This window comes from Hippopotamus amphibius, chromosome 4 (genome assembly GCF_030028045.1).
Source record: "Hippopotamus amphibius kiboko isolate mHipAmp2 chromosome 4, mHipAmp2.hap2, whole genome shotgun sequence".
In the NCBI taxonomy this organism is placed as follows: Eukaryota; Metazoa; Chordata; class Mammalia; order Artiodactyla; family Hippopotamidae; genus Hippopotamus; species Hippopotamus amphibius.
This window is the reverse complement of record NC_080189.1, coordinates 178648291-178790265: the sequence shown is the minus strand read 5'-3', so window position 1 is coordinate 178790265 and position 141975 is coordinate 178648291. Positions and strand designations below refer to the sequence as shown.

The window sequence follows — 141975 nt, the reverse complement described above, 5'->3', positions numbered from 1 at the left end:
CTCTTTGGAAACTTCCATGCTCTGTAAATATGTGCACCATAAAAGTAAAGCTCACCCTGAATTCAGGGCCCAGAACTTTGGAGCGTTAGCCTGTCTGGGGCCGCCGGCTTACTAAACCTGAGTTCTCCAACCCTCTGAGTGTGGTGCTTGGTTTCTCGATGAACCGATTTCTGCAACAGAAGGAGAAGGGAGGCAAAGGGTGTTTTGAGCGACGGGTTGGACGGTGGATTCAGACAGCAAGCCTGATGGTCGTGTCATGTAACGCATGCGTGAACATCACATTTTCCCACACTGGGTCATGCCTATTCTTCCAGCTTCATCTCATGGCCACCCTGGGAGGAAGGACGTGGGCACTCCTGGTTGGGGAAGCGGTGCCAACAGGTAACACGGGAGATGGGGCCGCCAGCGACCCTGAGGACGGACGCAGCACAGCCTGTGCTGAATATGGCAGTTAAACCCCCAAGGTTTTTGGAGACCCACAAACAACTCAAACTGCTTTCCTTGATGGCCCATCTGTGGACCAAGAGCAGAATACCCTGCCTGGCCCCTTGGCAATGCCAGCCACTCAGCATCTCACCTCAGGAAGGCAGAACAAAGCTGGCCGTCTCCAGATGCCTGGCACTGCTCCTTTGCCCCTCGCCTCTGTCTCGTATTTAAATCCCATCTTTGCCTTTGCTACGTGGAAATCAATCCAGTGTTGCTTTGCCTTGTAGAGAAGCAAAGTATGGTGCGTATGATGACCTGTGTCTGATTTATTCTTTGACGGGAGGCACTATGATTATCTCCATTTTACAGATGAGGAAACTGAGGCTCAGAGAGCTGAAGAGGCTTCTCTGACGTAAGTGGGACTGGGGATTCTGATCCTGGTCTTGCTTCCCTGTCCTTTTCCCTGGACAGCTCCCAGCCTGAGAAAATCAAACCACCCACTTCTGGCCTGTTGAAGGAGGCATTTCCAGGAGGAAGAAATGCACTTGAAACACCGTTTCTGATATGATCGGGCTGTCGGGTGCCAAAATACACCCCCTTGAGCCCCTTTAGTGCCGGGGAAGGATGCAAGACCCCTTCAATGGGAGGAAATGTGGAATGTGGGGGAAGCAGGGCTCTACCTGGGGACATATATAAATCTGCCTAATTTAATTTTCTCATAGAGGATTCTTCAGGGAAGATCAGAATAATTCTCAGCGTGGCTAACTAAGCCCAAGCCACGTTACAGGAAGGGAGCCAGGCGGAGCCCACCCTCAAGCGGAGGGGCTCAGTCCTGGAGAAATGGCGCCATCTGCTGGACGTCCATGGTGTGACGCTCTTTGTGACAACAGAACAAAAGCATTTCGAAAATAGCATCGTAAAGACACATAAAATGCTAACTTGATATTTAGTATTTGGAGTTAAATTTGAGATTATGCAAGGGTTTTACCCACTTAGCATTTAAAAAGAAGCTCAAAATAACCGTTTGTTAATCATTCAATAAATAGGTATTGAGCACCTAATAAGACAGATTGTATTTGGCAAAGGGTAGCTGTACCATCACACACACGTACGTTCATAGAGACCTATGTACATACAGACATATACACACATGCACGTGTACGTACAGATACAAACATTTTCGGTATTGACAAGTGTCCTGAATGAGACAAAGGATGAAAGATACTGACTGAGGTTCTGGTGGGGAAGTAGGGTTTGTTCTCCAGTCAGGGTGGTAGAAATGGCCCCTCTGAATCAAGACCTGGATGGTGAGAAGAGGGCAACCACACAGGAAGGAAGAATTTTTTTAAGCAGAAAGAACAGCAAGGGCAGAGGCTGGAACACACCTGACAAGCATGAGGGACAGAAGGAAACTGCTGTGTCTGGGACACAGTGACCGTTTCGCCCAGCTGAGTTCCGTAAGCCAAAGTTCTGAATTGGTGAGACTGATTTTTCCCAGATTTAGCCCTTGGGGAAAAAAAAGGCATCCCTTCTTTTAGTTGACACTTTTCCAAATTCTCACACCGAAGGACCCTCTTTCCACTACTTGAGTTTAAATCACGACGTTCTATCTGGGGAAGCCACGGTAGCCTGAAATGACCTCCTGTGAGCTATTGACAGTTTGGTCTATGCACTGAAACCGGATGCAATCTCCAGTCCCAGCTGGAATTAGTCCTAGGTGAACGTCATTACAAACAAGTCTTTTAGCATCACTTTAAAAGGCAAAACAATAGGTGATTATGTCATAGAGACCATGGTTAGACACCTGTGAGGGGGGTGGCGGGGTGGGGAGGGAATCAAGGGTTCTAATATGCTTAAGACAAAATTCCCACAGACGTGGTCACACATAGATTCAAACTGCTCCATCTCAGACAACGTAAATAAAAATCAAGAAAATGGGCTTCCAGAAGTTGTTTCTCATTCTATGGCCTTTGCACGAGCAGCATTTCCTGGGTCTAGAGCTTGTTAGAAATGTGGAATCCAGGGACTGCCCTGGCAGTTCAGTGGTTAAGACTCCAATGCAGGGGTTGCAGTTCAATCCCTGGTCCGGGAACTAAGATCCCACATGCCACACGGTGCAGCCAAGAATAAATAAATAAATGAAATGTGGGGCTTCCCTGGTGGCGCAGTGGTTAAGAATCCGCCTGCCAATGCAGGGGACACGGGTTCGATCCCTGGTCCAGGAAGATTCCACATGCTGCAGAGCAATTAAGCCCGTGGGCCAGAACTACTGAGCCTGCGCTCTAGAGCCTGCAAGCCACAACTACTGAGCCCACGTGCCTAGAGCCCATGCTCTGCAACAAGAGAAGCCACTGCAATGAGAAGCCCGCACTCCATCACGAAGAGTAGCCCCTGCTCACCACAACTTGAGAAAGCCTGTGCGCAGCAATGCAGACCCAATGCATCCAACAAATAATTTAAAAAAAAATGAAATGTGGAATCTGAATCTGTGTTTTAACAAGATCTCTTGGTGGCTCATATTCACAATAAAGTTTGAGAGACTCTGCTCTGGAAAACTTGTTACAGATCTCAAAGAGTTCTCTAGAGATGACAAAGGCATTGATGTTGAAAATGCAGATAGAACATTTTAATAGTTGTTTATTAAACTGTGGGGGGAGCAGTACTCCTAAGTGCATATGTTTTATAATACATTATATGTCACTAAATTAATAGAACTGTGGTTAGGATCCCTGGGCCTTGAGCTGCTCACCTGGGCTTGTATCCCAATTCTTTCACTTCTTTTAGCTGTGTGACTCTGGCCAAGTCACTCAACTTCTCTGTGCCTCAATGCTCTCACTGATACAATTTAAAATTAATGTTAAAATATATTTAAGATAGTTGTACTCTGTATTTAATATATTTGAGTGTCCCATATACATCCATACAAGTTTTTTATGTATTTTTATTTTTTATTTATTTTTTATTGAAGTATAGTTGATTTACAATGTTGTGTTAGTTTCAGGTATATGGCAAAGTGATTCAGTTATACATATTCTTTTTTTCAGATTCTTTTCCATTATAGGCTATTACATAGTAGTACAGAGTAGAGTTCTCTGTGCTCTACAAGTAGGTCTTTACTGGTTATCTATTTTATATATAGTTGTGTGTATATGTTAACCCTTCATTTATCCCTCCCCCACCCTTCCCCTTTGGTAAACATAAGATTGTTTTCTATGTCTGTGTGCATCCATACAAGTTTTTATATTGAAACTATCAAAACTTTTAAAAAGTCCTCTCATTGGGAAACATGGGAAAAAGTGGCTCAGCTTATATTTAGAAACACAAAGTGATGCCTTCTGAGTTGGAATTAAACAGCTGGGATGGTTCATTTCCGTTCTTAGTTCTCAGCTGGATTCAGACGTAGTCCCTGCTTTACACTAGTATCTCTACTGGTCAGCTCTGCTAACCTCCGTAAACACTTGAGAAAAGTCTTGGAGTATAAACAGTTGATTAAATGAACACGTGAAAATCCAGGTTACTTTGGAAGGCACGGAAGAGGAGCAGCTCTACAGTGTCATTCTACAAACCAACGCCCACTCTCATCCCCTCTGCAGTGCCCTTTACTTGTGTGTGTAACATATGATGTTGTCTTGTGGCACAAAGGGGGCACACAGGAGGAGGCTGGAGCCCAGGCAGGAAGCCCCAACTCAAGAGATTGGTTCCAAGTAGGTGGAAAAGGGGGCTTACAACTGTGTCTCTCTTGGCTGAGACCTTGAAAGAGCAGAGACTCAGGGGTGGGCTTTTGAGGGTGGGGTTGACCAGGGATCTAAGCTAGAAAGACAGGCTCTGCAGTGAACAAGTCCATATGCATGGGCTGTAGCTGTGAGCCAGTTGCTCTGTCCCTGTGGTCATTCTCAAGTTTTTAGTCTTTGCATAACATTCAGTCTGGAGTCAGCTGTGCTTGAGGCCATCCCGGGAAGGACCACGGTCCAGGGGCCATGAGGTCAGCCTGGTAATGATGGGTTTGTAATAAATGAACAAAAGATGGACACTCTTAGCGAAAAATGTAGGGACTCCAGGTCCAGCCACCTGATGATGCTGCCCCTGGCTGCCTGCAGCTCAGCAGAGCCTCTAGCCACAAGGGAATACTGCCTGTGTATGCACGTGTGTGTGTGTGTGTGTGTGTGTGTGTGTGTACACACAGGTGCAGTGCAACCCATCAAGGCCTGCCACATAGTTGGGGTCAAAGTACACATCTTGCTGGTACCCTCCCTGCTGAGCATGACCCAAGATCCCCCAGGGCCTCCTGTCACTCAGATAGGCCACCTCCATCACCTGCACACCAGCATCGCCAGGGTCTGGCTTTGATGGAACGCGAGTGCAGCAGAGATGACCTGCAATGGGGGGGTCTCTGGCGCTGGCTGGCGGCCGCCATGATCATTGTCACTCAAGACTCAGCACAGGCACCGCCTCCTCAATGACCCCAGCCCCAGGAGACCCCCTGCTCTGTGCCTCCCTGGCACTGCGGCAGACTCTGCTCTCCTCCCAGAGTGTTCTGGTGCTCTGCCAGGGCCCTCACCAGACTCACCAGGAGCCATGTCTTAAGACGCGTACCCCTGTCACCTTTGCATCCATTCAGTAAGTGTCTAGTGTATGCTGGGTGTGCGTCTAAGCACTGGGAACACATCAGGGAACAAAGCAGAGGCATCGGTCCCCACAGAGCTCCCCATGCTGTGACGCAGTGAGCGCTTAGTAAACGCTGATGAAATGCCACGACGTGAAAGAAATTTACCAAACTAAAAATGAGCGTGTTAGGACGGTACTGGGGGTGTAAACTGCTTCTTTGGACTTAATTTGACCATCTATAAATATTTATATCTGTGATCAACAGCACCGTTTCTTAGACTCTACCTGTACTTGGTTTCCTGGGGCCACCATGACATAGCAGCACAACCTTGATGGCTTAGAACAACAGAAATGTATTCTCTTGAATCTGGAGGCTGGAAGTCTGAAATCAGGATGTTGGTAGGGCCAGGCTCCCTCTGAGGGCCCTCAGGGAGCATCCGTTCTTTGCCTCTGCAGCTTCAGGTATTTGCCGGATTCCTTGGCTTGTGGCTGCATCACCACAATCGCTGCCTCCATCTTCATGTCACCTTCTCCTCTGGGTCGGTGTCTCCTCTTCTGTCTCATGTGAGGACACTTGTCATTGGATTTAGGACTCCCCCATATAATCCACGATCACCTCTGTCTCATTTCTGCCAAGTCCCTTTTTCCAAATAAGGTCACCTTCACAAGTTCAGGGATGAGGATGTGACAGATGTGACATACCTTTTGGGGGAACACCATTCAACCTACTTACATTACCCTATGGCAAAACCTCTCCCATTTTTTAAAAAAACTCTCCCATTAAAATACGTTAAAATAAAATAAACCTTTTGCACAAAAATCTTATCACGGTATTAAACTTCTAATTGAAAACAGCCCAGCAGTTACACAATAGGACGATAATTACGCAAACTTTAGTACAACGCAGGATCAATTATCATCACAGCCATTAAAAACATTTCCAAAGTTTCATAACATGGGAAATGCTTATATTGTAATATGATAAGTGGAAAAAGCAGAACATAAAATTTTCTTTGCAGTCTGATTTGAAATATGCAAAATTATTTGACGAATAATAAGTAGAAGGAAATGCGCCTTATGAAAAATATTTCTCATCCATGAGTGGGATGACTGGCCTCTTTTTTCTTTCTTTCTAGTCCTCTAAAGGAACACAAATTATTTTTATAATTTGAACAAGTTTTGAGAAAATTTTGTTTAAAAAAAGAAACATGAATTTAGGATTACCTACATTTGTCTTCCTCTCGAAACTAAAAAAAAGGAAAGGAATTTTAAAAAGATACAAAATAGATATAAATAATAAATAATATGAAGGCAAAGAACAAGGAGAAAGAGAGAGGAGACAAGAGGAGAGGAGAGGAGAGAAGTCGGCCAACGCTGAGGGGCTGGAAAGTGCGTGGAGAGGCTGTGCTGCAGGCACCACACACGAGGAGCAGCCCAGGGTTGAAGGCAGAGTGTGGGGTGGAGAGTAAGGGTGAGAAGCAGGAGACCTGCAGGATCCCCCCACCCCCCCACCCCGAGGACTGGGGGACAGTGGGTCCAGTGTGGGAGGTGGGAGGTCTGGGGCTGTAAACCAGAGAGGCCAGTGGAAATCTGTACCCTAATGAAAGCTCCCAGCCTTCTACTCCAGCTCCTACAAGACAGACAGGCTCACACCTCCTAGGTGGGTTGGTAGATTCTTCTCTGGAGAAATTAAAATGGCCTCAGAGGAGAGACATTCAAATACTGACATCTGAGATTTGAGAGTTCACCAACAGAAGGTCAACTCAGCACCCAGTTGCTGAAGAGGGAAACCCACCAGCAGCCAGCATACCCAACCTCACCACCTCCCACACACACACTCATGACACACACACACACATTCACACACACAAACACACACATGCACACACACACATACTGTCTTCAATCCCCTATTCAACCCCAGTCCCCTAATGGGTCCTTTAATTCTCAAATGTGAGCCAGTAGCTAATAGTCTCCAGCTGGAAAGTCTTCAGCACAAAAGAGAGGCCGGAACAGACAAAGAGGTAACCTGTATACTCAGGAAGAAAGCAGAAATGTTTTAAAGGAGCAGTTTGAAAAGTAAGCTATAAGTAATATCCTCAAAGTGAAGGTATTTCATTCATGAAGGATAAAGGTAGAGCAAGTGTCTATAAAAAGGATTAATTCATACTCATTAGGATGGCTAAAAACAAAACAAAACAAACAAAAAACCAGAAAATATAAGTGTTGGCAAGGATATGGAGAAACTGGAACATTTGTGCACTGTTTGTGGGAATGTCAAATAGTGCAGTCACTCTGGAAAAGAGTGTGGCAATTCCTCAAAAAATTAAACATAGAATTACCATAAAATCCAGCAATTCCACTTCTGGGTACATACCCACAAAGAACTGAAAGCAGGGTCTCAAAGAGTTATTTAGTACCCCCATGTCCATAGCAGCATTATTCACAATAGCCCATCAAGGGATAAATGAATAAACAAATATAGTACAGACATACGATGGAATATTATCCAGCCTTAAAAAAGAATGACACATGCTACAACATGGATGAACCTTAAGGACATTGTGCTATCTGTAATAAACCATTCACAAAAGGATAAATATTGTATAAGTCCACTTGTACAAGCTACCTAGAGTGGTCAAATTCATAGAGAAAGAAAGTAAAATTGTGGCTGCCAGGGCTGGGGGAGGGGGAATGGTGAGTTGTTTGATGGATAAAGAGTTTCATTTTTAGGGGCTTCCCTGCTGGCGCAATGGTTAAGAATCCACCTTGCCAATTCAGGGGACACAGGTTCGAGCCCTGAGCGGGGAAGATCCCAACTGCCACGCAGCAACTAAGTCCGTGCGCCACAACTACTGAGTCTGCGCTCTAGAGCCCTTGAGCCACAAATACTGAGCCACACACTGCAACTACTGAAGCCCACACGTGCCTAGAGCCCATGCTCCACAACGAAGAGTAGCCCCACTTGCCACAACTAGAGAAAGCCCCTGTGCAGCAATGAAGACCCAACGCAGCCAATACATTAAATACATAAATAAATAAATAATTTAAAAAAAATCTTTATAAAAAAAAGAGGTTCATTTTTACAAGATGAAAAGAGTTCTGGAGATGGATGGTGGTGACAGTGTGGTTGTACAACAATGTGAATGTACTTAAAAATGGTTAAGATGGTAAATTTTATTTTTAAAAAAGATTAATCAGTTAATAAGAGCTCTTGGAAATTATTTTAAACCAGTTGCAGTATTAAAGGTTGGGAGATCACTGCTCTAATATTATCTCAGTAGAGAGGCCTTCCCTAAGGACCCAATCAAAAAATGTCCCATTCTTGGTCACAGGAGGCCAAATTTGAGACAAGTAGTCTGGCTAGAAATAAGGATCTCCTTTTGAGTGGGGGTAGGGGTAGGGGAGGCTATTTGGGGCTGTTATTCCCTCATGGCCACTTTAGGACTTCTCTGTGCCCTGCTTACCCTTCAGGGGAGGCTGACACTGGTTGGTTAACAGGTGGAAGTCTGTGATAGCAGTAGCAGTCACCTGATCCCCAGAGCTTTGGTTTAAAAGACACACATGGGGGCTTCCCTGGTGGAGCAGTGGTTAAGAATCCACCTGCCAATGCAGGGGACACAGGTTCAATCCCTGGGCTGGGAAGATCCCACATGCAGCAGAGCAACTAAGCCCAGGCACCACAACTGCGGAGCCTACGTTCTAGAGCCCACGTGCCACAACTACTGAAACTCGCGAGCGCCATGTTCTGCAACAAGAGAAGCCACTGCAATGAGAACCCCGCACACCGAAAGTGTAGCCCCTGCTCTCCACAACTAGAAAAAGCCTGCACACAGCAACGAAGACCCAATGCAGCCAACAAACAAACAAACAAACAAACAAACCAAAACAAAAGGCACACATGTACTTGTACACACAGGGGTTTGGAAATATGAGTTGGCTGCTCAACTTGAGCATACTACTGACAAGGGTTTATTGGGTTATTTTCTGGTGGAACTAGCATGTCACTAAAGCAGGTCTTTTGATATATAAAAAAAAATTTTAAGCAAAACAGAAGTTTAGATTTTATTCATATGTGTAGGGTTTCTAAGTCTTCGTTTTACAGAATTGCTTGTTTGCTTCAGCTGTCTCCTTCCCATCTCTGCTCTTGGAGGAGATGAGGACAGGTCTGGGGTCAAAACACTTGTAATTTTGTATCCTGATATCTATTCTCTGAGTGTGAAATATCCTCTTCCTTTGTTAAGATTCCTGAGGAGTTTTTTTTTTTTTCTTTTATAATGAAAACAAATCCCACCTTTGTCCCTAAAAAAAAAAAAAAAAAAGTCCCATTCTATACCCTTGCACTGATTTTTTTTCTTCTTAGCTCTTAACCCACCTAACCAACCCACCTAATACTGACCCACTTCTTACTTGTTTTCTCTCTCTCTCTCCCTCTCCCCGCCGCACTAGAATACGAGCACCTGTGAGAGCAGAAACGTGTTCTTCATTGTTTCCTGCTCTACCCCCCAAACTTGGGACAGTACCAGAATGAAGCAAGACAAACGGAAACTATTTATGGGAGAGACAGAAAAAAGAAAGGCAGGGAACTCTCCCAAAGAGTAGAATGAAAAGATAAAGACTTTGAAAATAGCAGAGAAAAGATAAGAAAACTATGGGGTCATTTTAGGAGCTCCAACAACTGACATTGACGAATTGGAAAGAGAAACAGGAAAAATCAGGTAGGGGAATTCCCAAAGGTGTATTTGGGAAATTTTCTCAGAACTGATAAACGGGACTCTCTAGACTGAAAGCCAGTGAAAGGGGAAAAAATATATAGATTTCACCAGTGATAAAGAAAATATCCTAAAGATTTTTCCTACAAAGAAAAAAAAAATCATCAAGGGTCAGGACTCAGAATAGCATCAGATTTCCCACTAGCAGCACCGGAAGCTGGAAGGCAATGAAGCAATACCATCACAATTTGGAAGGGAAAATCTCTTCTGACCCAGACAAACTACCAAATCTAGCACACAGGCATCATAAAACCTGCTCAGACAAGCTGATCTCCAAAAGTGGACCTCCTATGCACCTTCTTTAGGAAGCTTTTTCAGGATGTGCTCCAACAGAGCAAAAGGATAAACTAAAAAAAAGTCAAAGACACAGGACATAGGGAACAGAGAATCCAACAAAGGGAAGATATGAAGGGAGTCCAAGAATACTAACAAGGCAACCAGAGGGTGATTGGAGGGTGGAAGACTCCAGGAGGAGCTTGAGAGGAGGTGGAGTAGAGGGATAGGGGAAAGGGGTATTTATTTATCCGACGCTTCTGTTTGAAAAGTGTATTGATGGGGAGATGTCAGCAAACTGTGTAAAAATTAAATATGACATCAGTCAGAGAGGGGACTTCTCTGGTGGCTCAGTGGTTAAGAATCCACCTGCCAATGCAGGGGACACAGGTTCGATCCCTGGTCCAGAAAGATCCCACATGCCATGGAGCAACTAAGCCCATTCGCCACAACTACTAAGCCTGAGCCCTAGACCCCACCAGCCACAGCTACTGAGCCCACGTGCCACAACTGCTGAAGCCCGTGCACCTAGAGCCCGTAGTCGGCAACAAGAGAAGCCACCACAATGAGAAGCCCACGCACCACAACGAGGCGTAGCCCCCCGCTCAGCACAACTAGAGAAAGCCCCTGCGTGGCAATGAAGGCCCAATGCAGCCAAAAATTAATTAATCAATCAATCAATTAATTAAAAAAGAACCACAGCGAGGGCTGGAGTCATGGACAGAGGAGGGAGTGGGGGAAGGAGGGCTGGACGGAGGGACACCGTCAGGATGTGAGAACTCGTAGCTGGTCCCTAAGGAAAGACAACAGGTCACTCTGAGCACGTGCAGAAACAGATGACAGGACCCAGGGCCGACCCTGAGAGGAAGCCCAGCAGACATGGGAGTTCTTTTGGAGAGCACTTTGCCTCCTGGCAAAAATACCCACTTGCTGCCATTTGGAATCTCACCGAGAGGAGCCCAGTGGGACCGCTGGCCTGTCCGCACATCTACATACCACGGGGACCCTGGGGGTACTTTCTCCTCAGCTTTGTTTGCCTCTGCCCAATTATGCCTGCTTTGCTGTCCCCCATCTCAGAAGCTGGACCCTCCACCTCCTCACATAGTTAGTTGTGTACGGCCAGGGGGAGCTTCCAAAAGCCCTGGTCTCCCAGCTGCAGGTTTCAATGGGCAACGAACAACAAATTCAGTGGCAAGAACAGTTCTTCCTCCCAAGACTGCACTCTCAGACCCAGTCGTCAAAGCCCCACTGAGTCTGAGGATGCGATTTTTGGCTGGGCCTCTGGAGTGAGCTACAACGTGAGGACCACAGTTCCAGCCCTGCTATTCCCTAGGCAGTGACCTTGGACGAGGGACCCCACCTCTGAGTCTGTTTTGTCGTCTGAAAGGGAGAGCTAATATCCCACATGTACAGATCTTCTGTGAGGAGCAAATTAGGGATCTAAATGCCTAATGCAGGGGGGGACAACTCAATAAACATTTGTCCCCTGAGCCTTGTCCACTCATATCAAGTGGTGCCCACTGTGAAGATCCAAGTTGCCAGTGGTATGAGTTTCCTGTGGCGGCTATAACAAATAACCACCAGCTTGGTGGCTTAAAACAACATGAATTTTGTATCTTACAGTTCTGGAGGCCAGAAGTCTGAAATCAGTTTCACGGAGCTAAAATCAAGGCCTGTGTTCCTTCTGGAGGCTCCAGGGGAGAATCCGTTTCCTTGCCTGTTCCAGCTTCTAAGGCTGCCTGTGTTCCTTGGCTCACGGCCCCTTTTCCATCTTCAAAGCACTTGTGATTGCACTGGGCCCACCCACATGAGCCCCATTTCAAGATCCTCAACTTAATCACAGCTGCAAAGTCCCAGCTAATATTTCCTCAAATTCTGGAAATTAGGATGTGAACCTCTTTGGGTGCCATTTATTCAACCTACCACACTGATCTTTCTGCTCCACGAAAACGGCAGTGACTTGGACAGGTGGAATTGATAGCATCCTTTGCTTTCACCTCTATAATAGTGCTCTGCTCTCCCAAGAGTCATTCTAAGGAGATTTTACTAAGGAATTGTGGATAAAAGTTTAAAAATTTAAATTTAAAAAGCCAGGGTAGGGACTTTCCTGGTGGCGCAGTGGTTAAGACTCCACGCTCCCAATGCAGCAGGCCTGGCTGGGTTCTATCCCTGGTCAGGGAACTAGATCACACATGCATGCCGCAACTAAGAGTTTACATGCCACAACTTAGAAGCTGGAGAGCCGCAATTAAGGATCCCGCCTGCTGGAACTAAGACTGGGTGCAACCAAATAAGAGAAATAAATAACATTAAAAAAAAACCAAAAAACAGCCAGGAAAATGGGAAATGTGCTGCTAGGTTCCCAGGGTTACAGCTTATGTGTAAAAGCAACTGCTGAAGTTCTACTTCAGCTTCCAAGTATTTTGACCCTGCCCTGGCTCAGGGTGGGAGGTGGGGGTCCCTGACCCCCAGCTGAAGGCTCAGCCCCAGACCTGGGGTCTAGAGTGGGGAGACGTCCTATCGCATAGTCTAGGGCTTAGCATGGACTCCCCAGGGGGCTGGTTCATCCCTGGTTGCCAATTACAAGGCTCATTGCCAGTTCAGGACTAGACAGATATACCAATAATCTGGAAATATTTTCTACATTTCATCACCTAAATTCCTGTGAACCAGGGGACCTAACTACCTCTTACTTTCTGGCAAATGTATCCCTGTGAAAATTATTACTTGGGTATAGTAGAACCCAGCATCTCAATCCTTGTTACTGATAAACTAGAATTAACTCAAGGTTGAACTGTGTTCTTTCAAGCATACCTCCCCACAATAAAACCTATTCTAACCTATCAGTTCAATAAAAGACTTCCCACTGTATGCAACAGAAGTAATATTTTTAAGAAATTTAAACTCAGTGGCAGTAAGTCCAACTATAGTCTTAGGAAAGTAATTTACTATCTGTCTCAGTGCCCCAAGAACAGCTAAATAATGGGTATACTCCACCAAGATCATCACAAGTATGAAATCTTGTCATTGACCTTCAAAGATGAGTCTCCACACTACAGGGACAACCAAACAATGGCCTGTCAATAAATATAGACATTTCTACTCCCTCAAGTCTAACAATGATGGTGAAAAACACACTGCAATCAAGTCCAGATCTAGTCCAAGGTAACCATGGAGGTTAACCTACCTGGAGAGCTTATTATGGGCTAGGCTTTTGATGTGGATTCTCCCGTCTCATAACAAGCTTGACGTAGGTGACATTCACCACTGCCCTATTCAGTAGAGTAGGTAAGGGAGGTTATTAAGGTGCCTGAGGCCCGTCACACACGCAGGAAGAGTTGGGATGGGAATCCAGGAAGTTTGATCCAAACCCAAGCTCTTTGGGGCAGCCCTGTGCTTTTTGGCCCTGAGGCATTCGGGATCATAGCTCCCTGACCAGGGATCGAATCTACACCCCCTGCTCTGGAAGGCGAAGTCCTAACCAATGGATGGCCAGAGAGGTTCCTGACCTAAGGCTTCTTGTGACTCACCAGGACAGAACGAAGAGAATCCTTTGCTTATGTTTTACATATTTTTCTAAGCACTACATATACTAGCTCTAAGGGATCCTTGAGTGAAGATAAGCGAAAGGGCAGTTATAACCGGGTGTGGTGGACAAAGGGGCTGTGGGGCAAAGCAGGGAGGTGACGCAAGACCTTCTGGGGCAGCGACCCGGGAGGTTTGTAAGTAGGGGAGTGAGACGGCCAGCGAGGTGTCTGTGGAAGGTGATTCTGGCTGCAGTCGGGGAAAGACCTTCAAAGCCAGGTACACTTCTTAGACTCAGGCCAGATCTGCTCCCAGCCCGAATGCTCGGCCCATGCGGCTTTACGGCCTGCCGTGATGCTGCTCTCAGGAAACAGGACGGGATGCGACTTCCCACAAGTCCACCTTGGCCACATTGCGGGTGGCTTGACGCCAGCTCTGTCGCCTTTCACCGTTCCTCCCCTCTCCCTCAAATGAGCTATTGTATGGGACTTCCCTGGCGACCCAGTGGTTAAGGATCCGCACTTACACTGCAGGGGGCACACGTTCGATCCCTGGTCAAGAAAGCACATGCGGCACAGCCAAAAAAAAAAAAAAAATAGCTATCTTAGAATTCTTTGGTATAACTGAAAGCTATTTTGGAGATTTACTAACCAATTCTCAAGTAGAATATGAAATCTATTATTTTTTCACAGCTATCAAATCAGCTCCTTTTTATGTGACCACCCACCAATATCTATTTTTGCCTGTCAGTGACTCTGAGGAACAAACTTGGAAGCTTCCTTGCCTCTGGTTTAAATTTACTCCAACATAACTTGGCCAACACAAAGGTCGATTCTCTGAACCCTTAGCACGATCTCTCCTGTTACGAATACAAAGGGACCCAACCTCTCAAGATACAATTTTTCTCTAAATAGCTAAGCTCTTTAATAAATGTATAAGAATTCTCTCTCAAGCTAGCTGTTGAGGCTTTAATAATTACAGGAAAGCTTGAGGTCCCAGATTCTACCCAAGTCAATTCAACAGGGCCAATAACAAGAAACACATCTTGAAACTCACCTTTGGTTCTAAAAATCTCCAAAACTTAAATGAAGTGTAATGACATCTATGTAACTACAAGCTTATGAGACAAAAACTACCTCGACTCATACAAATGTTTAATCTTCTAAAATAACTTCATCTATTTCTAAGCAGTCTAATAACACAGCACTTTGAAGTTGTGACAAAAATCCAATAAATCAAATCAAATGATACGAGCCAGTGTCCTGTAGTGGAAAGCTGTGAAGAGGACCTTGCATGTTTAAATAGATGATGTGTGATATTGCTGTTTGTACAAGGAACCCTGGTATCACTGTTCTAATTATCACAGTGAATTCTAATTATGCAGATCATTAAAATTATTCAGACTGACATCAGATAGCATCTTCAATTTCCCACTTGGCAAAGACTTGTCAAGCATAGAGGAAAAAAAGGATTAATTAACTTCTGGAAACAACATTTCCATTTCTTGTAGAGCTTAGTGATTCCTTAAACTTTTAAGCTCTCTGGTAACTGATATGATCTCACTATGATTCATAGGTATCTGAGTCAAATTACACACCTAGCAGCTCTCTCCTAGTGCTAATATTCTAGAGAGATTTCCTACACTGACATTTCCCTGCAAAGAAACTTCTCATCATTTCGTTTTTTAGATGAACCCTAAGGGGATATAGGCAGATTTAAGGAAAAGCCAAAAGGAGAAAAACTGTGGAAAAGTACCCTAGGACACACCAGATGTGAAGGCGAGGGACAATTTTGCAGAGTCATGTGTGTGCCGCATGGCCTGGTACTCATCCAGGGACGGTAAAAAGTGATTTGTTAATGGTATTCTTTCCAAAGGGCAAGGTCACAGCCTTGGCTCGGCCACTGTGTGGCAGAAGCACAGGCAGCTCTGAGCACAGGGCTTCCTTCTAGTGCCCTTGCTTTCATGTGTAAAACAAAGTACTTCCCACAAATGAGCTCCAACCTCCTCCAAGGGTCTCTATGAGCTCTGGGCTTAGAGCAGACACAAAAGGTGTTCATGGGATGCAGTGCACAATGTATGTAATACAAAACCTTTTGTGGCAATAATCTGCTTTTTTTCCCCCTGAAGCCCTGAGCTCTGTAAGTTATGTGGGGCAGTCCTCTCATCTGACAGGACAGTCTCCACTGATGTGGGGGTGGGGCTACAGCTTTCCTTTCCTTTCTCCTGGGAATCCCACAGCCTCTGGGGGAAGGATGGCGCCAGGAGCTGCGAGCTACAAGACCACTGGGCGGGTCAATCCTTATCTCACTAAGTCTGTCCGATTTCAGAATGTTTCCAAGAGGCACTCCTGCAGACCGAATAATCAACACAGAACAAGCCTCCAGAACAGCTCTGGGGAAATGAGCTCTCCCTATTTCCTTGTTGTCATTGCTTTTTTTTGGCTGAGTTGAGTTCCTTGCTGTGTGAAGGCTTTCTCTAGTTGTGGTGAGGACTTCAGTAGTTGCAGCATGTGAACTCAGTAGTTGTGGCTCACAGGCTCCAGAATGCAGGCTCAGTAGTTGCGGTGCACGGGCTTAGTTGCTCCGAGGCAGGTGGGACCTTCCCGGATCAGGGATCGAACCCATGTCCCCTGCATTGGCAGGCAGATTCTTAACCACTGCACCACCAGGGAAGTCCCATTTTTGCTCTTTTCATTAAAAAATGCAGCTTCTTCCTATCTCTGCCACTGTAAAGATATGCTTCTAAATAGATGCTCTGTTTAAGCCCTTGGCGATGAATGAAGGCTTCTGGGGGCCCAAAGGCACACAGTGACAGGATGGGTTTTCTTCCCCCGAGTCCCTGTAAAGCTTACCTCCAGCTCCACCTCCAGCCCAGATGGAGAAACATAGTCCTTTTTTATAAAGGCCCCATTTTTCAGGAATAAAAGACTCATGAGATCCCATTCTTTGGGGGAACCTCTAAAGGCTGCTCCCTATCCAAATGCAGTGCAGGTGGCCAAGCACAGGTCTTCAGAGATGCACGAGTGGGGCGCCCCCTCCAGCCTCCCCACCTCACTTCTCGCCAGTCCACCCAAGCCTCCAACTGGATCATCAACACCTCTCAGCGTTCACAACAGCTACTTCTCCTCAAGAAATCAGAGGACAGCTTGATGGCAATATCTGTGGCACATTTAACAGAAGAGTATGAGAATATCACTCCTAATTCCTAAAATCAAAAGGTCAGAGGTGCTGAAAGTCCTTAAAGACTGAACGTCTGCGTCCCCTCAAAATTCCTGTGCTGACATATAACCCCTAAAGGGATGGTTTTAGGAGGTGGGGCCTTTGGGAGGTGCTCAGGTCATGAGTGTGGAGCCCTCATAAATGGGATTAGGGATCCCAAAGAGCCTCTGTGAGGACACAGTGGGAACACAGCTGTCTGTGAAGCAAGAGAAGGCCCTCATCATACACCTTATCTGCTACAGCCTTGATCTTGGACTTCCACCTTTCAGAACTGTGAGAAATCAATATCCGCTGTTTATAAGCCAATCAGTCTGCGGTATTTTGTTACAGCAGCCCGAACGGACGAAGGCACAGACTAACTGCTATCCAGATTAACAACACACACGCAGTATCCCTGGGTTGGCAGTTTATTTAAAAAAAAAAAAAAACGCCCCGCTTATCTTATTTTCTTCCTTGTCCACCATTTTTCTTAACAGAACGAGTTACAAAAAATCAGGGAAGGGGGTATATTATCTTTGCAGACTGACACATGTGCAGAGGCCTCATGAACAATAACAATGATTCAAAAGCTTCTAGGTTTACTCCTGAATCAGGCAAAGAGCAAAGGACAACATAAGAAGGAATTTTGTTTACAGCAATCTCGTCACACAACGTTGATCATGACAGTGCAGTGGTTACGATTAGGTTCAAGACAGGATACTCCTCGCCCAAACACCAGACATGCTAAAATCAGCCGGCTGCTTCAAACTGGAGGAAGCAGTGCAAGCAGTCACCTGAAGAGTGAAAACCAGAATCAGTAAGGCTTTTCTGGCGGTGAGATTCTGACACCTGTGGCTCCCTCGCCTGGGCCACTCTCACTTTGAGTCTTGGTCTTTCTTTTCATCTAAGAGGGCGGAGCGGATCCCCAGCTTTTTCAGTTCTTCCACCAGGTCCCCGTTCTGGTGCATCTGCAGAAGAATGTCACAGCCCCCCACAAACTCTCCATTGAGGTACACTTGCGGGATGGTGGGCCAGTTGGAATAGTCTTTAATGCCTATGGGGAAAGAACATTTACGTGTCATTTGAATGGTCAGATACTTGCATGGCAAAATATGCTTCCCTGCTCCTTGCAGAACACCCTGTATGCCTCCCTGGCTCCCCATCCCTGGGGGACCCTATATTTGCTACAAAGAGCATAAAGCTTTAGAGTCGAATGGACCGCTGACTCTTCCAATTATAAACTGTGAGGCCTCCATCCTCTGTTTCCACCCTCATCTCACGAAGGTTTTATGAGAATCAGGTAAGCAAGGCTCTCATAAACTAACTGATACACAATCGACCCTAGATTAATGGCAGAGAACCTAACTGGTTAATGCAAGTCACACAAGATACCCAAGACTAAATTCTCCATGCATCTGCCGGCCACATTTTCAGCAAAACAAACAAAAAAGAAACGCCACAAGTTCATTTCCAAATGGACTACTGACCATGGACCCCGCCCACAGTAACCCACTGGCAGACTGGGCAGCTCCCACCTAATGTTTCTGGTGCCTTGTCTTGGTGGGTGAAGTTACAGACACTGAGTCATTGGGTTTTATCTTTAATAATTCTTTTACCCAAAGAAAAATCCCTCTCCTGTGGCTACAGACTGTGGCCCTCACCCTATTCAACCCTCTAGGGGACAGCTGACGTGGCTCAGCACAGAACTCGCAGGGACTGAGTGACATGGAGGAAGGGCCAGGTGCAGGGCCACAGGGTGAGTGAGACCCACTTCCTGCCCCAAGAGACAATGGCTTTGAGGACACACCAAGATGTGTCCTGGGACAGTGCGGCCATGGGATGATTCTGTTCGGCGCTGGGCCACGAGGGTGATGGTTATGAAAGAAATGTGGTTTCAATCTAAACACAGAAAAGATCCCTCTTTTCTAAATCCCTCCTCGCCTTTTACTTCCTTTTCTACTCGGAGGTTGTGATGAAGTATACTTTTTAAAATATACAAATAAACAAAATGGAAAGGTCAATAGATTCTTCAGGCAAAAAAACAGTATTACACAAATTTTAGAAATTGGTCAAGTGGTGGTTTTATGAAAACAAACTAAAAACACAAAACCTTCTTCTTGATGCTGTATCATTTATTAGCAGATGAGTTTTACCAAATAAGATTACCAATGTGTTGTATTATAAATAACAGTCTCAAGGTACCATGTGTTTTTCTCTTTTAAAAGTCTCTGCCTTCTAAAAAACAGCAACTTCACTCTAAACAACAGCTCTAGAGGGCCCCTGGTGGAGAGCTTTATCTTCCTTCTGCAGACAGACTTCATGGATGAAGAAATGATTATTACATCGTTACAGGCCCTGAAAAGCTCATTTTTCAGCCACCCTGGGTTTGTTAAAAAAAAAAAAAAAAAAATCAGCTAGAGGTTTGGAGGTTACCAACAAAGGGCAAATTTCAAAAACCATCACAATGTCTTTGTACTTGATACCCGGATGAATTAAAGTTTTTCATTACTCTGATGTTTGGTGCTACATAAACAACTACTTAGCATGCAAGTTATGTGTTTTGGATTTTTTTTTTTCCTAAGCTCTATCCTCAAACACAAAGAGTCTATCAGAAGTTACACATCTATTTTTTACTTTATGATGGGGGAATTAAGAAATGTCTAAAATAAACATGAACTTTTTACTTCTAAACTTACATAAATATCTTTTACATTTAGGTACATGAACTATTTAACTGCACAATATTATATCTGGGGTTTTCTTCCAATTAATAATACATTGCATGAAGCTTTCCACAGCAATAAATATCTACTGATTCTTTTGGTGAGTGCCTACAAATTTTGATACACACCAAAGGTGAAAACAAATTTGCCATCTGAGGGCCACCCAAAACCACGTTTAATCCTAAAAGTACAATTTTTTAAAATAAAAATTTTTTTGAGTAAAAGAATGATTTGCTTTCATCAATCGTTTTTATGGCACCACACTCGACTAAAGCATTAGGCTTGCCTCATTCACTAAATATTATTTAGCAGACCATATGTCCCAACCACAGCGAAGGAAGGGAGTCCATCCTCACCACCAAAACTACCAAAACAAGTGGGCTTTCCACCATCCTGAACATCCAACATATGGTCACGTGTGAGGGATGCTAACTCCTTCCAAACACCTTGGCCCGTTACACTGCAAGAATTCAGAGGAACCCACCTCAGAGCACATGGAGATGGTATCCAAGGTGCCCACCAGCTAATAGTTTACCAAAATTAAACTTCAATGCTTCTTTAATTTTTAGATTATCAAGTGTTACATGTGGCTGATGTCAAAGCAAAGCTTGGACATCTTTCCTAAAAACCATGCCATTTTCCATGTTTAAAAAGTCTGATTACAAGATTAAATATTTAAGGAAACACTCAATTGCCTCCTATAGAGGGAAGTGAGAAACTTCTACTATTCATAAGTTGAAAACTGAAACAAGTTCTATCAAATCACAATCAGTTGTTTAAACATGGCTAATTTTTCTCACCCTTTAAATTTTCAATAACTGCACTATACAGTGATATTTCTTGCAAATATCACATGGAATAACTCAGAATCCGAGAGCAATTCTTGAAAATTAGAAGATCGTAACCAAGAATGGATTTTAATAACTGTATTTAATAGATGATAAACTGTGATTCAGTTTAGGACAGAAAATGTTGACTGCAAAGTTATGTAACAGGTAACACTAGGACTGGGAGTGAGGAGGCTTTCTTACAAAATCGGTCCTACACATACCTACTGCCAAACTCCCCAAAACGTAATGTGCGGAAGTATCAAGCCAGAGGGGAGAAAATGTTCTGGAAAACTCCCTTCCAGAATTTTCAAAAGGTACTTTTCAAAATGTATTACATTTCAGAACATTGGACCTCATTCCCGGTTTGGACAATTAATCCTAAGAGCACCATGATTACGAGGCTCTGTTCCTCAGGCAGGTCACGTCACCTTCTCCTGGAGTCACATATTTCTCTATCTTCCCTAACTTAGAGAATGATGTTAGCACTGCTTAAGATAATGTGAACTAAAAGCCTGGAAAACAGCAGACCTTCAATAGTAAACCACAGTGCCAAGAGAGAACACGGCACTGGTTTAGAGGTCAGCAGACTCTGGCTGGCTGGCTGGCTTGTAAATACAGCCTCAGGTCAATCTGCTCATCTCTTAGCCTCAGTTTCCTTTTCTGTAAAATGGGAACAACTCTATGCCTCACAGATTTGTTATGAAGATTAAATAAGATAGGGAATTCCCTGACGGTCCAGTGGTTTAGAGTCCACCTGCCAATGCAGGGGACACGGGTTCGATCCCTGATCTGGGAGGATCCCACATGCCTCAGAGCTACTAAGCCCGAGCGCCAGAACTACTGAAGCCCGCATGCCTAGAGCCTATGCTCCGCAACAAGAGAAGCCACCGCAATGAGAAGCCCACGCACCGCAAAGAAGAGTAGCCCCTGCTCACCACAACTAGATAAAGCCTGAGCGCAGCAACAGACGCAACGCAGCCAATAAATAAATAAATTTTTTAAAATAAATAAATAAATGACTTAACCAACATCACAATGCTGGCATATGGTGGAGCCAGGAATTGCCTCCAGGTGTCTAGGAGTCCAAAGACCAGGTTCTTGACCGCCAGAGGGGCTTCTGGCCGGGGGCTGGCATCTGTCACTCCTGGCCACCCGTGAGCCCCACCTGCATGACATGTGAATCTACAATCCATGGGACTGTTCCACATCTTTAACATGCATAGACACAAACAGCATGAAGCCACAACTACCTTTCTACGACTTACTTTTTGACTAAGCATCGCCTTTTTTGAGATTTAGTCACATTAAATACATCTAGACCTAATTCATTTTAACCACAATTTAGTTTTCCATCATATGCTTAAGTTACAGCTGCTTTTCTCAGTCTACTAATAGACCAAGGTCTGTTCTTGCCCACTTTTCCTGTTATTACAAGGAATGCTGCAGTGCTCACCCTAGCTCACCCCTGCATCTCCTCATTCAGGAGTCCCCAACCCCCAGGCCCGCTACAGGTCCAAGGCCTGTTAGGAACTGGGCCGCACAGCAGAAGCACAAGGTGAGCTGTGGTCAAGCGAGCAAAGCTTCATCTGCCGCTCCCCATCATTCACCATCGCTCGCATTACCGCCGGAAGGGCTGCCGCCCCCCCACCCCCCGCCCCACCCCCAATTCGGTGGAAAAACTGTCTTCCACAAAACCGGTCCCTGGTGCCAAAAAGGTAGGGGACCGCTGTCCTAGCTCACACGCAGGGGATGGTCTCTAGACCAAGAAGTGGCAAACTACAGCCTTTGGGTAAATCCCGTTCACATCCTTGTTTTTGTAAATAAAGTTTTATTGGACCTCCGTCCTGCTCATTCGTCTGTCCCTGACTGCGGTACACTGTAACAGCAGAGCTGAACAAGTGGTGTAACAGAGACCAGCAGGCCCCCAAAGCCTAAACTAGTTACTCTCTGGCCAGTTACAAAGGAAGCTCACTGACCCCTGCCGTAGACTAAATAACCAGGAGTGAAATAGCTGGGTCTTCAGCTCTGTTCACCTTCAACTTGACCGGGCACTGACAGTCACTTCTCCCGAGTGTGGGCAGCACTTTGTACCCCCATCTGAAGCATACAACCTGCCCACCACCCAGACACATATGCACACTTGTTATCTGACTTTTAATGCTCACCAATGTCATGGTTTTATTATTGCCTTAAATTCCTTGACACTGGAAAGGCTGAGCATATTCTCAAATAACCGTTCGACAACACATGCTGCTCCTGATGGGAGACATACAATGGTGGTCTGAGTAGGCAGAAATTCCAGAGTGCCTATCACGTTTTTAAGAGCAGGGAAGAGAGTTTATGATAAAATTATAAATAAAAGAAGCATGTCTTTATTCATTAAAACACTCATTGAGTAGCCCCTGCTCTCTGCAACTAGAGAAAGCCCACGCGAGCCAAAAAATTAAAAAAAAAAAACCCACTCATTGAAAGCTCGCTTTGCATAAGCAACGCACACAGTGCTCAGAGAGTCGACGAAGACATGTTTCCTCCTCTCAGGAGGACAAAATGCTATATACAGACGTGTGACCCCAACTCTGTTTAAAAACAAAAAAAAAAAATACTGTTAGAAACCAGATCCAAGTGTTAATAATAATGGTTTATGGTTTACACGGAATTACAGGGGATTTTCATTTTCTTTAGATTTTCAGTGTTTTCCAAGTTTCTCCCATGAGCATATGTTACTTTTGCAACTGAAAGCAAAGATTAGTCTTTGTCAAGACCAGCAGCAGGATATGGTAACACCCATCTACTGTGACCCTATCCCTTTGTGGCTGTCATCCATGCGTGCTCCAGATTTTAAAAAAAGAACAAACCTTGAGGAAGGCCAAAACGCAAAGCTACCTCACAGTCATCTTGGTTCCCTGGTCTCGGGTCTCAGGCTGACACCTCTGTGCATCACACGCCCCGGACTGAGCGCCCAGAACTAGGAGATAGCGTCTGAGGGTCTTCCTTCAACTCGGGCCCTTTGTAAAGCTCAGCCTTCTCTGGCACAAGAAAACAGGAAAGGCCAAGTTTGCTGGACCCCCTCTCCTGTTATTAGAAGTGACCTTGGGTCTGGGAAAGGTGCACAGACATGTCTTTAGTTGGCAAAAGCAAGCATTAGACAGCCTGTCAGTCTCTCTTGTTAAACTTGAAGGTGTGGAGAGCAAAAAGATGAAGTCTCCATGTTGTAAAGCCTCACCCTAGCTAAGCTAATCCCCACTCTGATAACATGCTTACACCACCCTGCCCTAGCCTGGAGGTTAATACACTAATGTTTGCTTTTCTGGGCAGTGAAAGATGTGTCATGTTCAATATATATTCAACACATTTACTAACTCACGTAATGGTCAAGAAATTTAAGGGTTAAATTCCTGTTGCTCTTGTTTGAACACTTAGGAACAGAGACTGGAAGTCAGACACATAAGTACTCTCAGCAAACATTCTTATTCCTGCTCTTACTTTCAGTTTACTGGCCATATTCCATCTCTGGTTATGTTTAAGTCTTTTTTTTAATTGTAGTTGATGTACAATGTTTCAGTGATACAGTAAAGTGACTCGCCTACACCATCTCTGGTTATATTAAACAGGAGAACAGAAATTCACAAACCAAAGACTCTCAAAACTCAAAACTTTACGCTAAGCAAGATGCCAACAACACAACTTTTTACAAGGGCCATAGTGGCAACTTGCAAGGGGCCTGAGGCAAGGTCCCAGCAGAAAGATTACAGAGTAGTTTCTCCTATCTTATCTTTTAAGCAGAGACGCTGCTGCTGCTGCTGGATGAAGACTGCAGATCACCCTGTATGTGAAAAAAGCCAGCAACTGGTAGCATTCCAGCAGACCAGGAAGGCAAAAGGATCATGGGCAAAGCACATGGTAATATTACACATACCTCCCGGTAACACTAAGCTGCCTTCACGCCTTCTCGCTTCCACCCACCAAAACCAAGAGTTCTATAAGGATTAGATACTGTGGGAAAAAATACTTTTAAAACCATACAGTGCTAATAATAAAAAAGCTACCATTTAATGGATGCCTTCTGAGTGCAAGATAACAGGCACTTTCTAAAAGTTTTATTTTCTCTTTTTTCCTCACAAAACCTTTGCCAAGTGTGATTTCATTATCCTCATTTTAATGAAAAGGAAAATGCAGTTATGTGACTTGCTTCGGGCCGCACTACCGATTGGCCAAAGGAGTCTAACCCAAGGCCCTTCCCTGACAAGAGCCTGTCTCGTCACTGCTGGAATGGCTATGGTTGACAACTTCAAATGTAGAAGAGCAAAACGAAGAATTCTGAGTGTAGCCTACCATAGAACTTGGTGCCTTAAAACTCTTTTTAGAACATCATCACTAAATAACAGCAGGAAACTCAGGGAGAACTCAGTCACTGAAAGTCTAACTGGAATGTCACCCTTCAGGGGGTGACAGGCACAGGCTCCCCCACCCCCTCTTCCTCCTCCCCCACTCAGGTAAAATAGAAGGAAGCAGATAAGCTTCTCAGCACAGGGGACTCAGCAGAAAAAAATGCTGCTTAACTGTCAGAGCCCTCGGCGGTCCCCCCCCCCCCCCCCGCCCCCCGGAAAAGTCACAGACACTACTGTGTCTGCCCCAGACCCTGACTGGCTCCTGGAGCTCCAAGCCTGAGTTAACTAGAGCCCAGGAGTCATTCCTCGTCCCTCTTCCCACAACCTTCTCCAAAGCCAACCCCCTCCCCCCCGCCTCAATCTCCCCCATCCTTGAGAATCTAAAAATAAATCCCACGTCTTCTCCCACAACACCAGATCCCAACTAAGACCAGTCCAAAAGCTGTCTCAACCCCCTCCTTGTAGCAACAACAGAGGACGGTCCCTGACCCCTCCACCCCTCCAAGCCTTGAGGCACGACAGGCCAGCCTCTGACCCCCTAGCCTCAGACGAGGGCAACCTCGGCCCTCACCCCACCATCAGCAGCACCTGCTCCTCATCCACGGGACAGGCCATCCCCTCAAAGTACCCCCTAAGCGCCCACCTCTCAGTAGTTCTTCCTGCATCCCTCTTTGCCCCACTTCCCCAGCCCTGCAGAGCGGGGAGTCAGGCTGCTTGCTGGCCGCGCTCCTGGGACTCCGCGGAAGAGAACTCGCCCCGAGATGCCTACTTCAGCTCAGGATGAGGACCGGGGGGGATCGCTAGGACTCACTCCACTGCGCAAGCTGGCCCAGAGCCCTAGATCCTCGAGACCCGGTTCAAGTCGATCAAGCCCCCCACCCCAGACCCTCTAACGCGGTGTGGAAGCCCGAGTCTTGGCCTCCCCCGAGCCCCCGGGCGGACCTCGCCCGGCAGACCCAGCAGAGCGGCCCGGCCCATCGCCCCCCAGCCCCGCCCCCGCCCCCCCGCCGGCCCTGACCTTGCCGGAGCTGGGGGTCGTCCAGCACGTTGTAGGCCGCGTAGTCGCGGACGCCGTGCAGCCGCAGGATCTGCACCACGGCGTTGCTGAAGCCGCACTGGGGCTGCTCCGGCGTCCCCTTGAGGAAGACCACCACCTTGTCCTTCTTCACCAGCGCGTCCAGGTGCTCCGACGAGCCGCTGCCGCCCGAGCCTGACGCCCGCACTCCCGGGCCCCGCAGGCCGCCGCCCGCACCGCGCCCCCAGCGGAGCAGAGCCGCCGCCGTCCGGCCCACGGACCCGCTCATCCCCGCGCGCTGGCCCGAGCCCTCGACCGCCGGGGACCTGCGCTGGCCAGCCGGAGCCTTCCCGGGACCCGGCCCGCCTCCCGGAGGCCCTCATTGGGCCGGCTCCGAAAACCTCTCCGTGATTGGAGAATGCTAGCCAGCAATTACTGGGTTCTACCAATCCTGTTACTCGTCCCGCCCCGACAGGTTGGAGGCGGTCCTTACGCCTAAGCCTCATGCTAACCGCCTTACCATTGGCCGCCGGCAACCGCTTTGTCAGTTGACTGGAGAGAGTGGATGTCCATCAGGGTCGCGCTCCGAGGCGAAACGAGAAAGAAGACGGCTTCCCTCCGAAGGGAAGACGGGCCTGCTGGGGTACTCCGGGATGATTGGGACAAGGGCTGGGCGTGGTTTCGCCGTTCCGCGGAACGCTGGGAAGGGGTCACTTACAGATGAAGGTTCCGGTTCCGGTGCAGGTGGTGTTTGTGTTGCCAGGGCAGCGTGGTTGGTCCCTTCGTGGTTGCTGTGTTCCGGGTGCTCACGCGGCTGGAGCGGGTCTGGGTCCGCCGTCGCCGACTTAGGTGGGCGGCCCAGAGCCTCCGGAAGGCCGCGGCGGGAGTAGGGGTCACGCCGGGGTCTGGCGGCCGGCCAGGCGCGCCCGGGGCTGCGGCGTCGGGGCCGCCCGGTCCTCCCGTGGTCCCGCTGCCCACGTGGGAGCAGAGGCCCCCAGACCCCTTCCCGTGGTTCCCGCCTCTGCAGAGCGATTGTTTCACTAAAACAGTTTTGCTTTTTAAAGTTTGTAAAACGCTCTCGATTGTGTGATGGGGGCTTCTCTGACTTTACAGGCTGTTTTAGCTCCTGGGCCTGGGCCCAGGAAAGGTTTGTTGAATGGGGAACTAAGAAAGGAATTGGTTCGTTCGACAAACGTTTTCTGAGCCGCTGCTGCGTGCAGGGCACGGTGCCGGCGCGGGACCTCCAGGGAGACCTGTGCCCAAAGCTTGAGACGTGAGAAGCAGGTACAAAGCAGTGTGGGGGTACAGAGAAGGGAAAGGAAGCCTCCCTAGGCCCACCGCTTTCCCTTTTCTCCATTGTGCTTATTATATCTTGACACATATTTATTAGCTTGTTTATTGATTTCTCTCCCAGACTGTCAACCTCATTCACTGCTGTATCCTCAGTACGTAGAACAGTGCTTGGAACCCGGCAGATGCTCACAGTGGTGGAAAGAGTGACCCCAGAAGAGCGGGGCTCAGTGAAATCGCCACGTGATCTGTAGTCTTGGAGCCGCACTGGGGTGGTGGTACCCCAGAGCACACCAGACTTGCAGAGAAAGCATCCTCCAGAGGAAGCTGAGGCATGGCTGCTCAAGGGCCAGCAGTACGATGTGCAATTTTCCTCTGATAGTTCCCGAGTACTGTTGCCACGGTGATAATGACCGTGCCATGTCATTATCTATCATCCGACAGTAAGAGAAGCTTTGGCAGTCAGATATTGTTTAACAGATGGAGTGGTTTCTGTTGGACACTAAGTACTGCTACAAATTACTTTCTTTTTAAAGCCTAAGTATTTTGGAAGTTGTGGCTGGAGGTGACCTGGTTCTGCTTTGGAGGCACTCAAGTTTAAAAATCAGAAAATTAGTACCTGTACTGTCAGGAAGTGAATCTTCCAAATAATCGTTGACCGTGAGACTTGAGGCCAGTAAGCTGAAAATAAACTTAAGACATTACTCAGAAGTGCTCCCCAGTGATGTATTTATATTATCCCCATGAATGTTATTGATGTTTGGTGGTTTTCTAATGTGGGGCCCAAAATTGATCGACTTCTTAAAGAATCCTTTTTTTCCCCCTCCAGAGTCATTGGTTCCAGGTAAATTGGAGGAACAAACATCATACAGAAATATACAGGAAGTGATGTGATGCCGAAGCTTAACTGTTGTTTGAGAAGTCCAGCGTCTGGTGCGCTTAACAGTAGGGACTATATTATTTGCACCTAATTTTTACTCCTACTTATGTTATAGTAAGTTGTTTCTTTTTTTAAAAAATAAATATTGGCATTTCGTTCCAGAAAACCTGAATTGTTTATTGCCTACCCTGAACTGTCTAATTCTGCTCTTGTGTTGACTGGAACAGGGAGAAGAATTTGCAAACCTATGATGTGAGGATCCAGAGACATAGCACTAGTCATGGGGTCTACCTAATAGCATGTCACTTTCCTTGTGTGTAATATTGGCTTTGCCAGTACAGTTGGCAGACATTTTATTACATTGAGAATACAGCTGTCATTAAAGGTGAAGAGTAATCCTTGAGCAGAAAGAACACAAATCTGTTTTCCAGATTTATAATAGAGTTGCTGTATATAGTCGAGTATGATAAGGACATCTGTGAAATGCAAGGAAAGCAAGTCGGGGCTCTTTCAGGGAGCTAAGCGGGATGGCTTTGATAATACGATCAAGGCCAGGAAAACAGATCATGTATCCAGACCAAGGAAATTGAAACAATACTCCTAAATTTAAGTTTTGAATAAAGCAACCTAAAATGCAAAATGTTGTTTGTGTTGAACATATTCCTCTTTGCCTTTGACTTAAAACCACTCATCACGTATTGGGACCAAACATCAGTGACTTAAAGAATCAAAGAAAATAGTGTTCAGAATATTTCTTCCAAAGCACCAGCCTCTTATATATGATGTGGCATTTGAGTTATGAGCTTTCTCATTAGAAATTCTATGGTGAAAGTATGACAGAAATACACTTCTTAAACAGTTTTAAGAAATCTGCTTTTATACTCAAATGCATTTGGGTGTTTTGAACATGGAAGTCGCTGTCTTTATCAGTTTGTGATCTCTCCCATGTGGACATTAATGGGTAGGTGGGGGTGGGAAGTACAGGAAACTTAGGAGAATTCTGGGATTTTTGGTTACAAAGTATAATCAGACCGCAAACTAAATAATCATACCACATAAACATGTTGACTCAGGCATCCTAAAAATGTTTTTCTTCCCTGTGCTTATTTATAGATAAGGCTTTACTATATTTAGTAAAATTTCTCCTTTCTACCCACTCCTCCAAAGCAAATTCACCCTTGAACCCATAGTTAAAACCTTACAGATTTGAGGTCATTTCTTCCTAAATGAAGAGTCAAGATTATTGAGCCTGAAGTGAAACTCTATTTGAACACCCAGCATGTCGGTGTTTTCCTACCCTCACTCCGGTCCTGAAGTTCATACTGTGTTCGGACAGGGTGTGGTTATTGTGCACAGGACACGTGTCCCAGAAATGTCTAGGTCAGAGCTGGCCAGAGCATTCCGCAAGTGTCATTTTAAGAGAAAAGTGGCTGCTTCTGTTGCCCAACAGGTTGCACCAGCAAACATTCCTGAGCTAAAATAACACTTGAGACAGGTTTCCATAGACCCGAACTGGAACTTGAGACCTTTCTCCGTGGCGCCCCTTAGTTATTCAGTAATTTTAGAGCATCACTGCAACCCTTTTAGAGCATCAGAGCAACACTGTTAACTTGATTGCCTAAAAGTAATGTAACATGTGAGAAATGAAGGCGATGCCTAGCCCTCTGAGAGAATTTTTGCTAACCTGTGATGCAAAGATAGAAATGCCTTTGGGATCTTTACTGCCTCTATCTGAGGAGGCAGCTGGGTTTATAAATACTTCTCTGGCCATGGGAGTGGCCTAGGTTTTGCTAATCGTAGTTTCTCACATCATGTGGGCTCAGCCTAGAGGCAGGAACGGAGGCCACATTCCAGCCCCCTTCCACTCTATTATGGAGGTCCTGTTCTCATCTGGGTAAAATGAAGAGAAATGATGTGCTGGAAATTGAGTTAGTTCAGTCTAGAACAAACTGGGAGATACAGGTGAAGATGGATTCCTGAAGAAGCATTTATGAAAAGCCTGGATCATAGAAGAGCCTGATTTTGTTCTGGGATTTGGAATGTAGAGGTGTGGGGCCTGGGTTCCAGTCCTAAGCATCACTTACAAGCTCTTTTGGATTTTCCTCAGAATTTTCCACCCCTTAAATCTTCCCGTTCCTGGATTTGTGAAAAATGTGTTTGTGACGTCTGCAAAAGGTAATGCCTATTTCAAGATGTTTTTATATAAGGACTGCAGAGTTTTTTTGTTTTTTTTTTAAGTTTTGTGAACATTGACTTTATTTTTTTTGTGGTTTTTTTTTGTATTTTTATTCTTAAACTTTTTTTTAATTGGGATACACTTGACATACAATAAACTGCATATATTTAAGGTGTACAATTTGATATTTTTTTCTTATTGGTAATGTATATATGGCAATCCCAATCTCCCAGTTCATCCCACCCTAACCCCACCCCACCCCACCCCCGCTTTCCCCACTTGGTATCCATATGTTTGTTCTCTACATCTGTGTCTCTATTTCTGCCTTGCAAACTGGTTGATTTGTACCATTTTTCTATATTCCGCATATATGTGTTAATATATGATATTTGTTTTTCTCATTCTGACTCACTTCACTCTGTATGATGATCATTAGGTCCATCCACGTCTCTACAAGTGTCCCAATTTTGTTTCTTTTTACAGTTGAGTAATATTCCGTTGTATATATGTACCACATCTTTGTCCATTCATCTGTTGATGGGCATTTACGTTGCTTCCATGTCCTGGCTATTGTAAAGAGTGCTGCAGTGAACATTGGGGTGCATGTGTCTTTTTGAACTATGGTTTTCTGTGGGTATATGCCCAGTAGTGGGATTGCTGAATCATATGGTAACTCTGTTTTTAGTTCTGCAAGGAACCTCCATACTGTTCTCCATAGTGGCTGTATCAATTTACATTCCCATCAACAGTGCAAGAGCGTTCCCTTTTCTCCACAGCCTCTCTAGCATTTACTGTTTGTAGATTTTCTGATGATGCCCATTCTAACCGATTTGAGATGATACCTCATTGTAGTTTTAATTTGCATTTCTCTAATAATTAGTGATGTTGAGCAGCTTTTCATGTGCCTCTTGGCCATCCGTATGTCTTCTTTGGAGAAATGCCTATTTAGGTCTTCTGCCCATTTTTTTGATATTGAGCTGCATGAACTGTTTATATATTTTGGAGATTAATCCTTTAGGACTGCAGAGTTTTAATGAATCGCTTTGTACTCTTCTCCTCTGCTCCTAGACATTTGCCCCCAAAATATTGTCATGCACGTGTATCATGACAAATAGGTTTTGTGTACAGGAATTCATTTGAAACTTGCATTAGACCTAAGATAATAGTTCTTGGGCATTTTGGTTCCTAAGTTCTTTTTTCACTATTTGTTAATAACATCTTTTGGACAGACTTGAGCACTTTGGGGTCCTCTCTAAGTTTTTTTTGTTTTTCTGTTTTTTTTTAAATTTATACAAACTCCTTTAAAGTCCACTGTTTATTGATTATTGATTTTTTTAAGAACTTTTATTGAGATACAGTTAACATACAATAAACTGCATATATTTAGAGTGTACAACTTGGTGGTTTTTTTCTTATTAATGTATATATGGCAATCCCAATCTCTAAGTTTTTTTTTAACCTTCACAAGCACTTTTTAAATCTTACTATGGAATCATAGCAAAGCCAGCAAGTCCCACAGAAAATTAAATATTCCTGAATTATCTAAAGGATATGTGTATGCATTGGATACAGATGTGATTTTTATGCTTTGTGCAACTAAACTGACCAACAATCTCAAAGCAAGACTCCAGTGAAAAATATAACCCATAAGCTTTTCACTTACGTGAAAAGTGAAAATTATGTTCTCTTTTGTCCCCATGCTTTTCTCAGTGAGGCCTGAAGTCACTGGCTATAGGCCTTTAAAATCAGACATTTGCTGGACTTTGTTCTATTGAGAACTTTATTTCGAGGGAAAGAGCCCAAAACATATTTCCTATAAGGTAATATTAAGAATTAAGTGGTAATCATAAAACATGCTAAGACTTAAGTGAAAGGTGATAAAAGAATTGTTGACTTTCCCTCAACTGTCTGTTTAGTGAAAGCTTTTAATGTTTTATGTTTCTTTTTTTTAACCAGCAGATAGATTCCATAACTCAAACTGTTACTACATTCCAGCGACTTCTGAGAAGGTGCCTAGACCACAGAATTTAAAAAGCAAGAAGCCAGTGCTGTTGTGTGTCACACTTGTTAGGAAGATTTATCTATTGGCAGGAGTTTGTGTCTCCTTTGATAATCACTGAGCTTGCAGCCAGGCGAATACTGAGAAAATGAGAAAATGTTACTGTTTCCCTTTGAATGATGGCTAAGATGTATTGTCAAGGCCATGAATACTCTTTATGTTGAGTCAGAATTTCACTTCCTACTTCAGCCTTTGAGCCTTGATAACTTCATGTTTCAAAATTAAATCTTGCTCTCCTGGGAATCCACCACTCCAGCCTACTTCAACAAAGCAGCTAGCCAAGGACCCTAGTTTCAGGGAGTGGGGGAGTGAGTTGGAAGTGGGATGACATTAACTATTCATTTTCCTTTGCAGGAAAAAAAACTGGAGGACTTTAAATCATATTTTTCCCTACTCTTAGGGCCAGAAAAAATCCCACTTGTTAATTCTAAACTTTACGCTTTTTGAAAGTGTAGCCTACTGAGATAAAATTAACTGATATCAAATTTCTGTGAGCCAGGGTTTCAGAGTTTTAATAAAAGACTATATTATAAACCAGTTACACTTGGTAAAAAAAATAATAACTAATAAAAGAAGGGAGGAGCATTTTGCATAGGCCGCACTTGCAAAATTGGGTCACCAAGAGAATTTTGTATGAAAAGCCTTGAGGAGAAGGTGACATATTTGCAGGCTTTCTCCCCTCTCCTGACATCCAGCGATCTGCACTTAGTGTGACTAAGCGTATATGTCAGTCCAGTTGAGCTGTTCCCACTGGTTCATCTCTTCATGCTGTGCAGCTGCAGCTCTGTATGACTGTGATGGGTCACTCATACTGCAGGCTGGAGGGGCGACAGGGCCAATGATACCCTCCTACTTGAAGGAATTTTTGCTTATTGCAACATAACCCATCATCTTTCAAAATCATTCTACCTTTTGAGAAACTTGGAGCATTTCCTGATGAGTCTCTGCCTTACCCCTCAAGGCTGGTAGGGGGCACTAGTCTTACTTAGGAAGCAGCGGCAGCAGGAGCCAGTAAATGCTGGAGGTGTCAGCGCACACTGTGTCTGGGAGTTAGCAGCCAGCCGGATTCTAGGAAGAGGCTCTCGGTTCCCAGCCAAGGCCGGTTCTTATTTTAGGGAATGGTTTACTCGCTCAGTTTTCTAATATTACAGCCACAACAGATTCGAAGCAGTGAATTTAAAAGGCTAACAATAAAAGCAGGTAGAAGCAATGACTAAGAGGTTAACGAAACTTTTTAAATTGAGAAGCAGATATGTTGGGATTTGTCTTTTTTTTTTTTTTCTTTTTTTGAAAAGGCGCGTTTTGGAAGCATTTGGTGTAAGCAGGGGCAAACAGCCCTCACATGTCACCATTCCTTGAGCATTAGAGCCCTGTGTAGTAGTTCCAGATCATCTAGAAATGGAAATGGTAGTCCATGTGCTTTGGTTAAAAAGCCAAGGGGACCTAGTGTATATTAGATAGCTAACAAAAATTATAGACTCATGGCCTAAGGGGGTTGTGTTAAAAAATAAATTTCAGAGGAATACTTTCTTCCCTCATTATGCCAGACAAACAGTTTTATTCTACTCTTTTTTAAAAAATATTTTTATTTATTTATTTGGCTGCTCCGGGTCTTAGCTGTAGCTTGTGGGATCTTCGCTGCCACATGCGTGATCTTTAGTTGTGATGTTCAGCATCTTTAGTTGTGGCATGCGGGATCTAGTTCTCTGATCAGGGATCGAACCCGAGCCCCCCTGCTTTGGGAGCGCAGAGTCTTAGCCACTGGACCACCAGGGAAGTCCCTATTCTACTTCTGTTATGTATCTCAAATTAGTCCATGATGGGTACCTTAGAAATACTTAATACATTTAATTAGGTGGTGAGGTATTGAATTATACTGGGATAAAGTTAGGTTTTTCTAAACTGTGTGAATCAAATGTTGGGCTTGAGAGCTCAACTAACATTAGGCCTGAAGACAGCTGTCCATAAAGCAGTTCTGCTAACACTGGATGCACAATTAGAGGCATCTGAGAATATAACCACTATGCTGTCTTACCACTGAGCCCCATTTTACTGTTTCTGGGGACCAAAACTCTTCAGGGATTTTATATGTATCACAGTTTAATTTTATGCCCCTCCCCCCACCATACCATCAGCTTCTAGTCCAACAGAGCTCCATTTTTCACCCCGGTCCTTAGCACTAGCACTTAGTGTGTGCTCAAAGCAAAACTCCTGAATGGAGAACATGTGACATGGTAAACAATACAAGACAGTATCTCAGAAACCCCAGATTGTGTGAAACTCATAATACTGACCACAGATGCCATAGGAGGGAGAGAAACATTCAACCATAGAGCTGGTGCTTAGCAGGACTCCGAGTGGAGTAAGACACTGCCACTCCCCAGGACCTCACAGTCTTATGATGGGGACAGATGCAAGAATGTCACTAAGTACCAGAGACAGGTGGGGATTCGGGGCCCAGTACAGCAAGTCAGGGCCTCGGGGATCAGAGAACGTTAGTAGAGGGGGTGGTGTTTGAACTGAGTGTTGACAAAAGGGTAAAGAGCTGCTGTTTAAAAGGGAAGGATGAAAGAAAAAAAAAAAAAGAAGGACATTCCAGGGCGAGGAAACAGCCAGGGCAAAGGCACAAAGGCCCAGGCAAGCTCTGGGGACACGCCAGGGTGTTTCTCTAATAGAAATGCAGACAAGTGAGTGTCGCTGAGGGCCTTAGGCTTTTATCCTTGGGTTGAGAGAAGGTCACAGAAAGAGTGTAAGCAGCAGAGTTCTTGAGAGATGAGCCTGGTAGGAATGCTGCTGAACTGGAGGCAGCCCGGACTGACCGAGGGAGGCCAGTCAGGGGACCCCTGTAAGATGGAACAGTTCCCGGGCTCTGGCTTGTGTGCTGTGACTGAAAGGCACCAGTGCGAGCCACAGTCCATACTTTGAAGGTAGAATTGACAGCATCTGGTGACTTGCTGGATGTGGGGCGGGAGCTGGGAAGAAGAGGGCGGGACTTAGGCTTAGCCCCAGATTCTGGCTTAGCGCTGGAGCTCCTACTTGCTGAGGAATACGGGGAATACTGGGAGCACAGTGGCGGGGTGGGGGGGGAGGAGGGAGGATTGAAGGGATGAGTCGTGAGTTACTTTTGAACATTCTGAATTCCCAGGAATCTGAGGGGCATCTATCTAAATCATTATCTGAAATATTGAGATTATTCAGATGATTTCCCAGGCAGTTCTGGACCTGATGATAAAAGAGATTTGGGGACTTCCCTTGTGGCGCAGTGGTTAAGAATCCACCTGCCAATGCAGGGGATATGGGTTCAAGCCCTGGGCCAGGAAGATTCCACATGCCGAGGAGCAACTGAGCCCATGCGCCACAACTACTGAGCCTGAGCTCTAGAGCCTGAGAGCCACAACTACTGAGTCTACATGCTGCAAATACTGAAGTCCACACGCCTAGGCCTACAGCAAATGCTCCACAAGTGAAGCCACTGCATTGAGAAACCCACACAGTGCAACGAAGAGTAGCCCCTGCTCGCTGCAACTAGAGAAAGCCTGTGCGCAGCAACGAAGACCCAATGTAGCAAAAAAAAAAAGGAGAGAGAGAGAGAGACGTGGGCAGGGAGAGCAAGGAAAAGGAAAAACCAGAGATGAAAGCTGAGGGATGGATGCAGTTAGGGAAGGACAGGCCTGAAGACTAGAAAGGAGGCAGGAGGAGAAATGAGCAACCGCGTCCAGGAGAGAGGCCCCATCAGGGCTGTCAGAAACTGAGGGAGAGGCCAGGTAAGGACACACGTGTTCCCTGGGTTTGGCAATGGAGGTAAGTGAAGCGTGGCTGTGGGCTGAGCAATCAGGGCGTCCCCCGACCTTGTGCAGCTCCCTGCATCTTTCAGTCTCTGGAACACGAAGGAGCCGTGCCAGTGAGTTTATAGTGTCTTCTGGCTTCTATCTGTGTGTGTGCACCTGTGTTTCAGGCCATCGTAGAGCCTGTAAACTGAGCAGACAGTGTCCAGGCCTTTGCCCAGATTTGCCAGTGACACAAACAAACTTTTCAGCTTGGATGATGAAACAGCCGTGATTACTGAAGTGGGTGAACTAATCCCACTGGCGCAGCACCAGCAAGGACCTTTTAAATACCCGAGGATACAGGGTGTATGTGCTGCTTTGTCTCCTGCCTGTTTATGGGGGCTGCTTCTGTCTGCTGAGTATGGCTTTCAAAGGGCCGGAAGGTGCATTTGGCAGCACTTGCTGTTCTTCTCTGCACAGCAACTCGACAGCGTTGAAGAAGAAACTGAGGATTAAAGTTCTTTAAGATTCCAGGCCAGGTGCCGGGGTTCTGGAAGTGCAAGGACTTGTGCCAGTCAGTTTGAAAAGTGTTTGTTTTGCATGTGTCTGGGGCCAGTTGTTTGCAGCAAGATTCTAAGGTTTGATGGAAAGAAGCTCCTGCAGTGAAATGGCCTTCTCTGCTGGGGAAATACCAAGAATTGTCATCAAGGGCAATAGGTTTCATACAGGCATGCAGACCGCTTTGACACAAGCCCCAGCCGATGCAGTACAGGGGCCAGCCGTGCCCCAAGTGTGGGCTTCCTCGGAGCAGAGCCCAGCCGGATTGCATGGTGATGGGGGCGGGGGGGGGGCGGGCACAAGTGCCCTGCACAGTTCTGCTGCCCTAACTCGCGTGCAGAGCACCCCCACCCCACCCCTTCCTGGGCACGCTGCCTATCACACTGAGCTTCTAACGTTATCACATGTTCAGGACAGCCAAGCCTGCTGAGAGCAAGGAGAGAACATTTCAGCAGATTTCAAAAACACGTCTCCAGGGAGCAAAAACAACAAAAGATTTCTCTTCCTCCTTAGTAGAGACGTCTTCCTTACCCACAGCCTCTTCCTGAGTTGGTCTCTGTTGTGAACTTTGGTTGGCAAGCCGAGTCATTGGAGGATTTCATGTCCCATAATAGCACACATTGGCAAAGAACTTTGTTTGCAGCAAGTTCTCACGGTCTTTGTTCTGGGTGATCCTCATGACAGCTCCCACAGGGAAGACAGGGCACGAACTGGCCCCATTTTCCAGATGCAGAGACACAAAGAGGGGAGGTGGCCTGCCCTGGGCTCAGCCAGCTGGGGGATGCCTTGCCCCGGAGGTATCATGTCAGGAGATTTCCATCCAATGAGCTTTTCACTCTGCCACGCTTTCCCCTCCTCCCTACACTCTTCTCTACCCCCCCCCCCCCGCGCCTCCCCCCTGCCCTGCATCCCCCACCCCTTCACCCCAGGTTCACAACACTGACATTATCAAGGCTGCTTTTAGGTTTCAAAACAAAATCAAACAAACAAATAAGCCAGATTCCTAGTGCGCCGTTGTTTAAACCAAAACAGTGAAGCTAGAAGGCTGAACAGCAGTCAAGGCTGTGACAGAAAAGTAATCACACATCTCACGTGTTCAGTACCAAGGAAATCACTGAGTGTGGGTGTGACTTCCCTGGTACAGAGCGGCTCAGAGAATACAAAACCACAGTCATCATCCGAGATGAAGTCAGCCAGCCCGGTGTGCTTCATGGTACATGTGAAGCTGAAGCTCGGAGGTTTTCCTCACTGCGTGTGCCAGTGATCAAAGTAACTGGAGGGCTCAGCCCTGCTGTTTACACACACTGATACACACACACACAACAGACCTCCAGGCTGGTCCTCTCCATTACATGCAGACTTCCTCTTCTGATGGTCCTTTTCCTTGCAAAGAACTGCAAGGCTGGTGCTGTTCTCTGCAAACTACTTTAATTTCTCATCAGCAACCTTCACCCATAAGGAACTCGTCACAATAATGAAACCAGAGCTGTAACATTTGGGGTTCACTGTGGCTCTGTGTAAAAACATAAACTGAGAAACAGACTGGAATTTAATCATGACCAGAAAATGGTCCTCCACTATTGCTATCAGGCAGACAGAAGGGGCAGTGATTATTAATGAGTGTGGGCTGAAGCCAGAGTGCCTGTGTTTGTACCCAGGGCAGTCACGTGATAGCTGTGTGATGATAAGTAAGTTATTACCCTCTCTGTTCCCTCATTTGTAAAATTAGATACTAGTGGCTACCTTGATGAAGACTAAATGAGTTAATACAAGTAAAGCCTTAGGACAGTGCTTGGCACAGAGTAATCCCTTAATAAACATTAAATATCATTATTGTTCTCCATCATTTAAGATGTAGCTCACAGGACTTCCCTGGTGGTGCAGTGGTTACTAATCCACCTGCCAATGCAGGGGACATGGGCTTGATCCCTGGTCCAGGAAGATCCCACATGCCACAAAGCAACCAAGCCCATGTGCCACAACTACTGAGCCCACATGCTGCAACTACTGAAGCTTGAGTGCCTAGAGCCCATGCTCTGCAACAAGAGAAGCCACCGCAATGAAAAGCCTGCCCACCTCAACGAAGAGTAGCCTCCGCTTTCCACAACTAGAGAAAGCCTGCGCACAGGCTTAGAACACTTAAGGTGTTCTTTAAGCAAAAGCAGAGGGAGTAGATTGGCTTGCCCACTGATAAGTGAAATATGGCAAGGCTATTTCAGAAGGATTTTATTTTTTAGGAACAAAACTTGTCAATTTTACCTTAACATTTTTATTTCTGTTATCACGGATTCCTTGGAGAATAATAATAGTAGTGTTTAATAGTCATGCTAAATGACATTATTATCTAACACAATCAAGATTCACATTTTTTTAAGCTCTTTATTGGAATATAATTGCTTTACACTCTTGTACCAGCTTTTGAGGTACACCAAAGTGAATCAGCTGTATTTATACAGGCATCCCCATATCCCCGCCCTCCCGCGACTCCCTCCCGCGACTCCCTCCCGCTCTCCCTGTCCTGGCCCTCTAAGGCATCACCCATCCACACTGATTTTTAAATTGGGAGGAGTAACTTAGAGATGATCTTTCCCAATTCTCTCATCTCACAGATTCAGAGACTCAAAAGTGACCCGAAGTCACACTGCTAACTAGCAACACTAACAAGGTCTAGAACCCAGTCATCCCCGGATCCAGTCCTGTGCTTCTGACACACGTTATGTTTTTATTTTATAAAAACAGCACTATTCAGAAAAAGACAAATACCACATGATATCACTTATATGCGAAACCTCAAACATGATACAAATGAACTTATCTACGAAACAGAAACAGACCCACAGGCATAGAGAACAGACTTGTGGTTGCCAAGGCGGGGTGGGGAAGGGGTGGGTTGAGAATTTGGGATTAGCAGATGCAAAAATTATATAGGAGATGGATAAACAACAAGGTCCTACTGTACAGCACAGGGAAGTATATTCAATATCCCGTGATAAACCATAATGGGAAAGAATATGAAAAAGAATACATATATATATGTATAACTGAATCACTTTGCTGTACAGCAGAAATTAACACAACATTGTCAATCAACTGTACTTCAATTAAATTAATTTTTAAAAGAGCAGCACAATTCATGTATGTAGAGGAGTAGCGTGGTTCCTGTGCTTAGTGCTTCAGATGACTCTACCACCCAGCAGGGGTGCCCCTGCTCAGTAACTGGGTGGCAGCTGCCAGCGGGGAAGGGAGCAGACTCAGAGAGGTTAACAAACCAGGCTGGTGGATCCGCTCACCCTATAAGCACATAGTAGGACTGGAGGGGAAAAGACAGACTAATACTTGGAGAACTGGCAAAGGAGGAAACAAAGAAAGAAGCGGTTGAGAGCAGAGCCAGGATGAGAACCTGCTCTCCACGCCCAGATCGGGGCATCTCTGATGAAACGGCTACCCCAGTGCAAGCTTTTCATCTAGGCTTAGCCAACAGCACTATGTAAGTCATCACTAAGGCAGAAGCCAGGCTAGGGATGGAGAAATGGGAACACAAATTCCCAGAACACCAAGTACCACCCTGGGACCCTGGGTAGGGTCCCTCCTTCCTCTCTTCTTGCCTCAGTTTACCCATTTGCCACACAAGGGGTTGGATTAGCCAGAAGAGCCATTCCAGCTTTTGTTGTTCTCCTTCTGTACAGACAACACATAAACAACTAAGAATCACACAAAATAAGACTTGTACAGGATCGCCATTGAAGCTAGCTAGCCAAGGAAAACGTGAAACAGACCTGAATAACCTCCCCGGGCTTTTTAAATCAGCCCCTGCTTCCAGGTGAGTGGTGGTGGAGACGCTGGCCACAGGGAAGAGACGCGGGGAAAGAACAGTAAAAATTTCACTCTTTTGGGAGACTTTTTAAACGTTGCACAAACAACCCCTGCTGCCGAATGAGTCATAATTTCCAAATGGCATCATTTTAGGGCCTCCTTGTGGTTCCCTCTCTGGGCCACTTCTGAAAGGGAGGCCTGGGCGGGGTTTCCTGTGCACAACTCCAGAGATGACAGAGGGGCTCTCCCGCCTTCCTTTGCCAGAATTTTCTTTCCAGATAAGCTTTCATTTCCACTCCTTTCTGTAGCAGTGGGTACTGCTCAAGACGAACTGAAGTTTTTGTAGCCTTCCTATTGCAAACTCCCCCACTCTCCAGCGATGCTTATTCAACTTTTTTCCCCTCCATATGGGCTGCTTTGGAGTGGCAAAAGACTGTCATAGAATGAACTAAATGGAAGGTCCTGTTTTTATGTCAGGCTTAAGGAAAGCAATGGAGGACTATGCTGAAAAGCGCTATGGGACTTCCCTGGTGGTGCAGTGGTTAAGAATCCACCTGCCAATGCAGGGGACACAGATTCGATCCCTGGTCCGGGAAGATTCCACATGCCGTGGAGCAACTAAGCCCATGTGCCACAACTACTGAAGCCCGCGTGCCTAGAGCCCATGCTCTGCAACCACAATGAAGAGCCTGTGCACCCCCACTTGCTGCAACTAGAGAAAGCCCGCACACAGCAACGAAGACCCAACACAGCCAGAAAGAAAGAAAGAGAAAGAAAAGCACTAAGCCCTGTAAAGCTAAAGCTAATAATAATAACAACAATAAAACTAGTAACATCTGCATGGTATTTTGCAGTTTATAAAATATTTTTATCCCATATATTCTCACCTATGAAATATTATTGGTATCTCCATTTAACAGATGGGAAAACCAAGGTTCTAAGAGGTTACACAGCCTGCTAAGTTTCCCTCAGTCATGCAGGAGAGCTGGGCCTGGGATTTGGGTCTTTCAGCTCTGCTGAGTGCTGTGTAGTGAGAGGGACAGTCCAGCTCTGTACCACACTACCCTGTTCAGGCTGCAGCTCCTTGGACACAGAATTACTGCCCTGGGCCCTCTTTCGGGGTGACCATCCATGACTCATTCTTCTCCATATTCCCAGGGACTAGCACATAGTAGGTGCTCAGGAAATGTCTGATGAAAGACCGAATAGGGAATTCCCTGATGGTCCAGTGGTTAGGACCCCATGCTTCCACTGCTGGGGCCAGGGTTCAATCCCTGGCTGGGAAACTAAGATCCGGTAAGCCATGTGGTTCAGCAAAAAAAAAAAAAGGAAAGAAAGAAAAAGAAAAAAAATACTAAATAGCTGTCTGCCAGGAACCATAGTGATCCTGCCATCCCCAGAACAGTTCACATGAACTGGGTGCTCACAATACCAGGCACAAAACCATTCAAGAGAAGTCGCTATTATTAGACCCATTTAACAGAAGAGGAAACCAAGGCTGAGTAATGAGCTGAAAGTCTCAAACTTGGCCAGTTTGGCACCGGAGCCTGAGCTTTTGACTTCCCAGTGCATCAAACCATGTCTCACTGCAGGAAACAGACTTGAGCAGCCTCACCCTTTCAGGAGCAACGGCAGGGCCCTCTTCATTCTCGTGCAAATCACCTGCCTTGTTTCCATCATGAGAGAACTCAAACTTTTCTTACCTGGAGGATCTTTGCAGAGATTTAATGAGTAGATACATATGAAAGCATTCAGAAAAGCAAAGCACATTATCCAGATGCCCAGTTTTATAATAATTGTTGTACCTTCAGCTAGATGGCTGTAACCCCAAAACCTGCGGCAGCACCCAACTTGGAGTCAGGACGCTGGTGAGAACCATAAGGGGACACCTAAAACAATCAGAGGCAAGGATGAAAGAGGCCCTTTGTGTGTACCTCCTCTGTATAACAGAAGTGAATAATTATAACTTAGTAAATGAGTTCTGAGTTAGGAGGTGTGGCTGACCCTTAAGCATTCAACTTGCGCTAGGTTTAACCCCAGCGTTACCTGTAAGCTTTGGCATCCTTCTACCTTACCCTCCATCTGGAAAACAGACACACACACACACACACACACACACACACACACACACACACACACACACACACATATATATGCTATTACTATCTATCTGGTCCTGTTTTACAATTTAATCTTTCTCTTAGGACACAGATTTCTACACTGATTCATTCAACAAACATTGATAAGAGGGCCTGCCGGCCTCTCTAAGGTACCAAAGAGGAAAACACCCTCTGGGAAGCATTAGATTTGGTACAGTGACTTAACTCTCCATCTGCAAAATGGGCGTAGCCACATCTAAATTGTGAAGACTGGAGTCCACGTGGTAGAGTTCTGCAAGTCCTATCCTTCGTGAGCGGCTCTCACCCCCATCCAAAGGAGGCAAAATCGATCGTGCAAACCTGTAAATTACTCGGACAAAGATCAGCGCTGGGATGGAGGACAGTCCAAAGGCCTGAATGTGCTGGGAGCACAAAGGCAGAAGCATATACGATTTAGACTTTCCGTTGTAAGGTTAAAGAGTCGGAGTCCCTGGATCAGGGGTTTGCGGACGCGAGGGAGGAAGTGTCCGCTGGGGGGCGGGGCGCGCGGGGAGACCGAGCGGAGGCACGTTCCTGGTCCTTGGGTTTGTGGGAGGTTGATTATAGGTGGGATTCACACTCCTTGTGACTCGCCCCCCATCGCTTCCCCTCGGCATCCCGGGGGTCTCCCATCCGCGCCTGGAGAGCGAACATCCCTTGAGTGTTGGCTCCAGGGACTGTGGGGTGGGAGGGGCCGGATGAGGCGCCCCCACGGTCAGGCTGGCTGATGGGTGTCACTTCCTCCTCGGATGTCGCGCCTCTGGGAGGGGTGCCCCTGCCTTTTGCCCCCACCTCGGCACTGAGACGGCAAGACCTGCTAGGCCCCCAGCCCCCTCCCCAAGACTGCACGCACGGAGGAACTCCGCAGATCGAACTTTCCCCCGGGGAGAGGCGGCTCCGCGCCAAGCCCAAGGATGAGACCCGGGCGGAGACAGGCGGGGGATGGCTCCCGAGACGGAGAGGGCAGCTCTGGGCGCGGGGCCTGGGGTGAGGGTGGGGAGCCCCCACGACGGCGCTCTCTCCCCTAGGGAAGGGGTCTGCCATAGGGCGCCCGGCGGGCTAGGGCCGGGCCCCGGGGGCCTCCGCCGAGCGCGCGGAGCCGGGCGCGTCCCTCTCTCGCCCCGCTACCCTGGGGGCGGCCCGCGAGGCTAGTCCCGGGGGGACGGGGCGGGGCGGGGGCGAGTGTCCGGGCCCCGCCCCGGCCCCGCCCCGCTCCAGAGCCGCCCTGGACTCAGGGAGGAGGCCGGCGGTGCGGCCCGGACTGCCCGCGGCGCCGCGCTCCTGCACGCTCCCGGCCGGGTAAGTGGCGCGGGGCCTGGAGGCCGGGACGGAGACCGGAGGGTCGGGTCCTCAACCCCCCGGCCCAGCCGCGGCGCGTCCCCCAGGGATCGGGGTCGCCGAAAGTCAAGGGGAACCTGGGGAGGCGCGCCCGGCGCGGGGGCGGGGGCCCTGGCGTTGACAGCTGCGGGCGGGCGGGTATTTTTAGTTTAAACCCAACCGTTCCCTGCCGCCTGCGGAATCCCCGAGCCTTTCTGCTCCCCAACCCTGGAGGTTCGCTCCCCAAGAAAAAGCCCGCAAGCCCCGGGCAGCGCGTCCCCGGCGGGCGGTGCGCCGCCTTCAGTCGTCGCTCTGCCTCGGCTTGGGGCGAGCGGACCTGTCACTGCGGGCTCGCGCCGCCGCGTGTCCTCGGCCCGGGAGGTAAACGCCGGCAGGAATCCCCCCCTCCTGGCGACCGCGACCTCGCTCCGTAGTGCCTGAGAGCCCAGAGTCGGCGATAGTCGGAGGAAGTCGCACCCGCAGGCAGGATCCTTTTCCTTCAGAACCCCCTGCTGTGCAGCTTTGGGCAAGCTTCTCAGCCTCTCTGAGCCTCATCCCACCTCTCTAAAGGAAGGGGTAATGAAGCCAGAAATCTGTAGGGCCTGAAGGCGCCCTAAATGGATGCTGACTCCTCTTAGAATCTCCAGATCTTGACTCCAAACAGTGGACCTGGTGAGCATGGCCCGTTGGTCATCCTAGGAGCAGTGAGTGCCCCTCCCAGCCCACTGACCTCCGCTTCAACACTCTAAGGCGGAGACTCCAGCTGGGGAGGGGTGATAATGAATGTTGTTGTTTTATCACTTTGGCCTTGAAGCTCTGGCCCAAGGCTGCTCTGGGACCCTCTCCCAGGTTCCTCCTGGCACTGGTGGGGGGCCTTTTACAGCCAAGGGCTGCCAGTGGAGGAGCCTGACATGCCCAGGGCGAGGCATGCCTTGTTTCACATGAAGGAGGGCAGGAGGAGACAGTGGGGAAAAGTGACTGTCCTCCCAGAAAAGGGAGCAGTTCACAAAATCGTGGCCCTTCTGAGCCTGACAGGACAGCCTGCTTCATCCACTAAGTGGAGAGGAAACAGATCCAGAGAGGGGGAGTGATTAGCCTAGAGCCACACAGCCAACAGAACTTGACTCTTGAAGGATCTAACCCTGCCTCCTGCACTGCTGGGACAGCCAACACCTCTCAGGGGTCAGGAGCTGGGAAGTTGGGGGCGGGGGTGTGCCGTGCCAACAAGCTGTTTTGCTCTGTTTCCTGTAACCGTGCCCCAGCAGGGCTCTCTGACTGACACGTGTGTGTCTGTGCATTCCTCAGGCGGGACCATGCTCAGGCAGACGGCCACAGCTGTGCCAAGCTTGCTGGCCCTGGGGCATCGTTTGCAGCCAGAGAGGCCCCTCGGAGGGCAGCTGGAGGGGGTGTGGGCTGGGAAGGCTTATTTCTGGAACTCATCCTCTCCTGCTGGGGGTCCTGAGGAGAGGACCTGAGGATTTGCTGGCACCACTGAGGGGAATGGTGAGAATCTGGGCTTAGGTTTCTGCCCCAGGGTGCAGGCTGGCCTCTAGCCCTGCAGGTGCCAAGCCCATTGGGGGTAGTTTGAGTTCCTTCTGTCTCCATGGGAACAAACCTCTAGCCCGGGTGTTTTGCATGTTCTCCCACAGCCAGGGGCCTGTCCTTCTGGGTGGCCGCTCTGGCCTGTGATGCAGAAACCTGGGGTGGGGACAGTTGGGGGATCCTGACTTGGCTGCGGGGTTCCCTTCACTCTGAGGAGGCAAGACCTGGCAGGTCCAGCACAACCTCCAGAGCACCCCGGTGCCCCTGGGAGCCCAGCAGGCAGCGGGGCCTCCTGTGTTGCTCAGCTGTTAGAAATGGGGGTGGCCATCAGGCCAGCTGTTCCAGTCCTGCCTTAGCCTTTTCCCAGCTGTGTGATCGTGGAAACGTCACTTCAACTTTCAGAGCTGCAATTTTCTTCCCCACGAGATGGGATGACTGTAGCGCTTGCCGAGAGAATCAGAAGGGACTTCCCATCAATAGCGTTCTGTGCGGTTTCAGACTTTGCAGATGTGAGCAGATGTCATAGTTTGGGGTGACAGAGTCTGGCTGGGACACCTGAGTTTCCTCCTCCTTCGTTCCACCCTCTCCCCCTCTGCCTCGATGTCCACATGTTTGTCAAATGGCGGGTGGCCTTGGATCTTCTCCCTCCGAGCTCTTCCGGCACTGAAAGCTGGTCCTTGACCCAGGCAGAGAGATTTGAGAGGGGCCAGCAGAGGACTCCAGGGGACTGTGGGCTCGTAGGAGGCATTTCCTATCTCTCACCTCCTAGGATTCTGACCACAGGCAAGGCTACCACTCCTGGCCCAGATACAGATGAGGAGAGAGATACAGAGGCCGAGAGTGGTGGAGTCAGGATTTGAACTCAGGGCTTTTTTTTTTCTTTCCTTTTCTTTCCTTCTTCTTCTTTCTTTTTTTTTTAAATTGAAGTATAGTTGATTTACCATTCTGTGTTAATTTCTGCTGTACAGCAAAGTGATTCAATTATACATATATATGTATTCTTTTTTACTATTTTTTTCCCTTATGGTTTATCATAGGATACTGAATATAGTTCTCTGAGCTATACAGTAGAACCTTGTCATTTACCCATTGCATATATAGTAGCTTACATCTGCTGACCCCAGCCTTCCACTCCATCCCTCCCCCAGCCCCCTCCCCCTTGGCAGCCGCACGTCTTGAACTCCGAGCCTTTGACTTGATGCTCTTTCCTCCACCACACGGCCTGTCTCAGACAATACGAGGACAATGTTATACAGTCAATTGTCGGGAGAATGGACCAAGCAGGATCCAATCAACGATGGCATCGGCATTTGCTGGAAGAAGTGGATTCCAAAGCTTTTTTTTGCCCCCATAACATCTAAAAGTAGTACAGCTGGGTCACCAAGAGGGGAACCTGGGGGGAGCTGATGGAAGTTAGGAAGTGTCTGCCCACCTTTCCAGCCCCTACCCACCCCCCACCCACCCCCCAAGGAATCTTTGCTTCAAGACTTAGGGATGAACTCCCGGGCAGTGAGCAGCTAGGAAGCAGGGGGACAATCCTGGCAGTGGAAACCTTGATTTTGTCATCATCAAAACAGAGTTAAGAGGCCCCAACACCCCCCTGTGGGGTTGCTGGGAGGATAAATGAGACAATTGGGGACAACGCTCAGCAGAATGCCCGGCACTGTGGGGACACACCAGAATAAGGCGTTATCATGATTTTCATTATTCCTAATCCTCCTAATGTCATTGTAACAATGTAGTGTGGCCCACACCTCTCGCCTGGATTTCTAGGCTGCAGATTTGGCAAAGGGGATCCAAGCATTCCCGAAATACTCTGAGAGACTCAGGGCAAAGGCAGAGGCCGCTCAGGAAATAAGATGGGTCAAAACATAAGCCCACTAATGTGAGCTGATTAATATGTATACATCATGTAATATACATGAGATGTAAAATGATGGCAAAAAGCAAGGTGATTACCTTAAATAAAAGTCAAGTATCACCTTGGGTTGGGGGGAGAGGAGATTGGGATTGAGAGGGTCACAGTGGGGGTGGTCACTCGGGAATTCACCTTGTAATTACACGTACTTGTGAGTACAGGTATGTTTCATGCACACCTCGTACCTAGATCCTGTTTCACAAATTTAAGGAGGTTAAAAAAAAAAAGGCAAGAAAATGATAATACAAAATCGAGATGGTTATCTTTGATGGGAGAGAGGGTCCAGGGTCAGCCTGCTCCCATCTCAGTGGGATCCTCTATTTCTGTGGGCTCATGGGTATTATTTAAAAATATTTTTATGCTTTATCACTTACAAATAAGAAATGTACATACATATACAATGTATATAACTTGTAAGTATAATGCATAATGTAATACAATATATATTCCATTGTTACATATCAAATCGTACATACAAATAAAATTAGAAGGTAACATAGAACATTCTCACAAAGCTCTCTTAGAAAACCACACTCTTCCCAGAGATTCAACTGTTAATCTGGCTGAATTTAAAAAATAAACACAAATCTTGCTGTGTAACAGGCATATGACTTCTCATTCAGAAGAAATAATCTCTCTCTTCTGAAGTCATAACAAGAAAATGGCTTTCATACTCTACCATCTCAGATGATCAACAGGGTTCTTTTAAAGTCCTGGCCTCATGATTTATGCTTCTGAATCAGAAAATCCTGGCATATTTGAGCTGGGAGGAACCTCAGGTCCCCTGGACCCATCTGCTGGTTTTACGGCCGAGGGAATGTGAGGCACATGGTTAGAGAAGGCAGTTCTCTCTGTGCTGCCACACCTGTGTGACTGTCATCAGGACACCACCCACCACACCCGTGCTGCTACTACTATGACAAGGGCCACTGCCTCCTCCTCCAGGCAGGGAAATGAGCAGTGTATTAAACTGATGGGATCGTTTTCATTTTTTTTATTTTTTATTTTTTATTTTTTTGGGGGGTACACCAGGTCGTTTTCATTTTAAAAAGAAGAGAGCTACAACATGAAATGCCCACAGCACTTCCAGGACTTACCTGGACAGAAACAGCATCAAAGGAAATATACAAGCAGTGCTTTTCCTCCTGGAATTTCCTTTCCTCCTGGTAGCCCTCTTAAGGCTCCTCTTACTCCTCCTACTCTTTGCAGGGCTTACTTGATATATTTATACGTTATCAGAACAATTTAGTGCCGTGGATGTGGTGATCCCCATTTTTCAGTTGGGAAAACATGTTCAGGGAAGTTAACCATCTTGCCCCAAATCACATGGCAGATAAATGATGGGGGAAGAGTTTCGCCCTGAGGGAGAACTAAAGAGACAAGAAACTGCCTTAAGTGTGCTGTGTGTGAGCACATCCTTCACTCCGCGGAAGCTGAGGCCTACAGTGGCCCAGCCTCGTGGGCTGTCAGATCTGGGAGGCTCTGAATGCTGAAGGCGCTAACTGCCGTGCTTCCTCCTTTTCAGCCAAGCTTGCTTTGTCTGCGACAAGGGTGGGTATGCACTGAGAATGGGGGGATCCATCCCATTTTTGGCCCTGGTGTTTTCAGGGCTCACTTTAATTCCTGGCTACCTTCCCTCTGTCCACATTAAAGGTGTTCTTCCCTCTGCAGAAGTGTCTGTCCCGACCAACAGGACTCCAAGGGTGGGTGTCCTAGGACTGATGCTTAGGTGGCGGTTTTCCTGAGGCTCAGCCGGCGCGGCACACATGCTCACCTGGGCGGTGGGGATCTGGGGCCAGGTGCCAGCGCTGCTCTGTGTCCCTGGACCAGTTGCAGCCCTGTGAACCCTTATCCCATCTGTCTGATGGGGCTGGTGATACCTCCCCGTCAGGCACGCCTTATGTGAGGACCCGATGAGAGAGAATTTTACACAAGGAAGGTAGCCTAGAGACTAGGAAACAAACCCTTACCGTCTACACCTGGAGAGATTGTGTGTGCAGTGTTCAAGAAATGTTTAGAAGTGCCAGCTGTAGTGGAGACTAAGAGAATGCCAGAATCAGCCAGAGCCTGAGAGGTGATCTCACTGGAGCCTATAATTTTACCTTTGGGGAAACTGAGTCTCTACAGGCAGAAATGACTGGCCCACGTCTCTTAGGTGCCTCAAGGCCCATCTGGGACCTGAGATGGTGTCTTCCAGCCCCTGAACCAACACCCTTTCCCCTACAACCACCTTCCCTAAAAGTCTGTTCGTCGGCATTTGTGGGGTAACGCAATGCTGGATGGTTGCATGATGAAGGTGGTGGTGGGGGCGCTGATCTTCTGGGTTAGGTCCACCTGGTCATCACCAAGGATAGATGGAATGGCGGGTGGTGGTGGGGGGGGGGGCGCCGCTGGCTCTGGCTGAACTCTTAGGTCAAGAGTTTTATTTGGAAAGGGCTGAGCCCTCCGAAGTGACATTTGCTGAAATAATGCAGCAGGGCTGACTCACTGGGGGAGCCTCTTTCCTTGTTGTTGCAAAGAGCTGGCCTTGCTGTGATGGTGGGAGGCGCCCGCATTCACAGACCTATTTGACCTTCACCTGGGCCAGTCTTCTCCGTTTCCTGCCCTTTAAAACCGGAGGCTGGAATTAGGGGATCTCTGAGGTGCCTTGAAGTCTGGATGTTTCCTCTCATCTAAGAACCACAGCCTCGCGGCAGGTGTTTGGGGACCATCAGTCCGACCACTGCAGTCTGCCCCATCCCCCACCAGGAGGGGTCAGGTCCCTTAATCAGGTGAGTCCCTGTTTATCTGCCTCCAGTGCCGTGCCCCACCCCCCTGCCCTGCTCTGAGGATTAAGTCCCAAGCCTCCAGCCTACCAGGCTGGCATGTCATGCTTTCTACCGTGGGGCTACCTCCTGGTCTCACAACACCCCACACTCGTCCTGACCTTTCCCACCTCCAGACCCCTGTGCTCCAGAGGTTACCTCTGCCCAGCTGTTACCTCCCCACCAACACCTGGCTAGGCATCACCTCCTCCTGGAAGCCTTCCTTCCTTAACCACGCCCAACAGGGTTGGTGATTCTGTTTTCATGGTCTCATTGCACTTTGAACGTGATAGGTAGTTTTCAGTTTTCATGTCTGATTCCCCCCTAGACTGTGACCTCTCTGAGGTCAGGGATACAGGATTAGTCATTCTCACATTCCAGCCAGAGAGAGCTTATTATTTTCATTATTATTATTTCGTGAAAAGTCTTTACGATTTAAAACAGGATCTTACATACTTGAGGGGAGTTGATGTCCACAGCACCCCTGAAGCGGTCAGGGCACATCCTAATAATTCCCAGGACACAGAGAGAAAGGGGGCTCCAGAGACTTGACCCGAGGCGAGGCAGAGGAGAGAAGGTGTCACATGCCATCTCCCTTTGTGGCCCTCTTCAGGGAACTGTCCCTTTAGAGAACGGGCCATTTTCCCGGGCTCTCTGGGGGCCGGCCCTGGAACTCTGGACCTGGAACTCTGGACACATCCCTTGGCCTCTCTGGAATGCAGACCTGATGTTCCTTCTCTCTCCTGAGCACACGCAGTGTTCCTTCCCCACTACCCCAGCTCTTCCTTCTTGCTCCTCCCTGCCATCCCCCCCCCCCCCCCCACCACCACCTTTCCATGGCTGCTATTTCTTTTCATGGAAATCCCATCTCAGTCACAGCTTCCAGGGGGCTGTCCTGTCCTGCCCACCCAGTAACGCCCATCCCACCCCCAGTCCCCACCCTGCCCTGTCCTATCTCCCTGTTTCATTGTCTCTAGCATTTATCACTCCCTGGAATTATCTTAGTTATTTATTTACAATCAAGTTTGCCTTTTATCTCATCTACTTGAAAACTCCAGGAGGGTGAGATTTCTTTCTGTCCCTGGAGCAGCCTGGTCATAGTAGCTGCCCAACACGTATTTACGGAATGCAGAAGTGAATGGGTCAATGAATGAATGAACGTCTAAGCTGATGGGCTGGGCGGGGTGCCATGTAAGCCCCCTTGCCTGGTTTATCCTGTCAGTTAGCATCTGTTCAGCCCTTACTGAAGGCTCTCTGCCTTTTCTCTCTTTATCTTCACAACAGTTTCATGACGTGTGCTCTGATAGTCCCATTTACAGTGAGGTTTTAACTCACCTGTCCTCAGCTAGCTCACAGTGGAGTTAGGACTGAACTCAGATTATCTGATCCCAGAGTTCATGCAGGTAACCACCAGCCTACATTGGCCTTTTGGGACTGGGAGTGCCCTGGGCAGGATGTGGTGAGTCAGACCCAGGACTCAGGCCTCATTACCAGGCTTTCTAGTTCTTTCTCTGCGGTCCCCAAAGGCTCTCACACTGCCAGGCCATTCCTCAAAGGAAATCATCTCTGTGTGGCCAGTGTCATAGGGGTTCAGGAATGCCACGGGTTCCCCAGAGCTGGGGGCCACCCTGTAGCACCCTGCCCACGTCCTTTTCTAGCTTGGACCCAAGGAGCTCCACCTGCAGCTGGCTAGCCAGCTGTCAGAGAACTTGGTGACCACAAGCTGGCGGTTGTAGGTTGGATGTGAGCCAGTTGGGGTTGTCGGGTTAAATTTCTTTCCTCAGAACCAGGCAGCAGTAGAGCCTAGTTTTCATAACTTGCCTATTTATCTGTTTGTTGATTTCAAACTCAACTTTGCTAAGAAATAATTTTAGAAGATGGATTTTTAATTTTTTTTTAATTTTTATTTTTTTAAATTTTTATTTTTTTATTTATAAATTTATTTTTTTTTTATTGGCTGCGTTGTGTCTTCGTTGCTGCACCTAGGCTTTCTCTAGTTGCGGCGAGCAGGGGCTACTCTTCATTGTGGTGGGCGGGCTCCTTATTGTGGTGGCTTCTCTTGTTGCAGAGCATGAGCTCTAGGCACATGGGCTTCAGTAGTTGCAGCACATGGGCTCAGTAGTTTTGGCTCATGAGCTCTAGAGTGCGGGCTCAATAGTTGTGGCGCACAGGCTTAGTTGCTCCACGGCATGTGGGATCCTCCCTGACCAGGGATCAAACCCGAGTTCCCTGCATTGGCAGGTGGATTCTTAATCACTGCGCCACCTAGGAAGTCCAAAAATAGACTTTTTAAAAAGTCCATCTTGTGGTGTCTCATCCCCACTTCCTTCTGGATAAGACCACCTGAAGGCCTAGCTAGGTCTTTGCTTGTCAACGTGTTCCCTTGAGGAGGGGAGGGGAGCTCCCTGTAAGTTCCTATATCTGTCCCATCTTGGAAGCAGCTCCTAGTCATAGAGGCACTTGTTTGTGGCTGGGATCTGGGCCCTTCTGCCCTGGAAGCTGCTGTCCTTGGGCAGCCACCTTCCTTCAATGTGCTGACTAAGATGGACAGGTCCCTGCCCTGGGTGGGAGGAGTCTGGTGGGGGAGGTGGATGCCTTAAATGGACTGTCCCATCCTGGGGACCACAGCTCTGAGAGAGTGAAGCTCAGGGAGCTTTAAGGGGCCCCATGATGGACCCTGTAATTTTGCCATTTTGGGCCTCAGTTCCTGTCTCTGTAAAGTTGGGGGGACACGTGTGACACGCACGCCTCACAACACTTGGTTTGTGTGAGCTTGTGTCACAAACTGCAAAACCCCACCCAGAGCTAAGGGATCCGTTAATTGCTAGTTTAGCACACAGAGCAAGGTGTCACCTGTCTTCCTATGCTTTGTCTGATTTTCTAGACCTTCTACTTTGTCTGATTTTTCTCTGCTCCTGGACCTGAGGTGTGGGGCCGGCAGCCTGGAATGGTGGGATCAGACAGACCTGGGCTGAGACCCAGATTCTGCCACCTGCAGTGTGATCCTGGCAAGTCACATAAGCGCCACGGGTCTGGACAACTCGCCCGTTTGGGGCGGGGCGGGGGGGGGCGCTGGTCACACCTCCCTGCAGAGCTGGTGTCAGGGGCAGGTGTGATCACAGGTGTACGAGGCATTCCCAGCTCCAAGCAGATGCTTGGTCCCAGTTCTGGTCTCTTCCTTCTCCAGCCTCCCCAAGCACTCCCCATTCCCCTGAGGCACTCCCTAGCTGGGAAGTGACTTTGGTGACAATGTGGGTCTGTTGGAAGGGAGCTCGGCACTTCCGCCTGCCCCGGCCCCAGCACTGGCACTCGTTGGGTCCGGCAGAGCTGCTGGTGAGTCAGCCCAGGCTCAGGTGTTCTTGGCCAAGGCCCATTCAAGGGGGCGTGATGGAGTTGACCCAGCCAAAGCTGTCCCCTTCGGAGGACTCTTATTGGGGTGTACAAGGTGCAGACCACATACCTCAATCATTCTTTTCCTTCCTGATGTCCCAGCCATCCCTAATGACCAATGCAATTTTATTCTTTCATAGAATGAATTATGGGGAAAAAGTCAATGTCACCCCTCCAGACCCTGTTGTCACCCCTGAGATCCTTATTAATACAGCGCAGGGGCTTAAACTAGGTTAGAGCTCTGAGTTTGGACCAGGGGCTACTAGGAACTGTGGTAGAATCTCTTAGCTGGAGAGCTGTACAGAAACAAGCAGTGGGCCACAGTTTAGCAGTCCGCTGTTCTAGAAGCCTTCCCTGCAGTGGAGGGTGGACCTTGTAGATGTGAGCAAGTCACTGTTCTAATCGTTTCAGTTCTTAATGGAGTTCCGAAACAGATCTGAGTCTCATGCCCATTGGTTAAAATAGAACCTAGTGTTAGTTATTGTACTTAGTTCATTCAGCAAATATTATGTCTAGTGGTGAAGAGGGGAGGAAACTGGAGGGAGAACGTTGGTCCCGGGCTGGCTGTGGAAACTTGGGCAGGTGGCTTAGCCTCTCTGAGCCTCAGGTCTTTCATCTGCAGAGTCAATAATAGGGGGACCGATCAAACCAATGAAAGAATCAATGCAGGACAGTTCACTTTGGGCACACAGCACACCCTTCACAAAGGTGAGCTATTTCCTCTCACTTCCGTAGAGTTCAACAGAATGGGAATGCTTTATCCCTTTATCCAGCACCCTGCACAGTAGATCTTATTTAGCACTTTAGGGAGAAGGAGGCCCAGAGAAGTTACATAGCTTGTCCAGGGACACAGCTAAAAATAAAGGGTGGAGCTAGAAGACTGTGACTTGAAAGACCTAGCTTTTTCTGTGTGACGCCCTTGCAAACAACCAGACGGGAGAATAAATCTAGTTTCTCCAGGGACTTGTGGAGGCAGTTAATTTAATCATCTTTTCCTCTGGAGCCAGGCTCTTTTAACTCCTCCATGCTGTGCCTCAGATTCCTGGGGAGACCGGCAACATTTAGGGGAACTCACAGCCCTCCGGTAGTTTGGGGAGGCACCAGGCTGAGGGGTTTCTGTGAATATTTTAGGGGGAACTTTGTTGCTCTGCATGGAGCTCTGGTTTTGAAGCCCCAGCCTGGAAACAGGCATCCAGGCAAGCCTTTAACTTTTCCTGAGTCCCTGGGAGAGAACGTCTGTGGTGTGTCTCTCTGCAGGGCTAGTGGGGTAGGTCCTCAAGACAGGATCCAGGGCAGCTGCTTTTGAAGAATGAAATCGTCAGGGTCTTGGGAAGTAAATAGCAGAGGTGGGTTCCTGACCAGTTTTATACCTTGGTTTTCTCTTCTGTAAAATGAGGTTGCCACAGTCATCATTAGCTGCCTGTTGCTTGAGCCTAGCACGTGTGTGTTGGGCGCCTGCAGTGGGTCTGCTCAGAACACACAAGGGAAGGCTGGGGAGGAAGCCTGACCTTGGATTAGGGAGGCCTCGGGAGATAAAGCTGAGACAAGAAAAGCAGTGAAGGGACCAGAAAGCCTGCAGCAGCCCGGGGAAGGTGGCCAAGCCAGTGTTTTCTGCGCCCCTGCACTTGTCTGAAGACTTAATCAGAGAAGGGAGGACACACAGGCATTGGACTCACCCATCGCTGTGCCCTCTGCTCCCTCTCAGTTACCCAGGGAAAAGCTGCCCTTGACACCAGCTGCTAGAAACCCAGCCCCCACCTGTGAGTGGGTCAGAGGTTGGGTGGGGCAGGGGTATAGGAGGGGGGAGGGGTGCTGGGAGGGGACGAGAAGGTGGAAGTGTGTGTGACCAGCTCTTCCAAGTTTGCCCAAGACTGAGGGGTCTCTTGGGACACAAGACTTTTGGGGCTAAAAGTGGGGACTCCCTGGGCAGACCACGACAGGTGGGTCACCCTAGTGCGTCAGAGTCCTGCCGTCCTGACCGCGGCACTGGGCAGTCTGGGTCACGATGGATCCTCAGGCTTGATTGCCCCTCCTCTGAGCTCCCAGGGCCCCTGTGCACAAAAAATCACTCTCTCTCCTGTCCCCCAAGTCTGTGAGTGCATGAAGGCAGAAACCACCCCGTCCTTGGGCCAACCCCTGCCTGTCCCCACACACAGAGTGAGTGGTAAATGCTGTCGGATGAAGGAATGAGGGCTGAGGGTCTCCACCTTCATTTCCTCCGTGCTGGGGACAAAGTACTCAGATGCCAATTCATGCTTTCCTACTTTGCACATGCTGTTCCCTGTCCCGCATGCCCTTCCCTCCCTCAGCAGTCCCTTGTCACGCGGTGTCCCCTCTGAGCAGAACCTTAACTCCCTAACTTCTCTGTTCATGCATCTTTCTCCCCACCACAAGATGAGCTCCTCAAGGGAAGGTCCCAGCTTTGTATTTTCTCTGCTGCACTTGGCACCTAAAAACGTTTCTTGAGCAAATGAATGACACTGAATACGTAGAGCAGAGATTCATCCCTTCACTCACAAACTCCTTGCCGAGGGCCTACTGCATGCCAGGCACTATCCTAAGCAGAGGGACGGGAGCAGTGGACACTGGCAAAATCTTTGCTCTGATGGAACTTACATTCTAGAAGTTTCTAGAATCATCTAGCTTCAACAAGCAAGCAATAAGTAAACAGACCATATCAGATGGTCACATGCCGTGAAGAAGATGCAAGGGAGAAGCCAAGTCACCGTGCCCTGGCCAGTAGCTGGCAGGCTGGAGGCTGCAGCTTCCTGGAGGGGAAGTGATTCAGGCCCAGCACGTGTGGCTCCCCTCCCCTGGATGCAGAAAGGACACACCTTCCCATGGGTGGCGGCGGCCCTACTGTTGAGTGTGGTCAGCTCGTGGAAGGTGGCATTTGCCTTTCATGCAAAGCTTGTAGGCCATCCGTCCCTGCAAGAAAATCCAGTAAAGCCAGCATTGTGCAAAAGGGAGGGGAAAACACAGTTTAGGAAGTCACGTGGTGTTTGTGCCTGGTGTGGGAGGCCTGGTGTATCTGACCCTGGCCCCCGGGGGAGGCGGGAATGCAAAGAATGAGGCTCAGGTGCTGACTGCCCCTCTCCCCCAGCTGCGGGGAGCAGCAGGAGGGGCTCTGCTAAGGGACTGTTGGGGAGGGCAGGTTCTCTGGGAGAAAGGAATTAAACCCCCTCCCATCGGGGGGATAAGGAGGGGGATGACTTTGGTCAGCTTCCAAGCGCCGCACACAACAGTGGAGTATTGTCTGCTGGGACTGAAGGGGAGCTCAACCCTGGACACAGGCCCCTCCCGGAGGGAGGAGCGGAGTCCAGCAGAGCCAAACACCCCGTGCCTGGGAGACACACGGCTTCCTGGAGCCCCGGGCGCCTTCTCCCTGTTGCCTGGGTGCTGGTGGCCCCTGGTGCTGAGGTCCAAGGGGCTCGGGTGGCACCTCTATGTCTACAAGGACATGACTCACCCCTGCTGGTGACCCCCTCAGGTTGTGCCCCCCGGAGAGTGAGGAACAAGTCAGTCCCCAGGCGGGTGCCCTTGGCTTCACACAGACACATCGTAAACCTGGAGTCTTGAAGCCCTGGCAGGAAAAGACGTGTGCTAATTATAATCTGCACAGCCTGTTAACGACCTTGGACTCAAGGGAGGTGAAGACTCCTGGAGGAAGGCCTCAGGGGTGCTCTGAGGTGTCCATGTATAAGGCAGGCATTCCTAGTAAGGAGAATGGACTCTTCTGACTGACTCAGTGGACACCACCTTGCAGCTCCAGCAGAATGCGGACAGTTTTAACCCTCTTGGGCTCAGCCTAGGGACTGCTGGGGAGAACAAGGCAGCAAGATTACCTTCTGTGTGACCTTGGACAGGTCACTTAACCACTTTGGACTTTGATTTCTTTATCTATAAAAAAAAGACAGTCATTCCTACTTAACAGGAGGTGGGAGACCTCAATGAGCTGTGTGTAAACACCTAACACAGGGACTGACACCTGATAGGTGCTTAACAGTGTTTGTTCTCAGCCCATTACCCCTGAAAAATCCTGGAAGGCTTCCTGGAGGCAGTGATGCTGGAACTGATGAGTGAATGCAGGCAGGCAAAGAAGAGCACTGAGGGTAAAAGCCACATGGTGTGTACAGGGAGCCCCAGGGAGCTCGGGCTCAGGAAGAGGAGGTGGGAAGTGGTGGGCTGCACACATAGATGGAGAAGGACCTCAACTGTCCCAGTATGCATTGTGGACTTTCTCAGGTATGGGCTGTGGAGCCCAGGAGGGATAAAGTCAGAAAGGCCTTTAACTCTGAACCCTAAATGTGCCTTTCTGCCAAAAAGAGAGGACTCTGGTCTCACTGCCTCCTCAAGACTGGCAGGAAGAAGCATGCTGGTGCCTGAGCTCATGCAGGGCCCTGGGTCTCCCCAGGGGTTCAGCCAGTGCAGCTCCGAGAACTCACTTGCTCCGAAGACTCCCATTTGGAACAAACCCTGCCTACCTTAGGCTGTTCTTCTCATAGCTGGGGTGCCATTTATTAAATGAAAGTGGGGTTCAAGTTGTTCTGTATCCTTTTATAAACCAAACCTGAAATCCATAGGAGGGCATTTTCCTTAGGTGAGAAGTAAAGCGTACATTGACCCTGGTATGGACACACATCCAGGGGCAGCAAGATCTGGCCTGTGTGGCTCCTGTGCATCTGAGAGGCCCATCTTTGTATTGAGGGCCTGTTTGCTCTAGGCCCAGTGCCAGGCCTTTGTATGCTTGTTGGTGCTGTTCGTATCCTCACTTTACAAACAAGGAAACTGAGGAGCAGAGAGGTTAATAAACTTCCCTGGGGTCACACAGCTAGTATATAGAGAAGTATATAGAGATTCAGTCCCACACTGGCCATACTTTACAGACTACCTTTTCTGTACAGCACAATGTGAAAGCTGGGCTTCCTACTTTTGACCTATTTTAAAAAGTCTAATGGAACGATGAAATCTCTTAATTTGTTATTAGAATATATGCAGCCTTAAAGTCCTTTAATTTTTTTAAAAAACTGCCACTACCACCTTAAAGAAATTGACATTTAAAAAATGTACCTATGATTCCAGTGCTCTAAGAGAACTTTTTACTTTTTCCCCTGTTCCTTTCAATCTTTATCTCTCTTGACACAGTTTTTGTACAATTTGCACAGCAGGAGTTGGCAAACTGCAGCCCAGGGTCCAAATGCCACATGATTTTGTAAACAAGGTTTTATTGGAATACTGCCAGGCTCATTATTTACATACTGTCTACGGCTGTTTTCACGCTACAGCTGAGTAGTTCTGACAGAGACCATCTGGCTTACAAAGCCTAAAATATTTACTATCTGACCCATTCCGGAAAAAGTTTGCAACCCCTGGTCTAGAGGGCAAAGAGTTTTAATTGCAGTATAGTTGATTTACGATGTTGTGTTCATTTCTGGTATACAGCCAGGTGATTCAGTTATGCATATATATACATATGTGTGTATGTATATATATGCTTTTTCATATTCGTTTCCCTTATAGTTTATTACAAGATACTGAGTATAGTTCCCTGTGCTGTACGGTAGGAAGTGTCCTGGAAGAGGAAGGCCTTTGTGACTGTGTGTGTGTGTGGTGGGTGTCCAGCACAGTGACTCACCAGGAGTGAGCCCCACCCTGCCCGGCCCAGCCTGACAGCCCCACATCACCCAGACTTGGTCAGTCTCTGGTCTTCCTTGTTACACACCAGGCAGCTACGGCCACGTGACCACAAACTTTGTTTCTTTGTGGAACACGGCCTTGAGAAGAAGTCCAGCTGCTGATGCTGAAGAGAAAAATGATGTCTCCTGCTCAGAAAAATATCATTTGGGCAGGATAGTACAAGAGTAGATCAGGGCTCTGCTCTGTGGCCAGAGGGGTACAGATGTGGCTCAAATGTTAAATCAGTGATAAATTTGCAGATGTTCTAGTTGGACTGCGAAAAGCAACAACAAAAATGCGGCATCATTGTCCAGCAAAATGGAAATGATTAAGGAAAGTTTGTGATATCCACCCAGGGAATATTCCGGGTCATTCACAAGGAGACATGTTAATAATTGACACCATGGGTTGGGTGTAGCACTAGTCAGGGGGCCTTTGGGAAGCTGATGAGACCTGCAGACCTCACCAGAGAACAGGCATACCCACAAAATGCTGCATAAGATTTCAGGGGGGTCATGGAGCCTTCATGGCCCAGCCCAGGGGTCCCATCCGTTGTGGGGTGGGGCAGGTTAAAACCCCTGGTCCCCAGAGACTTTTTTTTTTTGGCTGTGTTGGGTCTTCGTTGATGCACGTGGGCTTTCTCTAGTTGTGGCGACTGGGGGCTGCTCTTTGTTGCGGTGCACGGGCTTCTTATTGCAGTGGCTTCTCGTTGTGGAGCACGGGTTCTAGGTGCATGGGCTTCAGTAGTTGCAATGCATGGGCTCAGTAGTTGTGGCACATGGGCTTAGTTGCTCCACAGCCTGTGAGATCTTCCCGGAGCAGGGCTCAAGCCCGTGTCCCCTGCTTTGGCAAGCGGATTCTTAACCACTGAGTCACCAGGAAATTCCCACAGAGACATTTGAAAAGTGAATTTAGTGAGTGCTACCCACGGGACATCTGTGAGGTGAGCTGGTGGATTTCAGAAGGTCTCAGGCCAAGAAATGCCATGTTGTAGAGATTGGGGGGTGGGGGCGGGGCAGAGACTGTGTGTGTTGAGAAGCCTCTGAACGCTGTGCCCACCTTCCAGCCTGAGCTGTCAGGCCACCCAAAGGCACAGGATCTGGTCAGTCCTGTTCACCTCTCTGATCTTCAGTGCTGACCACAGCGTCTGGTATAGAGCAGGTGTTGCAACAAGATTTGTCATTAAGTGAATGAAGCATCTCCCAAGCTCTGGAACAGAGAGAAGTCTGGCCTGGCATGGCTCTGGGTTAGATGGTGAGATGGGCCTCTCTCTCTGCCTGTTCACTCGGGTCCTTAGAGGGCACACCCATCATCACCTGGCGTGGTGGGTGGATGGAGTGAGAGGCACAGAGGGCGAGAAGCGAGAGTGAGCTGGATTTTTCTCAGCCGTCAGTTCCTGGAAGCCCGGGCCAGGCTCCCGCAGCCTGGTGGGTGTCCCATCTAGCCTGATTCATGTCGAGCCGTACACTGAGATGCCTGGCGTCACTGGGCCCATCGCGGCCCCCTCGAGCCCGGCCTGCCTCTCAGCTTGTCCTCCATCTTAGGCGCGCTCCCTGCAGAGGGCCTGGCCTGGGCGCCTCATCAGTCTGACCTGCTGGGGTTCAGCCCCCGGCCCCGCCTCTGTATCAGTCAGGTGTGGGATGGGGACATCCTGTTCTGACTCAAAAAGGAACCCCCCTTCTTTTGCCTTCCTGACTCACTTCCTCCTTTTGCTGGCCATTTTCTAGCAGAGCACGGGCGCCAGAGTTCGACAGACCTGGGCCTGCTCCCGACTCCACGCCTCAGTAGCTGTCTGACCTGTCCGGAGAGGCGGCCCTTCTGAGCCTCCGTTTCCCCATCCCCCAGTAAGGTGCTGCAGTCCCCCCTGCCTTCGTGGTTGGTGGGTAATGGCTGCACCACATCTGCCCCACGCCTGGCACCCAGCAGGTAGCCTCACACATGGGAACTTTGGGTGACATTTTCCCCAACCCGCAGGGACCTCTTTTGGCATCCAAAGGTCAAGACTCATGATGACCTTGACACTCACCCAGGGCAATCATAGGGTCACAGATGACCCAGGGTGGGCACAGAGTAGGAGCAGGCAGAACAATCGTTACCCAGCAAACAGCGTCAGCTGCAGTGCGCAGCTGGGGGCTTTGCTGGGAGGGGGCCCATGGGGACCAGCTTCAAGGGCAGACACTGCAGGGAGGAATGACGGCTGCTCCCCACAGCTTATCAGATGTTTGCACATTCAGTCAGCTGTTGAGAAAACATCCTTGGACTTGAACTCTGGTTTCTTTGTTGAAGAGCAGATTTCCAATAAAAAGAATGCCATGGAGTTAAACGACACTTTAGAAGGCATTTTCCAGCAGGTGACCAAGGGTGCCAGGCGGCTAGGAGCCTTTTCAGTGCAACGTTGTTTCCAGACAATCCATCAGACGCTGCCCTCATTGCTTGTGGGTCTGTCACTGATCAGAGCATGCCACTCCCTTGCTCACAGACCCTCACTGGCTCCCTAGTGCCCACAGAGGGACGTCGGTGCACCCCTTTGAATCCTGAGCTGCTTGGGCTTCCCACCTGCCTCTCCATCTTCGTTTAACAATTCCCAAGCCCACTCTGCAGCCTGAACTTGGCCTCGCACTTTCCCCGCTTTTGCTTATGCTGGCCCAGCAGCTTGTTATGTCCTTCCCCACTTGTCACCATATCCAGACCTGCTCATCCTTCACATCTCCGTCAGTGTGTCCCCTTGTCTACGAACCCGTCCTTGGATCTCCTAATAAGCATCCTTACTCCCCTTGCTAGGCTCCCAGAGCCTCTTGTGTGCCGCTCCTCTTGAGGGAGGAGTAACAGCCTCAGTTAGAGTCCGTGGTCACGCAGACGGTGTTTATAACCTGCAGTCTGCGCCTGGCTCAGCGCTGGGCAACATCTGGATTGTAAATGGTCTTGGATTTGACGCCTTCTCTCCCACCTACTAGCTCTGGGACCTTGGGCAGAACACAAAACTGCTCCATCTCAGTGTCCTCATCTGTAAAATGGAAATGAGTATTAAGACCTGCCTCTCAAGTATAAAAAATATTTTTATTGTTAACTCAGCAAATGTTATCGAATTGAATTGAGTAGCTTCTCACAGGGGAGAGTCTGTTTCTTGCAGGAAGGGGTGCTTAAACTAGATTTGTTTGAATGACCTTCTTAGCTTGGGGATTTTGATTTTTTTTTAAACAGCTTTATTGAGATGTAATTCACAATATACATCTTAAATGGGTGCATTTAAAGTGTACAATTCGATGCCTTTTAGTATATTCACAGAGTTGTACAAACATCACCCCAATCATTTTTAGAACATTTTTATTATCCCCCCCCAAAACCTGCAAAATCCCCAGTGTACCCATGCCCCCACCCCCACCCCAGCCCTAGGCACCCACTCATCTTCTTTCTGTCTCTGCAGATCTGCCTGTTCTACACATTTGTGTAAGTGGAATCATAACACTCTCTGGTCCTTTGTGATTGCCTTCTTCCATTTAGCATCATGTTTTCAAGGCTCTTGTATGTTGTAACCTCATCATTACTTCATTCCTTTTTGTTGCTGAGTAATATTCCATGGTATGGATGTAACATATTTTATTTACCCATTTGTAATTGACAGACATATAAATTGTTTCCACTTTTTTGGCTCTCAAGAGCATTTGTGTATAAGTTTTTGTGTGGACCTGTGTTTTCATTTCTCCTGGGAATATACCTAGGGGTGGAATTGCTGGATCATATGGTAACTCTGTATTTAATCATTTGAGGAACTGCCAGGCTGTTTTCCAAAGTGGCTATACTTTTTATATTCTCACCAGCAGCATAAGAGTGTTCCACTTTCTCCACATCTTCACCGATGCTTTGTTATTGTCTGTCTTTTCGATTCTAGCCATCCTTACGCATGTGAAGTGTTATCTCCTTTTGGTTTTAATTTGCATTTCCCTGATGGCTGATGATGCTGAACGTCTTATCATGTGCTTATTGGCTACTCACGTGTACGTCTTCTTCGAAGAAATGTCTATTCAGATCTTTTGCCCATTTTATAATTGGGTTTTTGTCTTTCTAGATATGTCCCTTATCTGGTAAATGATTTGCAAAATTTTCTTCCATTCTGTGGATTGTTGTTTCACTTTCTCGATGGTATCCTTTGAAACACAAAAGTTTTTAATTTTGATAAAGTCCAGTTTATTTTTTTTCTTTTGTTGCTTGTGCTTTTGGTGTCACGTCTAAGAAATCATTGCCTAATCCGAGGTCAGGAATATTTACACCTATGTTTTCTTCTGTGAGTTTTATGGGTTTGCCTCTTACAATTTGGCCTTTAATCTATACTGAGTTAATTCTTGTATGTAATGTGAGGTAATGGTCCAAGTTCATTCTTTTGCATGTAGATATCCAGTTGTCCCAGAACCATTTGTTAAAAAGACTATTCTTTTCCCATCGAATTGTCTTGGCAGGTTTATTGAAAACTGATTGTCTATAAATGTGAGAGCTGATTGTTTCTTTTTTTTTAATTTTATTATTTATTTATTTTGGGCTGCATTGGGTCCTCATGGGCACTCTTGGGCTTTCTCTCATTGTGGCAAACGGGGGCTACTCTTCATTGCAGTTGTGTGGGCCTCTCATTGTGGTGGCTTCTCTTGTTGTGGAGCACGGGCTCTAGGTGCTTGAATTTCAGTAGTTGTGGCTCACGGGCTCTAGAGCACAGGTTCAGTAGCTGTGGTGCACGGGCCTAGTTGCTCTGTGGCATGTGGGATCCTCTTGGCCCAGGGATCGAACCAGTGTCCCCTGCATTGGCAGGCAGATTCTCAACCACTGCGCCACCAGGGAAGCCCTGATTATTTCTTATCTGTGGGTCATTGTGAAGAAGTGTAATGCTTTCCTTCAGAAGCACAGAATGTTTTTATACCAAGATGAGTCCTGGCCACGGCTCTGCCACTGAGCTGCTGGAAGATCTTGGGTGGGTCTCGGTTCTTCTCTGAGCCTCAGTCTCTCCATCGGTAAAATGACACAGCTAGATAAGATGATTCCCAAGCAGTGGTCTAATTTTTTTTTTTTTTGGTAGTGTCGTGCAGCATGTGGGATCTTAGTTCTCTGACTAGGGATCAAACCCGTGCTCCCTGCAATAAGCACAGAGTCTTAACCACTGGACCCTGGACCGCTTAGGAAGTCAGGGTCCAAGTGTTACATGCTGAGATGCAGGGAGGCTTCCGCAGTACTTTTCAGTGGCTCCTGGGGGGGCGGGCCCACGAGGCCTCGCCCTGCAGCCTGAGATCTGGAACCAGTCTGAAATCTGGGGGCAGCTTCAGGAACTCTCTACCCTGGTCTGGCCCCAGGAGAGCCACCCTGCTTTTCCAAGAATGTTAGTGTCGTGCTCACTTAGCAGCACTGCTGTCCTCCCCCGGGGCCGGCTGTGCTCCAGGCCGGGGCATATAAAACAGATGAGACACCGCCTCCGCCCTTGAGAGCAATGGTCTTATGGGAAGACAAACAGATCAACAACAGTCACAGAGCCACGTGGGGCGTGCTGGTTGGTGCTGTGTCCCAAAGGCTGCAGGTGCAAGATGGGGGTGGATGGCAAAACTCGGCTTTGCTGGTAGCGCCACAGGCCTGGCCCAAATGTGAGCGCGTGCTCTGGGCGGCATCTGAAGAGCAGTAGGGTGAGCTGTAGAGTAGATTTCACAGCTCTTCCATCTGCCATCCAGCAGCAGCTATTTCTTACTCACATCTAACCAGCCCTAGCGCGCTGCCCAGGAGGCTGCTGACCTCTTGTCTCCAGGCAAGGCGGTGTGGTTAAGGGGAAGGCTCTGAAGCCTAGGTGCCCGAGTTTCCATCCCTGCTTTGCATGCTTTGTGGAAAGTTACTTAGCATCTCTGTGCTTTGCTTCCTTGTCTACCGTATGGGGCTTTATAATAGCACCTACCTGGTAGGCTATTTGTTTCTAAGTACTATAAAGTGCTTTAGAACATGGCCTGACACAAAGAGCCAGCGCTTAAGGTCTCCGGTTATTACAGACTGGAATTGTAGCTTAGCACAGTGTAGCACTGACTCCAGCTTGCGAGGCGTGCCCCATGGTTGGTTATTATAGCCCATGGCTGTGACACGGTGTACCATGGTAACTTGGTACAGTTAGCCCGTAGGTTGCCTGAGGATCATTACAGTTCTGTGCATTTGAATAAAGCAGGGCGTATATTTCCCTTCTTAACAGCTATTCTGTTAAAAAAAAAAAATCGGATGTGTCACTTCCCTTCAAAACAACTTTCCAGTTTTAAGCTCCCCCTTCTCAGAGGGGATGCACGTCGGGTGGCAGTTCTCGCTCTCGCTTGACCCACAAGGAGGCTGGAGTTTGGGGGCCAGTTAGTGGCAGAGCCCGCACTGGACCCCGTGCGCCCTAACCCCGTTCTGGGGCCTGCTCCGCCCCCAAGCCGTGGCCTGAAGGAAGGCTCTGATTTGGGGGTTAACAGAGTCTGTGCTGATGCCAACGCTTCCCCTGTCCCTGCCTTCCCCAGGCTCCCCTGAACCTGCAGCATGTGTGTATCGAGGACCAAATAAGGCTGGAGAGATGCTCCTTCTGGCTCCACACTTCTTCCTTTTAATAAAAAAGACCAGAGCTAACAATTATTAAGTACCTACTAAATGCCGATGGGGGTAAATATTCTTTCTATTTTCCAGATTTGTCTATGCGCTCGCGAGTATCTGTGAGCACCTGCTCTGTGTCAGGATCTGTCTCAGGTACCTGATCAAGATAGCAGTTCACATTCAGATGAGCACAGCAGGCTGAGTTCAGTGACACTGGACTGCTGACTCGGAAGCTGGTTTCCATCCCTGATGGTAGGAGACCCCATGGCAGCCACACGAGGTGCTGAGCAGACATCCAGGTCCCTACTGAACTGGGGACCCCAGAAGCATAGATAAGGGCCCCATGGAAGCGCTCTTTGGGAGCTCCGAGAGCCCCACGCACACATGAGGGTCTCCATTTGTTTATCTGCTTTTACACACGCTTGGCTGTTGGTTCAAGGAGTCAGCTGGCAGTGCCCTTGGAATTGGAGCAGGTTCCTGTTGGCTGAGTGTCTCCCCATCACTCAGCTCCTCACTCCTTTAGCCTCCAGCCAACAGGCCCCACACTGAGCACACCAGTAGCCTTAAAGGAGAAGGTGCCTGGGAAGTGCTGAGCGCAGTCTGGAGCTTAGTAACTTGTCCTAAAGTGCAAATGCAAAAGGCAATCAGGGCACTTCCCTGGTGGTGAGATGGTTAAGAATCCGCCTGCCAGTGCAGGGGACATGGGTTTGATCCCTGGTCTGGGAAGATCCCACATGCCTCAGAGCAACTAAGCCCATGCAACACAACGACTGAACCCACATGCCACAACTACTGATGCCCATGTACCTAGAGCCTGTGCTCCGCAACAAGAGAAGCCATGGCAATGAGGAGCCCGCGCACCACAACAAAGAGTAGCCCCTGCTCGCCGCAACTAGAGAAAGCCTGCATGCAGCAATGAAGACCCAATGCAGCCAATAAATAAATAAATAAATAACTATATAAAAAAGAAAAAGGCAATCAGATGGTTCTCTGTTGGGGACTGCAAATTAAAACCTTAATGAGATTTCATTATCTGCTGGTTAAAAGGGCTAAGGTTAAAAAGACTGACCATAGAGGGCTGTGTGGGAGCGGGGACTCTCACGCATTGCTGGTGGGAATGAAAAGTGGTGTGGCTGCTTTGCAAAATGTACACATACCCCTACCATCTGATGCAGCCACTCCACTCCTAGGTTATTTTTGCAAGAGAAATGAAAGCATATATCCATACGCAAGTGTTCAGAGCAGCTTTATTTGTAATAGCAAAAACTGTCCATCAGCGGGTCTCCACGTGCTATGGAATATTACTCAGCAATGGAACGGAATGGACCATTGATACAGGCAACAGCATGGATGAATCTCAAAGTAATTACGCTGAGTGAAAGAAGCCAGGACCAGGACCACACCACCCGTCCCACCGCCCCCTCCCCAATATACATATATATATGTGTGTGTGTGTGTATATATATGCAAGCTAATCTCTAGTGACAGTAAGCACATCAGTGGTTGACTGGGACAGGGTGTGGGCAGGAGAGAAGGACTAGAAATGGAATCAGGAAACTTTTGGGGTGATGGATGTGTTCATTATCTTGATTGGGGTGATTGTTTTGTAGGTATAGATGTTAAAACTTATCAAACTCTACAGTTGAGATGTTTATTGTTTTTCCATTTTACCCCCAAATAAAGCTGTTAAAAACAAAGGCCACCCCACCTCCAATCAATCAGTAAGATGAGTCTGCCTCTGCCCTCCTTCAGAGAACATGTTTCTGCCAACAGATACAAACAGGGAAGTGTGAACAGTGAGGTGGAGCTTCTGGGTTCCGTCCTGGATTCCTGTGATTACTAACCTTACCTCCCTAAACCCCAGTTTTCTCCCTGTGAGAGAGAACTGATAATGGTACCTACCTCCTGGGGTCGTTGGGAGGAGGACATGGGAAAATTCAGATGTTTAGTAAACAGGTACGAAGTGGCAACATGCACAGGGGCCTGTGGGGACCCAAGGAAGGGAGGAGCTGTTACTATGAGGGGGAAGGAAGCTGGAAAGCTCTCCTCTCTGAGCAGTTGCGAGCTGAATCTTGAAAGAACAGGGAAGAGTCTGCTAGAAGGAGGCGTGTGTTGGGGTAGGGGAGGCTCACCAGGCAGAACTGAGCTGGGGAGGCAGCACTCAGACTCTCAGCTTCTAGAAACTTTGTCAGTGTGGTACACCGGGCACGCAGGGACCAGGAGCTCCCTGGTGAGTCAGGGAAGCAGGTTAGATGGGAGCCTCATGCTTGAGGGTCCCCGAGGAGTGCTGGCTTCATCCTCCAAACCAGGATTTCTCAAATTGGGAATATGAGGAATATTTCTCCAGAGACCATGAGTTCTTTTTTATTTTTTGGCTGCATCAAGCGGCATACAGGACCCTAGTTCCCCGATCAGGGATTGAACCTGTGCCGCCTGCATTTTAAGTGTGAAGTCTTAACCACTGGACGGTCAGGGAAGTCCTGAGACTGTGAGTTCTATGGAAGTTTTGAAATTTTTATCTAATAAAGACAAACAAAACAATAAAAACCCTGTATTTTGATGCAGTGCTTTTGAAAAGAAAGACATTTTCATCTAGTAGAAAGCTTTTATTTCTGAAGTCCTTCTTGATAAGAGTGGTTCTGAAAGTATATTATTGTGCAGCAATTTTCTCTTATTTTTTATTTTTAGTTTTTCTTTTTACAATTATATTTTAAAAAATTGAAGTATAGTGGATTTACAATGTTGTGTTAATTTCTGCTGTATAGCAAAGTGATTCAGTTATACACGTATGTACATTTTAAAATATTGTTTTCCATTATGGTTTGTCTCAGGGTATAGAATATAGTTCCCTGTGCTGTACAGTAAGACCTTGTTGTTTATCCATTCTATATGTAATAGTTTGCACCTGGCAGCCCCAAACTCCCACTCCATCCCTTCACCACCTCCCCTCCCCCTTGGCAACCACAAGTCTGTTCTCTATGTCTGAGTCTGTTTCTGTTTTGTAGATGGGTTCCTTTGTATCATATTTTAGATTCCACATATAAGTGATATCACATGGTATTTGTCTTTCACTTTCTGACTTGCTTCACTTAGTGTGATCATCTCTAGTTCCATCCATGTTGCTGCAAATGGCATTATTTCATTCTTTTTATGGCTGAGTAATATTCTGTTGTATATATACACCACCTCTTCTTTATCCATTCATCTGTCGAAGGACGTTTAAGTCTGTTCGTGTGTTATTCAGGTTCAAGGGCCACAGGAGGTGTGCATGGTCATTGTGGTTGAACCTGCTCTCTTGGTCTGCAATGTGGACAGTCAGGGAGGGGGCACTGGTTCGGTGGGAGATGCTGAGGAAGGTAGGGCAAGTCTGGTGGGTTCAGAGGTGGCTGTTGGAATCACCCCTCTGTGGGAAAGAGTCCTACCTGAGGAGAACGTATGGGGCGCTGAGGGCCTGGCATGGGCCTCAGATTCCCAGGGCCAATAAGAGAGAGGCCTGGGGAGGAGGCATGAGGACATCTGTCACTGCCATGCTGTCATGGGTGACGCTGCCTTGGGTCACTGGGGAAGGAAGGGGAGGGGAGGCGCAGGGACAAGGACCAACTCCCATCCTGGAAGCTCCACCCCCTTGGCCAGATCTTCTCGAGGGAAGAACCTTGGAGGCTGGAGCAGGACCTGGGATGGGCCTGGCCACAGGCCAGATGGAGCCCTCTCCAGTGGGACAGGACCTCGGAGATTTCATTTATAGGGTAGCTGGAGTGTGGCTGGTGTTTCCATTGCGGAGGCATGGGGTTGGGCCACGACCCACAGTGTGAAATACCAAAACCGACCTAAAGCTCCCGTTTCTGAATCAGAGGTGGGCTGGGCAGTGTTGACTGGTCTGCCCAGACTCATGCCTGCAGCCCGCGGCACTCCGTGTCGCACCCAGGCCTGGACTAGTCCCCTGATGCCCTGCCCACCAGCTGCTCTCTGACCCGCAGCTGATGGCCAGTTCCTGCCTCCCTGGCCTCTGATCACCCCTGGCCACACAGCCAGCAGCCAGCGGGGACCATGTGGCCAGGGCTACCTGTAGGATGCTCCTTGGAATCCCGCAGGAACCCTTCCGCTTCTCGCCCTCTGATTGGCTGGTCTCCCGGCAGCCTGAGCCAATCACACCTGGCCAAGGAGCTGAGGCCCCACACCTTGGAGCCACTTACCTTGCCCCAGGGATGCCTCTCCTCTCTGGGCAGTGGGGCCTTCTGTACCCCATTCTCTTATAGCTGTGCTTTGCGTTCTCTCCCCCTCCCAGACATTCATATTTGATCATGCTTTGCAAGGCCAGCGTTTCCCCAGGTTGAAATCCTAGCGTCCTCCACACTGTGTCTTTTGATGGAGACCTTGGGTTTAGTTAATTTCAGGGTGATTGGAAACACTGTTTTATAGTCAGCTATCTGGGGAAGGAGGTGGGCCAGAGAACAGTGGGCTTTCACTACCAGATACCATTTATCAGTGATGGCAAATCTGGTTGAGAATCCCTCTCAGAGCACTTGTGTTGAAAGCATCCCTTTTGTGGCTAGAATTGTAAAGTGGACACCACAACCCTGTTAACTAAGTGGGGTTTCTTGTATAAACATTTACAAGCCCATGGACAGAGGGTGGGTTGCAGGGCCCTGCAGTCTGTGTGGCTTTGGTTCAGTCTCTTAATCTCTGCAAGCCTGTGGTTACCTCTGATGGGCTAAGTCCAGTAATTGTTCCCAACTCTAGATTCAGCTTTCTTGGAGGGTTGTTGTAAGATTAAATAAAATGGTGTGAGAGTTCCTGGACCAATGACTAATTAAGGTGCTGCGGAGAGCTTGGTCTCTGCTTTTTACACACTTGGCTCTCAGAATCTCCTTCTGTGGATGCCAGATAAGAGAGAGTGGCCCAGGACCATCCTGGTGCTCTGAACGGTGCTCTGAGCCATGGCCTCTCCGCAGCATTGTCTGTAATAAGTAAACAAAAAAGAGATCCCAGAATCCACTTGGAATAGGCTTTGGGATTAAAACCAGCTGTCCGCTTGGTTCCCCCAATTCCATGTGTGTGTGTGTGTGAGAGCAGTGGGAACGAGTCAGAGTGGAAACTGTGTGTGGCAGGGCAGGAGTGAGTCACGGGAAAGGAGAGCGTGTCACGGGAAAGGGAGTGCGCCCCGTGCCAGGGCTCCGAGTCAGTTTGTGGTGGGGCCCCTGGCCATGTTGCCGGAGTAGGCACACTTGCTTTGTAGGGCTTGTCGCGGGGGCTGGGATTTACTTGGGTCTGGATCCTGAGCGTTCCAGGTTCTAGAGCAAAATGCCAGGGGGGCAGCTGGGTTAGCAGAGGGCCAGGGTGGCTGGACACCATAGGACTGAGGCTGCCCGGCAGCTGGGGCCTCAGTTTATTAAATCCAATTCTAGATTCTTGAGCCGATGCCCAGGTCTACACCCCACGGTTACCTTTCTTGAGCTTAGATGCTCATAGAAGACGTCCCACAGGAGGCTTGGTGGCTCTCAGTGGGTTCTTGGGCGGGGGGAGGGGGAGGAGTGTACAGGCAGGGATGTGGAAGCTGGGTAGCACCGTGGTGTTTAAGAACAAAGGCTCTGGACTCGGGCCATCCTGGGTTCCAGTCCTGCCCCCATACTTAACCTCCGTCTGACTTCGGGCAGCATCATTGATCCTCAGTTTTCTCAGCCATAAAGTAGGGATAAGTGTCCGATTGGTCTTTGTAGATAAATGAGTTAATAGCTGTAAGCCCTTTACCATAAGTTTAGGCATGTATAGAATGCAAGATACACATGGGCTGTTACAATTATTATTGTTAATCTTGGGTCCACCACTTTCTGGCAGCCTACTTGCTTTGCTGAGTCTCAGTTTTCATCTTTATAAAATGGTACTAATAATGTCAGCCACGTAACCGTCACTCTGTGAACCTGACTTTGCCCCTCTCTTTGCTTAGGAGGGGTTTAGTGTCATGTTTAGGGGCATTCCCTAATGGGGTTTGGTGAGGTCTTAAGTGGGGTTCTTGGAGCATCTAGATCACTGAATGACACGTGGTATTAGAGTGTTTGCACATTCCCAGAGAATGTTTTACGTTGCTGTTATGGTGTTGGAGGGACTGAAGCAGGGCCCCAACCTGGTCCTTATGGGGTGTCTACCTCTCACCGCTGGCGCCACAGAACCAAGTAGGGGCCTCCACCCTGCAGCTTCAGCTTCCCAGGCCCAGGAAGGGGAAGAGAGAAGCTGGAGGGCCCTAATCCCATTGCCCCCAGGACACGGGGTTCTGAGCCCTGATCTGCTTCCTGTGGACTCCCCCTCAAGGTCAATCTGGAAGATGGTCAGCGTCCATGGCAGTAACTTGTCTTTTGTTCTGCAAGGCTGGTCCCCTGGAGACCAAGTTGCATCTTGGCCCATGGCTCAGGCGGCCAGGAATCAGGGCAAAGGGAGCTGGTATCCTTCACTGTCTCCACATGGGCAGTCTGCGCCGTCCCGGACTGGGAGACCTTCCTTCCTGTTCCCTGGGTCCCAGGAGGGTTGACCCCTGCGGGCTGCAACGCTGAGACTCCCCTGTGCTGGCCCAGGGATTTCACCAACAGACAGCCTCTCTGCCCAGCTGGGGTCGTGCCTCCTTTGGGGCTCCAGCTCCTGCTGCTCAGAAGCTCCTCGCCCTGGTCTGGTAACACCACCTCCTCCCTTGCCCCCTCCAGCCTAGGGGTGGAAGCAGCCAGTCTCTGGGTTCCCTTTTGTCTCCTGGCAGCTTCTCAGCTCCTTCACCCCCAGGGAGCCGGGCCCCTCTGGTTCGCAGCTGGACTCAGAGTGGGTTCACCCTGCCTGGTTGGACCCTGTCCATTCAGAGTCACTGTCCTCCCCTGGGCAGTTCTGCCAGGTGCCCTGACGTTCGGTGAAGCTGGACTTGGTTTTGGAGGCAGGGCGGTCTAGTGAGATAAGCACGGGCTTTGGAATCCGAGAACAATATTGAAATCTCAGTGCTGCCCTGATGGCTCTGTGCCCTGGACCGGTTACTCCAGCCTCTGTGTTCTTGTCTTTGACTGGGGAAGGTGACGGCAGCCCTGCCCACTGAGCGCTGGTCCTGAGCAGGTGCCTGATGAGTTTCCCCAGATCCAAGGAGGAAGGTGCTGGTGGTGGGGAAGGGTGGAGGGAAGCTCTTCCCAGGTACCCCTGCCAATCAGCCGAAGCTCTCAGCCCAAGAGGAGGCCCCACTGCCCTGCCTCTGCTGTCTCTTGCATCACCTACCCAGGAGGACCCCTGGATGACTTGTAGACCAGTGCTTAGCATGACATAGGCCTTTTATCATTGTGGAAATGTTGCGCCCTTGTCTTCCCTGGTCGGCCTTTTGTTTTCTTTTTTCAAGTCTACACCACAGTTTCCAGCACCCTCTGTCCACCGCAAATTTTTTTTTAATTAAATTTATTTATTTTTTTACTTTCGGCTGCAATGGGTCTTTGTTTCTGTGTGGACGTTCTCTAGTTGCGGCGAGTGGGGGCTACTCTTCGTTGTGGTGCGTGGGTTTCTCATTGCGGGGGCTTCTCTTGTTGCGGAGCATGGGCTCTAGATGCATGGGCTTCAGTAGTTGTGGCACACGGGCTTAGTTCCTCTGAGGCATGTGGGATCTTCCCGGACCAGGGATTGAACCTGTGTCCCCTGCACTGGCAGCCAGACTCTTAACCGCTGCGCCACCAGGGAAGTCCCCACCACACACTTCTTTTTGGCATTTCTGCCTCCTCATTCACCCTGAGCCTTCCCCATGACTCTCGCCTTTTGACACCATGGCTCAGGCCAGGAGCTCAGATTCTGGAACGTTCTTGGCCTCCCCTAAAGTACAGCCTCACAGTCCATTTCTGGGAGAGGTGTTTCTCCAGCCACACGTGGGGGTCTGGTCCACCTCCTGTGGACGTGTCAGTCTCACAGGCTGATGCATTTTGACCCGGGATCCATCCGAGCACACGCTCTGTCTTGAGTCTACTCCTCTGCTCCATCATCCGCCCTGCCCTGGCTTGTCTGTCATCAAGGAAAACAGGTCATTTCTCTTCCGGCTGTCATTTGTGATAACTACTCAGGACGCTGAAAACGAAGGCTGCTTCCTTTGTAACCATCTCCTCCGGCAGACCAGCGCCTGCCTGAACCAGAACGGGCCTGCATCCTGTCTCTGGCTCCTGGGGGACAGCGCAGAGGTACGCCCGTAGCCCCACTGCCTTGCTGCCTGCAGCCGCGCCCCAGGGCTGCTTCCCAAGAGGGGACTTGGAAACGGAAACGGCTTTTAAAAAAATGCCTGAGCACATTTTTTTTTTTTGGCCAAAATGTTTGGAAAATGCATAGTTCCATTTTTTTACTCCTGTGTCCATTCAGCCAATCCAAGAAAGACAAACAAACTCACGGAGGGTGAGACTGCTCCCCTCCCTCCCAGAGAGGCGGGCCTGCCATGCTTGCTCCCGCAGCCTTCCCGCGTCCCATGTGGTCCTTGGCCTCCTGCAGCTGCCTGTGTCTGCACTGATCCCTTCCCGCACCCCGCCTCCACCCACTCCCTTGGCCAGGGCTTTCCTTCTGCACCCACCCCAGCCAGGGTGACTCGCCTGAGCCTCAGAATCAGCCTTGTCACCCCCACCTGAACCCGAGCTGGCTCCCGATTGCCCCCAGGGGCCAGCCCAGCCTCCTGGCTATGGCTCTGGGGCTGTGAGCTGGCCCTTGCCCCCCACTCTCTCTTCACTACCTCCCCCCATCCTCAAGCTCCAGCCTCCCCATCCCCTAGGGTGTCAAGATCCTCCCCAGTATTGTCAGCTTGCAACGCCCCCCACTCAGCCTGTGCTCCGCTCTCTCAAAGCTCACTGTGGCCTCCTCACTTTGGCCCCCTCTCTCACCATGGGAGAGCCCCACCTGGTTTGTCTCTAAATCCTCAGCACCCAGCAGCTGTTGAGAAGCACAGATGCATTAGTCTTTGGCTAGTAACTCCCATACCTACACTGCACCCAGCCTTGGGATAGTGTGGGAGCTGCCGGTTGGATGCAGGTTTCTAAAGAAGAAAAGCCCTCCGCCTGACCCCAGAGGAATTTGGGGTAAGAAAAAAGAATGGCTTCCAAGTGTGGAGTGTGTTGCAGGCTCTGTGTGGGAGGTTTTTTCATTAATCAAATCTAGGTGTTGTTCCCATGCTATGTCTGAATGTTTATGTCCCCTCCCTGCAATGTGATGGTATTAGGAGTTAAGGGATCTAGCGTCTTCCCTGGTAGCACAGTGGTTAAGAATCTGCCTGCCAATGCAGGTGACACGGGTTTGAGCCCTGGTCCGGGAAGATCCCACATGCCGCGGAGCAACTAAGCCCGTGCACCACAACTACTGAGCCTGCGCTCTAGAGCCCGCGAGCCACAACTACTGAGCCCACGTGCTGCAGCTGCTGAAGCCCGTGCACCTAGAGCCTGTGCTCTGCAACAAGAGAAGCCACTGCAATGAGAAGCCCACGCACTGCAACGAAGAGCAGCCCCCGCTCGCCGCAACTACGGGAAGCCTGAGTGCAGCAATGAAGACCCAACACAGCCAATAAATTTTAAAAAATAATAAATAAAAAAGAGAAAAAAAAAGAAGTTAGAGGATCTAGCAGTTGATTCTAATCATGTTCTCACATGAGGGTGGAGCCCTCGTGAATGGGATTCGTGACCTTGTTAGAGACCCCACAGGCCTCCCTAACCCCTCCCTCCATGTGAAGATATGATATGAAGTCTGTCACCAGGAAGAGGGCCCTCCCCTGACCATGCTAGCACCCTGATCTCAGGCCTCCAGCCTCCAGAACTGTGAGAAGTAAATTTCTGCTGTTTATAAGCCACCCTGTTTGTGGTATTTTATTATAGCAGCCCACACGGACAAGACACCCCATTTCCAGGGGAGGAGATGGGGACTCAGAGAAGTTAAGTGACTGTCAGATGTCACACAGCTAGTGAATAGTGGGGCCAGGACCAACAGGACCAATTATAGGTCCTCTGGCCTCAACGTCTGTCCAATGCCAGGACACGTGCCTGTGGGTCACTTAGCCAGCTCGCTTTGCCTGCTGGCTGCTTTGACTTCCTGAAGCTGCTGGTTGTAGCCTTGGAGCATCTACAGCTGAGGCTGGCAAACTGTAGCCCATAGGCCACACTTGGCTAACAGACTGTTTTGGCATGGTGAATGTGGAATGGGTTTTATATTCTTTAAGGGCCGTAAAATCAAAGAAGAATATGCTATAGAGACTGTATGTGGCCTGCAAAGTCTACAGATATTTACTACCTGATCATGTACATAAGACGTGTGCTCCCTTGCTGATGTAAAATGTACCCAGGACCATTTATTTCTTTCTTTCTTTTTTTTTTTTAAAGCTCTTTATTGAAATATAATTGCTTTACACTGTTGTGCCAATTTTTGAGGTACACCAAAGTGAATCAGCTGTATTTATACATATCCCCATATCCCCACCCTCTCGTGACTCCCTCCCACCCTCCCTATCCTGGCCCTCTAAGTCATCACCCATCATCAAGTTGATCTCCCTATGTTATGCAGGAACTTCCCACGAGCTATCTCTTTTACATTTGGTAGCGTATATGTGTCAATGCTACTCTCTCACTTCGTCCCAGCTTCCCTTTGCTCCCCCTGTGTCCTCAAGTCCATTCTCTACATCTGCATCTTTATTCTTGCCCTGTCCCTGGGTTAATCCATACCATTTTTTTTAGATTCCATATATATGTGTTAGCATACAGTATTTGTTTCTCTTTTTCTGGCTTACTTCGCCCTGTATGATGGACTCTAGGTCTACCCACCTCATTACAAATAACTCAATTTCATTCTTTTTTATGACTGAATAATATTCCATTGTATATATGTGCCACATCTTCTTTATCCATTCATCTGTTGATGGGCATTTAGGTTGCTTTCATGTCCTGGCTATTGTAAACAGTGCTGCAATGAACACTATGGTACATGTTTCTTTTTGGATTATAGTTTTCTCAGGGTATATACCCAGTAGTGGGATTGCTGGGTCATATGGTAGTTCCATTTTTAGTTTTTAAAGGAACCTCCAAACTGTTTTCCATAGTGGCTGTACCAAATTAAATTCCCACCAACAGTGCAGGAGAGTTCCCTTTTCCCAGGACCATTTCCTTTGGAGCTTACATGTGGCTCTGGGAGGCTACTCACCTTGGCCTGCCTTAGAGGGGCCATGATGCTGGAAGGGGTGCTCTGAGCTGGCTGAGGAGGGGCTCCATAGGGGAGAGAAGGAGGCCAGGGCCCAGACCAGGCTGACAGTCTGAGGGTGGAGGCCATAGGCCCCCAACTGGCGTGGCTCACAGAGATCTCAGTCGTATGGACCCTTCCAACCCACAACCTTAAGACCTCAGAGACCCTGACCCTCTGTTCAACACTCACAGTGTGCAGATGGGGAAACTGAGGCCCAGGGAAGCAGAGGCATGTGCTCAGGGTAAATGTGCAGATTCCAAGCCCAGCGCTCTTTCTCCTGCTTTCCCTGCCACATTTTGGAAGGCTTCCCATGCTGCTCAATCCAGTACTACGGGTCATTTCCTTGCCTTATTTGTTCTTTCAGTTGACATTAATGAAGGGCACGTAACCTGACTCGCCAGCCCTGGGGTGTAGAGGTGGAAAGGCAGCAAGACGGGAGGCAGCCTGTCCAGAAAATGTAGTCGGTGGTCACGGATGCTCTGGGGTTCCACGCCAGACGGCAATGCCTGGGGGAGGGGGCTTGTTTTTAGCAGAGGGAACAGGAGTCATGGTCTCGTCTGTGTCAGAAAGGAGATAGGAACTGCACGTCTGCCCTGGGGTTGGCTGTGAGGAGGTGCGGGAGGAAGCCAGGCTGGAAACAGGGTCACGCTCAGGGCTTGGGGGTCGGTCGAAAGACCGTGATGCAACTTATCTTTTAAACAGGGCAATGGTCAGCTGGATTTGTGTTTTGCGAAAATCCCTCTGGTGCCTGCCTGGAGGAGGGATGGGAAGAGGGCCAGAAGCTTACTGGAGTCCTCACAGAGGGAAGTCCATGATGTCCCTGGTGAGGGAAGCTAAGGAGGGATGTCTTCCTGGTCCATAAACCAATCGTGAGTGGGCTTTTCTTGAGCTGCTCATTTGCTTTTTAACTTTAAACTTTTAAACTTGTGTAAGAAACCCGTTCTCCCTTCCACTGGCCATGAGAAGGTTTAGAGCAGGATTCTTACCCAGTCCCTGGACTGACAGGGGTAACAGAATTGCTACTGACCTCTAACTGATGGCAATTTCTTCAGTTACACAGGAGGCACAACCAAAACAAAATCCACTCTGCTATTAGCAGTGGCTTTTGTGTTGCACTACAGGCATTGTGGAGATCTTGAAATGTATTTTATGCCCATCGTGATTTCAAAATTCCAGTAGTGATTAGGCTCAGTGTTATTAGATCTTGTGATTTAATGTGTTAGGAAGGCAGTGTGTGTGTGTGTGTGTGTGTTTATGTATCATGAATTCGATCTTTAATGTTTTGATAACTATGTTTTAATGTGATGGGTTCCCTCTGTAATTCTTGCAGTTTATTCCTGGCATTTAAAGATTTTATTCCGGGAAGCGGTCCACAGTAAAAGTCCATCCCCCTCCTCTCAAATCCCCCACCCTGGCTTGCAGCTCATCCACCTGCAGCCCACACGTGTGTTTAATTGCAGCTTCTCTTCTGGAAGCTTCTTTTTTTGTTTATAAATTTATTTATTTATTTATTTATTTATTGGCTGCATTGGGTCTTCCATGCTGGACATGGGCTTTCTCTAGTTGCAGCGAGCAGGGGCTACTCTTCCTTGTGTTGCACGGGCTCCTTTGGTGGCTTCTCTTGTTGCAGAGCACGGGCTCTAGGTGCACAGGCTTCAGTAGTTGTGGCACACAAGCTCAATAGTTGTGGCACATGGGCTTAGTTGCTCTACGGCATGTGGGGTCTTCCTGCAGCAGGGATCAAACCCATGTCCCCTGCAATGGCAGGTGGATTCTTAGCCACTGTGCCACCTAGGAAGTCCCTGGAAGCTTCTTGAGGCAGAGGCCCGCTAATTTGCTGCTGTGGTTGTACCATCTGGCCTAACTAGGAGCGCGTGTTTAATTCCTGTGTGTTTCACTGAACTGGAATGAAGTGGTTTGGCAGAACAGGCCAAGAGGCCCTGGTCTCTTGAACTCTGCCTGCCACCTCACCAAGCTCACATTTAGTGACCCCTCATCTGTGGTTAGAAGCCCCCATCTGAGGATGATCCCTGAGTCAAAGGCCCACCCAATCCCTGCCCCACCCTGCTGGACCCCTAATGTTCCATTTGAGTACCTCGGAATCTCCAGGCCATCACGCCTCCCAGGTCCTGGGTATTTCCACCCAGAAGAAGGGTGCTCCAAAACCTTGCTGCCTTAGGGTGTTTAGAGCATCCCCTGCGTCCTGTCATCTGAAACTCCCGGAGTTCCTTTCTGCTCCTCTCATTCATCGCTTTATAAAAATAAAAGCTGAGCTTTTGGAAGCCAGTCAAGTCACTTACTAGATGAGAGATTAAAGCCACAATGAACCAATTTAAATGCCTGCACATTCTACTGTGCTTTTCAAACAAAGCATGCAAAGGTAGGGTGTGGCTGCTGGGAACATAGTAAGTTGTTAGAAAACCATCAAAAGAGCTCCGAAAGAAAAACAACGGCGTGTTGAGAGGCTGAGCTCTGAGGGCCCAGGTCCCAGAGGGGAGCCTACCCTGGGTCTCCCATTCCCTTCCCCTCCCACAAGGTGCATCGTGCAGTCTGATGGCAGAGCTGCCCCGTGCATGGCTGGGGGAGCGGGGAGGGGTGTGCGGGGTGGGATGCCCAGATTCCCAGTCAACGCCTGGTAAACAACCAACCGATGACTGAGAAAAAAGGGCCAACAAACGATTCGGCCAACGTTAAGACATTATTTGTTTTGTTTGTCTTAAAGTAACGATTGCCCTTTCTGGAGAATTCACAAAATGCCTAGGAGGAAACATAAGGAAACAGAAAAACTTCCAACTGTGATTCCACCAACCAGACGATGGTCCTTAACCTCGTAGTCTCCAAGGATACCATGCCAGGAAAACAGAGGCCTGAGGTCACGTGGGATGTGGCTTGAGCCACTGGCCCACGCCCTTCTCTCTGATTCATCACAGGAGCATTTTTTGTTTGTTTGTTTGGGCCACTTCGCGCAGCTTGCGAGATCTTAGTTCCCTGACCAGGGATCAAATCCGTGCCCCCTGCAGTGGAAGCACGATGTCCTAATCACTGGACAGCCAGGGAAGTCCCTACATGGGCATTGTAACGGCAAGACTTCCCAACCTTTTTCTAGGATCATAGTTTTTTGTGGTTGTTTTGTTTTGTTTTTATTAGCTCTAGAACCGGGGCTACTGAATATAAATTTTGTTGCATTTTTTGATATTATCATAAAGCCTGAGCATTCTCCATCCCAAATTCATTTCAAGCCTACTTTTTGTCGGCTGTATGATATTCTGAAGTGCATGCGTGTGATACTTTCCTTACCTGATTTCCTATTGGTAGGCATTTGGGTTGTTTCTAGTTTTGTTTTGTTTTGCCATTTTAACCAATGCCGTGCTGGTTTTGAGGTGCATGAAACTTTATACCAAAGCTGAGCTATTTAAGCATTGGCAGAGGGTTTACTCTGTGCAAGGCATTGTGGGAGATTGGAGGATAAATTAGACATAATCCCTACACCTAAGAAGCAGATATAAATAACTTTAATCCAAAGTCAGTTATAGTTGCCATAAGCAGACAACTAGATCACAAATACAGAACAGTTTTTCCTGGGCTTAATGGGATTTTAAGAAAGTTACATGAGAAACTGAGACTTTGTATCCGCAGCTAGAAGGTAAGGGAGAGCGAGGAGGGGGCAGGAGAGCAAAGGGCTTGGTTCCTCTGGGAGACCTATGCCAGGAGGCGGGCATCCCCGAAGGCAGTGGGTTTCAGCTCAAATGCTAGGACAGTTGATTGTTAGTGGCTGCCAGGTGCTAGGCGGTGCGTAGCTCAGAAGAAACACTTAGCAACACCTGCCGCGGACCCAAGTTGGTGGAGCCACAAGACAGCAGGCTCTCAGGGCCGTCCCCAGCCTGAGATGTTAATTTCAAGTGAGGTTCAGAGGCTGGCATCAGTCTGGCCGATGTCAAAAAATGGTGTTTCTTAGGTTGAGGCTTTTTTTGGATCCATTCAGATCACGATTCAGTATCTGCCACAGACATCTCAGCCTGTGTGTGTTTTCAGATCCACTTTTGGAGGGGTTTCAAACCAAAGAGACAGAAGAGAGTTGCCCCCTGTGTGCCAAGGGAGTGTCAGATGGGAACGGGGAAGCTGAGACAAAGAGACTCTTTGCCAACCCGGAACTTCCCCGGGGGCCGCTCTCCCTGCCCGGTCCCCGGAGAGGCCAGACCCGTTTTCCTTCATGGCCCATTTCTAGTCCTTTGACTCTTTGACAGACATAATCACCTCTAGCTGTGTCACCAAATTTGGAGCATCAGAGCATCAGGAGAGTGTTGGGGGTGGCGTGTGGGCCCATCCCCAGGTCAGGCTTCCCCACCCTCGCCGCCCGTCAGCTGGCCGGGGCCCCTCCACAGTACCCGCCACCCCCCCACCCTCAGCCCCGCATTCTCACCTGTGTGCCTGATCTCCTGTGGTCCTGTCTTAGTCCCCGCAGGTGCCATGAGTCAGCAGCCCCGGGAAGGCTTCGACAGGAGCGTGGAGGACGCCCGGGAGTGGATGAAGGCCGTGCAGGAGCGGCTGCAGGTCAATGACAACACCCAGGGGCCCCGTGCGGCCCTGGAGGCCAGATTGCGGGAGACCGAGGTATGCAGAGGCCGTGGCCTTGATAACCCTGTGGCCTTGGCCGTGTCCCTCCCTCTCAGGCCTCAGGTTTCCCAACTGTTACATGGCAGAAGTGGACTAGACCAGTGTTTCTCAAAATCTGATGTCTTTGAATCTCCTGAGGTTTAAGTGTAGATTCAGATCCAGGAGGTGGGGTGGACCAGAGATGTGACGTTTCTGGGATGTCCTCGGTGACAGCATTGCTGTAGGTCCTAGGATCACACTTTCTTTGTAAGGGTCTGACTCACCCATCCTGGAAGGGGGCACCGTGCAGTTGGGTGGTCCCCACCCCTAGGTGGCCCAGGCCCTACTTCCTGCCGCTTCTCTGCTTCTCTGTGCCTGAGGTCCCTGCCTTGGCTTTCATAGGGCTGAAGTCCAGCTCCACCCTGACCTGACACAAGGCAGAGGCTCAGTGCTACCCTGACCGGAGGTGCCACTTCCCAGTGCTTGGCCCAGCGTCGTGGTGACCCCACCTGAGGGTATCTGCTCCGGGCCAGGGGCACGGGGGAAGAGCAGTGGACTAAGAGTCAGAGAGCTGGCTTATAGTCTCCACGCTGATGCTGAAGTGCTGTGTGACCTCGGTCACATCCCTCTCCCTTTCTGGGCCTCAGTTTCCCATCTGTAAGTAAAGCAGTTGACTTAATATCTCTTGAGTCACATCCATTGGGATGGTCCACAATTCTAATTTATCACCTAACAGTGGTTGCTTCATTTAAGGGGAGGCTTACCTCCTCCTGCACAAACGGACCCCCTGACAGGCCAGAAACAGAGCTGACCCCACACCCTCTTCCCTGTGTCTTGTCTTATCTTTTCTTTTGGAGCCGTCTTACTGATTTTGCCCGTTTTATTGAAAGTATCTAATGCTCTTTTGGGAAGTAGACAGTTAAAATTAAGAATTTATATTACCTTTTCAGGGCCAATGGCTTAAGTGTCACCACACAGTATGGGGGAGGCTTTTATAGGGCTGAAGTCCAGCTCCAGGGTCTGCATTTTACAAATGAGGAAACTAAGTCTTGGAGCGATTGTGTAACTTGTTCGAGTTGAAAAGTTCTCTGGGGAGGACTTCCACCCTGGAATTCTGGTCTTCTGACTCCTCTTCAAATGAGTTTTCTGCTTCCCCACAGTGTCATGCGCTTCTGTAAAACTGTGCCCGCCAGTGTCAGGGAGCAGGGTGTTCTGTGTTCTCAGGCAATTCTGTTTAGTGGAACAGCTCACTGGACTAGAGAGAGGACAGGCTTTGGAGTCTGGACGTCCTGGGTTCAAATCCCAGCTCTGCTTCTTGCTGGCCCTGTTACCCTGCCGGGCCTCCCTTCGCTTCCCCTCTAGAACGGGTAAAGCTGATTATCTCAGGATGCTGACCTGAGGAGAGCGGGGCACACAGCTGACTTGAGGAAGTTTTGTTACTGATGGATGTGAGCATAGAGAAAACCCTGTGAGGCTGCATGTAAATGACCCGAGTTGACAATGACAAAACACCCTCTCTAGTCCCCTTCCCCTCCAACCCCACCCCCTCCAGTGTTTTGTAGAGTTTCCTGCCATCCCATTTGCCCTCAGAATAGTCTTTCTCAGTCCTTCATTGGTCCCACCCCAAGGGATCTGAGACCCTCCACTTTGAGTCATGTTTTCCATCAGCCCCTCCTGTGCCAGGCCTCCAACCTGGGCCTTGGGATGCCAGGTGAGGGTGCCTGGTCCCTGCCCTCAGGGTACTCCTCCTGGGTAGGTGCAGAGAGCCCTGCGTCTCCAGGTGGGAAAGGTCCCCGATGCCTGCTCGGCTTCCCTCTTAGTGCCGTGCCATCAGAGTACACACCACCCTGGACCACTTGTCCTTTTTATTATAACCATGAACAGGTGTCTGGTGCAGCTGGTTAGAGCCCTGCCCAGGGGACTGTCCCGGCTGTAAGGAGGGGTGACTGCTATTGAGTGGCCTGGTCAGAGGCTTCTCAACTGGACAGTGAAGTGAGCTGAGAACCCGAAGTGCTTGGGGAGCCCCAGGGAGGTCACGTCCCCCAACTTTGGGGGTCACGTGAAGCCTCTGGGGACAAGGGCCTTTACTGCTGAGGCTTGAATGAGGAGGAGTTAGCCAGGTTGGGGGATGCAGTGGGGAGGAGAGGGAAGGGGCTCCAGGCAGAGAGAACAGCATAGGAAAATCACTGGAGGTGGGCACAGCTGGGGGCACAGGTGGGACCCCCGATGTTGGTGTTGGGGCAGCATCAACCATCAGGCAGAAGCAGGGGGCAGGGCCAGAGTGGCAGGCAGGGGTCAGAGGTGACAGCCGGGAACACCGAGCCTAGGAGGTTGGACCCCTCGTCTGTAACAGTGGGTGGTGGATTGGAGGTTTGGAAGGTCGGGGCTGGAGGGACGGGCAAGCCTGGCAGGGAGAGGAGTTGGCAGCCAAAGCCCCTTCCCTCGTCGGTCTTGGCCTTTGTCATCATTGTCATTATTACTGTCACCAGGATTCATTTATCAGAAGATGACTCTGCCCCGTCACTGGGAGAAGGGGGCAGACACTCACTCAGCGCCTATTACGTGCTCGAGCCTGTACTCTCAGCTTTCATGTGTAGTTTCCCCAAAGCCGCGTGATTGTGGTGTATTGTCCCCACTTTCCAATAATGAAACGGATCGCTGGACCCAGGGACGGGCCAGAATGAGAGGAATGGATCTTATCAGGGCTCGAACCCAAGGCTGAGTTCAGAGCATCACTGGGCATCCCCGTGTGGGGGCCTGGGGCAGCGGGAGGGCTGAGGCACACCCTACGCTCAGGTCCGTGGCATCACGGGGACAGGCAGGCGTGTACTCCAGCAGCCACACGAGTGTGGACGAGGTCATCCCTGACATGGGTCTCAGGATAGTATTCTCCTCCTCTGAAACCTTCCATGGCTCCCCATTGCGTACCAGAGAAAACCCGGCTTCACCTGGCATCCACAGTCCTCCGCAGTCTACCTGCCACGACCCTGTTCTCTAGCCTCGGCTTCCCCCTCCAGCCCACCTCCCGGCACACATCCTCTCCTGCTGGCAGAAAACCTCCTAAATTTCCTGTCACCAAGCCTCTGTGCGTGCTGTTGCCTCTACTTGGAAAGCCCTTTGGTTTGGGTCTGGGTGTGCTTGTGAAATGTAACGTCCCCTTGTCCACGTATCCTTCCTGACCCCCCCCCCCCAGCCCCAGCCCCCACTCCTGACGTTCCCCATCCAGGAACAGCACAGTCTGCACAGCACTCGCGGACTTAGAGTGCTAATCCCTTTGGACCTTGCACCGTTTGCGGGCGGGTCATTACCCCTGGTGGTGGGTCTGGCTTAGCGAGGCGAAGGCAAGGGTGATCCTTAGGAAGAGCCGTTGGTGAGGCCAAGGTGAACGGGCTGGAAACTGAGAGGGCACTTCCATCAGGTGAGCCCCCAAGGACATGGCCTGGAGCCTAGTTTGAGGGAGGCGTGTCCTGGGTACCCCACCACCGTGCTCTCCCACGGGCTCAGACCAGCTTGTTCTCTGTGTGCTTTGACGTTTCAAAACCGATTTCCCAATAAGAAAACCTTTCACCCCTGCCCTCTGGTGAAAAGGATCAGCTACTGCCTTCTCCACCTGGCGGTCCGTGGGACCTCCCCCTGGGGTCTGGGGTCTCCCGTAGGATCCCCCCACCAGCTCAGTGATGCATGTCCCCAGTGCGCGTTTGCTAGAGTGACTGAGGTGTACGTTCTGATCCAACTCTGAAGCTTAGCAGCTGTGTGGCCAGTAATGGGTCCCCTGCCCTCCTGCCACCTCATTTTCCCAGCTGTAAAGTTCAGGAAGAACCCCTGAGGGATTCAAGAGAGGCCTCTGGGGACAAGTGACTTCACTGCTGAGGCCTGAATGGGGAGTTAGCCAGGTTGGGGGATACAGCGGGAGGGGAGGGAGAAGCCTGCGGTAGGAGGAGAGCTTGGGGCCTGGGGCCTGCAGGCCTGGGTTTGAATCCCTGCTCTGGCCGTGGCATCTGGAGAAGAGTTTCCAATGCCTTCTGAACTTCAGCTTGGCTCCCGGGGAAAGTGCTAGTTGCTGCCTTGCAGGGGCGAGGGAGGACGGAGGCCAATAACTTACTGGCACACTTGGCAAAGTGCAGGGCATGCTGGCAGAGCCGGCCCAGTGGAGAGGATTGTGTCGTTTCCATGCAGGGACACCGGCCCGCGGGCTCTCCCAGCCCATGCCCTGCACCTCCAGGGGCTGGTCTCTCAGGTTGCAGCATCTTGTGTCTTCAGCCTCCTCGGCCCTGCACGGGGGGCCTCAGCTAGACTGTTTCCTAACTGGTTTCCCTCTGTGGTCCGAGACATGCCACATTTCCTAGGACTTGGCTTCCACAAGCTGGATGCCCTGAACACGCTGTGTTCTTCTAGCTTTGCTGGAGCCTCCGTCTCAGTGTCTGCCCAGCACTGAGTCTTGGTGCCAGCGCCACCTCCTCCTAACGCCTTCCTGGATTGCCCACATCCCTCCTCAGAGCTCCAATTTTGGGGTCTCTCATGGCTCTTTTTTTTAAATTTTTTTATTTTATTTTCCTTTTTTTAAGCTCTTTATTGGAGTATAATTGCTTTACACTGTTGTGCCAGTTTCTGCTGTACAACAAAGTGAGTCAGCTGTATTTATACATATATCCCCATATCCCCTCCCTCCCGTGACTCCTTCCCACCCTCCCTACCCCAGCCCTTTAAATCATCACCCATCATCGAGTTGATCTCCCTGTGTTATGCAGCAGCTTCCCACGAGCTATCTATTTTACATTTGGTAGTATATATGTCAATGCTGCTCTCTCACTTCATCCCAGCTTCCCCTTCACTCCCCACCCCGTGTCCTCATGGCTCTTTTACAGTCATCTGGGCTCTTGTCTGCAGACCCCACCACAGCCTGCAAGCATCAGGCCATATTTGTTTTCATCCTGGATTCTAGTAGCCAGCACAGTACTCAGCACAGTACTCGCAGGACAGTGCTCACCTGGCCTTGACTGCGTTGAGGGAAGGCCCTGACTCACCACATTCCTCCAGCTTTCCTGACCTGCTTCTCCTCCCCGCTGAGGTTTTCCCTCCATCCAACCCCCACCTGAGTGTTGCCCTCACTGGCTCCTTCGAATCAGAATTGCTTTTTGGCTGCAGTTCAACGACCCCTTCCCAGCGGGCGCGTGTCCCATGCCAGGTACTCCTGGACTGCGTCTTTGCTGGGGGCGGGCTGTAGAACAACCACGCATCAGCCAAAGAGCGGGATCATCAAGGCAGAGAAGGAGGGTGGAATCTGCTTCTGGAAAGTTGGCTTAGCCAGCTCGGCCCCAGCCTCTGGTCCCCTGGCCCCAGGCCCACAGCAGACATGCCTCTGGTTGACATTTTGGTTCTGGGGCAGAGGTTTCTGCTTCAGGCCCGGGTGGGGCTTGTGTGCTGCCAGCCTTTGGGACTGGTGAGCTCTTCTCTCTTTGCAGGGAAGCCACAGGCTCACAACCCTGCAGAGGGCAGTGATTCTCAGGGTCTCCCATGTCCCCCTGGTCCAGACGGCACCTTCCTTACCAGGAATGAGGAAGGCAAAGATCCAGAGGCCTAGAGGAGATGACACAGTCAGGACTGGGGGGAGGGGCCCTTGTCCTCATGAGGACTTTCCAGGCTTGGCTGGTTCCTTATGAGTTTTCCGGAGAGAGATCGAACATCCCCAAACTGCTGTCTCCCTTCATTCATGGAGCTGGATCCCGACTGAGGTTAAATTGGGCAGCAACTATAGAGGAGGCCTCACTAAGTGCTGCAGAGACTTGTTCTGCAAAGCCAAGGTTTCTGTGGGTCCCCAGGGCCCCCACTGGTCGAATTGGAATCACCACGGTGCCCATCTTGTCAGCTTGGGGAGGAGGCAGGGGGTCTACTCCACAACTCTGGGTGTGAGAGACATCAGCTCCTGAATTATTATTATTATTTTCAATCAAATTAAATCTCACTGGATGGCAAGAAATTCATCCTCAGCCACGCTGGGGGACCCCTGCTCCTGAGGGGTGTGAGATGTTCTGTGCAGACGGAGGGTGATCTTAGCCCAGAATGTTCCGCGGTGGCCCTGGATCTTCAGTGCACACCCGTCACTATGGTGTCTTTGTCTCCCACTTTGCAGCTCGCTGCTGAGTGGGACTTGGGGTCCCTGTTGGGTACCTGCTGTCCCCATTACCTTACGGGGTTCTGCTATATCCTGCTGCTTGGCCCTGCCCCTAAACCCCAAACAAAAGCTCTTTCCCTCTCTTGGGGAATCTCCCCGCTCTTCGGTCTACCTGCCTCCTACCCCCACCCCACTCAGAGCACAGAGACACAGCCCTTGTGAGGAGCTTGTTTAATTTCACTCTTTGATAACATGTGTTGGCAGGGACGTCCCTCTGCGCTGTCGCTAACTGCCATCATCTCCGTTAACCGTTCTCATAGGAAGGAACAAGAAGGATTGGGACCATTGCCAGTTTGCACGTGTTGGGGGAGGGTCCACATAATTGCTCAGTGGTTTATAAAGTACACGGACTTATCACTGTTCTAATCAATAGTGTTTTTCAAAAGTAAGATTATAGCCCTATGAGGTAGACGAAGCAGGGACTGTCATCACCATCTCAGAGTGACTGAGTGACCTGCCTGGGGCCCCACACAGCTATCAGTGGGGCAGCGTTGGACGTGGCAGGAGCCCCTCCCCCGCCCCACCCACAGAGGAGGCTCAGACGAGCCAGCCCACTGGGACTTCAGTCTGAGAAAACTGACTGCCAGCCTCAGGGAGACAGGCTGGGGAACAGCTGGTGCTTTGGGCAAATGCTGGGCTGTCAGTAAATATTGTACAGGCAGAAGGTAAGTAGACGATAGTAGCAGCAGTGAACAATCAGGGAGTGATGGAGGGTGCAGTGTGGGCCAGGCCATGTGCTAATGGCTCTCCGTGTATCATGCAATGGTACTGTAACCCTGGGTGGCATAACCATTATCTTCCCCCAGTTCACAGACCTGGAGAGTTTAAGCCCCAAGACAAAGGTCACACAGGTAGTGGGGACTAGCCCCGGAATTGGAGCCCAGTCGTATTTTGACTCCGGAGACCAAGCTTTAGTTGCCAAAGAACTGGAATAATAACAGTGAATGATGACAATGGCTCATGTTATCAGATATGTACTATTTGCCAGACATGTGTATCAGCCTTGGTCCTCCAAGAAGCCAAGGCCGAGGTGCGATTAAATGTGCAGGATGTTTAATAGGGAACCATCTGTGAGAGAAAATGAGGTGGGAAGCTGGGAGGCACCAGGTCAGTCCAGCGCGGGTTTGACCCTGAGTCCAGGAGAGCGGGGAGCATCTTGGGCTGCCGGGTGGTTCTCAGGGAGTTTGGCAAGGCCATGGGGCATCCTGAACCAGTCACCCATCAGAGGAGCCCAACCTCCCCTAAGAATGGGCCTGCCCTCGTGTTCCTGTTTGGTCACCAGTGGGAAAAGCAGAGGGAGTGAGGCCTTGGTGCCTACTGCAAACTCAGAGATAATTCCAGAGCCTGGGCTGGGGCCCTGGACCAAGCCCGTTCCCTGCAGTGGACCTGAGAGGTAGAATCTCACAGCCCCACACAACGAAACATGCACTTTACATGCATTTTCTTAGTTAATTCTGGGAAAAAAAAGTCTGAGAGTTGGGTACGACTATTCATCCACTTTACAGATGAGAAAACCAAGTCCATGGAGGTAATGAAACTTATCTGGGTTCACACAGCTGGAAACGGGCCAATCAGGGAAGGGAGGGCACTCCTAACATCAGACAGCCCCGGGCGGTTCCGTGCTGACTAATCTCCGTGGCTGCTCACTCGCACCCCAAAGCCCTTAGCAGGCTGCCCAAGGTCACAGGAGAAGGGGCAGGGGCTGCGATTTGAACCCCAGCTCCTCTGGTCTCGAAGTCCTGCCTCTTTCCGTGTCTTGCCACTGTCTTCCCAAGGCTCTGCCTGTTGGCGTGTTGTCTAACCCCTGGGAACTGGCTTTGTGTCCACGACAGAAAATATGCCAGCTGGAGCCGGAGGGCCGTGTGAAGGTGGACATGGTGCTGCGGGCAGCTGAAGCCCTCCTGGCATGCTGCCACGAGGACCAGAAGCCCGAGATCCTGGCCCGGCTGAGGGACATCAAGGCCCAGTGGGAGGAGACGGTCACCTACATGACCCACTGTCACAGGTAGGGCAGCCAGGGACCTTGCCAGGCCTTTGTCTGCAGCTGTCGCCGACCCTCCATGCCCACCACGCTAGCCTGGGGCCTCCACCCAAGGGACATTTCTCCCGTCCTGGGATTGCTGGGGACAGGAGGCTCTCTTGGGATGTCAGCCAGCCTGCCTGCCTCTTTCTAAGTATAATCAAGCTTAATGAGGATAATAGACAGTGGGAACCCATCGTGTTTTGCCAACAATTAGTTCTTAGTAGACTAGCCATGTGTGCATCCTCCAGCAGAATGGCCGAGTGGCCCTGGGGTAAGAAGGCCTGTTGCCTTGCTCGCACTCGAGCCCAGGTTCTCTGCTTGTACCAGGGAGCCAGGTGGGGGGTGGGCACTTAGACTGACCTGGGATTACCTTTTGCTTTGCTGGTTACTTGCTATGTGGCATTGGGAAAGTTACTTGATCTCTTTGAGCCTCAGGCGCCTCATCTGGGCAATGGGTACAATCAAGTGTTTCTTGAAGGGTGTTAGGAGGATGGCGGGGGTTAGCAAGTGTCAAGAGGCAGGCAGCGCATCTGGCACACAGTAGGTCCTCCGTGGGCAGGAGCTGCCAGCATCTTCTCTGTCTTTACAAAACCAGAATGTTGAGTGGACCAGGGGGACTTTGCAGTGTTCTCTGCTTTTCAAACTCTTTCACTCGGGATTCCAAACGAAGTGGCTTGATGTTGGCTGGACTGATAGGGCCATCTCCATGTTACAGATGGGGAAACTGAGGCTGGTGTGGAGGCAGGGGAACGCGGTGAATTCATGGCACGCCTGGGACCCACGCACAGGCCCCAGCCCTCTGTCCCCACTGAGCGGTAACCAGCCCACAGATCCTATTGTACTCTGCAAATTAGGAGACACACTCTCTGTGGCAGTCTTCTCGTGATGGCCAGTGGGCACCCGTGTGGTCAGAGCCAGGGTGACTCTGTGCAGAGCGCAACACTGGAGAGGAACACCTGGGGGCATTGTGCATCACTAATAGGAGATTCGGGCTAGGATTTGGGGTCCTGGCTAAGGGCATCAGGCTGGGGGTTCTCAGAGCAGGTCTAGAATCTGAGCCACCCTGATCTTTAGCCCCGTGGAGCTTGTTTCCCAGACAAGAGGGTCTTGTCTAGTAGGAGTGGTATGGGGCCCAAGAGGGTGTCCTTGTGCCCCCCTCTCCAGCTCCCCAGTCCTGGGAAGGGGGCAGCGGCACAGTGAGAGGATGCTCACAGCCCATGGTCTCTGCCTGCAGCCGTATCGAGTGGGTGTGGCTGCACTGGAGCGAGTACCTGCTGGCCCAGGATGAGTTCTACCGCTGGTTCCAGAAGATGACAGTGGCGCTTGAGCCGCCTGTGGAGCTGCAGGCAGGCCTGAAAGAGAAGCAGTGGCAGCTGAGTCACACCCAGGTGCTGCTGCTCAATGTGGACAACCAAGCCGTGCTCCTGGACCGGCTGCTGGAGGAGGCCGCCTCGCTGTTCAACAGGATCGGGGACCCCAGTGTGGACGAAGATGCCCAGAAGAGGATGAAGGCCGAGTATGACGCAGTGAAGACCAAAGCCCAGGTGGGTGAGGGCGATGGGCTCTGTCTTCACCCATCCATCCGTCTCTCCACACCCATCTACCCGTCCAGCCACTCATTTGCTCCCTAACCATCTCTCCATCCATCTACCCACCATCTACTATCCACCCACCTAACACCCACTTACCCACCACCACCCATCCATCTCCTCACCCTCCTATCCATGTATCACCCACTCACCCATCCATGTCCCCTCCCTCCTATCCATGTATCACCCACTCACCCATCCATCTCCCTGCTAGACTAACTACCAAATCTCTCATTCACTATCTATCCACTCACCACTCCATCCACTTACCTACCCAACCATCTATCCACCCCGCACCCTCCTTCCCATCTGTTCACTCACTCATCCATCTACCTCTCCACCAACCTAACCAGAGCTCCTGTTCCTCTATACAACCACTTAATCACCCACCCAGCCATCTATTCATTCACCTACTCATCAACCCACTCGTGCACTCTTCACCCACTCTTGTACTCATCCATCTCTCCACTATCTACTACCCACCCACGGTTTACCCCTTCACCCACTTACCCACTCACTATCTACTTGTCATGCATCTCTATCCACCCACCCATGCATTACATAACTAGCCACCTGTCAGTCTTCCACCTGCCCATCCGCCCACCCCTTCCCACCATCCATCAAGCCATTGACATGTTATCTGCCATCCTTATGGCCAGTGTTGCTCATGCTTAATACACATGTACGTGTGTATTACACTTAGCACATGTGTGTTGACTGACTGACTGCTGGACTGTGAGCTTCACTTCCACTGGACTCTCCTCCCCTCTCCCTCCCTCCTTCCCTCCCTCTTCCAGCCCTTTAGTCCTTCTCCTTTGCTTTCCTCCTCTGCTCTCTCTTGCCCTTCCCCCAATCCCTCTGCCCAGCCTTTGTCCCCATCACTCACCTCATTCTTGCCTTTGTTTAAACAGCCCATTGAGTTATTAAGTTCAATTTTGTTTCAAGTAATTCTGTTTGGTTTTGTATTATGTCCGTCGTTCTTTTTCTCATTGTCCTTTTTTGCTTAAACTTTGTGCTCCTCTCAGATATGGATCCTACCCCTAGTCATTTTAAGCATGCATACCTTACATGCAGATTGCTCAAGTAGCTGAAGTTCCAGGCCGGATGCTGCCGTCTGTTGGGTCTCCTGACATGGTGGATCATTTGCCTGGGGGCTCTGTAATTCTGAGCTGTGAACTTATTCTGTGTGAGCCTAGTCTTCAGAACGCTGTGGCCAAACCTGGCCCTCGGAGAATTTATGTTTGCTTAAGCCAGGCTGCCGTGGGAATTTACCTTCAGGATTCCTATTCAAAGTCACTGCAGTGTCTTGGGGTCCCTAAATCAAGTGGGTTCTCTACACTTGAACCCCAAGCCAAAACGATGCAAGTGGCTCCTGGCTGCATATTTTGAAAGGTGACTGTCTTTTCATTCGTTTTCTCAGCCAGAGCCCATGCTGAAACGCATGCGTTTCTGTCTTGTGCTGGTGGGGAGTTTTTCTCTCTAGTTCACTCTTTGACAGGGGAAGTCACCTGAGGATTCTGCCTTTTTGTTTGTTGTGGTCTCTGCCTCCTGGGCTCAGAGTTTTACCTCCTCCTCCAACCTGAGCATTAAACCCAAGAAGACGTCAAAGACACACATGGGTTTAGCACACACACGTGGATGTGAGCGTGGTTCTGCATTTAGTTTTATCCAGCATTTCTGGCTGGCTGCAGTGGAAAGGGTATTCAGGCTTCTGGTCTCCCATGTTGCTGGAGCTGGGAGTCTCCTGGGTTCTTCAAGTTACGGGAAATGGTTCTATAATAAGCAGAGTCTGAGAAATCTTGAGCAGAAATAGGACTCTGGCCCCTGAATGCTTGGAAAAGGACCTGGGTTCCAGCCAGGCTCTGCTGCTTCCCGGCTGTGTGGCCTCAGGCCACTCACCCTACCTGGAACCAGGTTGTGGGGCTGAATGAGTTTGCCTGTGAGCTCTCTGAAGACTGGCGAGCATTTTCCCAGTGTAAAGGGTGACTTCTGCTCTCAGTAGAGGTGAAAATAAATAGCCACAACAATGGTGTCTGCCACACTGGCAGGTGCTGGAAGCCATTCATTGAATGAATGAGAAATCCGTCCCTGCAGCCTGGAGGCTCGGAGGACAGGCAGGCAGGGTGGAGCTTGGCTCTGGAGACTTAGCCAGCCAGTCAGCCCTCCCTTACCACGTCCAAATGGCTAGAGCCAGCTTAACAGCAATTCTCTGTCTAGGTCTGCCCTGCGAGCCCAGGCAAGGGAGGTGCCTGGCCCACGGCCTCCTTGCTGTGACTTTACAGGAAACAGGTGCTTGTGTCAATCAGAGAGAGCCTCGTGCAGGAAGTGGACAGTGGCTGTGTGTGTGTGTGTGTGTGTGTGTGTGTGTGTGTACATGTACGTGTGTGTATGGAAGGGGTATGCCTGGAGCACCAGTGAGCACCAGTTCTGAGAAATGATCACCTCAGAGATTCTCATTGCCCCTCCAGGGGACCCTCCCCTCACTGGATCCAGGAAACCATAGACATCACAGCTCTTATGGGCGAATGCTATCCTATCCAAGTCCCTTCATGTCTTTGACCTTATTTGATCCTCCCGACCTTCTTATGTGCTCAGTAGAGAAGGTGTGACTGGGCCCATTTTTTTTTTGACTTGAAAAAATAATCTACAGAGAAACAACAAGGTCCTACTGTAGAGCACAAGGAACTATATTCAATGTCCTGTGATACACCATAATGGAAAAGAGGATGAAAAAGAATGTAGGTATCTGTATAACTGAATCACTTTGCTGTATACAGAAGAAATGAATACAACATTGTAAATCAGCTATAATTTAATTTAAAAAATTTTTTAAAAATAATCTAAGGGTTAGATACCACTGGCCCATCAGAAAAAACCGGAAGTCCTAGACGACTGCCTACCTGGGCTCCTCCTTTGGTGGTGCCCCGGGTCCTGGGTGAGTCCTGCACCTGTGCCCATCAGGGGAGAGTGGGGGTGGGGTGGGACCCAGAACCTGGAGCACCTGTGGGTCCAGCTGAGAAAGCCAGGGCTGTTCTATGGGAGGTTTCGAGCCCCTGGACGAGGAAGCAGGTTGTTTCCAAGGGTTTTCCCAAGGCAGAGCCCAGCTGGCAGTGTCCTGGGGGCACTGCCTGTGCGTCTGGGGTGGGGGAAATCTGGCAGCCTGGCAGAAGCCCTCATAGTTGCCAGACGAGCTGGTGAATTCTGACCTCAAGGTGAAAACTCGGGAGTTTGCAGGGTGACTGAACCCTATGAAAGACCATTCAGTTTGGCTTTTTGAGCTGTTGGGTGAAGCTCACAGATGCTTGGTTTTCTCTTCCTAGCTGCCAGAGTTTGGGAAGCTTTTTTCTAACTCACAGGGAGCCCGGTCAGTTCTTGGAATGGGGGTGGGGGTGGGGTGGTGAGTGTGGAGCTGTTTCTTGTCTCTCCCAGAGCTGGCTGTAGAAGAGTGAAAGGTGGAGGTGGGGAGGGGCCAGGGCAGGCCCCTACAGGGCCTCTGAAGTTCTATTCAAACTGTTCTGGGAATGTCATTTTGCTGGAGAGCACAGCCATAGCTTCCAGATGATGCTGTGATCTTCAGAAGAGAGAAGCTACTGAGAGGGGCAAACTTTAACACCGCTCTTAGGAAGGGTCCTCATTAGTAAAATAGGATGTAGCCCCCAGACTTCAGCCTCCTGGGCATCCTGCATACTGGGCCTTCCAGCCCCAGACGAAAGGAAAACCCTCTGGCTCCATCCTGAGCAGGGTGGGGGGTGCTGCACGTCCAGTAGCCCTCAGACATTCTTCTTGGCCCAGATGCCTCCTGGTCACCTGCTCACCGTACATTTGATGAAGCCCTTTTGTGTTAAAGGAAGATGAGAAAGCCACCCTGAGGCAGGCAACTGAAATCCTTCTACCCCAGTGACAGTATGGGGGCCATGCACGATCCCTAGAGGTCCAGGCCTATTCTGAGGGTGGGAGGGGTCCCTGGAATATTGTCTTAATCTGCTAGGGTGGACAGAAAAGAATACATAGACTGAGTGGCTTAAAAAAACAGGAATTTCGTTCTCATAGCTCTGGAGGCTGGGAAGTTTGAACTCCAGGTGTCAGCAGATTTGGTTCCTGGTGAGGGGCCTCTTCTTGGCTTACAGAGGGCTGCCTTCTTGCTATGTTTTCACATGGTGGAGAGAGAGGGTCAGCAAGGTCTCTGGTGTCTGTTCTTACAGGGGCACTAATCCCATCATGAGGGCCCCACCCTCATGATCACATATAACCCTGATTACCTCCCAAAGGCCCTGCCTCCAGATACCATCACATTGAGGGTTAGGGCTTCATCATATGAATTTGAGGAGGAGCATCTCAGTCCATAGAAGATATTGTATGTATTCATATCTCAGCTTTCACCGAGGAAAGCCCATTTCATTATTTCTAGTGCTAGTTAACAAGCCTCTAATTTTGACTCTAAAAATCCAGTTTTGACTTCCAATATGTTAATTAGCAAGGCCTTTGGGGTCAATAGAGACAGGACCACAGAAGCACGGCAGGGGCCACCTCTGGACTGTAGCCTCTGTGACCACCCCCTGGAGGGAGATTCTTGACCAGGAGAAACAGCCAAGCCCCGGAACGAGCAACCTCACAGCCAGCCGAAAGCAATTGAAAGTCAAGAATAGACAGATCAGGCCGGCTGCCGGTAGGCGGGGTCTGCTTGTTTACTTTGCCTGATGGGTCTTTAATCTAATGATTCTGTTTTCCGAAGGGCCAGGCAAATAGTAGCATCCTCCTCCTCCCTGCTTTCCGAGGCAGCTGTGTTTGTTTGCAGTCTCCGCCAGGAGCCCTCTCTGCAGCCCTTTGCAGAGGCATGAATCCACTCCGCCCTTGTTCATTGGTTGGGTTTTGACATTCTTGCCAACTCTGCCAGCACAGATGGTTTAATTGTTTGGTCTAATGAGAGGAGGTGGAGCTCTCTCCCATTTGTCACCCACATTCCTCCGACGGTGGCCTGCCCGGCTGGCCGTGGCTGAATTGTGTTCTGTGATCTCTCTTTATGCCTGGCACTGAGCGTGGCTGGATGCCTGCCCTGCTGGGCGGTGTTCCTCTCCGAGTGCCTGCTCATCATCACAGAGGCTTTTATTTACTCTGGATCTCCCCGCGTGCCGGCACCTCATCCTTCACACATGCAGAACCGCCAGCCGGCACTTTTATTGGAGAGTTTGCTTCATGACAACATTTCACCATCAGCGTCAACTAGGGGCCCAGCCTGTATTCTCGGCTTAGTATTGTTGACCCACTTTGTTTCATAAATGAATCTTCCCGTGGATGGAGGAAGCTTGGGGAGGAGGCTGGTGAATGTAAGTGGTCTGGCCGGAAGGAGAGCCGGCAAGGGAAAGGGGAAGGAGGCGGTCACTGTGCCATGGTCCACCTTCTGAATTCAAGCAGCCCCGTGTTTCCCATCCTCCAAGTGCTGACGTTGAAGCTCTGAGCCTCACTCCCACAAGCGAGAGGATTCTCAGCTCTTCACTCAAGGACTTGATCCTGTGCCTTGGTTTGCCCATCTCTGAAATGGGGATATTTTCTCCTACTTGCCACGGTTTTTGCGAAGCTTTAAATGAATTAGTCAGTATTTTGAGATTTGGTGAGGAGCTTTTCCACGGGAGGGGAAGGCATATACAAATAGCCAGGGAGGGGACTTCCCCGGCGGTCTAGGGGTTAAGACTCCGAGCTCCCAATGCAGGGGGCCCGGGTTTGATCCCTGGTTAGGGAGCTAAGATCCCACATGCCTTGTGGTAAAAAAAAAATAGCCAGGGATTTTATTCAAATCCACATGTCCATCTACCCTTCCCGGTTGAGAATTGCTGACTTAGCCTCGTGGAAGGTCAGGACCCTCCTGAGTTTGGCCTGGCTGCATGGCTGAGAGCTGAGGTCAGCAAACCAAGGCCCATGTGTTCAATCCAGCCCAACTCCTGACTTTTTTATGAACTGTGAACCAAAAATAGCTTTTATATTTTTCAATGATTGGGGAAAAAAATAGAAAGCAGAATATTTCCTGACATGTGAAAATGATAGGAAATCCAAATGTCGGTGTCCATGATTCATGTGATTGGAATATAGCCGTTCTTTACGTGTTTGCCGGTGGCTGCTTGTGGGCTATACAGCTGGTAAGTGGTTGAGAAGTTGCAACAGAAACCACATGGTGGTCAAAGCCCAGAATATCTACCATCTGCCAGAAAGAAAGAGTCTGCCACCTCCTGGGCCTGAGCGGTGATTTTGGAGCCTGAAACTTGGCGTTTAAACCTTGTCTGCAAGAGTCATGTGACATCCCAACATCCGTTTGGACACTTGCATAATGGGAGAGTTTGGGGATCATTGTGAAGATATTCAATAAGATAGTGCTGGTCAATTTCCAGGCATATAGTAGGTACTTATTAAATGGAGGTCCCCATGTTCCTTTTTCTCGACTCTCCTTGGAAAGACCCCTTCACTGGCAGACACCCAGCGCTCATGTACTTCCGGCCATTCAGGAAGCCCTCACTCTCAGAGCCTGCCCTGACCAGGACCAGGGAGATGAAACCAACCCCCTTGTCCGTAGGGAGCTCTTGGTCCCCTGGCTGGTGGGTGACCACGCGGTAGATGATGCTGGGGGGTTGCCACAGGCTGGGGCCGTGGGCAGAGCTTCAGAGGAGGTGGGGCCTGGAGATTAGCATTGCCAGGGGGGCACCCCTCACTTGGTTGGGTGCGACAAGAGCACAGGGACACAGGTGACAATAAACAGTGGCTCGAGCTCTCACGAGCTGCCCGGAGTTATTCTGGAGTGTTGTCAACCACACCACAGAGGGGTTAATTACATGCTCGAGGGGGGCCAGGGTCAGGTCCCAGGCAGCGGGCTCCCAAGCCCAGGGTCTTGACCTCTGGTCCACAGAGGTGCATCATGGGGTCCTGCCCTTGACCACCAGGCTGCAACAATGCTTGGACCTGGGCCTGGGGGCAGTGGGGAGCCATGGAGGGATTTAAAGAGGTGGTGCTGTAATCACGGGTGACGTATTGGTTAAGAATCTGCCTGCCAGTGCAGGCGACGTGGGTTTGATCCCTGCTCTGGGAAGATCCCACATGCCGCAGAGCAACAGAGCCCGTGAGCCACAACTGTTGAGCCCATGTGCCGCAACTACTGAAGCCCACGTGCCTAGAGCCCGTGCTCCGCAACAAGAGAAGCCACTGCAGTGAGAAGCCTGCACACTTCAGCAAAGAGTAGCCCCCGCTCACCAGGTGGGCAACTAGAGAAAGCCCACGTGCAGCAACGGAGACCCAACACAGCCAATAAATTAATTAATTAATTTAAAAAAAATCAGAATCTCTAGGCACAGAGTAGATCTTACAGCAGCGACACTGTTATTTCCCCACATGTCACCCACCCTCAGGACACTATGCCTCTGTGTGGTTAGAGCTTCAGTGAGATTGTCTGAATATAGAGGCGGTTCTAACACGTGCAGGCAAATCACCGCACGCGGGGATGTGGGGGCAGCCTGCCATTTATTCACATACTCTGTGGACGCAGTTGCAATGGAGCAGAGCTGCGTTGGCCCAGCCTTACCTCCTGGGTTGGAATCAGTGCTCTCCTAGCTCAGTGATATTGGGCAAGTCACTTCATCTCTCTGTGCCTCAGTTTCCCTGTCTATCAGACTGGAATAATAATGGTGCCACCCGCTGGGCTGGTCAGGAGTGTTCAGTGAGATGATAATATCCACCAAGTTCTCAGGGCAGTGCTGGGACTTTGGTAAGTGCTCAAATGGCAGTGTTAGGTAGTTGCCACAGACCCCTTCCTAGGACATGGCAGGAAAAAAAACCCACTGTGTGGTTGACAGGCCCAGCACTGATGTGCTTTGGTCTCCAAAGCCAAGAGTCCCTTGGCTGATTGCTAATAAGGTAGAGAAGCATGTTGGGGACCTTTGTCCCCGTTGAAAGGGCTGAGGGTCGTTTGCTTCCCACACCCCCTACACGCAGACACACACACGCATACAGAGTCAGGCCTCGGAGGCCAGGGGAGGGGCAGCCTGGGCTGGGGACCCTCATGGCCGTGACTCTCCTCCCTCCCGCAGGACAGAGTGGACCTGCTGGAGCAGGTGACCCGGGAGCATGAGCATTTCCAGGCGAGTGTGGACGAGTTCCAGCTGTGGCTGAAGGCAGTGGTGGAGCGGATGCATGGCTGTGTGGGGCGCAAGTGCCAGCTGAGCACCCAGGACCGTCTCTCGGCGCTGCAGGTAACCCCCCAAGACTTTGCTGGAGAGGGAGGGAGCGCTCACGGCTGGTGGGTCTCTGTTAGAGTGTATTTAATAGGATGAGGCTGGGGGCCCCAGGAGATACAAACATCCCCACGTACAGACCCCGCATGAGGAGAAGCATAGGATCTGGTGCAGAATGTTTAGGGCCTCAGCTGCTTTATGGAAATCTCTGAGCCAGCAGGGCACCTGGACACCCAAGGCCACAGCATCATGGTCTAGAGCAGCAGATCTCAAATGGGGGCAATTTTCTTTCGTTGTTTTTGTTTTATTGATTTTCTGGCCATGCTGTGTGTCTGGAGACATTTTTGTTGTCACAACCGGGGGTGGTGGTGTTCCTGGCATATAGTGGATGGAGACCAGAGATGCTGCTAAACATCTACAATGCACAGGACAGCCCCTGACAACAAAGAATTATCTGACCTCACATGTCCATATGTGACGGTAAGGAAACCTGGTGTAGGCATCAAACCTGCAGCGGGGAAAAGCTGGGTCCCCTCTGGCCTTCCTGACTTGCTGTGATCTTGAACTTCTGACTCCCTCTGTAAAGTGCATGGGTAGATTATCTTCCATAATCAAGGACCACTTTATAATTTTTGCTACAGCTCTACAGCACCAATACCATGTATTTAATATTTGTATTTAAATTGACTCTTAAAAAAACCAATGAACAGTGACCACAAAACATCTTATATGACTTGTACAGTTTCTCCACTATCTGAAAGTAGAGTGTTCCTGTGAAACCGTTCATGAGCCGAAATGATGTAAAGCAGAGAAGTGGGACTTCACTGGCGGTCCAGTGGTTAAGACTCTATGTTTCCGCTGCAGGGGGCGTGGGTTTGATCCCTGGTCAAGGAACTAAGATCCCACATGCCACACAGCGAGGCCCAAAAATCAAAAACCAAAAACAAAACAGCATCAAAAGAAAACAAGCGGAGAAGTAATTACCTTTCCTTGCAAAGCTAAAATCCTCTTTGGATTTCTTTCAGGTAGTAAAAACAGGTACTAATGTAGGTCTTTCATAAAAGCAAAGTGGTAAAAAGTGAACTTTTGAAAAGTGGGGTTATCTGTAAAAGAACGTTCACAGCAACCTTATTCAGAACAGCCCTAAACTGAAAACAACTCAGATTTTTATCAGCAGAGTATTGGGTAAACACATCGTAGAACAGAATATATGTACAAAGTCGTATTAGTCAATTAAAAGGAATGAAATACTGATATATGCAACAGCATAGAAGAATCTAAAAAGCATTATGCTGGGTGAAAAACATTATGCTGAGTGAAAAAAATAATATATTCTATGATTTCAAATAGATGAAGTTCTAGAATCTTCTGGAATGTTAGAAATGCTATATTTTGATAACAATGTGGACTGCATGGGCATGGGTATTCCTCAAAACTCTTTGAACAGTAACACTTAAGATCTATATATAGATTTTCCTCAACTGACAGTGGGGCTGCGTCCCGATAAATCATAAGTTGGAAATATCGTGTCAAAAATGCATTTAATACACCTAACCTACCAAACATCATAGCTCAGCCCAGCCTACCTTAAATGTGCTCAGAACACTTCCATTAGCCTAAAATCATCTAACACAGAGCCTGTTTTATAATGAAGTGTTGACTATTTCACGTAATTTATTGAATACCATAGTGAAAGTGAAAAATAGATTGGTTTATACTCAGTACCACTGTCCACGTCGCAAGAGAGCTTGTGCTTCGTATCACTAGCCTGGGAAAAGATCAAAATGCACAATTCGAAGTCCAGTTTCTACTGAAGGCATTTTGCTCTCACAGCATCCTGAAGTCAAAAAAAGCCTAAGTCAGGGACCGTCTGTATTTTACGCCATGTAAATTGCACTTCAATAAAAAGGTGGGAAAATATTTTGAAGGTATTTTCAAATAAAACAGACTTAAAGGCGTTTATATAGGATTCGCTTCAGGTAAAGGCTGATGAACATTTATGTACAAAGAAAGTTTATATCATTGTCATAAATGGAATACCAGTGCTCATTCATAATTAGTACATAACCATGCAAATAGATGTCATGGCCAAATGGGGTCATTAGGTTCTGTTTGGCTCCATACTTTTGCCAGCTGAAGGCTCCAAGCCTGAGGCTGCTTCTGTCTTTGTTAAAAAAGAAGATTAACAAATGTCAGAGAAGGTTAAGGGCAGAGAAGCACCCAGCAGAGACTGTCCCCTTGACTTGATCAAATGGCTCGTAAATAACATGGGGAAGGGAATTATATCCTGAATATTATAAAGGCAGACAGTATCCCTTGGAGAGGCACCACTGGCTCTCACCCAGGAGTAGGAATTAGTGATTGGCATTGTGTTTCCAAGGGCCCTGGAAAATGCAGCAAATGTTTTCTTTTTCCCCTCATGTTGTTTTCCCCACCCTTTCCCCACCTTAGGACATCGCTAATGACTTTCCCAGGGGTGAGGAGTCTTTGAAGAGGCTGGAGCAGCAGGCCGTAGGGGTCATCCACAACACCTCTCCTTTGGGTGCAGAGAAGATCACCAAAGAACTGGAGGAGATGTGGGATGTTCTGAAGAAGCTGCGTGCGCTCTGGGAGGAGGAGGAGGGGCGGCTGCAGGGCTTGCTCAAGTCCAGCGGAGCCTGTGAGCAGCAGAAGAGGCAGCTGGAGGCTGAGCTGGAGGAGTTCAGAAAGAGCCTTCAGAGGCTGGCGGAGGAGGGCCTGGAGCTCGCAGCCAAGGAGGCGACCGAGGATGAGCTGGTGGCCCGCTGGAGACTCTATTCGGTGAGCAGAGTTAGGTGAAGCTGTGTGTGCCTTGGGAATTCCCACTTGGAGGTCCTCTGGATGGTGGGAGGATAACCCTAAGTCTCAAGCACACTCGCTCCAGTTTTAATGTATTTTTGATAATCTAAGTTCCCTGAGTGTAGTAGACAAATTAGATGTTTGTACCCATTTTGCGGGTGAGGAAACTGAGGCCTGGAGAGATTTTTTTTTTTTTTTTTTTCCCTAACGTCCCCAGGATCACATGATGAGTTGGTGGGTAAATAAGAGGTACATTGGCTCCAACTTTGCCATTCCCTTGCCTGATGGTAGGATGTGGGGGGCACTTTCTGAGCACAAAGCAGGGAGTGCTAGGTCGGAGGGAAGGTTCTCAGTGTAGAAAAGATGAAGAACAGACGCAACGGGGCCTCTGAGGAGGCCAAGCAGACAATGGCCATCCTGGGGAGGGTGGGGTGAGTTCCAACCCGGACACGATGTCCAATCAGAGCACCCTGCCCCTTCCCCACCCGTATAGACACTCATGAGAGGTTTGACTTCAGGACAGAGATTTTTCAAATGAGGATCAACACCTTCCCCACTTCTTTCTTTCTTTATTAACTCAACAGATTAGCTCATCAACTTCATTAGGGAAACACCTAAAAGAAAAGCCCCCCAGGTCCCACCTCCACTTCATATTGTTCAGTTTTTTTCTCTTCCTTCTAATGTTTGCTCATATAGGAAATATTTGTGTGTAGGTAGAAAAAAACACATCCACACTCTTTAGCATCATTTGGCCTCATAGGAGACCAGATTCACTTCAATGCTCAACTTCATACAAAGGGAATTTTCTCCCCTGTAGGATTGCCTGCCTGAGCACAAGGTAGGGGTGGTGTGGTGCAGTGGTGAAGGGCGGGGATTTTTGGAGCAGGCTGCCTGGATTCAAGTCTTGGCTTCTCTCCTTGCCAAGTGGCTGGCTTTGGGAAAATTACTTTAATCTCAGTTAATTAAATGTGAAATGGGCGTGATGATAATAGGACCTGCCTCCCACATTCCATATGAACATGTGAAAACAAAAAGTGCTTAGAGCAACACCTGCCAATAGCATCAGCACTCAGGGAGTGGATGGCTTTTACCAGGAGTTCTAGGTGAGGGACAAGGTCAAAGCAAGCCAGCTTGATAGGGGAGGGGAAGGGTAGGGCCTGGAAAGCCCTGCCAACACTCCCCTGTCCCGACAGCCACCTGGTCATGCCCAGCTATGTTTAAGGAAACCTATCCCGAGGCAGGAGCTGCCCACATCCCTATAGGTGCTGTTTGTCCCATGCGATACAGGTGTCAATTATGACCAAGATATGACTAACTAGAAATCAATGAAGGGGAATTTCAGAACTTATGAGAAGTTCTTAAACTAGCATTTATGTAGTAAGAAGTGCTCCTGCTCTGTCCTCGGTGCCTTGTCAAGTGGGTGGGGGTGGCCCCATTTTATCACCGAGGAACCAGGACCGACCCAAGGCCGCGCAGCCCGTGTCCTGCCGGAGCCTATGCGCTTTCCACTTCCCCACCCTGCCTCCTACTGAGTGTGGACCCAGCAAGAATCAATGTCAAGATCAAACTCCAAACCTCCTGGGACAGCAGGAAAAGGCCACATCTGAAATATCTGAATGTGGTCAAGTGGAGTGGTCAGGCATGCAGGGTGGAAATATTCTCTTGACCTGCTGACAACAATAACTGGATTCACAAAGCATCTTTAGATCGGTGTTTCCTTTGGTGCTGAAGGGGCAGATTAAGTGCCAGCGAGCCCAGCTCTGATGTCAGGTCCACCGTTTCCCAGCTCTGCAACCGTCAGAAAACTCTTAGCCAGAGTTTGCTTGTGTATAAAATGGGGACACAGAGAATTACCTTCCAGGGTCATGGCGAGGCTTCAATGAATGGGACCCCAGAGCACTCAGCACGGTGTCACTCTTCCCTAAATATCAGTTATTTGTATGATTAGGTGCTAATACATGGCAATGCCGTGAGGTAGGTGGTGATAAAGAGAAGAACCAGCTCCTCAAGTGAACATTGTGTTGGGGGTAATAGAGCAGGAGCAGGGAGCTCAGGGGCTGAGCTCACGGGGCCCCATCCCTGCCCTGGGGGACCGTTTTCTCCCAAGCTGGTCCACTCCCAAGGGCCACGCTCATCCCGCTGCACACACACCCCCGTCCCCTCTCGGAACCTCACCCGCCCCCTCGGGTGTCATCTGTTGCTGCAGGCGATGCGGGCGGCACTGGCCGCGGAGGAGCCTCGGGTGGACCGGCTGCAGGCCCGGCTGAAGGAGCTCATCGTGTTCCCCCAGGAGCCGCAGCCCCTCGCGGACAGCGTGGTGGCTGCCATCCAGGAGCATCAGAGGTACCGGACGGGCTGAGGGCGGGCCTGGACCCCGTGCTCAGGGCCTCTTTCCCTCTGGCATCAGCTCCGGAGGGGGCTTGCGCCCTCTTGCTACCCGATAACAAATCATTCTTGCTCTTCTCCATGACTGGCCATCATAGGGCCTCACTGGGCTCAGGCACTGACCCCTTTTCGTAGTATTTTGTATTCTGCTCCCAGAAAGAGGCTTGAACTTTGCTTTTTTCCGTGCTCAGTGGCCTCTTCAATTATTTCCATCGTCTCCTTATGCAGCTTTGCATGTGGAATGGGTCCCCTATGTAATGGTCCAAGGGGAGGGCTTTTCATTAGGCGGGTATCGTGATGGTGCTGATGTAACCACCTGGGCCTGACTTTATTTTTTTACATTAATTAATTACTTAATTAATTGGCTGCATTGGGTCTTCAGTGCTGCGTGCGGGCTTTCTCTAGTTGCAGCAAGTGGGGGCTACTCTTCATTGTGGTGCGTGGGCTTCTCATTGTGGTGGCTTCTCTTGTTGTGGAGCATGGGTTCTAGGCATGCAGGCTTCAGTAGTTGTGGCACATGGACTCAATAGCTGTGGTGCACGGGGTTAGTTGCTCTGCGGCATGTGGAATCTTCCCGGACCAGGGATGGAACCCATCTCCCCTGCATTGGCAGATGGATTCTTTTTTTTTTTTTCCCCTCTGGCAAGTGGATTCTTAACCCTTGCACCACCAAGGAAGTCCCTGAGCCTGACTTTAAACCAACCCCTACCTCCCCCTCAGCCCATGGGCTCGGGCATGGCTAGGTCTCCAGCTCCTCAGCCCAGCAAAGACCAGCAGATCAAATATCCACCCCGTGTGGAACTGGGCACAGTGTAAATTCGGAATCAGTACCTATTTTTACTGTGTGAGGCTCAGAGGTGTTTGGGACACAGCCCAACTGTTCTTGTCTCTGTAGCACCTCTCATCCTTTTGCCTGATACAGGGGCTTCCTCGAGAAAGAACTCAGGGAGCTCCCACCTTGCCAGGTGTCTCTCACCCCACAGTGTGCACAGGCCCCACATCTGTACATCCAGAGCAGAGGCCTGGGTCCCCCACAGGATGCTAAGGTGGTGGTGGGGGCCTGAATCTCCTGTGTATGAAGCAGGCAGTGGGACAGGGTGGCCGAGGTCTCCCTCTTCCTTGTTGCTCTTGTTGAGGTGGCTGGTGCTGGTTACCTATGCCTGGGTGCTAGACATTATATATATACATATAGATATATTTTGAAATGTAATTGATTTACAATGTTTGGTTAGTTTCAGGTATACAGCAAAGTGATTCTGTTATATATCTATTCTTTTTTAGATTCTTTTCCATTATAAGTTATTACAAATTATGGAATGTAGTTCCTTGTACTATGTAATGGACATTATATTTGAAAAATTCTTTGTAAAAATTGTTTGGTCCTAGAGTCATGGCATCTTACTCAGGAGAGGATTTTGTTTGCTTCCTCAAGGTGTCTGGGGGCAGGCAGTACCAGCCTGGGGGCTGCATAATTCCTCCCCTAGGCTTGACTCTTTCCCTGGTCCGGAAGCTGGGCTGTAAGTCTGTTCAAGTACTGGCTTATCTCCAGTGCACTTTTATCCAGAAAGCATAGGCGTTGGGGTCCTGTGGACACCCCAGCAGCCTGTGGAATAGGAGAGCGCCCACCCTGGGAGCAGCACAAGCCAGGTGCTTTGGGGTTCGGGGCAGGGCCCTCCCTTCTGGTCTGACCCACTCTCTCCTCTCTCGGTTCCCCCTCCATGGTGCTGGCAGGCTGAAGGTCAAGAGCAGCAGGCTGTGCAGTGCCGAGGGCGTGGAGCTGTGGCAGCGTTTCCAGCGGCCTCTGCAGAACCTGCAGCTGTGGAAGGCTCTGGCCCGGAGGCTCCTGGATGTCACCGCCAGCCTGTCAGACCTGCCCTCCATCCACACCTTCCTGCCGCAGATCGAGGTAAGCATGGTTCTGTCGGGAGGTCACATGGGTGCAGCTGGGGGAGGCCTCCAGCCAAGCCTGGCATTTCAGCCACCCCCGCAGGGAAAGGCATGTCTCTGAGTCCTCCAGATGTCTGGGTGGAGCTTATTGTACCCTGCCTGGTGAGTTCTAAGTGCACAGGAAATGTCAACACTTGTCATTATCAGTGACAAAAGTCACCCTCAGTTCTCGGGAAGAAGGTGAAGCCTGGTGCCTGGTGTGGCCCCAGGACTCTGTGCTGACCTGCGCTCAGCCCTGCTCTCTGGGACCCTGCTGCAGGCAGTCCTCTGGTGGAAGCCTGAGCAGTGCTGAGAGAGAGCAGGATGTCAGGCCATTACCTTTATTGTGTATCCATTGGGATGCATGTGACAAGTGACAGAAAACCTGAGCAGTGATGGCTTAAAACACAGAGACTTTCAGGTGATCCCAGAGCTGGCTTGATAGCTCAACAATATCTTCCAGGACCCAGGCTGTTTCCAGCTCTAAGTCACATCTGCCTTCATGGCCCCAAGGTGGCTGCCACCATTGCAGGTGTGCATCCTCATTGTGTATTTGGCCTCAGGATGTCTAGCTGTATATTCTGAGATTTTCAGTCGACACATATGAGCTTTTTCTCAGCAGCCATTAAGATGGTTCAAAAAAGTCATCACTTTAAATGGTTGCAGAATATTCCGTTTGGAGGCTTGCCAGTATTTTTTTTTTAAGTATCCGCAATTAGATTGTTTAGGTTGTTTCCAGTTTTCAGTGTTATAATTAACATATATTGGATATCTGTGTACATGGATTTTTGTTTTCCAATTCTACACTTTTCCTCATTTTACTGATGAGGGATTGGGGTCCGGGGAGAAGTTAGGGTGCTTGTTGAAGGTCAGACTGCTCAAGAGAGTAGAGCTGGGGCCAGAATGGTGGGTTCTAGACTCTCCTCTAATGTTCTCATCCCTGTCTTCACTTTAGCTCCTAAAGATAGCTTTGTGAGGCATGCAGAGCAATTATTATCATTTGACTGTTGAGAAAACCAAGTGTCCCAGAGGGGAAACCACTTGCTTGAGGTCACAGAGCCATTAAATGACAAGGCTGGCTTTGACTCAGGCATGTTTAACTTTCCTCACCATGTCACGATTATATTTCATCCTGTCCTTCCCACTGGGGCAGAGAGCGAACCGGGACCTCCTTGACACAGGGGAGAGGTCCTGTCTTTCTAGAGTGTGATCCAGGACTCCCAGTGTAGGAATTTCACGAAGCAGTGTGTTGGAGCACGTGGGGCCAGGACTTGCGTTTGTTCATGTTTGGATGCTGTTCGCTGGCTGGGAGTATGTCTAGCATCACTTCCACGGACCCGCCCGGGTGGGATGGATTTCACCGGCCAGGACTCAAGCTGCCAGCCCTCTCTTTTCTTCACTCAGCTCCTGCATCTAGCCTCAGAGCGGCCCATGGACCTGCAAAGCTCCAGCGGAAAGCTGGGCGTGGCTGGTGCAGTAGTTCCCTGGGGCTGCTGTAACAAAGCACCAAATATTGGTGACTTAAAACCACAAAAATTCATTCTCTCATGGTTCTGGAAGCTGGAAGTCCAAAGTCAAGGTGTCAGGAGGGTCGTGCTCTTTCCAGTGGCTCTAGGAGAGAATCCTCCCTTGCCGGCAGTGCTGGTGTTTGCCGGCAGGTGCTGGTGTCCGTTGGATTGTAGGTCCATCACTCTGATCTCTGCCTCTGTCATCACGTGGCCATCTTCTCTTCATGGGTCTTCACAACCTCTTCCCTCTGGGCATGCGTCTGGGTCTAAGTTTTCCCTTTCTATAAGGGCACCAGTCATACTGGGTGAGGGCCCACCCTAATGACCTCATTTTAACTTGATTACCTCTGTAAAGACCCCCCTCTCCAAATAAGGTTACATTCTAAGGTAGTGGAGTTGAGACTTGACCATCTCTCTTTTTTTTTCCCCCACCATATCATTTTTGAAGAACACAATTCAACCCATAACAGTTGGTTAAATTATAATGGCTGAGAAGATCTGTCTTTTATTGTGTATTCACTATGGGTCCTGCACTATGTTAAATGGTTTTTAGGCATTTAAGCCTCATGACAGCTCCACGAACTAAGGTGTGATTACCTGTAATTTAGTGATGAGGAAACTGAGGCTTGGAATTGCCCAAGGTCTCCCAGTTAGTGTGGAATCCAAACTCATGATTACAACTCCCCAGCCTGAATTCTTAATCCTTGTGTTATTGTGTCTGAGTTTGGTGAAAAGGTGACCCCCTACAGCGAGAGGCTTGACCTCTGCGTAGCTAATTGCAAACCACATACCTGTGCTGGGGTCTTAGCTCTCCCTCTTCCATCCCCATGCCCAGCTCAGCATCTCTGTAATATCATCAGATATCAAATGAAAGGACTTTGGCCAGCTCAAGACCAAACCCCTGGCCTTCAAGGCCCCTGGGATCTCAGTTAGAGAAGAAAAGGTGTTCTCCCCCAGCAGCTGGTTGATGCAGGAGTCTGAAGCGGAGCACAGGGCTTTGGGGCAGGAAGATAGAGTGTAGGCTGGGAATGTGGGCATCCTGGAAGAGGTGGGGCCCGGGCTGTACAGAGTTCAGGCTGCCTGTTACTCAAGGTTTCCGAGTCCCCTTTCGGTCCCCTCTCTGCCTGGCAAGCTCCCACACATCACGACTTTACTCAAGTGCCACCTCCTCTGGGAAGGCTTCCTGAATTCCCTCTGATTGTGCTCCCATAGGCCCTCAGCCCCTTCGAAATGTCCCATATGCCAACTGAGGGATGGCCCACTGCTGTCAGTGATGGAGGATCACTGAGTAGAGGATCAGACTGGTTTGGTTTGGGTCCAGCTGCAGTGTGGACGGTCGATTTGGGGGGCGGCTGGGAGGCAGCAGGAGGTCGGGAGCTGCTGGGGTCCAGGTGAGCAAGGCTGAGGGTGCACTGCAGTCAGCAGCAGGGGATGGAGAGGAGATGGATTTCCAGGACATGTAGGAGGTAGAATTCTTGCTCAGGCTTTGACCCTGACATTCAGGGCCTCCCACCACCTTCCTGCCAGCCCCTTTCTCCTTACGTTTTCTGCTTCCTCAGAAAGCAGCATCAAAGCCTGAACCTCCTGGGCAGGTACATCCAGAACAGGTGCGCTCCTGGCCCCGTCTCCAGCTTCATCCTGCTCTGCAGTTCACCGAGGCCTTGTCTCCCGTAGGCGGCCCTGGCAGAGAGCTCCCGCCTGAAGGAGCAGCTGACGATGCTGCAGCTGAAGAAAGACCTGCTGGGCAGCATCTTTGGCCAGGAAAAAGCCACGGCCCTGCTGGAGCAGGTGGCGACTTCCGTGAGGGACAGAGACTTACTGCACAATCGGCTTCTGCAGAGAAAGAGCAAACTGCAGGTGAGCCCTGCCGGTGGCCCTCAGCCCTCAGCCTGGCCCTCCAGGAAGGGCAGCCCTGTCTCCTGACCCCAGCTCCGCCACTCGCCACTGCATGGCCCTGGACGCATCCCTTCATCCCCCACAACCTCAGGCCCCTCATCTGTCATCTGGGTAGGGTTATGGGGCGATCCTTCTCACCTGTCTGCCTCCCGCCTCTGCTCCCGCAAACCCCTTCTACACTGATCAAGTTGAACTGTCTTCTGCAGAGAGCTGGGAGCTGCAGAGAAAAACACTTGTAAACTGGAAACCACTGGAGAGCTGGAAGCTAGTATTATTAGGGACACTTTTAAATGGCCACACGAAATCAAAGACATAACGTAGGATGTTATGGTCTCTGGGGCACTGACCAGGGGCCCGGCACCTGCTAAGAGCATCACATCCCTGGTTTTGATCTAATCCACGGGGCAAACATTTAGCAAACATTTGAGGGTTTGCAGAGCATGTGGTCTCTCTTGCAGCTTCTCAGCATTGCCCCTGTAGCATGAAAGCAGCTGTAAATGAATGGGCATAGCTGTGTTCCAATAAAACCTTATTTATAAGCACAGGCCCCTGGTGGGACTTGCGGTGTGTGGTAGGAGATGTAGTTTGCCAGCCCCTCTTCTAGAGGCAGAACAATTGTTAGGTGAGGACACTACAGTCTTCAAGGAGGTGGATCAAATACCCTCAAGGGATCCAGGAAGGCTTCCTGGAGGGGGCGGCGCCTGAGTGAGTAGGAGTCAGCCAGGAGAAGGCTGGAGAAAGAGTAGCCAGTCTGCGAGTGTCAGGTTGTACCACAGGGAGCCCGAGAGGAAAATTGATTTGTGTGCTGCCTGTTTTGTCTCCGTAGAGCTCACTCGCTCAACACAAAGATTTCGGGGAGGCTTTTGAGCCCCTGCAGAGAAGACTTTCAGACCTCCAAATCAGGGTGGAAGCTGAGAATGGGCTTCAGCGGGACCTTCCTGCGAAACAGGCCAAGCTTTCAAGGTTGCAGGTAAGAAGTCTGTCGGGCCTGAGTCACCTCTACTCAGATGCTCAGCTGCGCCTAGAAGCAGCCCCTCTGCAGTAACAGTAACCAGCACAGCAGCAGCCAGCCCGAGCCAGAGATTTACACCCTCCCTGGAGATCTGACCTTTCATCTCAAACGAATCTCTGCTGATATACCTGATGGTTTCTGGCCTCGGCAAGGCCTTTAGCACCTCCAAACGGCTGATCCTTGAGCCTAATGAAATGATAGGCTGTCGTTTGCTTACTGCGTGGTTCCAAAGTCTAACACAGATGTTTGTTTTTAAAGTTGCTTTGCTAAGTGTTCCTAATGCGTCCAGAGGCCTTCAGTTAAATAAATGATTTGGGGATTAAGAATAAATGCTTGAAAACACGTGGACTGTACGTAGGCTGTACACAAATAATTGTTGGCTGGATGAGGAGCTTGCTCGTTTTTGAAATGCAGATGAAACAACAATTATCTTTTTAAAACCCAGGCACAGCTCGTACATAACTGGGGGTGTTCTTTGGAAGGTATTAAAAATGATGCATTTGGGACTTTAAAACTAAAGCTGGGATGTAATTCTTCATAACAAGAGGCGGTCATCAAGTATGAGTCCAGATGTGAGTTTGTCCCCTAGAGATGCCTTCTGGTCTTTAGCAGTTTATTTTCACGGTGTCTCAGAATATTTTCATCTCATTTTAAAAATTCTCACCAGTCCTGAGAGTGGGCCCATCAGACAGCCATATGGTGCAGCGGATGGAATGGGGGAGTCCTGCAGTCCCTGGACCCTCCCAGTCTCTCCCACTCAGAGCCCCCGCTCTGATCAGCTTCCCCGAGGAGAAGCAGGAAGGGTGGTCCATTCATTCCTTCCTCTCCTGCAGGGGCTGCAGGAGGAGGGGCTGGACCTGGGGGTGCAGATGGAGGCCATGAGGCCTCTCATCCAGGGGAACCCTAACCACCAGCACAGAATGGACCAGCTTTCTGCTGACCACCAGGCCCTGCAGAGGTCTCTGGAGGTAAGGGGCCAGTGGAGGGTCTGTGCCGGGACAGAGACCAGGTCCCTGGAATCCATCCCACACTCCTGGGGACTTTTTCCCTCTTTTCTTCCTTCATTCCTTCCAACCCTTCTTTTTCTTTCTCCCTTCCTTTCTTTCCTTCCTCATTCATTCAGCAACTATTGAGCACCTCCTGTATGCCAGGCAGTGTTCTGGGCTCTAAGGTTGGAGGCAGCATGAGCAGGACAGCTGAGGCCCCTCTCTGCTGGGTTTAAGTTCTGGCGGGTAGATGGACACCGAGTCAGCAACAAGTAAAACATACAATCCCACATATTAAACATACCATTCCACATGTTAAATATACAATTCCACATGCTAAACATACAATTCCACATGCTAAACATACAGCTCCACATGTTAAACATACAATTCCACATGTGCCAGGAGGCCAAAGCACAGACCAGGCTGCACACACACAGCAGCCCCCGTCACGTTCACTGCGTTAATGCCAGGTTGAAAGGTGGGTCCTGGTGGCCGTGATCCCTATCTGCAATGCCCTCTAGTGGCCACCTGGACCTTTCTGGTGGCTGCGCAGGACTGATGCCCCTTTGGTGGTGGGACCGCAAGTGGGTGTGGGTAGTGGGATGACTTCTTCAAAACTGGTCTGAAAACAAGTGGAAATGCAGGCTCCAGCCTCACTGTGATACTGATTTAAATGGAGTCCTGGGTCTGCATTTGTAACAAGTGCCCCAGGCAGGCAAAGGCAGCTCTCAGGCAGCCATGGCTCAAGAACACTAGTCTAAGGCAGGGTTCTCCACCCTCGCGGACCCTGTGTGCCCTATTTTAATAACAAATATTCCTGACATCTTCTTTGCAGTCCTGAAATTCATAGACAGTATAAGTTACCCACACAATTTTAAAATTTAATATAATGCTTTTTCTATTATCAAAAAGAGAAATAAAAGGAGAGTAATTATAATAAAATAAGGCCTTATAATAACCTATAATGACAAAGAATCTGAAAAAGAATATAGATAGATAGATCGATAGATGATAGGTAGATGATAGATAGATGATAGAGATACAGATTTAACGGAATCACTTTGCTGTGCACCTGAAACATTGTAAATCAACTATACTTCAATCAAAAAAAAATAAAATAATGCCTTTCAATGAAGTAAGTGCTCCAAGATGACCAAAGACATAAGGTGGAGGTCAGAATGTACCCGCTTTCCTAAACAGCCACAGATGCCTCCAGTGATGAGATTATTGGAATCAGATTCCAAGCTCAGGTCATGATAAACAGGTTTTTCATCTTTGTGGACATCAGTAGGACAGGAGAAAACCTTCTGGGATGTGGAGCAACTCTGCTTTGTTGGTCTTAAACGAGGTATAAGGTCTAGATGAGTTCATTTAATTAATTAGCAGCCTGTGGTCTCAAGATTGGGGCTGCCGGGGAAGTAGAGGAATAGGTAGGAATCACTGTCCTTGTGCTTCAGGGGCCCGCAGAGCCCACAGAGGCAGCAGCTTTCATGCCTACATCCAAGTGATGAGCTAATGGATCATTGTAATAATTAGAAGAAGCATTAGCTGAGCATCATAAGGGTTGCAAAATGGCAATATTCCTATTTTCTCATACTTCTTTATTTATTGTTTAAAAGCTTCTTCAAAGAAATATTGCCCCTCTTTTATTATTTTGGTGCTCAGTGCTTTTTAAGTCTAGTAAGTTTAAATAAGTCCTTCCCCCATAGCCCAGGTGATCTTCCTGTCCCCTTGAGGGGCACGTACCCCACTGAGTAAGGGGGGTGGCCATTGAAGGCATTGGGTGTGATGCACAGGGGTCAGGAGGGGACAGTGGTAGTGACAATGCAGGGAAGTCCCCAGCTCCTAGTGGCAGCCAGTGGTGTCAGCCAGTGTCTGGAGTGCAGGAAGGCAGGGCCTATGGTGGCCCGGCAAAGAATCACAAGGACTTGAGCTGAGAATCACAGCAAGAGAGGGAACCATAGACCCTGGTGTCTGACTGGCCTATGGTGGGCTGAGAGAGAGAGGCTTCGAGGGTCCCAGGCTAGGTGACTAGGAGGACAGAGAATGGTTACTCTGCCGGATGCAGCACCCACCTTTTGTGGAGACAGAGACGAACAAGGTCCCAGCCTCAGAGAGCTGAGCCACCGTTGACCCAGGGGAGAGGAAACACAGCAAGACCATTGAAAACACTTTTTATCAAAGTATAATCATATACAGAAAAGTGAACATCTAAGTGTGAAGCTTGATGCGTTTTTAAAAACTGAACATGTCTCAGTTACCAGCACCTAGGTCATGACACAGGATAACACTTGCCCTTGTGCCTCCTCCGGTCACAGCCTACTCCTCACACCTGAAGGTAACCCTAACCTTCAACTTCACAAGGCATTGGGTTTGCCTAATTTTGTATGTTACTTCAGTAGAGTCAGAATCTTTCGTGTCTGGCTTCTAGATCACGTGATGGTTATAAATCCATCCATAGTTTTGCACTAGATTATTGTGTAGATTACTTATTCCTGCTGCAGTGAAATATTCCGTCGTGTGAATGTACTTCAGCGCATTTATCCATCTACCGTTGATGGGCGCTTGGGTAGTTCCCAGTTTGGCGCTCTCACAAGCAACAGCACACACGTGCCTTTGGTGAAGATGCGTTCACATCTGTTGGATTACACTCAGGAATGACATGGTTGGGTCATAGGGAGGCTTGTGTTCAGTTTTAGTAGATACTGACCTGCAGTTTTCCCAAGTGGTTGTACCAGTGTACCCCCACACCCGTGCTGGACGAGAGCTCTCATTGACCACACCCTCACCCAGACCTGGTACTTTCCATCACAATAAGACAGGCTTGGAGGCACTTTAAACCAGAGTTGGTCTTCCTGGGGTAAATTCCTTGCACTGTGCAGAAGAGAAGACCAACCTCTTGTGTTCCTTGCTGGGTGGGGAGCCCTGGGGGCTACCTTGCCCCAGGGCTCAGGCAGAGCTGGGAGTCCTGCAGGGTGAGGTCTCAGCCTGGGCTCTCTGGGGCTGTGCTGCAGGACCTCGTGGACGAGTGCCGGCAGAGTGTGAGGGAACATTGCACCTTCAGCCACAAGCTGCTGGAGCTGCGGCAGTGGGTCTCCGTGCTCACGCAGAAGCTGGAGGCCCACCGTGGGGACACAGGTCCAAGCGATGCCCAGTCCCGAAAGGTCGAGATCGAGGTAAGATGGATCTCCCCGTAGGGCTGCTTATTCTCTCCCCTGTATCCCAAAAAGCAGGTTCGGGAGGGCCAGTGCTCTCATACTGGGGAGCAGAGACCCCCTTCCTCAGAACCTTACTCTGTGTGTGTGTGTGTGTGTGTGTGTGTGTGTGTGTGTGTGTGTGTATGTCCCCTTCAGAGGCTGCTGGCCGAATTCTCAGAGAAGGAGGCCCAGCTGCCCCTGATCAAAGCGCACGGCCAGCTGGTGATGGAGAAGTCTTCTCCAGAGGGGGCTGCTGTGGTCCAGGAGGAGCTGGAGGAGCTGATGGAGTCATGCAGGGCCCTCAGGCTGCTGGAGGAAAGCCTGCTGAGGTGAGAGGGCCTCCCAGCTCTGAGCCTGTTCTCAGACAACCTCCCTTTCCATCCAGGGAGTGCTCAGACCTGCTCCTAGAACAGATGGCTGGGGTTCTGCTGTGTGCCAGGTGCAGTATCAGGTGCCTCCAGGCATCTCCAGGCAGTTCTAAGTAGGGGCGGTAAGAGCAGGGAAATATCCCAGCTTGAGAATTATCCTCCAGCCCCTTCTGTCTTGGACCTCACCTGCATCAATGGGTTTATGCACCTTGATGATAGTACTGTGAGTCTCGAGCAGGAAACTGGAGATGTAGGTGCCCTGGGGAGGTTCTGACAAACCTGAAGGACAGGCACAGCCTGGTGAAGACCAGAAGTCCCACCACCAGGTGCCCCAATTCTGTTACTTCTCCTGTGACCTGGGGAGTCCTCATGCCATCACCATGTCGACTGGGCTGATTTTTCTTCTCAGCCTCATCAGAAACCAGCAGCTGCAGAGGACAGAAGTGGATTCAGGGAAGAAAATGATTTTCACCAACGACATCCCAAAGACTGGGTTTCTCATCATCCCCACAAATCTTATGTCCCGACATCACCGTCAGGTGAGTCCTTCTAGTGGGGCTTCTGGGGAGGGATCAGATCCGGAGTCAGTTGATGGTGGGAAGGTCTCAGCAAAGCCCCCTCCCTGCCTGGAGCCACACACTCAGCTTAGGACTCCTGAGACCACGTCTTGTCTCACGTGAGCCTGCCTGGCGGTGGCATGGGCACTCCTTATGCCACTGGACAGAAGGACTCTGAGACCCCAGACCCAGGGGTCCCCACTGGGGAAGGTCCCAGGCATCTCTTGAGCAGACAGGCCCTCACCTTCAGAAACCCCGGCTACTGCCCTTGCAGGGAGGAGAGTGTCAGCATTGGAAGCTTCCTACTGGCTCCTAGTTGCAAACTGAAAGCACACAAGATGGGAATTTTTTGTGCCCTAAACTGTATTTTGTAAAAAGCACTAACCTAACCACATCGTATCACCCATCCCTTCCCTTGACTGGCTTTAAAAAATGGAACCATGTTGAAAAGAAATCCATTCCTTGTTCTTCAAAGACAACACGTTCATTCATTCATTCTTTCATTCCCATTCAGAAAGCACTTACTATGTTCCGGGCACTGTGCTTGGAGCCGGGACACAGCGGTCAATAAAACAGGGACACTTCTAACCCTCAGAGAAAGTAGAATCCAGCCCAGAGCTTTTCAGATTGTCATGTGCCTTTGGATTGTATTAAAATGCAGATTCTGATTCAGAAGATCTAGGCTGGGGCCTGTCACTCTGCATTTCTACAAGCTCCCAGGCGATGCTTAGGCTGCCGGGCCTCAGAGCACATTTTGAGGAGCAAGGAAGTGGGACCCATGAGGCAATAGAATAAGGGTTTACAGAACGTGCCATTCATGGAGGCAGAGGGACCAGGTGCTATGGCAGCCTGCTGCAGAGTGATGTGCCCTGGGGTAGCGAAGCCCTCCAGGGAGAGAGGAAATGTCAAGGGGATCCTCATGGCTGAGTGGGAGTCAAGGAGAGGAGTGGAGGGGGTGCGTCCCTCGCAGAGGAGTCTGTGTGTGCAAAGACTCCAGGGAGAGAGCACCGGCGTCAGGGGCCGAGATGTCTGTGGGCCCCGACTCAGAGGATGGGGCATGGGACACAGGCTGCAGGGCCAGGCAGAGCCGGAGTATCTGAGGCTCTCAGGTCACATCAGGGAGTGTGAGAAGCTGTAACAGGGAAGAGCTAAATTGGATCTGTTTCTTTGACTTTAACCGTTGCTTTCCGTTGCTTTAAGCATATACCATGGCCTGCCTCGGAAAACCCTACCCACCTGTGAAACTAACACATCCCTTCTCCAGGGCTAGTCATTCCAGGAGATGTTTTGCAAAACTGATAACCCTTTTTACTTTACTTCCCTGCCTCTCCTTCTCTGATTCTATAAAAGAAATTGGCATCCAGACCCCGATAAGATGGTTTTTTGACAGACACTAGTCTGTCATCTTCTCAGTCTGCCGGCTTTCCGAATTAAGTTGTATTCCTTGCCTCAACACCTCGTCACCGATTCATTGGCCTGTCGTGCAGCGAGCAGAGTGAGCTTGGACTCGGTAACAAAGCCACTACAGTGCATAAGTGAGGCTCAGCTGGGTGGACTTGCATTTTAGACAGATCACTCTGGCTGCATAGCCTGGAGGGGGACAAAAGTGGCAGAAGGTGACCACTGTTATAGACCCTCACCAGGGTAAGGGATGATACTGGCTGCGTCCAGGAGCCCAGGGAGGTGATAGTGAGGGATGTCCTTGGCCCCTAAACATTGAGTAGAGATGCATTCCTCCTCCCCCCTCCTCCCCCTGCCCCCTAGGTGTCTCTTATCACCGTTTGGGCATCCTCAGCCCATCCCTCTGCTCACATGGAATCCCCAGGACACGTGGCCAGTGGGCTGTTTTCAGAAACTCTGATGCTTTGGTCATGCTGTGCATTGCTGCAGGCAAATGTACTCCAGGAGGAAGAAGGTAGCCGTGAAGATTTCTCCCAGCTCCTGAGGAACTTTGAGCACTGGTTGCAGGTGGAAAATTCCAAGCTGGTTAGAATCATCGCCCTGAGAACTGCCACCACCAAGGACCTGAGAACCAGAGAAACAAAATTGCAGGTTTGTTCCCAAGGAAAAGCCCCTTTTCCGGAGGATTTGCCCCCAGGGATGTGTTTGTCTCCAGGGAGTTCTCAAAAACGGGAGAATATACCTAGCTAGTGAGCTGATCTGGCCTGTGTATAAATAATAGTTTTTAAACTTTTTGCCTCAAATATTTTAGAAGAACCATCCATCCATTCACTCACCCATTCATTCAGCCTGCTGCTGTATTCCCCAACTTGGAAAATATAACCACTAATCACAATTCTTTTGTCAGTTAACTCTCACTATGTAACAAGCCATTCCACCAGTTTGTAGCTTAAGAGAACAACTGTTCATTTAATTCATGATTCTGAAGTTTGGCAATTTAGGCCGAGGTCAGCCCGGCAGTGCTTCTGATCTTGGCTGGGCGCCCTTATTTGTAGACCGGCAAGTGGCTGTAGTTCTAGAGATTGGTAGGCTATTCGAGATGAGCATGAGATGGACTACACATCTCTCTTTTTTTTTTAAATAATTTTAAAAATATTTATTTATTTATTTGGTTGGTTGTGCTGGGTCTTAGTTGCGGCAGGCAGGCTCCTAAGTTGCAGCATGCAAACTCTTAGTTGCGGCATGCATGTGGGATCGAGTTCTCTGACCAGCAACTGAACCCAGGCCCCCTGCGTTGGGAACATGGAATCTTATCCACTGTGCCACCAGGGAAGTCCCTAAATAATTGTTTTTTTACCAGACCAAGTTCGTAGCCAGATTTTTTAAAAAATATTTATTTACTTATTTTTTTGGCTGCATCAGGTCTTCGTTGCAGCACTCAGGATCTTTCGTTGTGGCACTCGGGCTTTTCATTGTGGTGCATGGGCTTCTCTCTAGTTGTGGCGTACAGGGTCAGTAGTTGCAATGAGCGGGCTTAGTTGCCCTGCAGCATGTGGGATCTTAGTTCTTCAACCAGGGATGGAACCAGCGTCCCCTGCATTGCAAGATGGATTCTCAGCCACTGGACCACCAGGGAAGTCCCTGGACCACACATCTTATCCTCCTGCAGGGCAGCCTGGGCTTCCCAGAGCAGAGGCAGGGTCTGCGAGAGCGAGTGAGAGCGTGCGAGGCCTTTTCAGGCCTAGGCTAGGAACCAGCACAGCATCATTTCCCCTGCAATCTGTTGGACAAAGAAAGTCACAAGGCCAGCGCCAACTCAAGGGGAGAGAAAATAGATTCTGCCTCTCGATGGAAAGTGTTGCAAGGTCGTGTTGCAAAAGGCAAGGATATGGCAGGGGCCGGAGGGATAACCACCTACCACAAATCTTTCTCCTTCTCTCCCACATCGAATTCGTGGCCAAGGCCTTCTTTTTTTTTTAATAAATTTTATTTATTTATTTATTTATTTTATTGGCTGTGTTGGGTCTTTTTTGGTGTGCGCAGGCTTTCTTTAGTTGCAGTGAGTGGGGGCTACTCTTCGTTGTGGTGTGCAGGCTCCTCATTGCCGTGGCTTCTCTTGTTGCGGAGCACGGGCTCTGGGCATGTGGGCTTCAGTAGCTGCAGCACATGGGCTCAATAGTTGTGGCTCACGGGCTCTAGAGCACAGGCTCAGTAGTTGTGGCACACGGACTTAGTTGCTCCGTGGCATGTGGGCTCTTCCTGGAGCAGGGATCAAACCCGTGTCCCCTGCATTGGCAGGTGGATTCTCAACCACTGCGCCACCAGGGAAGCCATGGCCAAGGCCTTCTTGACTCCACCTCCCGAATTTTTGTTGTTTGTCTTCCCCTCACCACCACTGTCTTCATCTAGGCATTTGTCATTCTTGACCTTGACTATGACAATAGCCTCCAAGCTGGCCTCCCTGCTTCCTGTTGGGTCCCTATCTGAGTAATGGCTCATTCTGTAGCCAGAGTGATCCTTCAGAATCCTATATCTGACCTTGTCCACCCCGTAGCGAAAACCTTTCGGTATAGCATTCAACCTCCCAAGTTTATCACACATGGCCTTTCTCAATCAGGCCCCAGCCAACCTCTCTTTTTCCTTATTTTTCTGAGATTTTACCATGATACATTAGGGTTTGGATTTCTTTTTACTTTTCTTGCTTGAGATTCACCTGGATTCTTAAATCGGTGGTCTAGGTTCTTTCTGGAAAAATCTCCGACGTTATCTCTCAAAATATGGCCTCTGCTTTGTTCTCTTTCTCCTCACCTTCTGAGATGCCATTTAAACATGTTATTTCTTCTCACTGCATCATTTACCCTCTCTAGTATATTTTTTCATCCTTCTGTTTTTTTGTATTGTTTTCTGAATACTTTTTTTTAACCCATCTTCCACTTTACTACTAATTCCCTATTTATTTATTTATTTATTTATTTTTTATTGTTTATTTTTGGCTGCATTGGGTCTTCATTGCTGCACACGGGCTTTCTCTAGTTGTGGCGAGCGGGGGATATTTTTCGTTGTGGTGCTCGGGCTTCTCACTGCGGTGGCTTCTCTTGTTGTGGAGCATGGGCTCTAGGCACACAGGCTTCAGCAGCTGCAGTGCATGGGCTCAGCAGTTGTGGCTCATGGGCTCTAGAGCACTGGCTCAGTAGTTGTGGTGCATGGGCTTAGTTGCTCCACGGCATGTGGGGTCTTCCCAGACCAGGGATCAAACCCATGTCCCCTGCATTGGCAGGTGGATTCTTAACCACTGTGCCACCAGGAAAATCCTGCACACTGTGGTGTTTTGGTAGAAAAATCTGCCCAGTCCCAGCATCACTCTGCCAGGGGTAAAAATGCCAACAGAAAGACATGTTCAACAGTGGTAGACTTTATAATGATTATCTTGCGTCAAGCCCTCTAGAGGACTCAGTTCTAGAATGCCAGAGCTAGAAGTGACCATGGAGGTCAGCACATCAGTTCCTCTTTCATGCAGGAGTCCCTTCTATAACATTCCAGAGAGCAACTCCCGGCCTTTGACTTCCATTTGCACAGATGGGATTCTCACTTTATGTGTTCTGTTGACTGCCTCTCAAGTGAAATTTGATTGGCTCCTCCTTATCAACCAGGTGGGGCCTCCTCAGGCATTGGGAAGACACACATGACCCTGTCTTCCCTCTAGGAGCTGGAGGCTCGGGTACCAGAAGGTCAGCATCTCTTTGAAAACCTCCTTCGTCTCCAGCCGGCAAGGGGGTCCTCGGATGAGCTGGAGGATCTGCGCTACCGGTGGATGCTCTACAAGTCCAAACTCAAGGACTTCAGCCACCTGCTGGTAGGTGCAAAGGATGCACGGGTCCCAGGCTCTGGGGAGACATAGCTGGGCCCGCATCCGCTCTGTCCCATGCCTCCACGGACCAGGCTGAGGGGGCCACTCAGAGAGAGGAGACAGAGGCTCATGGGTCCTAAGGCACTTGACTTGCAATTTGTCATTTGGCCATCCTGCCACCCAGTGAGGCTGGAGCTCCAGTGACGACAGATTTGCTGCTTACCAACTTGACACCTTTATGTACACCATCCCATTCTGTGCTTACAGCAGCCCTTCTCCAGAGTCATTGCATCTTCAGCCTGCAGAGCAGGGATGAGACTCGGAGGAGTGAAAAAACTCACCCAAGTTCGCATGGCTAATAAGGGGGCAAGGCCAGCATCAAACACACCCTTGTGCCGGAGGCACGACAGAGGGAATGCTGGAGTGGGGGCTAGGACCCCGGGATCTAGGCCCCTCCTCCGCTAACTTGCTTTGTGACATTGAGGAAGCACCTTCCCCCTAGGGGCCCCCGGGTCTCACACAAAACAATAATAATAGCTAAACGAACAGCCTTTATTAAATGCTATGTCCTCTATACAGCCATATAAATGAGGTACTGTTATTATCCCCTGACAACTGATAGGGAAACTGAGGCACGGAGGTTAACTGGAGGAGGGTGGCGGATGGCCTCCTGCAGCCCTTTTAGCCCTCAGACCTCAGACTCCAAGCTTTGGGGCTCCAGCTTTCCTGGCCCCAAAACAGCTGCATCGGCCACTAGGTGTCAGCCCAGCCCCAGCCAGGTCAGCGCGCCCGTGGCCTTGGTCCAGGCCTTCCCAGACAGGATCCCACCTGGGCCCGAAGTGCGTTAAAAAGCTCATTAAAATGAATCACCTGCTGGTTCAGCCTGTCCAGATGACCAGAAGTTTTAAAGAAACACTCCCCTGACAAAATGAATATTCCATTACAGGCTCTGCTGGGATTTAAGTTTCACTCACTTAACTTCTTTTTCTTCCCCCCTTTTCCTCTCCTTCCCTAAAATAACAGACGCCGATTTCTCCAGGGGAGCCAACTGGATTCCAAAAGGTATGGGCGTCTGCCATCTGCTCCTCACGGCTAGAGGGCAGGGCGTCTGGAGGGTGGTGGGCCTGTGATGCTGCGGCAGGAGCCCTGGGCTTTCTGGAAGCTTCTACGAGGAAGGTTTCTGGGGAAATCGGCTCTGGGCTGCCGTGTGCTGGGCCCCGGGGGTCCTCGCTGTCAGAGATGCTCGGCTTGTACGCAGCTGTGACAGGACGCGGGAGGAGTGCGTGAGGACACTGTCAATAATTATGCCGTGACCACAGGCCTAAACCAAGACGGTCCCCGGAAACCCGGACCATTCCCAACCACCAGACCTCGCGGCCACCTGAGTAGTAGGTGGGCATCCGGTGCTCGGGGGGGAGAAAAGAGGAAGGGGTGGCTGTGCCCGTCGTGTTCCACCAGCCGGTGTTTCCACTTCTGCCCTCTGAGACGCGCTCAGAGCCCCTCCCGTGGGGCTTGTCACCAAAGCAACGACAGTAACAGCACTAATCCTAGTGATGATAAGGAATAATAATTATTACTCTAGATGCCACGTGTTGACCACCCACTGTGTGCCCGGAACTGTGCCAAAAGGCAGTTAGGGTGTTTTTATTTTATTTATTTATTTATTATTTATTTTTTATTTTTGGCTGCGTCGGGTCCAGTTGCGGCATGCAGGATCTTTGTTGCGGTGCACAGGCTTCTCTTTGGTTGTGGCATGCGGGCTCCAGAGCACATGGGCTCTCTAGTGGCGGCACTCGGGCTCCGAACTTGTCACACAGGCTTAGTTGCCCTGTGGTGTGGCATGTGGGATCTCAGTTCCTCGACCAGGGATCAAACCTGCATCCCCCGCGTTGGAAGGCGGATTCTTTACCGCTGGACCACAAGGGGAGTCCCAGGGTGTTTCACTTAGCTGTCCCTAGACACCCAGCAGCCATCATCACTGCCATGCAGGCATCGTCACCACCATGTGAAGCGTGAAGGAAGCGAGGCATGGCGAGATGGGAGTGACGTGTTCAGGCAGGGCACACTGCTCCTGAGTGGCCTCTGGCCTCTGACTCCTAAGCCCACACTTAACCTTCCGCCCTGTGCCTGGAGAAAGCATCCCTAGGGGTTGGTGGCTCTCCCCGCTTCTGGAAAAGTCCAGTGTAAATTGGTGTCCCCAGTGCCACCTTTTCTGAGACCACCTGAGCCTCCAGCACGCTCTGCTCCAAAGAGCGCTGGGTCCACAAAAGATCTCGTGCCCTGGAGTCTGTGTTCCCAGGGCCTCTGCCCACCTGGACTTCTTGGTCTCCAGCTGGTGTTCACGTCTCCATTTTCAGGAGAGCAGGTGTCCCCGGGACTGGGCAGGGCAGGCTCAAGCCCAGTGCTGTGCTCTGAGCCCAGCGTCCACCAGCTTTGTGGCCTTGGGCAAATTGCTTTGACTCTTGGGACTTAACGTTCCCCATCTGTAAAATGGAGCTATTGATGCTGACTTTATGTACTTCAAGAACGAATTTTGAAGATTGTGTGAACTGTTGTTCATCCTTTAGAGGAGAGGCGGAAGTCCTGGTTCTCGCAGCTAATTTAGACTAACAAAGGGCCTCCTCATGGAGGAGGGGAGCGCATCAGGAAGGCAGGGTGGCCCACACAGCCCAGCCTGTGACTCCTGCTGGCACCTGGGGTGCCCAGGGTCTGGTGTCCAGGCTGCCGCCAGCTCCCACACTTTAAGCCCCCCGCTGGTTGGAAGCCCCATCTACGTAGCTCCCAGGCCAGAGTCCGGGGGGAGTGCAGTCTGGGTCCCCCGGTGTTTTGAGTAGGGGGACGCTTGGCTGGCTGACACCAGCCCTCCAGTGCAGGCTCAGGTCCCCGCAGCCTGTAGCTGGGTTCCTGTGGGGTGTTCACAGCCCTGTGTTCATTGGCCGGCTCCGCCTTCGTTCGTTCGTTCATTCATTTCATGGATGTTTACTGAGCACTGACTTGGTGCCAAGCACTGTTTTAGGTACTTGGGATAGATCACAAGAGCAAAGGCCTGCCCGGGTGGGCTGTGCTTGCCGGCGGGGTGGAGCGGGGATGGGAGAGAGGCTCTCACCCCAGCTGGTGTTGCCTGGCACGATGTCCAGTCTCTGGTCCAAGGACAGCAGTGGCTTGAGGTCTTTACAGCTACAGGGTTGATCTTATCTATGGCTGGCAGACGTTGGGCACAGTTTCGTGGGGTATGCAAAGCAGGAAGGCTGTAAATGGTTACAAAATCTGCTTAGTCGGCTACATTTAAAAACAAATGGATGGGACTTCCTAGGTGGCGCAGTGGGTAAGAATCCATCTGCCAATGCAGGGGACACAGGTTCGAGCCCTGCCCCAGGAAGATACCACATGCCGCAGAGCAACTAAGCCCATGTGCCACAACTATTGAGCCTGTGCTCTAGAGCCCGTGAGCCACAACTATTGAGCCCATGTGCCACAACTACTGAAGCCCACGCGCCTAGAGCCTGTGCTCTGCAACAAGAAAAGCCACCGCAATGAGAAGCCTTCGCACCACAACAAAGAGTAGCCCCCCCTCGCCGCAACTAGAGAAAGCCCGTGTGCAGCAACGAAGACCCAACACAGCCAATTAAATAAATAAATAAATAAACAAACATTAAAAAACAAAACAAAAAACAAATGAATGTGTGAAAGTTTGAGCTTGGTATTGGCTGGCTTCTGAGCTCATGGGTCTTAGCCCCCTGTGAAGAAGCAAGCAACCCTGAAGTCAGTATACAGAGGCCATCTGGGGCTCTTTTATATGACCTTGTTTAAGCACAGATTTCTGGGTCCCACCCCCAGAGTTTCTGATACATTAGGTTTGGGGTGGCCCGAGGATCTGCATTTCCAGTGAGCCCCCATGCTGATGCTGCTGGCCTGGGGACCAGACTTTGAGAATCGCTGCTTTATGCTCTGGATGTTTTTCTTTTAAGCTTTATTTATTTATTGGCGACATTAGGTCTTCGTGGCTGCGCAGGGGCTTTCTCTAGTTGTGGCGAGAGGGGGCCACTCTTCATTGCAGTGCATGGGCTCCTCACTGCGGTGGCTTCTCTTGTTGCGGAGCATGGGCTCTAGGCACACGGGCTTCAGGAGTTGTGGCGCACAGGCTTAGTTGCTCCGCGGCATGTGGGATCTGCCCGGACAGGGGCTCGAACGCATGTCCGCTACGTTGGCAGGCGGATTCTTAACCACTGCGCCACCAGGGAAGTCCCTATGCTCTGGATTTGAATCCAGTATCCACCATGAGTGTGTGTGCCTCTTGGCGAGTCGTTTAACCATGGTTTTCCAATGAATAAAATGCGGGTCTACGGAACTTAATTGCAGTGTAAATGAGAACCGAGGAAAGGTCTGCAGACACTGCCTCTGCTTCTCTTTCTGATGGCAGAGGGATAATGCCACTTCTAGGGGGGAGGGGTGCGGGGACACTCCCATTGGTGTGGTTCTGGTGCTGTTTTGCCACATGGGGTGTGTGCATGCTTGTGTGGGGGTCTGCACACACGTGCTGGTCTGCACATACACACGCCGGTCTGACGCGTAGAAAATAGGTGCTGTCTTCTGAGGTTGTAATCTTGCCAACTTAAAAACATTCCATATATTATTTTTAGTCCAAAGGGAAGGGGGCGGGGGGAATAACCTGCCCAAAAACTAATTATTTATGAGCAGTTGGCTCACCACGCTTTTTTTCTCCCTGTGCACCAAGCCACTGAAAGCTCCAACTACGTCAGTGGCTTCAGCCTGCTTGTTTATATAAACAGAGTAATTAAGATTTATTAAATTTGCAGCTGCCTGCACACTCGCCAGCTCAGTGCCACCGGATGTGTCTGCCTGCAGTGTTCAGACACGTGAGATGTCATTGCTTTTCGAGTTGCGATTGGGCTGTGAGTCGACTAAATTCCTGCATTGGTGCAAGGAAGTGGTCCTACCAGCCTTTTAGCTGAGAAACAGGTTTGCCAATGTTTGCATTTGCTGGGGTGAACTAGGCAGGGCCACGTGCCCATGTGCAGGCATGGAGAGCAGATTCCGCCCGTGCATCCTGTGCTGTGGCCTCTGGGAGGTAGGTAGGTCCAGATGCTGAGAGACCCGAGACTGGCATTTTATTCACTTGCCCATATTTCACAGGTTTCAGACTCATAATTTTTCATGTTTTCACATCTCTGGAATGGGGGTGTGCTATTACAATCTAGTTTTTCCAGTGAAGACTGGGATTTACTTTTTTCTGCCACCCAGGACACTCTCCACCTGAGATTTCTTTAAATTAAAATCTCTACTTGGGGCTTGTGTTTTGCTTTCCTTTGGACCACACTGACTGTGCCAATTTAGATGACCCACCTCTGGGAGCTCTGGCCTGGGGTTCAAATTCTCAGGGTGGACTTTTATTTCCTGCCCTCCACCGGTGCCAGGATAAGACCTGGGATTTCCTTGTTTCCCTCTCCGATGGGGCGGGATTAGCCCTCAGCTCCCCTGACCTTGAAGGCACAGCCCCGTAGTGCCCCAGCGTTATGCGGGGTTTCCAATCAGATGCTGCATCTTGGTTGTTGGGTCTTTTTCCTTCTTAGTGGTGTGTCAAATAGTGGTGCATCTTACAATCAGCATGGTAGAGCAGAAGAAATATTGTAATACTGAATCTTGGACAGCATTAGTGAGTTGTCCATGTCAGGCAATAACTTTCTCTCACGATAGCTATGCTTTTTAAAAAATCACTGTTATTAACTAGAGTTCATAGTTGACATTAGGGTGCACTTCTTGTGCTGCACATTCTATAGGTTTTGACAAATGTGTGATGACATTGCAGTGTCGTACAGAAGAGTGTCCCTGCCTTAACCTTCTCCCCAGCTCTTCCCCTTTATCCCTCTCCCCTCCCCCAGAGCTCCAGCAACTGCTGATCTTATAACTTCTTTTACTTAGCAATACACATGTGAGCTTCCTCTATGTCTTTTTGTGGCTGATTTCATCCTTTTGCATTCCATTGTAGGGATGTACCATTTACAATCTTTTATAGCCTTTTTTCCTCAGTCTGGGATCCCATCTAGGATCACACATTACATTCAGTTGTCACACCTCTTTAGTTTCCTCTAAGCTGGGACCAGCCCTCCGTTTTTCTTGACCTTGACCTTGACCTTCTTGAGTACAAGCCAGATATTTTGTAGAATGTCCCTCAGATTAGGTTTCCTTGATGTTTCCTTGCTTTGCGTTTCTGGAAAGACTATCCCAGAAGTGATGCTGTGTTCTTAGTGCATCTTATTGGGAAACACGTGATGTCGATACACCCCCAGCATTGGTGATGCGGGTTCTGATCACGTGATTAAGGTGGTGGCTGCCGAATTTCCCACCTGTGAAACTGTTCATTTCTTTTACTTTTTCTTTTTTTTTTTAATTATTAAGTAGACTTCAGATTTTCATTAGAGTAGATTTATTTCTGTTTTGTTTGTTTTTAATTTTTTTTTCTCATTTACTTTGTAATTAATAAGTACTATCTGCTCAGAGGCCCTGGAAATCCAGCACCTCTTTCTTACATGGTCGCATCCTTCGGGTTCTCCAGGGCCTCTTTCCCTCTCATGACTGACTCTCTTCCTGGCAGTTCCTCCCCCTACTGTGGCTTTGATCCCTGACTCTAGGCCTCCCCCTCTCTCTGGTCCGTCTCTGGTCCAGGTGTCCTTCTAGCTTCAGTCCCAAGGCCCAAACCTGCGGGACGTTTACCTGGATGACTCCTCGGACTCCGCGTGTCTAAAGCTGACCTCACTGTATACCCCGAGTCCAGCCATAGCCCGGACTCCATGTGAGCAAAGCATCCTGACCACACACTATTCCAAGCTAGATGCCTCTGGGTCACCCTAGACCCTCACTGACCTTGGTTCTGCCCTAGACTCAGAAGAGCCTGGCTGTGGATGGATCTCAGATGAGGAAAGATGAGGGAAGGAAGGGAAGGGGAGGGGGAGCAGTGTCTATACATCTGCTGCTGAATGGGGCTCCGTCCTCGCTTGAGTAATAACAAGGTCTCCTTGTACTCCAGTCTTTTCATCCAGATGTTCTTCGAAGATATTTAAGGCGTTGTGGGCAGGGTTCAGCCCAGAATCTGTGATGCTCTACCATTTCCTAGACAAATCGGGAAAATGCAGCCCCATGCTGAGGGTTCTAGGGGAAACCCAGTGGGAGCCAGCCAGCCATCACCATGGCTTGGCATCTGTCAAAGGGACCTTCAGGGACTGAACTCATTGCTAAGTGAGAGTTCAGTGAGGGGCATTGGTACTGGTCCATCTTGAATAGCCAGAGGAAAGCTGGCCCCTGCCCATCACTCTGAGCTCTTGGCACTGGCCTGAAAGCCTCTTTGTGCTGGAGAATGAGCCCCAGCCAGCTCCTGGGAAAGACCCTGAAAGCCCAGTGGTGATGTCATGTGACTTCCACACTCAGGGTCAGGGTGGGACTAGCTTCAACAGAGGCCCAGGGAGACTTTTGTCATTGGTGCTGCTGTTTCTTATGAGAAGCGCCACGTGGGATAGTGGAAAGAGCTTGGCTGTGGAGCCATGCTGGTGATTTGAGCCTGTCTTTGTGACCTTGGGCTGGTTATTTCCCATGGGCTCAGTTTCTTCCTCTGAGAAATGGGCACAGGTTACCTCCCAGAGCTGGGCAGGAGTTCAGGAAGCCCGTGAGTGAAGAGGTGAGCTGAAAACGGGGTTGGGGATGTGCTCTGTGTTCTTCGTGCGTGGAGCCCAGACGTTCTGGGGGAGCCACGAGGACAGTGAGGACAGTTCACAGACAGTTCAGCGAGTGTCTGGGTGGTCACACCACGGGCACTGAGGGAGGAGCAGACAGCCAGATGCACAGGAAGGGGAAGAGCCTTTTATGCAGTATTTCGTTCATACAGCAGATATTTATTGAACAGTGCTGGGGATACAACAATGAACCATGCTAACATAGACCCTGCCTCCAAGGAGTCAAGGGGAACACAGACTTTAAGCAGTGACCCAAAGGAAAGCTATTGGTACCCTGGGAATGTGTAATGGGGCATTTTTTGGTTTAGAGTCAGGGAAGGTCACCCTGAGGAAGTGATTCACAAGTTAATATTAGAATGATCAGTAGAAGCTAACCAGATGCATTGGAGAAAGGAGGGAAATGGGTCTTCTAGCAGAAGGGATAACCTGTGCAAAGGCCCTGTGGCAGGAGGATGTGAGGGCCAAGAGATGGTGTTTAGGGAGAGCAGTATTTTCCTCTCTGATGGGACTGAAGAGGTTGATAGTATCTGATTCTTGGCATCTGGGTGCAGTGGAAGCTCAGGGGACTAGTAGAAGCTGCCCACCTGCCCTGGTACCCATCAGTTAGAGGAAGAAAGGAATGAGTATCTGCCGAGTACCAACTATGCATGCTGAGAGTAGCCTGCTTTGCTCTCTTTATCCTTATGATTTTGGTAGGCAGGTGTCAGTGACCCTTTGACCCGGCAGATGAAGGCATTGATGTTCAGAGAGGCTGAGTGACCTGTCCTAGGTCACACAGCTAGGAAGTGACAGGACCAGGGTTAGAACCCAGAACTCCAAGCCTTTTCTTTCTCCTACATCCTTTTTCATCAATGGCAGAATATTAAGTCACATTTACTATGATAAACTCATCTTGCCTGAACTCCTCAAAACTCTAGACTTTCAGGTTCATGGGAGATATTGAAGGACTCACAAGCATTTAATTACCCTCCACAGCATCACCTGTTCCCTTCCCACCACCATGTGCTATCAACCCTCTTCTTCCACACCATAAGGCAGCGGTCCCCAGTCTTTTTGGCACCAGGCACCAGTTTCATGGAAGACAATTTTTCCATGGATGGGGGTTATGGGGGGATGGTTCAGGCAGTAATGCAAGCGATGGTTCTGGCGGTAATGCGAGTGGTGAGGGGTGATGGGGAGTGGCAGATGAAGCTTCTCTCACTCGCCTGCCGCCCACCTCCTACCATGCAGCCCAGTTCCTAACAGGCCACGGACTGGTGCTAGTCCATGGCCTGGGGTTTGGGGACCCCTGCCCTAAGGGATGATGAACTTATCACTTCCTGAGGAAGCCCCTTCTCTCTTTGGATAGTTCTAATTGGGCGGAACACAGGTAGTACTTTCTGTGGGGAAACTGAGGCACAGAGAAGCTCCCAGATCTGGGAAGAGCTGAGATCTCCAATTTCTTTGATGGCTTCTTCTCATGTGTTTTCGTGTGCATGTGTGCGCACATGTGTGCATGTTTTCTAAGCATTTGAGAAATGTATTAAAATGTGTTTTCTATTTTAAAGGGCATTTTAGAATCCAGGTCCCTCAAAGTGAAGATGTGAGCTCTATGTGAATAGACAGGGGCAGGCAGCAGGAGTCCTTGAAAAAGATCACCCCTTGTCAATGCTTGTAAAGGCAAACACACTTTGGACCTTCAGAGTTGCTTTCCCCAGAGGATCATGGCCAGGACACAACTCCTCACTTACATAAGTAAAGTGTTAGCTCTGAGAAAGGAGAAGCAAGCGGAAACAGGACCCTTAGATACAGATCTCCACTTGGGAGACCATTAATTACAGGTTTCCAGCTGTGATGTGAACCCAGGCTAGAGTGGGCCTACGTGTTGTCTCACCCTGTTTCCCTCTCCTGGGTGCATCAGAGATTTGGAATTGGGCAAAGTCAGCATGAAATGTCAAAGACTCTAGTTAGAGCACACAAACTGAGGCATTGCTATGTGAGCTGAGTGGGTGGGCAAGAGCACATGGCAGCCAGGTCTGACCCAGCCCGGCAGCTGTGGGAAGATCCTGTCTCCTCTGTGGACATCATTCAGCTGTTTAAGCAACTTACACACACACATACACACACACACACACACACACACCCCTGAAGCCACTGCTGAGATAAATGCAGCCAGGAGTGCTTCGCCATTGTGTGGGTTATAAGAAGTCTGTTTTTACAAAATCAGACTAGGACCTTTGGTGAGTGAGAACATTTGCGACGGAAGGCATAGGGTCCAGTGTTATCAACCTGGAGGAGATAGTAGGGACAGGACAGTGGGTGAGATGATTCAGGTATGAGAGATAGAGAGATAAAAGTGTTCAGCTTAGAACCTCCCAGGAACACCTGCATGCATCCTACCATCCTCATCCCCACCATCACCATCCTCACTATCATCCTCATCCCCACCACCATCATCCTCACCATCATCATCCTCATCCTCACCATCCTCATCCTCACCCTCACCATCATCACTATTATCATCCTCATCCTCACCATCATCATCAGTATCATCATCCTCATTATCATCACCTCTGTCATCACCATCCTTACCATCATCATCACTGTCTTTATCATCATCATCACCATCATCATCATCATCATCACTTGACTTGGTACCCTGGAAAGTGAACCTTTGGTTCTTAAAGGAGCCAGTAGATATATTCTATAATAATAGTACTAGTTATAAGAGCATATATACTTTTTAAAAATTAATTAATTAATGTATTTATTTTTGTTTATTGGCTGCGTTCGGTTTTCATTGCTGTGGGCGGGCTTTCTATAGTTGTGGAGAGTGGGGGCTACTCTTCGTTGTGGTGCATGAGCTTCTCGTTGTGGTGGCTTCTCTTGTTGCAGAGCACAGGCTCTAGGCGCTCGGGCATCAGTAGTTGTGGAGCGTGGGCTCATTAGTTGTGGCTCATGGGCTCTAGAGCGCAGGCTCAGTAGTTGTGGTGCATGGGCTTTGTTGTTCCACAGCATGTGGGATCTTCCCAGACCAGGGATCAAACCTGTGTCCCCTGCATTGGCAGGCAGATTCTTAACCACAGTGCTACCAGGGAAGCCCGAGTATATATACTTCTCAATTGGTGTATAAATATACTTTGCTTTGAGTCCTCACCACAACCTGGAAAATGGGGGTAGGTTTTTATCCCCACTTTGCAGAGAAGGAAACTGAAGCTCAGAGGGGTTATTGACATAGCTAGTGTGTGACAGAGTCTGCACTGGAGCCTAGTCTGCCAAGCTCCTGAGAGCTGGGCCCATGCCCTGCACCATGCTGCATCTTGACTGTGGGGCCTCCACTTTACTGAGTGGCCAGCTCTTGACTCTGCACACCCATGATGCTGCAAGAAACCAGTCCCTCTGGAATTTAGGAAACATCCTTTGGTTGCTTTCATGGACATCGCAGCAAAGAAGCTCATTAGGCATTTGGACTTGTGAGATTGGCTGCTCTGTTGCTTATGAAGCCCTGATCCAGAAGTAGGTCATCTTCAAATGGTTTACATTCCCCACAAATGTGTCTTGTGTAGTGGGTGAAGAGGAAGCCCCCTTTCCACCAGCACCCCTGTTTCCTGGGAATAGGGGGGCTCTGCACTGGGGCATGTGGCAGGGCCAGAGGGGGACCGGCTATCCAAGGCCAACCGGGGCCCCATGGTGCTGTTGTATGGTTCCGCCTGGATGAGATATAAATAATTCCACAGATGGTAGCTTCACCCCCTTGGTCAAACACATACACCAAAGATAGTGACCATATTAATGATATGTAATAATAACGGCAGCAGTTTGAGTACCTACTATGTGCCATGCTCTGTCTTGTTGAATCCTCACAACAACTCTGTCAGGTAGGTACCATCATGTCCCCCATTTATAGATGAGAAATCTGAAGTTTAGCCAGGTTGAATGACCTTCTTAAGATTCACACCCAGGACTTTTATAGCCAGGCAAAGATTTATGTAATAATGGACAAAGCCTGTAACTTTTTATCCTCTTCCTTTCATGCCTTGAGTGGTTTGAGAAAACTAGAAATCTTTGTTTTCTGGCAGAACTGACATTAGCCCCACTTCACAGATGGAAAAACTGAGGCCTGTGCGGTCGGAGAGTCCGCCAGGAGCCACTGCTGCTCCTGGGTCATCCCAGCCCTCCCCTCCCAAGCCCACTCTCCTCCCGAGGCCACTCATATCTCCCGCTTTGGTTCCGCAGACCCAGCGGGGGCGAGGGCTCGGCTCTCTCTGCCGGAAGGTGTGCTGCGTGGCGCTCCCCCTGCAGCTGCTGCTGCTACTCTTCCTGCTGCTGCTCTTCCTGCTCCCCGTCAGGGAAGAGGACCGCAGCTGCACGCTGGCCAACAACTTCGCCCACTCCTTCCGGCTCATGCTCCGCTACGACGGCCCCCCGCCCACCTAGCCCATTGGAGGCATTCGGGGGAATTTCTTCTCCAAACTTCCATCAGCCCCAGGCTCCCCTGGAGGATGCTGGGGAAACTGGAAACAGGAGCAGGCCAGAGCCCGCTGGGGCTGCATCCATGTAAATACTGTATCCATGTTCCCAGAACAAAATTACTTTTTATACAGCGTCATCTTAGCCTATTTATACTAAATGTGTACTATGTGTGGCTAAGGAATAATGCATAGCGTTTTGTATGCTCTATATGTAAATGCTCAGTATGTATAATTTCATATATGACCTCTATTTGTCATTGGGAAAATTCCCAGCAGTGCTTTTGCCCGGTGGGATCTTGTGGCATTTTGGCCTTGGCCTGCAGTCAGCCCTGGAAAGCAGGAACGATAACAGGTCGCTTTTATGGCCAACTCCTATCCAGAAGCTGCGCTGCACACCCAGATGTTCATAAGGAGGACTCTGAGCTGCCAGCATGGAAGAACAACACTGGCCCTCACTCAGAGCCCAGTGACTCTTGTTTTAGGCACAATGAGAACAACCGTGCTTGTCTATCCTTTAGCGTGACAGCAAGTTAGATGCTGTGGATTAGAAGCAGAAAGTGTGCCGATCCCAGGTGGGCCTGGTGGCAGCAGTGAAATGTGATAGGGTGAAATTAATGGAGGAAAAGAAGGACTCCAAAGGGGAGACCCAGAACTAAGAAAGCACAGCAGAATGGAGGCATCCAGGAGCACAAATAGCCCTGACCAGTGATGAAGGTCCATGGTCAGGATACTGAATCTTCAGGGAATGGTTAGATCATGCCACACGTTCTCTGCTCTGTTCAGGGAGAAAATGAAGAGAGGAAGCTTATTGTTAAGCTTTCCATGCAGAATCATGGGCACACTCTGTGTGTAGCACACACCTGACAGTGCCGGGGAAGGTGTGTTATGTCTGTCACTCTTAGGCTGAGTTTTTCATCATCTACTACTCAGGCTGAAGGGGACAGAGGGCAGCATCTGACACACTAGGGACCAGAGATCAAGGGTCCAAGACAGAGAATGGAGGTTCACTGTGGAGCTCAGCCTGTCTGAAGGGCTCTGCCTCTTCCTCCCAGAGAGACTTCGGAGAGAGGTGGGTCCTCTGGGCCAAGAATGTCCCACACATATGCCCACAGGGGACCCAGGGCCCAGGTGCCCCAAACCAGGCACCCTCTGCAGGACTTGGCAGTCGGGCCCGTGAACCATCTAGGCCTTGAGACTGGAAATACATCCCTTCCTCCCCAAGGAATTCTGGAACAGTTCCTAAGTGCTTCATAACTGGATCATATTTTCCCTAAATCAACACTAAATTTTCCTTTTTACAAAATGTTTAGTACACACTCTTTACAAATTGATTTTGTCTGTTCAGCTACACATAGGGACCAACAGGGGATTTCTCAGGCCTCTGAAATCACAGTGTTACAGACCAAGAAAGGCCTTTAAACAGAGGGGAAACTGAAGACCCAAGAGAGTCCTGGCCCCCAGCACCTTGCCCCTCCCCCCTTCCCTCTGGAGCACACAGGCCCCTCCTTTCCAGGGCAGGCCCAACCTCAGCACATTTCTCAATGTGGGGACCCAGGCCTCCCCATAACTAGGAAGAGCTGGACATACACAGGGCAGGAAAACAGTGTCCTTGAGAAGAGCTCTCAGCACTGACTCAGAAAGCACACTTTTCTCCAGATACAGTATTTAGAAACAAAGCCACAAAGCCATTCCTTGCCGGTGCCTGCTTTACTGGAAAATCAGGGGCTGGGTGAACCAAGACCTCAGGCCCAGGCAGCCGAGCCCAGATGCTCACTGGGTTGTGCTGGTCCAGCCCAAGAAGATCAGAGCCGTGGCCAGGGCCTTCGAAGGTCTCCCCTCTCACTCTCCCACGTCACAACAAGCAGGCAGAGGCCTAGAGGGGGGAAGTACCTTACCCATGGCCACACAGCCAGAGGCGGCCACGGCACGAGCAGATCCTGGGCACCACTGCCCCCAGATGGCACCCTGCTCGCGGTCGCACCATCCCCCCCCCCCGACCCCACCCCCATCTGTAACTTCAAAAAGAAAAGTCTTGAATACCATGAACACAGTTGTGTCGCGTGTCCTGTGTGCCAAGGAGGGAGAACTCTGATGTGTGGGCTGGCGTGTGGGAGTGTCTACATATATTTTTTAAACTTTAACAATGATGCCATAGAGCTTGTTTGCATAACATTTTTTTAAAAAAGAGAATTGATATTTTCATTACTTTCATATAAATACAATTGTGATATAATAATCATTTACTGGTGCTTTTCAAGTGTCATCTCTTGCTTAAAGTGGGTCAGAAAATTATTTCTATGACTTTCTAGCTTCCTGAGCACCAACCTCAAAGAGCTTTAACAAGAAAGCCTTTAAACAGAGGGGAAACTGAAGCCCTTAGAGGGTCCATGGTGCCTTTTGAGAAGGGTGTTGCAGTGGGACCTTGATGTGTTTTTTTTTCCTCTGTCCCCCAAAGTGAGAGAAATGGTGAGAAGTGTGAACATCACTGCCCAGCCCAGGGTTGTGTGTGTGTATGTGTGTGCATGCGTGTGTGTGTGTGTGTGAGAGAGAGAGAGAGACAGAAGGATGGAGAGAGATAGAGGAGACAGAAGAAGAGGAAGATAAAGAAGAAGGGGGGAGGGGGAGGAAGAGAGAAACACAGGTGAGCCTGATCAAAGCTGCTGCTACCCTCCTTAGCTGTCTCTCCCTCCCCTGATGAGGGACAGCCCTCACCCAGGGTGGCCGTGTCTGGGGCGGTGGGGGGATGGGGAGAGACCCTGCCTGCTCTGTGAATCCCGAGATGCCAGCGGCTTCCTTTGAAGTCTGTTATTTGAGTGTCTCTCACTGGTGGCAGCACAGTGACCTCCAGCAAGCCTCTTGTGTTCCTGGCCCTGTCGGGATCTCACCCTAATTCCCTCTCTCATGGGAACTCAGCTAATGGACTGGGGGCTCCCCCTGCTCGTCTCACTCCAGTAGGATTGTCACCCGTCTGGTTCAGCAACAGAGGAGAGGTGGTCAGGCCATGAGCTGTGAGCACAGGCCCAGCATTAAATACGTAGGCATCTACCCCCATGGCTGCATCCATGGCAGACATTGATAATTGATCACCGAGCTCCTCTCCTTCCCTTCTCCAGCTTCAGTGAACCTCACAGTCCTTCTCAAAGCCAGTCCAGGCAGCTACTGCCAATCACTCGCATTTGTCACGTGAGAAAAACCTGTTTGGCGTTCTTGTACCTGATACCAGCCCTCTCAGAAAACTCTCAATTCTGGCCTCCTCCTTTTTAAAGAGAATTTTGAAATTATGGTGTTCCTAATCAAAAATCACTTCCCTTAGTCTAGTACCTGGGGAAGAGAAGGAGAGAAGCTAACACCAGAAAGCAGGTAATGGTCTGAATTACCACATAGGACTTTTAGAGGAAGCACAATGTAGCAGGAAATGCTAAATTACCAGTATTTTCGTAGACTGTTTTGGTCCAACCTTGTGTCCATTTTATAGATGAGGAAACTGAGGTCCTGACAGCTCTTGTTCACCCAGTGAATTCAGGCAGTTTGTTCTAGAGGTGGGAGTAGATCTCTGCACACATTGGGTGACAGAGTGACGCTGCTCAGTGCTGAACAGGGTGAAGATGGAGCTCTGCTGTTAAGAGCTGTGTGACCTTGGATGAGTTCCCTGCCATCTCCCCACCCCCACCCCCAGCCATTGGTAAAAGGGGAAATTAGCCCTGGAACATCCCGTGCTACTTGCAATGTTAGATATTCTAGGAAGATGATGGTGGACTTCTGTCTGGAGGGGGATTCCCTAGATTCAGCCACAAGTGTCAGCATCCCCCCTTTAACCAACTTTGACTTAAATCAGGGGCATTGCTCATCCCTCTAGAGGTCGAGAGCTGGGCAGTTGTTGGCATCATTTCCTCAGCTCAAGGATGTCAGGGCCAAGGTTTCTGTGGCTCTGTTTTCTTTTCCTTATGATTACCTCATAGCCTAAGATGCTTGCTCTACCTCCAGATTTTTCATCTGGGATCCAGGTAGGAAGAAGCGGAATGAGCTGGCTGAAGCTGCCCTAATTTTCAAGAGCTTTCTCAGAACCCCCGCCCAGACTCTTCTGTTGACCTCTCATTGGTCAGAAACATTGTCACATGGTTCCTCCACATCTGTGAGGAGTCTGGGAACAAGTCCCCCCAACAAAATGGGCATCTCTTAACAAAAGGGAGGGGTGGAGGCGATTGGGGTGGCTCTTAGGTGTCTCTGCCCCAGTCATCCTGAACCTCCGTGTCTTGGTCTCATCCTCTGTCAGCAGAACTTGGAGGCATTCATCATTGAGGGGTGAGAATGACTTTTCACTACCGCCCGCCACCTGCCTCCCCAGGCGATAGGGGTCCCTGAGTCCTTCGAACCCCTCCCCCTCCCCCAGGTGTCACAGCCATTCCCGCTACACTCAGGACTTTTCTAGGCCTACCTTCTTGCAAGACTTGGGAACAGGCAAAGAAATCAAAGTAAATCAAGTGCCCTTCTTGGCCAGAGTGTGTGCAGAGGAACTCCACCCATTCCCCCCCCCCCCCCACCCCATCCTGGAAGCGTATACTCAGGGATAAGCTTTTTAACACTTTTGCATTTGAATTCAGCCCAGGAAATTTATGGTTACTTTAATTTCTTCTGGAACATGAGTTATTCCTGGGTGCAAATCCTGGAAAGAGAGGCTCTCTGAGCTTTTCCAGGCTGCACCCCCACCCCCACCCTGCCCCGATTTTCCAGCAGACTGCTGAGGTCTGGAAAGGGAACGCAGGAGGACGCAGCCACAGGTGGCTCCCAGCATCCAACTGACAGAGCCCATGGTGCCTCCAGCAGAGGAGCAGATTCAAAAGACTTAAACCATCATTTCTCCCTCAGTTTCAATTGTAAGAGAAAGGCCTACTGTTTGTCAAAGTAAGAAAAGAGGGGAATTCATTTTTAAGAGGAAATTAAAAAGGCAAAAGCTCATGGTTTAAAAACAGATCACCCAGAGCCTGAAAGAACAGTCAGCTGATGCAGCATCCTCCAGTGCCTGCCTTTTGGTTGTCATAGTAACATGACAGCTGCTTACAGGTTGGTACCCAAGCACCTTGTCCACACAGGAGAGAGTAATCATACAGAGGGACCTCACTTTCCCCAAAAGGTCCCAGGCTTCATTTCAGGAACACTTAATTCTAAGCTCAGCAACCAGAGCTCAAGCTGGCAGCTCCTCTTCCTGTTCTGATGGAAATGGGAGGAAAGAAACAAACTGAGGACCTGCAAGATGGCCCTGACTCCTTCCAAAAACCCATGCCATGAAATCATGGTCTTGCTTTTAGATGCTGGAACTAGAGCATAGAGAGAGCTAGCAGCTTGCCTAAAAGCAACCAGCTAGTGGGTGAGTGGTCTGTTTGGGACCCATACCCAAGGATGATGGGCTCCAGGGCTCTCCATGGAACTTCAGCCTCAGCTGCTTTTCTTTCCAGACCTGGGCTGCTACTACTTTGTCAGCCAGTTAGCTAGTTGAGGGTAAGATCCCAGAGCAGAACTTGCAGGGCTTCTTTCTGATGCCCACTCCCCCAGGGAGCTGGCAACACCAGGGTGATGTGCCGGGAGACAGAGACAGGGTGCTTACTTTCCCCTAGAAAAACGGAAACAGACCACCTCTTGCAGAGAAGCTGGAGGGCAGAGTCGGCTTTGGGATGTCGCTGCCTGAAGAACAGTTCTGATTCCTTCCACTGGAGGAAAAAAGGGGCATTTTCTCTCCAGAAGCAGTGGCCTTGCATGTTTCAGAGTCTTATGGGTGAGGAAGAAGTGGACAGAGTAAGTTTTGTGTGAACGTGGTGTGTGTGTACGTGTGTGTGCGCGCATGCACTACCTGCTCATCTCCACTCAGAAGCACAGCTGTGCAACCCTTGTTTCCAGCCCTGGGCTTCTGGACAACAGACACCAGAAGCCTGTGGTCTCTGGGAACCTCAGGTTGAGCGCACTAGAACCAGAATATTTCCCCTGATTCCCCTGAGGAATGGGGATAGTTCCCCGAGCATCTTATGCCTCTTATGGAAGCAACTGGTTGTTACCGCTGATCTTCTGCACACAAAGAGAAGGTCAGCTGACCCTTGAGATCTCTGCCCTCTGGAAACTGTCTCAGGCTGGTTTGGGAGTGATTACCTTTTCTTTCTTTCTTTCTTTTTTTTCATGTGTTGTCAAAAGCTCATTTATTCATTGTTCATTGCTAATAACTCATAACAAATATCTCATAAATGTTGGAAGGATTAGTAAGATGCCTCGTAATTATTTTACCCCAGTGATAAATGATTTACTAATAACATGGAGCCTTCCATATAATAGCCCTCAGACTCCAGGATGTGAATTGATCTTAGAAATGAGACTAGTGTATAATGAGGTCCTTCTGTTGGTGCCCATTTTTTTCTCAGGCTAGTATACAACCTGCTTGTAGAGGAGGACTTAGCTCAAGGGGTCTTTGTTTGCCCATTTTTCTCTTGCTCTGTATGTCTGTCTGTGTGTTTTACAAACCAGTGATGTTCAATGATGCTAAAAACCCAGGAAATAATCATTTAACATCTTGTGGATAGATATATTCATATCTTGGTTTGTGTCCATTTTTCTGCTCTTGCCCACTAATTCTTAAAACATGTACGATCTGAGTGTATGTGAATGAGGAGTTACTATCTCTACATTCTCTTTTCATTTTGTTTGATTTTGTAGTACTCCATTGAGGAAGGGTCAGCGCTTATTCTTTTCATTAGCTTGTTTATATTCATTCCAGAAACTGCTTAAGGCAAGATTTGAATGTATACATGGTTAACACAATAATTGTGAGGGTAGAAATAACCTGTTTATTGATGTACACAATATATTCTTAACCAATAAATGGATTGGTTAGTTTTAGAAGAAGTATCCAGAATCAAGAAAGAAAGAAAGAAAGAAAGAAAGAAAGAAAGAAAGAAAGAAAGAAGGAAGGAAGGAAGGAAAGAAAAAAGGGAAGGAGGGAAAGAGAGAGAAAGAGAGGGAGAAAAAGAGAGAGAGAGAAAGGAAAGAGAAAGGAAGGAAGGAAGAAGAAAGAAAAGAAAGAAAGAAAGAAAGAAAGAAAGAAAGAAAGAAAGAAAGAAAAAGAAAGAAAGGAGGAAAGAAAGAAAGAGAAAGAAAGAAGCTACTGATGTTATTAGAATTTGTTGAGCACCTAAGGCACCAGAAGCAGGAAAAATGGCAAGTTTCCAGTACCAGCTTTGGAGGAATGACTACTTTCCCCTCCATTTCAAGTTCAAAAGACCAGCCCTCTCATCCCAAAACAGGTGAGCCTGATGGATTTGTTAATTTCTCTTGTCTCCCCTCCCAAGCGACGGCTCGGGAACCAGAAGGCCCCACACCTCCCCAGAACCCCATCTGGAGGCGTCACCGCCTTCCTGCAGTCCTTCTACTGTCAGCCAAGTCCACAGAGGCAAAGTCAGCCCATCTTTGCTCTTGAAGACACTAACCTAGTACTGACCAGCTATTCATGTGCCTGGACTGGCTGGTTAATGCAGGGCAAACCAGATGAGGGCATGGTGGAGAGAGAGAGAGAGAGAGAGTATGTGTGTGTGTTGATGCTGTGTCCGTGGGCTTTGTTGTCAAAACATTTTATCATTGTTTAAAATGTTCTATTATGTAAACATATTATTTGTGATTATAAAACACACACATCTGCAATAAATTAAGCTTTCTGGGAAGGCGAGCAGAATGGGAACCAAAGGACTGTCTTGGAACATGTGTGTATTATCTCGGTTCATATCAAGTCCAAAACCAGCCAAGAGCCTTCCCTGCCTTCCCTGCTCAGGAGGGAGGGGGACTTGAGGGCCCTTCTAGTTTCTTCTCAGTGCTGTGTTTTAAAGTCACGTGACGTTTTCATCCCTTTCCTGTCGTTCGAGTTGTAAGTAGCCACATTCTCAAAGATGGTTTGACGTTTTTGCTGTTGCTTTACGTTCTCTAAAATGTACCTGCTTTATGTTTGGAAATAAAAATCTCTATTTTGGTCTATGAAACATTGTGTGGAAGTTCTTTTTATGAGGCAAAAGGGGCTTGTCTGAAGAGGTTATAAGGAGAGAGATGCCGGGTAGCTAAGTCCACCTCGTTAAATTCTGACTTCCGGGCAGGACGAGGGCCTGGTTTATTCAGGGGTTGAAGTCAAGGCAACAGCATCTCTCAGTCCAATGTGAGCATCAGATCACCTGGGGAGCATCTTCCAAAACTTTGCCAGAATCTCCCCGGGCCTCCTGGGTCACAGTCTCAGGGGTAGGGACAGGCCAAGCAAATTTTGGAAATTCCAAAGTGCATTCTGAGCAGAGACACGGCCCCAAACAGATTCAGGCACCAGGGAGGTAACAGGAGGCCTGTCTAACACTTTGCTCCCCGCCCACTCCCCCGGATCAAAGCCCCACGGTGACGATTTGTCTAACAAACAGTTCTT

At 49.4% G+C, this 141975-nt stretch overlaps 2 protein-coding genes, 1 long non-coding RNA gene and 1 other non-coding gene across 8 annotated transcripts; 3 read left to right on the top strand and 1 right to left on the bottom strand.

Moving 5' to 3' along the window:
- Window positions 1–17213: 17213 nt before the first annotated feature.
- On the bottom strand, window positions 17214–26130 carry GLRX5 (glutaredoxin 5). Of its 2 annotated transcripts, XM_057733704.1 has the most exons (3): window positions 25759–26130; window positions 17679–17853; window positions 17214–17593 (listed from the first exon to the last, which is right to left on the bottom strand). In XM_057733704.1, the coding sequence occupies exons 1-3, from the start codon at window positions 26042–26044 to the stop codon at window positions 17590–17592; spliced, it is 465 nt and encodes a 154-aa protein (XP_057589687.1). In that variant the 5' UTR covers window positions 26045–26130; the 3' UTR covers window positions 17214–17589. The 2 variants fall into 2 exon arrangements, with proteins under 2 accessions (XP_057589687.1, XP_057589686.1); XM_057733703.1 differs by having other exon boundaries at window positions 17214–17853; window positions 25759–26129.
- Window positions 26131–26412: 282 nt separating this feature from the next.
- Window positions 26413–28597, top strand: LOC130852586 (uncharacterized). 2 transcript variants are annotated; one of them, XR_009053382.1, is made up of 3 exons: window positions 26413–27039; window positions 27202–27400; window positions 27875–28597. It is a non-coding gene; the product is annotated as an uncharacterized LOC130852586 (long non-coding RNA). The 2 variants fall into 2 exon arrangements; XR_009053381.1 differs by lacking the exon at window positions 27202–27400 and having other exon boundaries at window positions 27875–28039; window positions 28153–28588.
- On the top strand, window positions 27291–27565 carry LOC130852856 (small Cajal body-specific RNA 13). The gene has a single exon (XR_009053559.1). It is a non-coding gene; the product is annotated as a small Cajal body-specific RNA 13 (non-coding RNA).
- Window positions 28598–43674: 15077 nt separating the features above from the next.
- Window positions 43675–138066, top strand: SYNE3 (spectrin repeat containing nuclear envelope family member 3). 3 transcript variants are annotated; one of them, XM_057732606.1, is made up of 18 exons: window positions 43675–43735; window positions 81309–81466; window positions 89453–89625; window positions 90878–91187; window positions 99299–99460; window positions 101894–102241; window positions 104466–104602; window positions 106376–106550; window positions 109753–109935; window positions 110801–110944; window positions 111820–111954; window positions 114990–115151; window positions 115329–115501; window positions 115950–116079; window positions 117988–118149; window positions 121202–121351; window positions 122369–122407; window positions 133306–138066. In XM_057732606.1, exons 2-18 carry the CDS (start codon window positions 81323–81325, stop codon window positions 133504–133506), a joined length of 2928 nt encoding a protein of 975 aa, XP_057588589.1. In that variant the 5' UTR covers window positions 43675–43735; window positions 81309–81322; the 3' UTR covers window positions 133507–138066. The 3 variants fall into 3 exon arrangements, with proteins under 3 accessions (XP_057588589.1, XP_057588587.1, XP_057588590.1); XM_057732604.1 differs by lacking the exon at window positions 43675–43735 and adding an exon at window positions 49950–49984; XM_057732607.1 differs by lacking the exon at window positions 43675–43735 and adding an exon at window positions 77632–77724.
- The last annotated feature ends 3909 nt before the right edge of the window (window positions 138067–141975 follow it).

Bases quoted from the DNA above. Each gene is read 5' to 3' on its own strand.
- GLRX5 (XM_057733704.1), bottom strand. From the start codon at position 26,044: ATGAGCGGGTCCGTGGGCCGGACGGCGGCGGCTCTGCTCCGCTGGGGG. The intron at 17,854-25,758 runs GTCAGGGCCGGC...CTTTCCCCATAG, and splicing joins CGACCCCCAGCTCCGGCAAG to GCATTAAAGACTATTCCAAC.
- SYNE3 (XM_057732606.1), top strand. From the start codon at position 81,323: ATGAGTCAGCAGCCCCGGGAAGGCTTCGACAGGAGCGTGGAGGACGCC. The intron at 81,467-89,452 runs GTATGCAGAGGC...TGTCCACGACAG, and splicing joins CCAGATTGCGGGAGACCGAG to AAAATATGCCAGCTGGAGCC. The intron at 99,461-101,893 runs GTAACCCCCCAA...TCCCCACCTTAG, and splicing joins ACCGTCTCTCGGCGCTGCAG to GACATCGCTAATGACTTTCC.